The 144,179-nt window shown below is 32.8% G+C and overlaps 10 protein-coding genes, 3 long non-coding RNA genes and 2 pseudogenes across 16 annotated transcripts in view; 3 read left to right on the plus strand and 12 right to left on the minus strand.

Annotated features, from left to right (window-relative positions):
- Nucleotides 1-9,721: 9,721 nt before the first annotated feature.
- Nucleotides 9,722-13,176, minus strand: LOC134268963 (uncharacterized). Its single transcript, XM_062751193.1, has 3 exons — nucleotides 12,241-13,176; nucleotides 10,349-10,448; nucleotides 9,722-10,119 (listed from the first exon to the last, which is right to left on the minus strand). Exons 1-3 carry the CDS (start codon nucleotides 12,464-12,466, stop codon nucleotides 9,780-9,782), a joined length of 666 nt encoding a protein of 221 aa, XP_062607177.1. The 5' UTR covers nucleotides 12,467-13,176; the 3' UTR covers nucleotides 9,722-9,779.
- A 335-nt stretch (nucleotides 13,177-13,511) lies between these two features.
- Nucleotides 13,512-20,788, minus strand: LOC134268977 (uncharacterized). The gene is made up of 3 exons (XM_062751204.1): nucleotides 20,337-20,788; nucleotides 17,151-17,250; nucleotides 13,512-14,790 (listed from the first exon to the last, which is right to left on the minus strand). The coding sequence occupies exons 1-3, from the start codon at nucleotides 20,569-20,571 to the stop codon at nucleotides 14,460-14,462; spliced, it is 666 nt and encodes a 221-aa protein (XP_062607188.1). The 5' UTR covers nucleotides 20,572-20,788; the 3' UTR covers nucleotides 13,512-14,459.
- Nucleotides 20,789-25,239: 4,451 nt separating this feature from the next.
- Nucleotides 25,240-28,042, minus strand: LOC134268964 (uncharacterized). Its single transcript, XR_009992474.1, has 4 exons — nucleotides 27,624-28,042; nucleotides 27,116-27,190; nucleotides 26,229-26,305; nucleotides 25,240-25,759 (listed from the first exon to the last, which is right to left on the minus strand). It is a non-coding gene; the product is annotated as an uncharacterized LOC134268964 (long non-coding RNA).
- Nucleotides 28,043-36,095: 8,053 nt separating this feature from the next.
- On the minus strand, nucleotides 36,096-38,816 carry LOC134268979 (uncharacterized). The gene is made up of 2 exons (XM_062751205.1): nucleotides 38,502-38,816; nucleotides 36,096-36,740 (listed from the first exon to the last, which is right to left on the minus strand). Exons 1-2 carry the CDS (start codon nucleotides 38,776-38,778, stop codon nucleotides 36,343-36,345), a joined length of 675 nt encoding a protein of 224 aa, XP_062607189.1. The 5' UTR covers nucleotides 38,779-38,816; the 3' UTR covers nucleotides 36,096-36,342.
- A 2,146-nt stretch (nucleotides 38,817-40,962) lies between these two features.
- On the plus strand, nucleotides 40,963-46,672 carry LOC134268978 (uncharacterized). 3 transcript variants are annotated; one of them, XR_009992477.1, is made up of 4 exons: nucleotides 40,963-41,363; nucleotides 41,641-41,696; nucleotides 43,573-43,784; nucleotides 46,406-46,672. It is a non-coding gene; the product is annotated as an uncharacterized LOC134268978 (long non-coding RNA). The 3 variants fall into 3 exon arrangements; XR_009992476.1 differs by lacking the exon at nucleotides 41,641-41,696 and having other exon boundaries at nucleotides 40,974-41,363; nucleotides 46,406-46,668; XR_009992478.1 differs by lacking the exons at nucleotides 40,963-41,363; nucleotides 41,641-41,696 and adding an exon at nucleotides 42,782-42,800 and having other exon boundaries at nucleotides 46,406-46,669.
- Nucleotides 46,673-56,624: 9,952 nt separating this feature from the next.
- On the minus strand, nucleotides 56,625-57,713 carry LOC134268971 (cerebellin-2-like). The gene is made up of 2 exons (XM_062751198.1): nucleotides 57,292-57,713; nucleotides 56,625-57,019 (listed from the first exon to the last, which is right to left on the minus strand). Exons 1-2 carry the CDS (start codon nucleotides 57,581-57,583, stop codon nucleotides 56,625-56,627), a joined length of 687 nt encoding a protein of 228 aa, XP_062607182.1. The 5' UTR covers nucleotides 57,584-57,713.
- A 2,516-nt stretch (nucleotides 57,714-60,229) lies between these two features.
- On the minus strand, nucleotides 60,230-63,919 carry LOC134268981 (uncharacterized; annotated as a pseudogene).
- Nucleotides 63,920-73,325: 9,406 nt separating this feature from the next.
- Nucleotides 73,326-74,833, minus strand: LOC134268965 (complement C1q-like protein 3). The gene is made up of 2 exons (XM_062751194.1): nucleotides 74,543-74,833; nucleotides 73,326-73,845 (listed from the first exon to the last, which is right to left on the minus strand). Exons 1-2 carry the CDS (start codon nucleotides 74,784-74,786, stop codon nucleotides 73,439-73,441), a joined length of 651 nt encoding a protein of 216 aa, XP_062607178.1. The 5' UTR covers nucleotides 74,787-74,833; the 3' UTR covers nucleotides 73,326-73,438.
- A 3,697-nt stretch (nucleotides 74,834-78,530) lies between these two features.
- Nucleotides 78,531-80,473, minus strand: LOC134268972 (uncharacterized; annotated as a pseudogene).
- Nucleotides 80,474-83,562: 3,089 nt separating this feature from the next.
- LOC134268966 (uncharacterized) lies at nucleotides 83,563-93,435 on the minus strand. Its single transcript, XM_062751195.1, has 4 exons — nucleotides 92,812-93,435; nucleotides 87,630-87,725; nucleotides 86,802-86,908; nucleotides 83,563-85,608 (listed from the first exon to the last, which is right to left on the minus strand). The coding sequence occupies exons 1-4, from the start codon at nucleotides 92,951-92,953 to the stop codon at nucleotides 85,402-85,404; spliced, it is 552 nt and encodes a 183-aa protein (XP_062607179.1). The 5' UTR covers nucleotides 92,954-93,435; the 3' UTR covers nucleotides 83,563-85,401.
- A 3,667-nt stretch (nucleotides 93,436-97,102) lies between these two features.
- On the plus strand, nucleotides 97,103-117,125 carry LOC134268973 (uncharacterized). The gene is made up of 27 exons (XM_062751199.1): nucleotides 97,103-97,496; nucleotides 101,367-101,409; nucleotides 101,553-101,764; nucleotides 101,899-102,027; nucleotides 102,311-102,436; nucleotides 103,287-103,492; nucleotides 103,819-103,961; nucleotides 104,210-104,312; nucleotides 104,924-105,139; nucleotides 105,263-105,593; nucleotides 106,056-106,214; nucleotides 106,452-106,601; nucleotides 106,734-106,954; nucleotides 107,291-107,443; nucleotides 107,748-107,916; nucleotides 108,458-108,811; nucleotides 109,491-109,526; nucleotides 109,915-110,169; nucleotides 110,347-110,614; nucleotides 110,877-111,009; nucleotides 111,345-111,519; nucleotides 112,585-112,703; nucleotides 113,091-113,346; nucleotides 113,812-113,970; nucleotides 116,096-116,262; nucleotides 116,458-116,602; nucleotides 116,943-117,125. Exons 1-27 carry the CDS (start codon nucleotides 97,103-97,105, stop codon nucleotides 117,050-117,052), a joined length of 4,932 nt encoding a protein of 1,643 aa, XP_062607183.1. The 3' UTR covers nucleotides 117,053-117,125.
- A 3,876-nt stretch (nucleotides 117,126-121,001) lies between these two features.
- LOC134268967 (uncharacterized) lies at nucleotides 121,002-121,884 on the minus strand. Its single transcript, XR_009992475.1, has 3 exons — nucleotides 121,770-121,884; nucleotides 121,444-121,517; nucleotides 121,002-121,251 (listed from the first exon to the last, which is right to left on the minus strand). It is a non-coding gene; the product is annotated as an uncharacterized LOC134268967 (long non-coding RNA).
- Nucleotides 121,885-124,336: 2,452 nt separating this feature from the next.
- On the minus strand, nucleotides 124,337-125,503 carry LOC134268974 (neuronal acetylcholine receptor subunit alpha-3-like). Its single transcript, XM_062751201.1, has one exon. The coding sequence runs from the start codon at nucleotides 125,501-125,503 to the stop codon at nucleotides 124,337-124,339; it is 1,167 nt and encodes a 388-aa protein (XP_062607185.1).
- A 2,492-nt stretch (nucleotides 125,504-127,995) lies between these two features.
- On the minus strand, nucleotides 127,996-137,380 carry LOC134268982 (uncharacterized). Of its 2 annotated transcripts, none has more exons than XM_062751206.1 (10): nucleotides 137,258-137,380; nucleotides 136,072-136,181; nucleotides 135,000-135,753; nucleotides 134,478-134,653; nucleotides 134,018-134,161; nucleotides 132,815-133,103; nucleotides 132,592-132,722; nucleotides 131,427-131,563; nucleotides 130,063-130,152; nucleotides 127,996-129,382 (listed from the first exon to the last, which is right to left on the minus strand). In XM_062751206.1, the coding sequence occupies exons 2-10, from the start codon at nucleotides 136,168-136,170 to the stop codon at nucleotides 129,190-129,192; spliced, it is 2,013 nt and encodes a 670-aa protein (XP_062607190.1). In that variant the 5' UTR covers nucleotides 136,171-136,181; nucleotides 137,258-137,380; the 3' UTR covers nucleotides 127,996-129,189. The 2 variants fall into 2 exon arrangements, with proteins under 2 accessions (XP_062607190.1, XP_062607191.1); XM_062751207.1 differs by lacking the exon at nucleotides 137,258-137,380 and adding an exon at nucleotides 137,070-137,235.
- The window catches only part of LOC134268983 (dol-P-Man:Man(7)GlcNAc(2)-PP-Dol alpha-1,6-mannosyltransferase-like), a 7,102-nt gene continuing 292 nt past the window's right edge, over nucleotides 137,370-144,179 (plus strand). The window contains exons 1-10 of the mRNA XM_062751208.1: nucleotides 137,370-137,474; nucleotides 140,083-140,234; nucleotides 140,501-140,633; nucleotides 141,285-141,458; nucleotides 141,779-141,973; nucleotides 142,279-142,382; nucleotides 142,601-142,827; nucleotides 142,914-143,083; nucleotides 143,291-143,366; nucleotides 143,907-144,179. The exon at nucleotides 143,907-144,179 is cut by the window's right edge and continues 292 nt beyond it. Of these exons, the coding sequence (XP_062607192.1) occupies nucleotides 137,423-137,474; nucleotides 140,083-140,234; nucleotides 140,501-140,633; nucleotides 141,285-141,458; nucleotides 141,779-141,973; nucleotides 142,279-142,382; nucleotides 142,601-142,827; nucleotides 142,914-143,083; nucleotides 143,291-143,366; nucleotides 143,907-144,141 (1,518 nt within the window). The 5' untranslated portion in view covers nucleotides 137,370-137,422 and the 3' untranslated portion in view covers nucleotides 144,142-144,179. The remainder of the gene's footprint in view (nucleotides 137,475-140,082; nucleotides 140,235-140,500; nucleotides 140,634-141,284; nucleotides 141,459-141,778; nucleotides 141,974-142,278; nucleotides 142,383-142,600; nucleotides 142,828-142,913; nucleotides 143,084-143,290; nucleotides 143,367-143,906) is intronic.

Here is a 144,179-nt window from a genome sequence, read left to right on the forward strand (position 1 = left end):
ATTGGAAATTTTTAAAAACACTAATAAAGAAAGAAATCCGGACCGCTATGAAATGCGTCCGGTCTAATACCGGGCGAAGTGCGATTTACATAATTGAACGAATTAATTATGCTAATTAATTACGACAATCAGTAAATCGTACATTGTTTCATTCTCTCAAAATGGCGTAACTTTACTTAATAAAGAATAATCGAAGAAAAATAATATAGCAGGGATATTTAAACATATGAATTATGATCAATTATAAATTTTGAAATATTTAAGGACTTATTACCGGGAAAAAATAATTAACAAAGGTGTAAGCAATACATAGTTATGAGAGTTTTCGAGAGTTGGTGACGCAAATTAACTGTAGAGTTTACACTAAATTGAGAGAATAATTTGTTTAGTATCATCAGGAATTGGGTCTAGTTTACGTTCATTCTGGTAAAAATTCAGTTTGTTAATTTAGGGCGGAATGACTTCAATCTGTCATCCAGAACTTTTCTTTGCTTTTTCTTGAGCATCTGTCCATCTTGGGTTATGGTCAATCACCACTACTGTCATGAAAATTTGTGACCCTCAAGGTTGAAATGTTCCCCAACGGGTTCATTGAGTTTTTTGGTCCTAAAAACGGTGGTTATTGACTCTCCTGCTATTTCCTGTTTCACCAATATACTGTTTGGAGCAAACTTTGCAACTGATGAGATAAATGCAGTTGTCAGTATGACAGGACAAATTCCCTAGTATTTTGTAGCTGCGGCCTGTAATAGGGCTGTTAAAACTGTCTGTGTCAGTGCTGTGCTTGCAAAGAATACATCTTCTGTCAGAGCAAGTTTTAAAGCCCCCGTTAGGTAATGGGTTGTCCATCTGGTTACCACCATGTCCTTTAGGTTCCTTGGGCGTCTGTATGCAGCCAATAAATAAAAGACCTCTGCCATTCGTTTGTTTGAATGGAGAAAATATCTTTTGAAGGATACCGCTAAGGTTCTTAAGGACGGGATGGTATGTGGTTACCAGTTAAGGGACCCTGCCGCTATTGTCTTTCTCCTTGTAGCGTAATAGGTTTTGCCTGTCATGTCCCGCCATCTCATCAATAGCTGTTTGTACGGTGCTAAAATAATTTGTAGCCTCTTTTGCATAAGTGGGACTTAAGAAGACCACTTTGCTCCTGATATAAGGCAGGGGACAAAAATTTTGGTAATAGACTCCCTTAAAAGTGTGTGGGGGATGTTGGGCATAAGATATAGGTGGGAGTCTGTTTTTTGGTGTGGAGATGAATTTATTTCACCATCAATCAGGGTAGATGTAGTATCTAGGAATACGTTTTTAATTAGATACGTTACTGTAAATTTGATCAGATTGATTTTGTTGGCAAACGTAATGAATGCCTCGAGGCTCTGACATTCCACCCACTTCATCTCTATATCGTCTATGAAACGCAACCAGCTATGGGGCCTAAATGGTGCTTGAAGTAACAAGTTGCGTTCCAGTCTGCCCATGAAGACATTGGCATAAGACGGTGCCATTTTCGTACCCATAGCAGTGCCATTTAACCTGCAGGTAATGTTTTCCATTAAACAAAGTTGTTGAACTTGAGAACATGTTCGGAGCTGAAGGGATGCAAAAAAGACTACTACTCACTTCTTACATACATACCCTCATCGTGTGGAATATTGGTGTACAAAGATATATCCATGGTCACGACAGGGTATGATTTGGGAGGCCAATAATTAAAAGGATAAAAATACAGAGTCCCTTGCTAATATGAACATGTTCTCAAGTTCAACAACTTCATGTTTAATGAACATTACCTGCAGGTTAATGGCACTGCTATTAAAATGGCACCGTCTTATGCCAATGTCTTCATGGGCAGCTGAACGCAACTTGTTACTTCAAGCACCATTTAGGCCCCATTGTGGTGCGTTTCATAGACGATGTAGATTATATATGCTTATGAGAATATCGAGGCATTCATTACGTTTGCCAACACCTTTCATCAATCGATCAAATTTACAGTAGACGTACTTTTGTATATTTTGTTGATATACATCTACCCTGATTGATGGTGAAATAGAATTCAGTCTCCACACCAAACCCACAGACTCCCACCTATATCTTATGCCCTCTAGCTGTCATCCCCCACACACTTTTAAGGGATAAACTAGCCACCAGAATTCAACGCATCTGTTCGTCCCCTGCTTTATATCAGGAGCAAAGTGGTCTTCTTAAGTCCCACTTATGCAAAAGAGGCTACAATGCCCGCACCGTACAAACAGCTATTGATGAGATGGCGGGACATGACAGGCAAAACCTATTACGCTACAAGGAGAAAGACAATATATATACCATCCCGTCCTTAAGAACCTTAGCGGTATCCTTCAAAAGAACCTCAATTCTCCATTCAAACAAACGAATGGCAGAGGTAAACCCATTGGCTGCATACAGACGCCCAAGGAACCTAAAGGACATGGTTCCACTGGACAACCCATTATACGGGGGCTTTAAAACTTGCTTGATCAATGTCTTCTTTGCAAGCACAGCACTGACACAGACAGTTTTAACAGCCCTATTACAGGCCGCAGCTACAAAATACAGGGAACTTTTTGACAACTGCATTTATCTCATCAGTTGCAAAGTTTGCTCCAAAAGTATATTGGTGAAACAGGAGATCTCCGCAGGAGAGTCAATAACCAATTCACATTAGGACCAAAAAACTCAATGAACCCGTTGGGGAACATTTCAACCTTGAGGGTCACAAATGGGAGGACATGACAGTAGTGGTGATGACCATAACCCAAGATGGACAGATGCTCAGAGAAAAAGCAAAGAAAAGTTCTCCTACCTAAAATACATACATGGTATTAACAAACTGAATGACTTCACCAGAATGAACGTAAACTAGACCCAATTCTAATACTAAACAAGATTATTCTCTCAATTTAGTGTAAACTCTACAGTTAATTTGCGTCACCAACTCTGAACAACTCTCATAACTATGTATTGCTTACACCTTTGTTAATTATTTTTTCCCGGTAATAAGTCCTTAAATATTTCAAAATTTATAATTGATCATAATTCATATGTTTAAATATCCCTGCTATATTATTTTTCTTCGATTATTCTTTATTAAGTAAAGTTACGCCATTTTGAGAGAATGAAACAATGTACGATTTACTGATTGTCGTAATTAATTAGCATAATTAATTCGTTCAATTATGGAAATCGCACTTCGCCCGAGTATACAACCAACAACATTTCATAGTGCGGATTTCTTTCTTTATTAGTGTTTTTAAAAATTTCCAATTCATCATGTAATTAAGTATGTAAATATCTAAGTGTTTAGTAGTATTAGTACAGTGCTAGTTGTTTTTGTTTCTCTTTTTCCTTTGTTCTTATGACTTTTTAAATCCTGAGGAAGGGACACGTTCGAAAATTTGACAATTTTAACACACACGAAACCGTTGGTCATTTTTAGTGCTATTATATATATATATATATATATATATATATATATATATATATATATATATATATATATATATATATATATATATATATATATATATATATATATTTAAAATAGTGCTAATTTTAAATGAAACTGGGCTAAAACTTCCACGATATATTTTATATATTTTTCAAGTATGATAATGGAATTCATGCAAGTTAATTTAATATATAATATAGAACCAACATGAAACATTTCATTGCAAAAGATTACTCTCTGTGCAGTCTGCGTGTTAAATTAGGAATCCAAACTTAATTAGCAATACTGAATACATGTACCTCCTTAGAGGAAAAACTGATTTTTTTCTTCTTAAAAAAAACCGTCCGCCGCCAAACATAGTTCCTCACAAAATATTTCTGTATGGAATTTAATCATGGGATTTTAATTGAATATAGATTAATTAGCGGTACAGAATCTAAATTTACTGTAAGAACTAAAACATTTTTATATAGAGGTCAAAACAAAAAAAAATGTTGAAAAGCTGAGGAGCGAGCCTTGTTGATATATGTATATTTGTCCCCCGCTTTCGCGAAAGCGAGGGGACATTAAATCTCATTCGTCTGTCCGTCCGTCCGTCTGTCCGTCCGTCACAAAAACTTTAACCTTGCCCATAACTTTTGATTTAGTGGAGCTATGACTTTCATATTTCATATGTGTATTCCTTGTGACAAGACCTTTCTTTGGGTACCACCAAATTTGACCTTTTGACCTTGACCTTGGAGTTTGACCCACTTTTACACAAAAATTCCATACTTTTACTTTGGCCATAACTTTTGAATGGTAGGTACTAGGACTTTAATATTTCACATATATATTTTTCGTAGCAAGACCTTTTATTGGATACCAACAACTTTGACCTTTTGACCTTGACCTTGGAGATTTCCGTACTTATGAAAAAAATTTAACTTTGACCATAACTTTTGAATGGTAAGGCCTAGGACTTTCATACTTCATATATATAATTCTTCTGAGAAAACCTTTCATTGAATACCAAGAACTTGGACCTTGACCTTGGAGTTTTACCTACTTTTCAAAAACTTTGACCTTGGCCACAACTTTTGAACAGTAGATACCAGGACTTTCATATTTCACATATATATTCTTTGTGGCGAGACCATTTATTTGATACCAACAACCTTGACCTTTTGACCTTGACCTTGGAGATTTTTTGTACTTATGAGAAAACTTTAACCTTGATCATGGCTTTTGAATGGTAAGGGCTAGGGTTTTCATACTTCACATATGTAGTCCTTTTAAAAAGAATTTTCATTGGATACCAAGAACATTAACCCTTTGACCTTGACCTTGGAGTTAGATAATTTGTAAATAGATGACTTATGATAACGTTCATTTTACAAAATGTCATAAAAAATGACATCTCACCCAAAAAGACACCGAAAGCGGGGGACCACAATTCTTTGAATTTGCTTGTTTAATTTAACATTTCATCGTCCTCTACAAATACTTTAGTAGCATCAAAAAGGTAAAAAGTTTACAAAGATAACGACAAACTGAAATCGGATAAGCTAGCTATGATTTTCACACTATTTTTAAAGGTATTTCACATCCCACACATCCATAAAGCTTTCCATCATTTTATGGGTTCAAAGTAGAAAAATTGAATTTTATGGAATATAGTTTAATTATCGCTAAAAATATGTAGATTGCCATGATTCTGAAGATGTTAGATATGAATAAACAGAAGCATATGCCAACATTAAAAATCTGTTTAATTTGAATAGACAGTAACTAAATGCAAAAATTAGGTTAAAACTGGTTCAAATGCATAGACCTGATGCGGAAATTTCTAAAATTAGTATTTATGTACAAATATGTTTGAATTGCGAATAACAGGGCAAGCAGTTTACAAAAGTAGCACAATAAATGTTAGTGATGAATGAAGATATATTCGAAGAAGCTATTGCCTTTCGCATTTTTTTTAAAAGATTGAATTATTAATTTATTGGGGTAGGGTGGAATACCTTTAAGTTCGAAAGTGTTTTCTAACATTTGACACTTCTTTTGTTGAAAAGGGGGTAGCACATAATCGCTGAAATGCAAAAATATGACAGCTCTTTACTGCAACTATCAATTATATTCAAATATATATACATAAACGTTACAAATTGTCAAAAAGAAAGGGGTTAAAATATTGAGACAGGGAAATTCTATAAACTCTGAATAATTATTTAATAAATCTTGTTGAAATTCAACTCTATAAAACATGATAAACAACTAAATGGTATTCAGACAGTCACTCTAATTGTGTGAGTCAATTTAAATCATATATGCTAATTAAAATATCGTGATCATCTTGCTGACAAAATCTCATTCCCTTAATCCATCTGAAAATAGCGCTACTTTAAATTTGTATATTTTGTTGATATCATGTCTGCGAGGAATAGAATTAAAACAATTAAACACTCAGCCACATGCCTAAGCTGACTACCAAAGTGTTAAATAAACTTGACAGACCAACGAATGTTTACATTGAAATTACATATAATTGTCAATGGGTCCTAAATTGCATAATAGAAGCGTTTAACAGAGGCTCTGCTGATTGTTGGAAGGTAATTTATAAAGTACACGCTATTTTATGATTCAACAAAATGTAAACTCTTCCTTAACGTAATGGTTCAACTACAGTATAGTTTGATGAATTATCAATCTAAAACAACACAATCTTGTATGCCCTATAAATTCAAAACAAACTTTTCTTTAGAGTAATCGTTTCAATTAAAAAAAATCAAAACTCCACATGAGTACAAAAATCCACATGCAAACTCCTTCCGCATCAAAACACTAAAGACCGAATTAATGAATGCCGAGCAGCTGCATGGTTTTTGTCAAGCACAGGACAGGAATCTGCTCCCTAAAATACAGCTCACAACGGAATATCTGGAGATAACGAACAGTATTCAAGCTCAATAGTCCATTGAACAATACAAAATTAGAGCAGAGCAAACACCAACCTCCAACAAATTGCTTTGGGATCTATTGACGTGCCATGAAGGAGAAACCGGTAATACTGAGTACTCGATTGTCATGATTTGGAAAATCCAAAAACATCAGTCAGCATTTGACAAATGATAAATTGTGTTTGATGACACAGAAATTACGAAATGATGACTTTAAACGAGACTGCTGATATTCTTGATTCAACTAATTGTCCGTCAAAAATTAAGCTCGTTGTAGAAATTGTTCATATGTAGAGCATGCTCCTCTGCTTATCTAATCATCTGAGAGATATAAACTCCGTATGCAGGTGATGGATGTATATTGCTGCATAAGTGACTTAGAGGGAAGTTGATGATTGAAAAATTAAGTCATCACGTTTATCATAAACTCTTCAAAGTTAGATAACCATTAATGGCTTTTTCAAGTTACATATGTAAATATTAAAAACAGATGTATCAGTCTTATTTTTTATTTCAAGCTCACCGGGATATATCGTATCAACATAAGAATGGAAATATGTCAAATAACCATTGGTTATTGACAATACGGCGTCGATATGTATAAAATTCGAGTTGAAGGCCACAGCAAGTTTTTTTGACGCATAAGATTTTGAACACATTCAGTCTCATATGAATACAAAATAGGTCTGCTTATAACGGGGTGCAAATGGCCATGGGGATTTCAATAGATTGCTGGAAGAAACTGTCTCCAAAATCAAATAGATTATCAATAAGAAACTCACCCATTTTTTTTTTTATTTCAACTTCAGAGTACTTGTATGTACAATCAGGTTCAAATTAAAAAATAAATCTTGCATGAACAAAAAGTTCATATATTTTTTCATCATTAATTAACAATTAAATCGAAGTGTAGTTTAGAGATTTTAACGTATTTTACATTTGGTAAGTTTTATGGTCGATACAATAACCTTGTCAGCAAACACATTTTCTCATTGAGTCAAATGCTGACTGACGTTTTTCATACTTATTGTTATTTGATTTTTATACCCTGAATTTAAGACGGATTTTTCAGCTATTTTCCGATGATGACAAGGAGCACACGGGTGTGACCAGTCGGCAAGGGATTCTGCGAAAGCCCAGAAGGCTCATTCGAGATTCGAGTTTCGAAATGCGAGATTCGAAATCATAATCGAGTATTCAAGATAAAATTAACCAATCAAAAGGCAGGAACAAGGTTCAACTTTGATTATCCCCTTTATTATGTTTTACTTCAAGAAATTGTTGAATATATTCATAACAAAGGGTCATTTGCTTAAATAATAATGCAAGAAAAAATGATATATGTATTAAAACGAAATAAAATGGAATTTTGGGTTACATTTTGAAAAATATATATAAATTCTTATTTTTCCTCATTAAACAAAACAATACATACGTATATAGAATATTATATGGTTTTCTAACCGACCTTTCGATGAACATTTTCAATAGTAAAAAAAACTATGTTTGGAAAAAAGGGGGGATGCATGTTCTGTTAATCTAAGTTTACTATTATGTCAACAATCCTGTATCCAAAGTAGATAATACGAAATATATATATATTCCTTATATAAATCTCTTTTGACATTCAAGAAGCTTTTATGAATTAATTAAGCAAATCTTGCAGACCAAAATCCAATATTTCTTTAAATTTCGTTTTGATAATATACAATTTGATTGCGTTGAAATTTAATCAAATGTATAATATTCATCAACGATTTCTTAATAGTAAAAAATAATAAAGGGGATAATTGAATCTCAAATCTTGGCCAGTTTGATCAATCTGACGAAATAATTTTGAATCTCGAATTTCGAATTTCGACGTCGAATCACCTTCTGGGCTTTCGTAGGATTCTCACTCCTCCGTGGCATCTGATCCCACCTCTGATGTTTTGAAGGTCCGTGCTTGCTTTGAACGGAAATGCAAAGTTAATTATAAGAATTTTTAAAGCTATAGTCCTTGTTTGTTGAAAAAAAGGAACAATTTTCAATAATCGTATACACAAGTAAAAAATTATTTTTATGAAAATATTTTACAATTTTACAAATGAAAATCTTAATAAATATTTTATTCTCTCGTGTACATTTTTAGTTAATAACCGTATTTTAGAACAAATTTCTACAATTGAATCAAAGCTAAGATCGATAAATAGCACTGCATTGAAGTTCCCAAATGGTCAGCACGCCATCCCGACGGTAATTTTGAAGGTATTTTCACATGAAATATAATTTCACGTCATACGGGAGACACCGGAATATATCAGTTTTAATAACACACCACTCATCCGACAGCTCTTCGGTCTATTGATAACCCTTCAAGAAAGTACATCGATTTTATGATTTGGAAATCAAATTAAGAAGCATTTGTTTAAATTCCTCTCCAATACCTGTCTTCTCACTGTTCATAAATAATGGAACCTCCCAACATCTCAAATATTTAAAATAAAGCTTTCTGAATAGAGAAGAGGTGATAATTTATGACAATTTTTCAAATACATATATTAGGATTTACGATAACATATCCAAGGAACACGTTTAGTTTATGTGGTTCTCAGGCATCAAAAATACATTTGTATTTTGTATACTATAGTTGATATGTCACGGTATTAGTTTTTAGCAATGCAAATATAAATGTAAATATAGATTGATCATGTAATTCAATTCTATGAAGCATTAGGATTTGAGGGTTTTCTGGTAAATTGGATCATAGGCATCGGAAGCAAATTGAAAGAGGAGGGGGGCTAATTGAAAGAGGTGGTGGTGGGGGGGGGGCTAAACCAACAAAAAAGGTAAACACCAATTTTCATTGCCTATATTATGTATATATTTGCAAAAATGTGGGGGATAACCCCCCCAGGTTCCTACGCCTATAAGGATCATATATCAGTGCAAAATCACTTCTTTCAAAATGTTTTGACTGATTTAAAAAAAAAATATTTGCGATCATATACATAGATTTACCATATTTTTAAGCTATTGATAATGAAGTGGTGACCGTAACATATTTTATTAGATAAATCTCTAGATAAAATAAGTAATAGCAAAATTATATGTGACAAAATAATTCATAACAAATGAAATTGTTCAAAGCAATTAAATCCTTTATCACAGTATAAATATTTGGTACAAATACAGTTGTGTTTTCTATTACGTTGAATAGCTCACTAAAATAATTATATCATATCACCTAATAAGATACCATCTTCGGTTAGAAGAAATTGTCCAGAAAATAAAATTAAAAAATAATAAAAAAGGAAATAAAGACGCAAAAATTACACAACTCCAGAAATTTAGTTTGCGTTTACAGGCCGTTATGCCTTAAAATTGTATTCTTATTTGGTACTTGTGTTGATATTTCTGACACCATGGGTGTGTGGCATCCATGAGTTGAGTTCTCTGGCTGGCTTCACGTCTTTTCTGATTAAGGATGGTGTAACCGATGTTTCCGCCGTTTCCTCTGAAATCACTGACACCGAATTTCCATTTGACGAGGCATAATTTTGCTTAGGAACTTGTTTTGCTTTTGGTTTACTCCCTTTCTCAGTTATGACGTCACCGTTTTCTTGACAGCAGGACCAACATTTCATGCAACATCTCGTGCAGCAGGCGTAGCAACATCCGATCTCTACCTGTTCATTGATTCCATGGAGTGCACTCACGCGTGACCATTTTCTAGAAACAACCAAATTAACAATTATTTCTTAGAAGTCTGATTTTAATATTGTTTACTCATACATTACCCGGTAAATATATGTAGATATTTTAGAGCTTAAATTGTTACCGTATAAGTTAGAGATTTATGAAAGATAGGTCTTATAATAGTACAGTCTTATAATTAGTATAATAATTTATTTCCTCCTAAAGTTTGAAACACATATCAAAATTTAAATCATTGTTTTACCTGCACAGTCGGAGACAATATTTCAAGAACAATAAGAGTAAAATCAGCAGAAGGATAAGACCTATGAATGAAATTACTCCGATTCCCACGTATAACCATTCTGAAAAAAATAATATAAATTAAAAGAATAAATAAAAGTAGACCAAAATTAATCTTACATCACAGGAGATTCAAGGCTGGAAATAGGTCATCAGATGCTCTGTAATTCAATCATTAATTTTTTGACTGCAAAATCATCTCATACTTTTTTCCATTTTTTTTCTTTTCTTTTTTTGAGTTTCTATGCCTTGCCGGAAGAAGAGCATTTTTGGAAAAGAAAAATGTTCACATAATCAATTTTATGTGTCTCAAATTTCATTTAATGTTTCGAGAAATAACTTGCATCACTAACAATGAAAAGGGATATTTTATATTCTGCAACGATTTGAAAAATGATTAAAAAAGCGTTCATTTTAAGAAATTGATTGGAATGTTAAATGCAAAACACTTTATCTAGTACCGACTTTGAAAAACTCAATTGAAAGTTAGCATAAATTAAATCGAAACAATATTGACATCAGTATAATACTAACTGAAAGCCCTCAAAATATCTAACGTCAAGCAAGCAAATTAAATCTCTTTCAAAAGGTTATATTACGCAATAAAACGTATAATAAAATTGTCATCCTTTGAACGATTTAAAGGTAGTGCTTGAACGACGTACTTTTTATAACGAGAAATAGTGAAGTGGGGGACTTCTGGAAAGAGATTGCGCAAATGCCGAGGTGTTATATTGGATAATGGCCCTTAAACAAATATCTTAAATTTTTAAAATGATCAATTAATTACATTCATCTTCCAGGGATGATATTAAAATTAGGAGGGGCTTTGTGATCGTTTATCGCCAGTTTGTTTACCACAAGAGCCAGACATCGAATAAAACAACATCAAGAGAGATCATTTGGTCACTCGTAAGAGTTAAAGATAAATCTATGCTAGAATCACTTTATATCAATGACGCAAAGATATGAAATGCATGTTTTAAAGGAATAAGTTTAAAAAGTTATCTACGTTTATTAGAATTAATTTTATCTGGTTTGGAACATAATTTACTTCATAAAGAGACTAATGTTGATCAAGATTCTTGTCCAACCAATGTTATGAGCATACCTCGGATATCCAATAAATTAATTCCTTCTGAATTCAATTTTCTATTTTGAATTAAAAGATAATTAATTTCCTTAAAAAAGAAAAAAAAAACATTAAAATTTTCAATATTAATGTATCGTCGATTTGTTTTTGACGTAGATCATATGGAAACCAATATTTTTTTAAATTAACATATTTTGTTTTTCAATCGTAATATTATTGTATTTCGATTGGATTAAAAATTAAACATCTATCATAAAGTCATAAGCGGTTTAAATGTGTTAAAAATAGAATTTTTATATGTTTAATATTTTCAAAATGTATTAAAACCAAAAGAGGATAATAACAATAAAATGTAAACATCTGAAAACGGTGTAAGTATTGTGAATAACAAAAAAAAAAAAAAGGGATAGGAAAATTTATTAAGGCCATAGCCAATTATTAAAAAAATTTAAAACGAAGTCAAATAAACAAACCAAAAAGTATAATAAAAATTAAAAAGGATATATCTAATAGTTTATTTATTAGATTTTCACTTCTTTTTAGTCAAAATTTTATTTCATTACTAAATTCACTAGTAAATTATAATTATAATAATAATTATTAATGTATATTTTATAATGGTGATTGGTACACTTAAATTATTGAAAATCGAAATCTTTTTCATGTCCATCTTATATATTGTTAAATAAAATTAAAGCCGAAAAACATGAAAGAAAAATGATTAAAAAAGCATTATACCAGCACTTAAACCTAATATATACCTTCATACTCTGGAGCTGCGGTTGTGGTGGTGGTAGAGGAACACGTAGGGTAGGTTCCCGACCAGTTCCCTGTCGTCCCGTCACACGTAAATACAGGGTTCCCATTTAGAGTATAGGAGGAGTGACACACGAAATAGACCTGGTCCCCGTCCACATAATAAGTCTTGTCTACTACATAGTAGCCATTCGAGATGGAACTTGGATCCGAACAGTTATACGCAGACATGATTAAAGTGAGAGAAGTTGTCCTTACGAATTGTTCTTAAAGGGATATTTTATTCTCAATTTTCCAGATGTATCGAAATATATCTTCTTCTAAGGTACATCATGTACTTTTATTAAATCCTTTTCAATAGATACCAACGTCACTCCTATTAGTAAAGTCCACTGACAAATCTCAAAAAAAGTTTAAACTTCCGATTTATGAAATTGTATCGGAAAAAATCAACTCAGTTAACAGATTTTATCCTTTGATTCCTCATAAGAAATGTTAACATTCTAAAGAAAATTGGTTTAAGATTATACAGATGTAAAATGTCCAACGAAACTGAACAGGTTTTGGAATGTTGCTCTGTAACTCGATATAAATGCACTTGATGTTTAGCCTGCAGTATCTTAGTGAAGTCTGTTAAATCTGTGAGGTTAGAATTACTCTTTAACGGGTGCGAAGCCTGGCTGAAGGGTTTAAATATCCTGCTTTATCAGGCGTCTCCTTACTTTATGAGTTTAAAATACCAAAGGATGGAACCGAAGTGAAAGGCCAAAATCGTCAGTCAACAAGCAGACATGTTTAATAGGTCATCCATGTACAAATAAGACAATTCTAGCTGAATAGTAGACCACTTCATCTTAGACGGTTCTTTTATAAGTAAACAATCCAAAACTGCTGATGGGCAATAAAAAATAATGTACTGTAGTATTAATTTCAATTTTTATCAATTCTTAGTATTCTTTCAATATGAATTTAAATGAATGAAATAAAGATTCATTTTAAAATCATCCTTAATGTTGACAATTATACCTACCGTAAATCTTTTTGCTGTAGATAATTTTTTAGCAAATTTGCGAGTTCATTGCATTCGCAAATATATTTTTCTTAAAAATAATTCAACAATAAAAAAAAAATGTTAACAAAGTAGTCATTCGCAAAATTTTGAAAAGTAGAAATTAATCAATAACACATTGACCCAGATTCGCAAAATAAAATCGACTTAAAAATTTCCAGATTTACGGTATATGGCACTATATATATATTTCCTTCGACTATTGTCACAGAGACAGACAGAGACGGAGACAGAGAGTGAGGAGGAAGGGGAGAGGCAAAAGTATTTAAAATATACCTGAAACGTTCTGCAATAAGATTAACAATAATTTATATCGGAACACCCGGGAGAATGCAAAAACACCTCAGACACTGGGTATTAGGACATGACGTCAACTGGTACATTTTAAATTGTCATACAAAAATATAGCATGATCCCCTTCCTTTATTCTATAGGTTAAACATGCAGTTAAGATACAGAATTATAACAAATCAAAATGACAATGTGTAACATGTACATAAATTCGTTTCCGAACTTGTCACTTATCGGAAACTTTAAATGCAATATACACAACTTATTTAAACATTATTCGATTTAATGCACTTGATTCTACAAATAAGAGGTTATTTGTAGTCTGTGTAAATAGAAATGCTTGATTTTATCACATTATTTCACGAATCGTTCAAAAGTGGCAATTACCTTTAGCAATGGTTTTACTTCCATGTAAATATTAATTTATTTACATCCTAATTCATTTTATAGATGTGTAAAATCAAGCAAAAATTGGAGGTCAATTTGTTCATCAAGTACTTTGCAAGTGTTCATAACATAATTCTAATGATAAGTTTGTTTGGTCCATGTATATTTATAATGAAATGTAAATGCTGAAGATTCTGTTATTGACAAAGAACACGATTTGAAATTGAATAATTCATCTACGTAATCTAAACCTCTTTTACCAAGAATCTGTTGACAGCTGTCATTTAGGGATGGTTAGAAACATGACTTTCTAGAAAATTTTAACACAACAAATGTACAGCAAACATTACCTAGAGACAATTAGAATAGTTACATTTTTTATAAATAAAAAGTAATGAAATACTTAAATCCATTTTCAACTACTGATAGTGGTAATATATGTACATGTACTAACAGTTCAGCTTTTTTTTCTTGCTTTTATTTAGTGCTGGTGTTTATGTTTCGAAGTGGATTTGAGTGCGGTTTCCAGGCTATAATCTCTTTCGCTGTTTTAATCTCCTTTTTCTGCATCATATGAGTCGAGATTGATCCCTCCTCAGAAGCAAAAGTCAGAACCGGTGATGAATCGTAGGTCTGTTTAATGCTTTGCTTTGGCTGCCTCGTTCTCGGTGTGTTTCTTGGAATGACGTCAGTGTCATTTCGACAACATTTGCAGCATTTTAGACAACATCTGGCACAACATGCATAGCAGCATCCTAATTCTACCTCCTCATTGATTCCGTGAAGTGCGCTCACTCTCGAACGTTTCCTGAATTTAAAAAAAATGAAGTTCTTATATAACGACATATGAAGAAAACGATGGGTACTCATGCTCAAAGTCCATGAAAACTATACAAATCTAGGTCAGAGTAAACGCCGACCCCTAAATCATCAAACGAGTGGTCAGTTACTAAGGAGGAGTGAAAATCCCCTACTGTGTGCTCAAAATTGAAAATTAGGGATGATTTGTTGAATTATCAGACATGGTCATTGTATTGACTAACAAATTTGCGTAATGATGACTTCAAACGGAACTGTTGATATCCTTGTTCCATCAACTTGTTTGTTAATACCTCACCTCGTTCAGAAATTGTTTATACAGAAAACATGCTCTGGCGTACCTACATAAGTAAGGGAAGCTTACGATTGAAAAGTTGATGACATTGCGTTTATCATAAAGCTTGGTTAATTTACAATTTACGTCTTTTGCTATTGAAATAACCAGATATGAGACAGTAGTGTCAGACTTCGTGGTATCTTTAATTTCAAGATCATTGGAAACATCCGGTGGACATTTGAATGGATGTAAGTTTTTAAATTGATATATTGAATAAAATTAAACGTCATGTTTCATATTATCACAAAAATAGGCCTGCAAAAAATGGGGCACAGTTCATAACTTAGAGAATTCCAACAGATTGTTTGAAGACCTGATCTCCAAAACTGTTGTCAAAATATTGATCTATCGCTTTCAGTTTATCCAGTATTTTCGAGTTGTCATTAATCAGTACAAAATAACTAAAAAAAAACAAGGCTTTGTTCCTAAAAAAGGGTGAAATATTTGGAGATAACGAACAGTATTTTAGCTCAAAAGTCCATAAAACATTACAAAATAGGAGGGGAGTAAACACGAATCTCCAAAGCATCAGAGGTGGGATCAGGTGCCATAGTGGAGTGAGCATTCCTTGACGATCTGTCACACACGCCGTGTGCTCCTTGTCATGATTGTGAAATAAAGGAAATATCCGTGGTCAATCTCAATCTCAAAGGTAACAACAATACAAGATTGGAATGGAAAAAAAGTGGACCTCCAAAACTTAAGAGGTGCAATGGTGGAGTGAGCATACCCTGCCGACCGGTCACGTTCGTCGTGTGCTCCTTGTCATGATCAGAAAATAACGGAAAAAATTCGTCGTCAATTCAGTGTGCATATAATGACCTATTAATTAGTATGAAAAACGTCAGTCAGCATTTGACTTGATGATAAATATTGTATTTGCTGACAAGGTCATTGTAACGACCAAAGAACTTAGTACGAAATGATGATTTAAAACGAAACTGCTGATATCCGTGTTTCATCACCTTGTTTGTTAGTAAGTTACCTAGTTTTAGATATTGTACATACTCTTGCATATCGATTCAAATGAGCGATATAAACTCCGAATGCAGGTGATAAATGTAAATTAATGCATTCGTATGGGAATTTGACGATTAAAAAGTTATCATTAAACTTTGATGTAAGATTACCATTAACGTCACTTTGAAGTAAAGTATCGAGATATGATACAGATGTGTCAGACTCTTTGGTATCTTTTATGTAAAGCTCACAAGGATATATCGTATCGACATAAGAATGCAAATAATCATTGGTTATTAAAGATACGTCGTCGATATATCAAAATGTCGAGTCGAAGGCCACAGCAAGTGTTTCTTTTTCTTTTCACTTTAAAAATTTGAACAAATTCGGCTTCATATCAATACAGAAAATATGTCTGCTTTTAACGGGGAGCAATTGTTTCCCACGGAAATTTTAATAGATTGTTGGAAACCTGGTCTCCAAAAACCACATATATATTCTCAATCAGAAATTCGAGCATCCATTTAATATCAACTTCAGAGTGTTTGCGTACAGTCAGAATGTTTTTAACAAAGTAGACGTAATTTTGCAAATGACAAATGACAAGGTAAGTAAATTTACAGTTCCATTTTTATTCAAAAAGCAGCTGTCAATGGTGTAAAAAAAATCTGGACTTTAACTTATCGTGGGGAATAGATTAATTTAAACTTTAAAATTCGTAAGTTTTTATGTTGTAATGTTCATAAAACTTTGTGGTTTCAAATGTCAGAAAATTCCTTCGCATTTTTTAATATCCACATCTGATTTACACCACTTTGGTGGTTGTGGATGTTGGTTATACATGTATGTTCAAGATCTGCAAGTTTTTTTAAATATGTTTATTCCTCACTGTAGATATAATTTACACGTATTTACTAACTGAAATGGGGGCGTTTCTGCAACGTGTTTTGAAAATTATTACCTTAAGCATAAACATACCAAATTGCAAATATCATTATCCATATGCTATAAGAATCAAACGTTTTATGCACGTGTCTTTGATTTCTACACACCTGCAAAGACGATAACAAAACTTGACGCACAATAAAAGGACGAGGAGACTTAACAACAGTCCCAGGAACGACGTCACTCCTACTCCTACGTAAAACCATTCTGAAATAAAAAAAAAAGTAACATGAAACAAAAATGACGAAATCCTTAGTATAGAATATTTCCCAAATTCTCTAATTGGTCAGAGGTCAGCAATGTTAAGAGCCCGTGTTCGCTTTAACACAGTTCTCGCCTAATATGTCCTTGGTTTGGGGGGTTGTTATATAAATCTTCCATAATTTATGCAAGATTTATTTCCCTTTTGGTTCAAAGATGCTGTTCACCTTTTTAACCTAGAGAATTTCGTATTTCTTATCACTATTCAGAGGAAGGGGTATATAATACTTCCGAAAAAAAAAAAGAATCATCACATTTGGAAGCAAATAACTGAGAACTCGAGAGCTCGAGTTTAGTATTGTTGTAGATCAGTTGAATAGTTGATCCCTTTTGGGGTGACTGCAAACGTTTACTCGTTTGAAGCCATTTGGCATATGCGTACACTATGAGAACTATTAACGTGAGACAAATAATATTTGACATATGGTTGACAGTGAATGAGAAAATTTTTTGGTGCTGATCGGAACTGAATTCCTATTTGACGTGGATTGATAACTTGTTTAAAAACTGTACTTTGAATCAAAATATTTTTTGCCGATTGTTATGTAGTAAAGATTTACTTATACCCGGGGTGGTTATTTTGTTTATAATTGCTGAATTTAATTTATGATTGATTGATTTTTTTGTTACATCTGATTTACCTGATTTGTTGTTGTTGTTGGTCTGTCCATCTTGTGTTTATTTGTTGTTTGGTGACCCATAATTTATGCCACGAGAATACACACCACATAAAAATAAATACTTATTAACTTTTGGTGGTGTTGAATTTTCTCTATTCAAGGACAAATGACATAAACAAAAAATGGATTCCTGGATCAGTATGTATATTTTTTACCTATTTCATTTGTAAATGACGAGAATGATAAATTTCTAAATTATTTTTTTTAAAATGTAAAGTTTCTAAGGTGTTCAAAATTCTACTTTACAACTACCATTCTTATATCTCTTTACAAATTTTTGTCACTTAAAATCTCTATTGTTGAAATTTGAATAAAAAATAAAAAATCTATTCGGTTAACTTATTTATTTTACTCTTATAAAAAATATTAAAAATTAAGACTAACTAGTAGTTATTTGAAAAGAATTAACAAAAGTTTGTATGATATGTTCTTAAATGAATAATACAAATTATACATAAAAGGTTACATGTATGAACTATTTAATGGGGGCATCATCCAAACAATATTTAAGGCACATCTGTTTCCTGTTATAAACACGGAGCTGAAATGGCGCCTATGTTACTATTACCTTCCACGAACAAGATTTTAAAATGTTTATAAACATTTTTGATTGTAGTTTTCACGGAATGTTTAAATGTTATAAAGAACGAGAAATAAAAAATAATAGGTAGCACTGTATCTGGTATCGCTTTCTGAAGTTTTGATAATTGGTTTATTCCTTTAATTTACAATTTTTGATAAAAATTATCAAAGACGTTTTTCTTTGTACATGTACATTTATCTATTTTATCCAATAACGTTAAACGAAGATTACATTGCCTCGTACATAAACATTTTGATCTGTGACTTTTAAAGATAAAAACAAATTTATGCTTATTTTTTGTGGACTTTGGACTTAGCAATCATGATTGGGCCTATTTCAATAATATCATCTTTCGGCAAACCAACATCTCTCTCTCTCTCTCTCTCTCTTTCTCTCCAAATAAGTTTTAAAATGAAGACCAAAATCTCTCATTCTAAACTGACAGAAATTAAACTACTTATTAAATGAAGATAGCTGCAAATGAAACAGGTCTATTTACTAGAAATTCATTTACATTTGGTTTTTAAAAAAGAAGATGTGCTATTTAACCAAACTCAGATATAACCATTTCAAGTCAATATTTTAAATTCAGAAATTAAAATTAATCTTTTTAACTCTTCATATTTCTTGCTTTGGTGTTTTAACGTTATAATTTATTTCAATATTTTTTTTTAAATCAGTGTCAGAAAATGTAGCAAAAGAATGCTAATAAAATTATAATGATATAAATATGCGTTTCGTTTCAAACGGTAACACTTCCCTTTTTGTAAGAAAAATGAGTTATTAATAAACTGTTCAAATTTTAAATATCATTATGAATTCCGTCTGTATTTGAAAGAGATGTCTAAAGGAAGATGATATTTTGATTATTTCAAAATAAATATCACTATGAATTCCGTCTGAATTTGAAAGAGATGTCTTAAGGAAGATGATACTTTGATTATTTTGAAATAAATATCACTTCGAATTCCGTCTGAATTTGAAAGAGATGTCTTAAGGAAGATGATATTTTGATTATTTTGAAATAAATATCACTATGAATTCCGTCTGAATTTGAAAGAGATGTCTTAAGGAAGATGATATTTTGATTATTTTGAAATAAATATCACTTCGAATTCCGTCTGAATTTGAAAGAGATGTCTTAAGGAAAATGATATTTTGATTATTTTGAAATAAATATCACTTCGAATTCCGTCTGAATTTGAAAGAGATGTCTTAAGGAAGATGATATTTTGATTATTTTGAAAAAAATATCACTTCGAATTCCGTCTGAATTTGAAAGAGATGTCTTCAGGAAGATGATACTTTGATTATTTTGAAATAAATATCACTTCGAATTCCGTCTGAATTTGAAAGAGATGTCTTAAGGAAGATGATATTTTGATTATTTTGAAAAAAATATCACTTCGAATTCCGTCTGAATTTGAAAGAGATGTCTTAAGGAAGATGATTTTTTGATTATTTTGAAATAAATATCACTTCGAATTCCGTCTGAATTTGAAAGAGATGTCTTAAGGAAGATGATATTTTGATTATTTTGAAATAAATATCACTTCGAATTCCGTCTGAATTTGAAAGAGATGTCTTAAGGAAGATGATATTTTGATTATTTTGAAAAAAATATCACTTCGAATTCCGTCTGAATTTGAAAGAGATGTCTTAAGGAAGATGATATTCTGATTATTTTGAAAAAAATATCACTTCGAATTCCGTCTGAATTTTAAAGAGATGTCCAAAGGAAGCTGATATTTTGACAGACAGAGTTGTACCTTCATTAGCGGGTGTTGTGGTGGTCGTTGAAGTCGTCGTACTAGAAGAACACGTTGGATATGTTCCTGACCAATTTCCTGTTGTACCATCACAAGTAAAGGTTGGGTTTCCTTCCAAAATATACGAGGAATGACAGATGAAATACACCTGGTCGCCTTCTTGATAATACGTTTTATCAATTACATAATAGCCGTTTGGAATGCTATTTGGATCTGAGCAGTTATAGGTAGGCATAGCAGTCGTATCTCACACTATAATATCTAAGAAAATCACACATCACACACTGTTCCCAAAAATTAATTGAATTAAATGTAAATTTCAATTTTTGTCACCCAGTTTTTCCACTCCAAAAGTTTTCGTTCATTTGATAATTCCTTTTTTGATATACTCAAAAAGTCTTTTCAAACTTAGCTTTAAAATAAAAACCACATGTCCTTTACAACAAAGGAAATAGCACATAAAACGACACTTTAAAGAATTGAAGTATTTTTGAACTTTTTTTATTTCCCCTAATATATGGCATGCGCAATCGTAAAATATAAGGATAGAAAACTAGATAGAAATCTGCTGATTTAAATCCCTGTCAGTGTCAGATTTACAAGTTACTTGATAAGGTGATACATCAAAGATAGATAGTGACGATTGCTTCAGTTGGGACGGTCACTTAAGTAACTAAAGTAAATCGATTTCTCTTGTTACACCTGTTAAATTTGACGAGTACTCTTATCTATCCTTTCAAATTATCATTGACATTCTATATCAAAAAATTTGGAAAATATTAAGCAAAAGTATCTGGTATAAAAATCTGTGCAGTATATGTGTTCTTTGAAATACTTTAAAGTAAAAGATGTCCCTTGCAGATCTTGATGATAAATGGTTCACTGATATTACATAACATCTCTTATCAAATTAGGGAGAATATTATTAATCTGATCATTTTGTAAAATACATGTACAAGGAAACACTATCTCTCATAGATATAAACAAATATTTCAATACAAATATGCAGCAAGATTATCACGCAACTAATTGACTAATTGGGTCTTCTACATTGTATTTTTACAATGAAAACTTTCTTCAGTATTTGAATTCATAGTTTGTAAGAATGCAAAATTAAAAAAAAAAATTCTGTATTGTTTTTTGCTTTAAAACATGTGTAAAAGAATATTAGAAATTCACTGCCAAGTGAATTTTTTGTTGACATGTCAAAAGGGACCGAGGTTAGATATAATTATGTAGGGAAACTTGCGTTATAAATGAGACTTTGGCATGCAAAAAAAAGGGGGGGAAAACATTTAAATCTGACGGTAATTGTTCAGTAATAAGAGTTCATGTGCCCGCTAAGGGCAAAATAAATAAGCAATATGTCTTTGGAATGATTTTCTTGATTACGTTTTTAATTCCTAAATAAAACTTTAAGTTCAATTGAAATATTTTTCTAAATAAAACAGTATATTTTAGTTTCATCTCAGTTATTGTTTTGAGGTCAATTTGCTTCTTGTATTCATACTTTTCAATAAATCGATAAAAAAAAACAAAACACATAAATGCATTTTAACATCCTTTAAAGTCTGGTTTTCATAAATTTTATGATTGTTAAAATGACCTTTTAGCAAGCATAACTTATCATTTGTCGACTTTTGGCTGATTGGTTTCATACCAAATTTTTAGGACTTTGATTTTATACTAATTTGACAATTTAGCCTATACAAAGAACTCACGGCGGGTAGGACCGATGAACAGGGGATGCTTAATCCTCCTAGGCACCTGATCCCATCTCTTAATTTTCCATTGTTGCATATTTAATCCTCTAAATTCTTTGTTTGATCAACTTCTTATTAACATTTGCATAAACATGTTTTTCTATTGTTTACTTTGAAAATGACTTTTGTTTGCAACACTAAGAAATGATACTTATCATTAAAGTTCTCTTATTATAAAACATGTACTGTGAAGCATTTTACGATTCTATAAAAATAAATAAGAATGTCTATTTCCTAAACGGTTATGAGTTTCTTTGAATTTCATTTGGGAAAGTGAGGTCGCTTATACTGACAAATCTGGTATTTAAAAAGACCCAGATCGTTCTTTGGCTTGGTTCATGTAAGGTCATTACGACTTAGAAATTAACATCAATTCTCTGTAAGGACCAAAATCTTACTGTAGGGCTGTGGCACACACCATGGGCGATTTCAATGAAACTTTTTCAGGTGATTAATGCCCATACAGTATGACATAATCAACATTCAAAATTAAGGTTACCACCTTGGTTGCCATGGTAACGGACAAAAATAGATTTTGGTCCCATTTATGCCCATTTCACACATAAAAATGTTGTATAATTCATTTCATATGGTATAATCATCTTTATTTTTATAAGATAAATAATACATTATATGAACAGAACATATGGAGCAATATATTACACAAATAAAAAAAATTCTAAATGTCACAGCAAATTCTTCAATTGGTGGCTCAAAGATGACCAAATTCTAATATTTCGAAAATGGAGATTTTTACCCTGTTTTTCAAGAGGTCTAACAAGAATTGCAAGCACTATGAGAAAAAATCAATTGAAATTTTAAAAACACTATAATAATGTTATTCAGCTTTTATAAAAAGTAGAGTGGGTATTTTATTCGTTTAAAATATTTTTAACTTCGAAAATTGGCATTTTGCCAAATAATTTGTGTCTTTTTCAAAATTTAACCAGACACTAGTTGTTTAATAAAATTTCTTTTCCAAACAGTTTTTTCTTATAAATATGAGAAATCAAATGAATAGTAAATGGTTTCAATTTTTTTTTTAATTATTAAATAAAATAAAACAAAATTAATTGTTTTATTATTGTTTCTCAATGATCCCTTACAAAGGGCAGATAACTCAAAATCTAGCAAAAATTAGCTCTTTGATAGCCATTTTCTATAAACAATTAAACTTCTTTGTCATGCACTAATTCTGATGAAACTTTCCCCATAAGTACTACTTGATACCAAAAATAAAAATATCAAATAAAATTTGGTTGCTAGGTATCTTGGTTGCTATGGAAACAGCCAGAAATTTTTGAAAAATTGAGACTTTTGGCTACTTGAAATCTCTACTGAAAATTTAATAAAATCTAAGAAAAACCAACAAATTTTTCTCACAAAAACTACACACCTTGTTTTAATTTTATGCTACACAGAAAATGTTTAGAAAATTATTTGTACATGTAAGTCAGTGGTAAATATGGGTATGTTTGAAAGCCAATTTAAATACTGAAAAATGCAAAGTATTCACTAATTCTAGGTGTAACTTGACCAAAATTTAATAACAACTTAAGAAAAACAATAAAATGTTTGATCTCAAAGAAATAGGTGTTAGCAAAATCATTCTATAAATAACTTTTACGGTTTCCACAGTTACACAGTGAAACCAAGCAAATTATGATTCTAAGATTGGATTAATGCTATTATCTTGAGGAAAAACAAACAACAATTTTTAGAATAATAATTGTATTTGTGTATTGAATGCGATAACTTAGTTGGAGGTTTCCGGTAGGATTAATTTCAGTAAAATATAAAAAATTCTTAGATCCACGCCTTGGTTGATGGATTACGTGTGATAGAAGGTGTAAGGTCACGTGGTCAGCTCAGCGAGTCATTCAGTTGTATTGTGATAACCCGCCTGCTGACCACGCTAAAATTAGAGGCACGTCTATTTTGAAGACCCTCCTCCACCCCTGCATTCCTACCCCTTAAAATGGGTATTAATGTGTCATGCAAAATCATATATTTCATTAGTTCTGACTCGACTGGTTTATACTCTTTTTATGTATTTTGTTTCACTATTATCCTTGGGCTAGGCCTATTTTGTTTTTATGTGCCATCTTTTTGCTAACTTTTTCATATGATGTTTTCATTGTCTTGTCTTACAGATACTTTTTTCTAGTCAGTTTTGGGGGATCAGACATTATCATATTTTACGTAACTGCTAATCAAAGCTTGTGAATCTGATCCCCTTCTTGTTTGTTAAATTGTTCACATTTATACCGTCATTTTAATAAATGACATTATTCATCTCTATGAAAGTGTTTTATTTGACTTATACAAAATTAGAAAAAACAAGCTGCGGTGAGCTTGCATATAAGCATAAGAATACATAAAGAAAATTCTAGACTGACGCATACTAGTATACATCTTTAAGACCTTGCAACAACAACAACATACTGAAAACTTTTCACAGAAACTTTGCCCTAATCAATATTTTCAAATACTAGATACAAAATGGAGAAAAGGTGCTGAATTTAAATTGACTATAAAACTAACAAGACATTGAAAAAATCACTAACAATCTGTAAACATACACATACTCATGTGTATTCTGTTTATCAGTTTTATTCACGAGAACATTATTTTCCCACTATTAAACAAGACTTTGTGCTCTCAGAAAATTAATTCTCACATAAAATAGTATTTTTTTAGATTAAAAAGAGTATTGACACCAATCTGTGAAAAATGTGTCTATTTAAAAAAGAGTCTTTGAAAATGTTGTGAAAATAAGGTAAAATAATTGCAAAAATTATGTGATCTACAGTACATGTATATATAACAACTTTTATATTAATAGTCTTTTTTTCAAATTATTAATCAAGAAAATCTTCATTCTTAACATTATCTAAAATGTGTATTTATATGTCAAAATATGTATTAAAAAAAAAAAGAAAATTGTTACATAACAATTTTGTTGAACCAGCTAGACTTAAAGTTACCATTTTTTTTTTACATCAGATGTTTACTGTTACAGTAATTAAACTTATTTATAACAAAGGCATGGGGACCTTCGAAATTACTTTGCTATATCCGTAATTTGTTATATCTGTATAAGGAATTTTCAAATTTATATAGTTGGGGATCTAAGATAACTTCGCTTTATCCGTAAATTCACAATATCTGTGTTTGTACTAAACGAGTTTTGCTGTATGTGGTGTTATGGCTGTCCAGTGAAGAAAGTGGGTTTAAAAAGTGACACTTGAAATAACCATCTTCGACTTTTTCCCTGGAATAAAAAAAACATACATCTATACCTTAATTTAAATTCATTATTTATCTACAACATTTTTTTATGTGAAAACAAATTTGATATATTTTTCACTATCATGTATTTAATTCTAAACCAATTGTTAGTATTTACACCTTGAAAAAAAATACCTCAAAAATATTTTAAGTATAACCAATGGAAGATAAAAGCAACCTATCCAATTTAGTGAATTTACCATCACAAACTTCAAAACTTCTGATCTCCAATTTCTTTAAACAGAATTCCCTCCAAAAGAATACTGTTTGGTAACGATACTGTCTGGTGTTCAGTTCTCAGGATCACTTGCAAGTTTTCTGTCTTCGTTTATTAATTTTGTAACTGCCTCCTGTTTCTGGTATAAAACCTTTGTGTTAAAAAAAAGATAATAAAAACATAAAAACAAAGATTATTTCCTAATCACTTGCAACTATACAGTTCATTGCTGTACACTGGATACTAGTATTTCTATTTAGGGTTCCTCTATTTATAGTTATTTAGAGGCCTTATATGCAACTTTATATTCATACTATTTCATATATATACATGTATCCAAGTACAGTTGCATAATAGTTTAATACATATTCAATTTATGAATTTGTAAATACAAGAAAAACTTTCCTGAACAAATTTTGATTGAATACTTGTAAGTTATAAGGTGTACCCACAATTAATTTTAAATTTGCTTGTGAATCAAGTATGATAAGAGTATATTTCTTTTAATAAATAGAACAAAAAAGATTCTAAAACCTCTTTGAAATTTTTTTTATTAAAACATACATCATGTGTTGACTCTGTTGAGAAAATTGAATTAAATTATGTAACAGTGTACTTACAGTTGCTCATATATCCTTCATTGGTGTCATTTGTAACATATGTAACCTTTCACAGGTGATGCTCCTGTGTCACAGTTCTAAAATGTAACAATACAATCATAGTAGTGTAACGTGTTCTGGGTCCGATGATTTGGACCAGTATGAGGGATGTATAAAAATTATCAGATTTACAAAGAAAAATAATTACAAAGATTAATATGAAAACAACGAGTCAATATATACATATATTTCTAGGGTTATCTATCCCTTTATTGTAAAAGCAAAGCAAAAACAAAGAACAATGATCGAGGTGTTTGACAGGGCTCTGTCCGAGGTATGTATCTCAGGGATCTGTCTCCAGCCGTGTCACTAGACGGCTGTATCCCTTTATATTACACAGGCTGCAGCCAGGTACAAGAGGTAAATAAATATATACAGTAAATATCACTGTATATAAGCAAGGAAACACAATACAACACTGGGCAGTTGTATTAATCAACAATGAAACGTCTTTTAAATTACAATCCCGTACCTGCTACTTTGCCACCTTCTTCTCTGACAGTTGAACGCAGAATGACAAACTACCTCGGATGCGCTCTTATATATACTTGAGCGACACCCGGACTAACCTCGGCCTTAACCATATGCCTAATGATAAAACCCGATTTTAATTGAATCCCGAGCCCGATCGTCACAGTAGGTTCTACAACCAATTTTGATTCTTTTTTTAATTATTGTATCCCAAGACTTTATAAGAAAAAATCACGACATTAATAAAATATTTAATTTTGCTGTGGTACATGTAGTTATTAGCATTAAATTATGATGAATGTTTATTTTATTAGCATTAAATTATGATGAATGTTTATTACCTTACCAGATAATTTTAATATTTAAAAAATTCTCACCTGCTTTTTACTGAAAATGAATTCTCAATGTATCTTTTCATCTTTATTTTCATAGTTCGAACTGTATTGGTACATCTAAAAATAAATTTATTATTAATTATTAAAATGAAATAAATTTGCATGAATACATACCTACAAGCTAGGGCATATCATTTTTACATATGTATTTTATTAATGTGTGTATATATTGCTAAAGTTAATTAAAAATTATGGGGGGGGGTTCACAGTCAAACTGAATAGAGCCTTATAATATGCATGTGTTTACGCCCGTCTCTAATTTACACACACTTCCCTAAATATTTTTTAGCCCCCCCCCCCCAAATAAAACACACACACTTATCAACAATGTAGTCTGTACCCGAAAACACATATTAATTTTTCATTTCATACACACAAACTTTTATTACATCTACTATTACATTCTCCTCCTAATTAATAGTTATATGATTTTCAAGAGTAAGTTAATTTGCTTTCTACAGTAAACACAAATTTCTACATTTTTTTTTACCTGTGCCTAGGGTAGATTCATTCCTACTGATTTCCGGGTGGCCGTATCCACTGCTTTTTAATGTTTTCTTCCCCATTTGCATCATAATCTATACGTATGGGTTTTTAGAATAGATGGAATCCCTCTAGTCAGACTTCATAAATTTTGTTCCAATATTTCACAAGACCTGTCTCTTTCATTTTCATTAATTGATTGATGACTTACTTTGTCACTCACAACTTAAACATTATTTTCTCATTGTTTATTTTCCTGGTGTCTGTTTTGCCACTCACACTCCACATGTTGTTAAAAACTTCTTTTGACAGGAGAGTCAACCATTTTTTGTCTTCAGTGCAAAAGAGTCAGCAAAGGGAAATAACTCTCGGTCAATTTTCATGAAAAGTGATGATTTCAGGCGAATGGAAAACAACATTTAACTGATTTACCCATATCAAATCTTTTTGTATCTTTTAGATCAAAGTTCTATCTTACTGAAAAAACCTTTTTTATAAGTTGAAATTGCCTGCAAAAATTTCTATGCACGTGAAGAAATAGATACCTTTGTATTAATTTTATGACAATCTTCGAGTCAATTGATCTGTATTATATTAAAAACCTTGAGTTAAATTGAATAAAATTTATATGCCAAGAAACTTTGATTAGTCAGCTATAAAATGAGACCCATGTTACGTTCTCAACTTTTCTACGTTTAGGAAGCATGGAATTATTTTGCATGGTGATGACAATTAGGTCATTTTCGCCATGGCAAAATATTTCAAGGCCGTTGCTATGGAAACAAAGGAAGCACTGTCCAAAATTAACCCACCTATAGTCTTTATATAGGACACTCTTTAATATTATATTGATAAAATAAAATTCCATGATAGTGCGTGGCCAAGCAATTTTGGTCCTTACAGAGAATTGATGTTAAAGCTGACATGAATTCTTAAAAACGCAACATTTTCATCTATGTACGACTTGTTTCATACCAACGATAGCTGTATTCCGCCATATTTCTTTCAGATACCTTGTCTCATTGTAACGATGTATACCCCAATGAGCTCGTTACAGTTGAATGATTTTTTGGTTTGGGTATCGACTTGTGCACATCTCCGATGGTAAAGCATATGAGAACACATAAGGAGATCAAGACATTTCAAAACCACAATAAACAAAATAATAATCATATTTCTGAATAATTATTGATTTGAATCAAAAGAAAAAAAATGCAAGTTTGGTGAGAAATTTAGATGCACGAGTACGTATTTTTACAGTGCGCCAATTTATGCAGAATAAACTTGAAATAAAAAGCAGTAGAATCTGCAAACACATTTTGAAATTATTATCATTTGAATGGCACAAAACAACCAACGTCTTTGATTTGCAGCCCCTATGCAATTGGTGCATATCGAGAAAACGCCTCGAACGCTGTAAACGTACCCATACCTGGTAATAAGGTTACTGCACCGGTTCGAAGATGTGCACAAGTCAAGTGATATACACCCTGAATTCCATTTATTGAAATATGCATCACAAAAAAGAAATAAACTCCGTAAAAGCTCAATAGTAAACACACTGTCATTACTCCGTACAGACAAGCACGTAGTCCGTGCTGATCAGATTCTGGTCAGGGAAAATATCACAAGTGGAAAGAGAAGTTATTTGGTATTTGCGCGGCAGAAGGGGGGGGGGGGGGGGAGGGTATTATAACTGCTGTTCAGAAGCTATAATTGTGAATTGTCCATCTACATGTAGTTCTATTATACATTCTATACAAAGTCATGTATATAGTCTGCAGTTGGTTTGCGTCGCAAAATCCATTTGTCAATTATAACTGATTATTGTAGTACTAATCTCAAATCTAAACCAAGTAATTTGATGTACGGTAATTATTTACTTCAAATCTTAAAAGCAGTTAACCAGAATACAATTTTTTATGTGTACATAGATCTATACGTTCTTTAACACACAAATACACGAAGAAATGCCATCCCCTATTCAGATTGACATTTAGGCATTTGATTTTTTAGGCGGGGGGGGGGGGCTGCAAAAATAATTGACATGACCGTTATCTAAATATTCTTGGAAGACAGACATCTCTGCCGAATTCAATTTTGAATATTTTTTTAAATGTGTCACTCCGACCACAAAGTATGTGCATTTTGAGGTATGTATATATAAATGTTTTATAATTATGGTGTTATAGAGAGACTTTTGAGATTTCAGTATCCCTGCTTGATAGTCTAGCTATTTTTTTTTTATATATAAAAATAATTTCTGTTGGAGTATTTGGGAGATAATTTTAAAAGCTAGGGTAGGGAGTCTTGACACTGGTTGAATACGGATAATTTTTATTTACTCTTGTATATTGAACTAACTCTCTCTCTCTCTCCCTCTCTCTCTCTCACTCTGTAGCCATCCCTTAGGGCAATAATAATAATCCTACGCACTTTGTGCTGTCCATTTATTAAGCCTTAGGACAGATCAAGGGTTTTTTTCAGGCGGGATGTCGAAACTTCATAAATTGAATAATAATTTTAATTTGGACGAGAAGTTAACCCAAAAGCAAAATTGAAAGAGAAACTAGAGGTATTGTGAGCAATGAGCTCACTAAATGATAATCCCGCTTCCCATATGGTTATAATGGCAAAGTCCATATTTTGCTGTTGTCGCTAAACCCAAAATACGTGTCGGATCAGAAAGTAAAATAGGAGGTGCACAATGGTAATATGTAATAAACCTATAAGATTCTGTGAAAGTTTTATTTAATTTCACAAAAGTGGTATAAGAGGATTTGCGGATAAGACATGGGTACCATAAAGCGTAACAGACCGACGGACGGACATAACTATTACTATATACCCTCCCACTTTTCAAGCGGGAGATAAATAAACGTGAAATATACATTACAGGAATGGGTACATCGGGAACTTTCTCAAATACCTTCTCCAACACATTGTCGTCGGAAGCAAATTGAAAGTGGGGGGGGGGGGCTAAGTGCAAAGAAGTTTTTTTCATTCATTCAGAAAATCTTACAAGCTTAATAAAAGGGGGAAATGTCCTTTTCCTAAACATGAATATCCTATTTCGTGTGGGGGAAAGGGGGGAGGTAGGTTCTAACTTCAGTAACAAAATTTTTCTCCAAACACCAACACTTTCCTCTTTTTTAACCTATACTGCGACTTGTCTGTGAAAATGAAAAGCGAGGGGGAGGGGGAGGCTAAACCTACGCAGCAATATTCAATGTCTATACTAAGTATATATTTGTAAAAAAGCCACCCCCGCCGGTTCCGACACTTATATGCTGAACCTGGAAAACAGACAATGGAGTTATTATAAAGGTAATTGTAGGTAGAATGCGGAAATCCTCACGGGGGGGTCCTCTCTCTCTTTATCTGCTTTTTCTAGTAACCATTAATTATTTATGTCTAGAAATTTAATTCACATTAAATTCTATTTTCATTATCATTGTACCACAGAATCAAACTCGTTTATTATACCTCTCGCAACAAGTTGCGTGAGGTATAATGTTTGGGACCCATCAGTCAGCCCTATTTTTTTTTGGTCAGCGCAACTTCTTATAAACTAATGCAAAGAGTTTTGTCGAACTTTCGAGATATTTATAGGAGTCAATGACTCAGGCGCGGATCCAGAAATTTTTTCCAGGGGGGTCCACCTCAGTCAAAAAAAAATCCAATCCCGGAAATTTCTTAAAAACAAAAAAAAAAAAAAAAAAATCAAAAAAAAAAAACGTTAACTCGCCCAAACGTTAAAAACCTATTGGGGGGGGGGGGGGGGGTAGCCATACCCATTTCACACATATTTGCGTTTACCAGGGGGGTCTGCGTTTTCCAAGGGGGGTCCATGGTAACTATTTTCTTGTTTTAGTATATACATTTTTTAACCTGGTAAATTCATGGGGGGGTCCTGACCCCCCCCCCCCGACCCCCCCTCTAGATCCGCGCATGAATGTGTCTGGATTTGCACATCACCAGGAAATTCCGAAATCTTTATTTTTTCGGGAATTTCCGCACTTTTACATTTTGGCCATATCTTGAATATAAAGATGAGCAGTTTGTCAGCGCAATTCTTCATAAACCGCTGCACACAAATTCGTCAAACCTTGCAGATATTCAGGACACAATGTGCATAGATGTGCATATAACTATGAAATTACGATTCCTTAATTTTTTTCTGGGAATTTCAGCACTTCGACTTTTGGGTGTGCGTGGGGTATGTTTTCATTCATTGTGCATAAAATTATAAATAACTTTAAATCAAATTATATTAGGTCTAATAAAGCCAATACACAGTATTTATTTGATAATAATTGATCATAAAGAAATGCAATCTGTTTCCGACGTTTTTCTAAAATTATTTTTATGAGTGTTAATATGCATGTTTTATTACACCCCCCCCCCTCCTATCACAGGAAAATATCTTCAAAAGGTGAATGATTCGTACTAATGCATGCTTTATTATAAATTTAATGAATTTAAACCATGTAATCATAAATTCTATATGGAACATTTACAGACAAGAGTAATGTTTAGTTTTGAAAAAATTACTTGCTTTTTTTTTCAATCAACCCCACTGAGCTTTCAACCTTTGATATTTTCCCTGACCAAATAAAATGATCGGCATGGGCCACGTGTGTCCAAGCATCTTCTACTGTTGAGTTAGCAATGGATTACATGACTTCTGAGTTGCATTTTTCAATAAAAGTAAAATAGGATAATTCTTTCGACATGTGCACATCCCTGTAACGATAGCAGTATTCAGGTAAATTCTTTAATCACTGCGTTTTACGCGTTTTCTCGACCTTCATGGATTTTTGCTGTATATGAATGCATTCCGTGTTAGTGTATTTTCTATACTGCAGCAAATGCATTCAAAAATAATTTAATTCTCGGTATAGTTCCATTTTTTTTTGTCGAATTCTTACTTTTCAAACTTGTATTTGGTCAGTTTATTCAGTTTATGGACTTCTAAAAACTATGCTTTCGGAGATGTGTACATGTCGACAGCCAGGCTAGAAAATCACTCAAGTGAAACAATTCTACAAGGCTATATATAGCAGGTACGGGTGGCCAAAAATCTTCGATTAAAAATGGCGGAATCGATGAAATATGGCGGACAAGGGCGTACAGGAATGTAGTAAGTCGTACAAAGATGAAAACTGATGCCTTTTTAAGAGTTCATGTCAGCTTTAACATTCATCCTTCCTTGACTGAGTTCATAATAATAACTTATATTATCTGAAATTAAAGATTCTGATTTTATGTGCACTTTTATAATATCAACTAGGAAGGACGACCGGATTTATTCAAAACTTAGCAATTGCAGAGAGTTTTTTTGCTCATTAACATAACAAGAGGCCCATGGGCCAAATTGCTCACCTGAGAAGCTTTGTCCATTCCATTCTTGATTAGAAGATTTTCAAAGATTTTCCTATATATTGCTATGTAAAACTTTGATTCCCCATTGTGGCCCCGCCCAACACCCGGGGGTCATGATTTTAACAATTTAAAATCTACACTACCCCAGGATGCTTCCACATAATTTTCAGCTTTTCTGGCCCATTGGTTCTTGAGTAGAAGATTTTCAAAGATTTTTCCCATATATTTTTATGTAAAACTTTTATTCCCCATTGTGGCCCCGTCCTACCCCCGGGGGTCATGATTTTAAAAAAATTAGAATCTACACTACCCCAGGATGCTTCCACATAAGTTTCAGCTTTTATGGCCCAGTGGTTCTTGAGATTTTTAAAGATTTTTCCTATTTATTTCTAAGTAAAACTTTGATTCCCCATTGTGGCCCCGCCCAACCCCCAGGGGTCATAATTTTAACAATTTAGAATCTACACTACCCCAGGATGCTTCCACATAAGTTTCAGCTTTTCTGGCCCAGTGGTTCTTGAGAAGAAGATTTTTTAATGACCCCACCCTATTTTTGTCTTTTATTGATTATCTCCCCTTGTGAGGGGACTTGGCCCTTCATTTTAATACCCCCCGCAAACGAAGTTTGGGGGGATATATAGATATAGGAATCACCTTGTCCGTCTGTCCGTCTGTCCGTCTAGCTGTACGTCCGTCTGTCCTTCTGTCTGTGCAATCGTGTCCGGTCCATATCTTTCTTACAGCGGGACATTAGAATCTAATACTCCACACAAAGATTACTCATGACCTAAGGGTGTGTCTTGACCTTGACCCAAGGTCATTCGGGGAAGTTCAAGGTCACTGGAAGAAAAATTTCATAATTCGTGTCCGGTCCATATCTTTCTTTTGAATAAACTTGGTAGGTTCTCATTTCATACAAAGATTGCCCATGACCCAAAGGTGTGTCATGACCTTGACCCAAGGTCATTTGGGGGAGTTCAAGGTCACTGGAAGAATAATTTCATAATTCGTGTCCGGTCTTTATCTTTCTTATGGATAAACTTGGTAGGTTCTTATTTCACACAAAGATTGCCCATGACCCAAGGGTGTGTCTTGACCTTGGCCCAAGGTCATTTGGGGAAGTTTAAGGTCACTGGAAGAAAAATTTCATAATTCGTGTCCGGTTCATATCTTTCTTACGGATAAACCTTGGTAGGCTGTCATTTTATAGAAAGATAGCCCATGACCTTAGGTAGTGTCATGACCTTGACCCAAGGTCATTTGGGGAAGTTCAAGGTCACTTGAAGAAAAATTTCATAATTCGTTTCCGGTCCATATCTTTCTTATGGATAAACTTGGTAGGTTCTCATTTCACACAAAGATAGCCCATGACCCGAGGGTGTGTCATGACCTTGATCCAAGGTCATTTGGGGAAGTTCAAGGTCACTGGAAGAAAAATTTCATAATTCATGTCTGGTTCATATCTTTCTTATGGATAAACTTGGTAGGTTCTCATTTCACGCAAAGATTGCCCATCACCAAAAAGTGTGTCATGACCTTGACCCAAGGTCATTTGGGGAAGTTCAAGGTCACTGGAAGAAAAATTTCATAATTCATGTCTGGTCCATATCTTTCTTATGGATAAACTTGGTAGGTTCTCATTTCATGCAAAGATTGCCCATCACCAAAGTGTGTATCATGACCTTGACCCAAGGTCATTTGGGGAAGTTCAAGGTCATTGGAAGTAAAATTCATAATTTGTGTCCAGTTCATATCTTTCTTATGGATAAACTTGGTAGGTTCTCATTTCACACAAAGATTGCCCATGACCCAAGGGTGTGTCATGACCTTGACCCAAGGTCATTTGGGGAAGTTCAAGGTCACTGGAAGAAAAATTTCATAATTCATGTCTGGTCCATATCTTTCTTATGGATAAACTTGGTAGGTTCTCATTTCATGCAAAGATTGCCCATCACCAAAGGGTGTGTCATGACCTTGACCCAAGGTCATTTGGGGAAGTTCAAGGTCATTGGAAGTAAAATTCATAATTTGTGTCCGGTTCATATCTTTCTTATGGATAAACTTGGTAGGTTCTTATTTCACACAAAGATTGCCCATGACCCAAGGGTGTGTCATGACCTTGACGCAAGGTCATTTGGGGAAGTTCAAGGTCACTGGAAGAAAAATTTCATATTTCATGTTTGATACATATCTTTATTATGGAAACCTTCTGAAAAACCCAGCGGGGGGGGGGGGGGGGATTTTGTCCCGTTTGGACAGTTCTAGTTATAATTTAAATTCCCCTTCATCCAAGGATGCTTTGTACCAAGCTTGGTCAAAATTGGCCCAGTGATTCTTGAGAAGTCGAAAATGTGAAAAGTTTACAGACAGACAGACAGACGGACGGACGACGGACAAAATGTGATCAGAAAAGCTCACTTGAGCCTTCGGCTCAGGTGAGCTAAAAAGGGATTCACTACAACAGAATATATTATAGAACTTGATTTGCAAATAACAATTTTAGCGTCTGCATCCATATGAAAGTTCTGTTAATTAATGATTGATTGATTGTGATTGTCCGTTGTTTAACGTTCTTATCAAGGAAGGGTTTGGAGATAACTAACAGTATTCAATATCAAAGTCCATTAAACAATACAAAATAGGAGCAGAACAAACACGGACCTCAGAACATCAGTGGTGCGGTCAGGTGCCATGGAGGAGTGAGCATCTCCTGCTGACCGGTCACACCCGCCGTGTGCTCCTTGTCATGAACGGGAAATAACGGAAAAATCCGTCGTCAATTCAGTGTATAAATAATGGACTATCAATTAGTATGAAAAATGTCAGTCAGCATTTGACTCATTGATAAATTGTATTTGCTGACAAGGTCATTGTATCGACCACAGAAATTTCGAAATGATCTAGCATTTTTCACTCATATGAAGACGCCACAACTTGCCGATGGAGAGCTGCAATTTTTGTCCTGTATTTGTCACTAACAGCCATTGAGCAGTGATTGATCTTCTTCGTGCCAGCACGTACAGCGACACAAGACCTGGGTTTAAACGGTTTCATCTGAAGGACCGGTATCCAGGTGTTAAATAATGAAAAGATGCATACAATATTTTTATTTGCAATTGTAATTACATTGCTGCGTATTTGGCGTATATAACGCCATCAAAACTTGTTCATATAAACTTTGTGTCTGTAACAGAGAAAAAGAGTTTCTTAATACAATACAATTGGAGAAAACAATAATAAAAGTAATTTTTAAAAAAGGAAGCAAAAACTACACATGCTTTAATGCTATTTAGATATATTTCTTTTGTATTTCCAAGTATTCATTTGTAATATTTCAGATTTCAATTAATGATGAACCCAGAGAAAGAAGTTCTTCCATATTCATTACTTCTAATCTTTCCTTTTCCAACACCAGGGCGAGTACGTACAAATACTGCATCGCCCTTTGTCACTTTTACAATGGCATTTCCAGTGACGGTATTCCAACCGCAATAAGCAAATGTGCTTCCAACCACATCCTTATTTACAATTAGTTCGCTTGTATACGCTTCACCGCACTCCACACGTGTCACCCAGGTAAACGAATAAAGGCCTTCCTTTGATGCCGTAAAGATCCCTGTGTATTGGTTGTACGCATTGTCAAAATTTGTTTTAATGACGTCATAAGCTATTGTGTGTTGACCTCCAGGATTAGCAAGGTCATTTGACAGATATGCATAAAATCCATTTCCATATTTTTCTACAACAGAATGAATAATGATACATAGTTAATGCTACAAATAAATACCTTATTCATCAAGAAATATTTCAAAAAAGGTAAAAATTCATAAAAATACTAGCTCTGTGCTATGGATAAAAAAAGTTTTTAAGGCTCAGCTTACAACTGATATGCCAAAATATGATAATGAAATAATGATAAATTTGGGTTGTAAATAATGCAAATAAAAAGTTTTTCAAATGTTAAACAATGGAAACTTTCTATTATGTTCAAAATTATACCTTTCATCAGACATCCTCATTAATCTTTACAACATTTTTCGCCTTAGATACATGTACATTATCTTTAAGTTAAATGGTGACTGATGTTATTCAAACTAATTGTTAGATCAATGTGTACACACTGATTTATTTCCGGATTTTGCCGTTATTTCTCGACTATGACAAGGAGCAAACGTGTTGTGTGACCGGTCGGGATGCTCCGTGGCACATGATCAAAGCTCTGGGTTTTTTTAGCTCTGTGTTTGCTCTGATCTTATTCTTTATCGTTAAATCTGAATACTTCTCATAAATAGGCACCGTCAGATGGGTATATAAACCCGTCTATTTCTTTACACCCGATTGCACACTTAAAACTCGTGGCCGACATGTAGCATTCCTTTCGTGGTCTTGGATTTTTTTTTTATTTACATGTATTCCTTGTTTTTGTGCATTTTCAAGGGGATGGGGAGATTATGTACTAATTTTCTTTTATACCCCCTGTTCCTCTTCTCAAAAGGTTTCTCACAGTTGATGCAGAGAGCATCCATCTTGTCACATCCTCTGTGTCAAATTTACGCGCCCTACGTCATGTTATATGTGTCAGTCTACTTATGTTATGAACTGAACAATGTATATTTTGACAAAAAATTAAATGAAAGTGTTTTTGTTTTCTCTGAAAAATTATTTAAATGTGTTTAAAAAATAAGTGCAAGTCAAAGAAAATTGTTGTCAAACTTTATTTTGTACGAAATCGATAGAAAAACGAGGAACCGGCACTTTGTTTACGTTATCAACACGTGTGTTCCACATTCCATATATCACGTGACCTTTTAGCGAGATCTCGCTAGTAGGTCAACATGGCTGTCGGATGGCAGAAAATTCAAAACAATCGAGTTCGTCGGCCTGTAGAGACGATTACAGAGGGATAAGAGGTGGATAAAATGTACAGGTTGGTAGTAAAATATGTCTAGACTTAGGGAATAAACGGTAGCCGAGTGATCAATGCTGGAAAGTGCAGATATCTATCCTCAACCGAGCGCAGAAAATCTTGCGCCGTAAATTGCACCTTTTTTGCACTACTGGATCTGTAGCGTTATGGTCAAGACTACTATATAAAACCATAACGCTACAGATCTGCAGCTATAATTATCCATAATAATTATCCATGAACCATTTTGAATAAAAATGCTGTACCTTGGATTTAAACTTCATTAATACGGATTTAGACATCAATAAGAATTTTATTTTTACGATCTTTAATAAAAGTTCACTTGTGTCATCTGTTATAATTTGTTATTTGTTAAAAAAAAATGGTGGTTCCAGGAGAAATGTAACAAAAATACACCTGTGAATCAAAAATTAATTAAAATTAAAAAAAAGTTTTTGCAGAACAGACGGACGGAGAGGGCAAGAACTATATACCCCCGAATCTTCTTTTATGGGGATATAACAACAACAAAACAAAATGAACAAACTAACGAAAGTATAAAAAAAAAAAAAAAAAAAAGTAAAACAATCTTACTTGGTAAAATGTTTTCTTTATTTTCTTGCATCTGTTCTGTTTTCTCGCCTTCAGTTTTAAGGTTTGAAATCTCATTTGTCACGAGACGTAACTTCTTTTCAATTTCAAGTCGAATCAATGTTTCTTTATACAACTGGTCGATAGCAATTTTTAGTAACTTATCCTTCGAAGGTTCAGTCAAAGAACTTGCATTAGATCTTCTGGGTAGAAAGCTTCCAAAAGCTCCAACCACCAATAATCCAAAAAGGATTATTAATTCTAACACTTTTGGTATCATGTTAGCTCTCTAGTTGTAGTCAGCTATAGCTCAGAAAATGAATTGTTTGCACACTATACCTGTTTTTTCAAGAGTCATGTTTTCATCAGCATCTGTTTTATATCTGTTGGGCAATTAAGCTAGCTTTGTTTATCTGTCTATGTTACAAATGCAACATGTGGGTTGTGTTTTTATTTTCTCCACAGAATCAGTTTTTAGTACGGTTATACTGATTAGAGTGATAAGTACAAAGCTGGATTTCGGGAAACAGTGCATTCAAAAATGATTTTATGAACGGAAAATAGGGGAAAAAATACAATCCTTTGACAGCAAGAATAAATACAAATTGTACTCTTTTACTTTTTTTATTGTGCGGAATATGTATTAAGCTGTTTATAAATTCGAATGTACAAAAATGCAGCAATCAGATTGAAAGTCTTTATATGACTATAACATTTTTTTCTTTGATAGTACAAAGTATTTGGCGTAATATTTCAAATAAAAAGCAATTGATATGGAATGAAACAAACTATTTTTTGATTGCTAGTTTAGTTTTTCGACATAAAATTAAAAGAAATACAAGTACTTATTAAAGTTAAATAAAGCATTTACGTTTAATGTGTATAAGCTTCGTAGTTCAATAGTCTTTCCTCGTTTGCCTGCAAAAATTAACATAAACCTGTATGCAGGGACATTTTCCCCCGTTTTATTTTCGCCCCTTTTCATGTTTGGGCGAATTCACCTTCAAAGGATTTTTTAATTAAGATTTTAATTTTCACTCCACAAAAAAGTTCCATAAAAAACTTTGAAAATGAGTCGTTCATAGAAATTGTAGATTTAAAATAAATGATGAATTATCATCTTTATTGATAATTACAATAATTAATTATCATTTAAATTTCGAATCTTCGCCGTTTAAAATTTGTACAAGAATCTTGTACAACGAGCGTTGACAGAGGTATTGTCTTCCCACAAATTTTTATTAAAATAGAAAATTTTTATAAAAAGCAATATTGTAATAAATTCAATATTTAAGGTCTTCCGTTTCCAACGGAAGACCTTCTACTGATTCTGTTGGTAAAGATTATTAGGGTCTTCCGCTTCCTTCGGAAGACCCTACTGTTATTCTATTGTTTCTTATTATTCTTTTTTTTTTTTCCCGCTCGATATTTGACCGGCGATTTCTCAAAGACCTTTGGACGGATCGTTATGAAACTTTCAGGATAGATAGCTTGTAGTAAAACCTATTTAAACCTGTTTTCAGTTTTTTGATGCATGCCTTTATTTGTGAGTTATTGCCCTTTAATTGAAAATTTTTGATGTCTCGTTTCCACTAAAAATCTCAAAAACGACATAAGATATTTACACGAAAGTTGGAGAACTTGTAGCCAATACATTGTAGATGTGCACAACGATAAAATTATATAGCTGATTTCTTAAAGTTTGGAAGCTATAAAACGGCAAAGTTTAGTAATTTTTTTTCTTTGAATTTTTGCTACTTTTTGTGTAATAACTTTTAAACCGAGAATAATTTGGTAAGAAATATAGAACAAAAGTTGTGGGTAATTACGAGAGCTTTCATATTTGATTAACGAAAAGGGGCTGGCCCCTATAATTAGGGGTTAATAGATCATACACGCTTTTTTCTGATAGCTAAAAATATTGGTATATTATGAAAAAGTTTGACTGAAATAATTTTGAACTTATAAAATCTTGTCATTTGATATAAAAAGAAATAAACTACCAGCTATATTTAATTGTTTTTTATATAAAACAAGTACATGTATGTGAGAAACCTTTCAGGAACAAGTTGTCTACTATAGCCAGCCAAGCCTTTACTGCATGTGCACAGTTTTAATTGATGCACCTGAAAAATATAGTTTTGATTCCATGTTTCTCTGTTTTCTTTTTATTCAAAAATTTTTAAAATGTTGTGATGTACACAACGTACAATAATTAGTTTAGAGGATTTTTTTCGGGGTCTCTTGTTTGTAAACAACGCGCGGCATTGTGGGATATAGGATGGCACTAAAGACGCGATGTACTAAAAACTGATTTGGCTTGATTCTAAATTGTCTGTAAATATTCCAAACAATTGAAATTTTGTATAGCATAATGCATCAAAGTTATAATTTAGTACATAAGTAATTTAAAATACTCAATATTACCATTTAATTAAAAATTAGAACGTCAGGTAAATATCAGATCTTTAGTATATCCCGTTTTTAGTGTGCCCCATCGAGTCGGCGTCGGACTGTGGGAAAAAGAACCAGCATGGCACAAACGTGAAACATAGAATGTAATCTTTATTTTAACATTGATTGCGTTTGTATACACGCTTTATTCAATCCACGGCTAGAATAGTGTGCAGATAAACTCTCTGATTACTTACATATGGAGCATTCGTTTATGGATGTATTAATTCCAATGTTTAAACTGTCCGAAGATTTTGTGTGCCGATCGCGAGGAAATTCTGACGGCGCCTTTGCATCTTTCGTTTATAATTTATGGAGTAACTTGGTAAGAACGCAGTTAACAGTTGTATTTGTGTCTTCGGCTTTGCTGTGGAGTATAAACGATATAAAACACAGGCATTTTGAAAGAAGGTAAGCTTTTTTTCCATATCAACATAAATTTACACATGTTAAATATACAGGAATTGATATTTTCATAAAAGCCTACAAGTTACAACATGTACAAGGTCATTAATTATGTTTACATTAATAAATTGATTTATTTTTTAATTTCTGGTCAGGACTTGGACTGTAAACCCACTTAAGACATTATCAAATCTTTACTGCAATACCTTATAAAGCTTTTGAATAATCTTAAAATTACATCTAATTTCGAATTAAAAATGAGTTAGATACCTACTTCATTTAGATCAAGTTGTGAAAAGCAAGATGCAGTTTTAGCAGCGGTGAAAAGGATAAAATAGGGTTTGTATTTTCTTAAAATAGTGAACCTGGTATTCCTTGCGGTTAGTGTCTGACTGTCATATTGTTACTTAAATTGTTTTGGGGAGGGGATCTGGCATCGTCTCAAACCATGGTCCGGAGTCTAAATAAAGCTCTTTCCTACCCATGGCTGCTTGATCACAAAAATGTCTTAATCTTGAATATGCACACCACTCTATTGTGACGTCATTCATATTCAGTCAGTGGGAAGTTTTGTTTACATCGCAACAATTGACATCAACAGGATATATTTACATTTGCCGTGTTTGTCTACAAAGCCAACTGTGAAATTGATTTGTGAAAACCACACTTCATGAAAAATATGCCTACATGCAATTCTGTGTGATTCTCACACCAATAATTCACACGAAACTTGAAAACATACCTTAAATACAAGACATATTTCATATAATGCGATTGGATTAGACACTACAAAAGCTATATATTGAATATATATTTACTAGGGCTGGATCAATATATCGGTAATCAGTATATATCAATATTTTTTAGCAATACGATAACCGATACAGAGATGCTTGTGTATTGCTCGATTATTTCGACGTTTAATTAAGAGAAAGAAAAACGTGAAAGTGAATAACATTACGAACGACTTATCTAAAATCGGTTAAACGCATGTAAACATGTCAAAAGTGTAGGGTCGCTACGTAAAAGTCAGCAGCAAAAAGGCAAAATGTAATTATATTTGTCAACAAGAGGTCGCAAGTTCTGGCGGAACAATGAGCCTATATATTATTACCCATCTCAGACGGCATCGCAACATTGACCTGTTTGCTACTGTGAAACTTGGAAGCAATTCCGGTAGGTAAGATGGTGCGTCGAAAAAAAAGTCATGGAATGTAAACCGATATTGCGATTATAAGATCTCAATCAGAATTTTGAAGTCGTAGTTTATTTTAACTTTGGTGAAATATTCTATCTGCCATTACTTCCACGAATATGACGTCAAGTGAAGTATCAACAAAGTCAAACAGGTCAATGTGTGATGTCGTCTGTTGCTTCAGAACATCGGGTATTTAGCACCAGTGCCACTGTATTTACATGCACAAGGGCTTGTCTGAAACCTAGGTGGATCAATGACTTGATTTTTCTGAAGAAAAATATGAGCAAATAACATTAATCTTTCATACACTTGTCCATTCAAACTGAAAGAGAATAAAAAAACAAGGATTTAAAATGTTTTATTATTGTAAATTTATGCTTTAATCAAAAAACACTATCACCTCTTAAAAAAAATTGCAAATAATAATTAATTCTCATTTGTCTGTATCGGTAATATGTATTGCATATCGCACCACTGTATTGCAATTTGTATCGTATCGAAAAATTTCTTTCAATACCCAGCCCTAATATTTACCCATCTGACAGATAAAATTATAATATTTAAGTGGCCATGTCTTGTGGTTTGCAGAACCCTTAAAAATCATTCCTGCTCTATGGATCATCACACTTGGAAAAGTTGGAAAATACCTAAATTATTTATAATATGATGTCACGTAGTGCGTGAGCACTACATTATAATAGCTGTGTAAATTTTGTGAGTCGTGCTGTAAAACATGCAGACAAGGTTTCACACTGTGTGTTTGTTATTGACTATTTCTTAATTCTAAATTATTAATATGAAGTCACTATGAAATAAACTTATTGATTATAATTTAATTATACAGTATGTTATTTACCATGTTTACATCCCATTCTAGAATTTATGACTCATGGAGATGTCACTTAGCCTAGCTCTAACTTTGTTTAATTCTTGACACTTACATGAAGGGCCATATCCTTGGTAAGACTGCAGTATTGGTTTATTTGTTTGTTTATTGTCCTTTTAAATATTTTTCAGTCATGTTATGATGCCATCACTATGATCACTTGCTGGCAGAGGCCTGCAAATGTACACAGCAGTGACATGTACTCAGCACTTATGGTTTTTGAGATGTGAGGGATTTTTTTGTGCCAACTGTGAAACGAAACCTCAATTTATACAGTCTCATCAGATCTGAAGAACCTGTTTGAGCTGTCTCCACATCCAGGAGTGGGATTTGAACCTGCCATGTAAGGATCAGCGGCTTAATGCTACTTGATTGATTGTATGTTGTGTTAGATCTTATTCGAGAATTTTTAACTAATATAGAGATGTTACCATATAATGGTAAATGTTTTCAAATTCAAATCTAACTTTAAACTTAGCAATGTGACGGTGTGTTGTGTGAACTTGTGTTAGTAAAACAGTGTATAAGCTGACAATGTTTTTGTGTGAACTCGTGTTAGCCTGACAGTGTTTTGTGTGAACATGAATTCATGTTGTGTAAACTCGTGTTTGCAAGACAGCGTGCTGTGTGAACTGGTGTTAGCTTGAAAATGTGTTGTCTGAATTCATGTTAGCATGACAGAGTGTTGTGTGAACTCCTGTTAGCGAGACAGCGTGTCTTGTGTAAACTCGTGTTAGCATGACAGTGTGATTTGTGAACTAGTGTAAGCGAGACTGCATGTTGTGTGAACTGGTGTTAGTGAGACAGCATGTTGTGTGATATCGTGTTAGTGAAACAGGGTGTTGTGTTAACTGTGTAAGCGAGACAGCGTGTTGTGTAAAGTCCTGTTAGCGAGACTGCGTGTTGTGTAAACTCATGTTATCAAGATAGGGAGTCTTGTGTGAACTAGTGTTAGCGAGACAGCATGTTGTGTATACTGGTGTTAGCAAGACAGCATGTTGTGTATACTGGTGTTAGCGAGACAGCATGTTGTGTGAATTCGTGTTAGCGAGACAGCGTGTTGTGTGAACTGGTGTTAGCTTGAAAATGTGTTGTGTGAAGTCCTGTTAGCTAGACAGGGTGTCTTGTGTAAACTCGTGTTAGCATGACAGTGTGATTTGTGAACTAGTGTTAGCAAGACTACATGTTGTGTGAACTCATGTTAGCAAGACAGCATGTTGTGTGAACTCGTGTTAGAGAGACAGCATGTTGTGTAAATTCCTGTTAGCGAGACTGTGTGTTGTGTAAACTCATGTTAACAAGACAGTGTGTCTTGTTTAAACTCGTGTTAGCATGACAGTGTGTTGTGTGAACTCCTGTTAGCCAGAATGTGTGTTGTGTAAACTCGTGTTAGCAAGACAGTGTGATTTGTGAACTAGGGTTAGCGAGACTGCATGTTGTGTAAACTTGTGTTAGCTAGACATCATGTTGTGTGAATTTGTTAGCGATACAGTGTGTTGTGTTAACTCATGTTGGTGAGATTGCATGTTGTGTAAACTCGTGTAAGCTAGACAGTGTGTCGTGTGAACTTTTTGTTAGCTAGACTGTGTGTTGTGTGAACTCATGTTAGCGAAATAGCATGTTGTGTGAACTCTTGATAGCAAGACAGCATGTTTTGTGTGAACACGTGTTTGCATGACAGTGTGATTTGTGAACTAGTGTTAGCGAGACTGCATGTTGTGTAAACTCAGGTTAGCGAGACAGCATGTTGTGTGAATTAGTGTTAGCTTGACAGCGTGTTGTATAAATTTGTGTTAACAAGACAGCATGTTTTGTGTAAACTCGTGTTAGCGACTGTCAGTGGTATTTTTGAATAAGTGTTAGCGAGACTGCACGTCGCGTGAACTCGTGTTAGGGAGACAGCATGTTGTGTGAATTCATGTTAGCTTAACAACGTGTTGTGTACACTCTTGTCAGCGAGACAGCGTGTTGTGTGAACTTGTGTAAGCTTGACAGCATGTTGTGTAAACTCGTGCTAACAAGACAGGGTGTTTTGTGTTAACTCATGTCAGCATGAAAGTGTGATTTGTAAACTAGTGTTAGCGAGAATGCAGGTTGTGTGAACTCATGTTAGCGAGACAGCGTGTTGTGTGAACTCATGTTAGCGAAACTGCATGTTGTGTAAACTTTTGTAAGCAAGACAGTGTGTTGTGTGAACTCATGTTAGCCTGACAGTGTGAAGTGTGAACTCATGTTAGGGAAAGAGCGTGTTGTTTGAACACATGTTAGCAAGACAGTGTGTTGTGCGAACTCATGTCAGCAATACAGCATGTTTTGTGTAAACTTGTGTAAGCATTACAGTGTGATTTGTGAAATTGTGTTAGCGAGACTGCATTTTGTGTGAACTCAGGTTAGCTTGACAGCTTGTTGTGTAAACTTGTGTTAGCGAGACAGCCTGTTATGTAACCTCGAGTTAGTGAGACTGCGTGTAGTGTAACTCGTGTAAGCGAGACAGTGTGTTGTGTGAACTTTTGAGAGCTGGACAGTGTGTTGTGTGAAATCATGTTAGCCTGACAGTGTGATGTGTGAACTCATGTCAGCGAGACAGCCTGTTGTGTGAATTCGTGTTAGCTTTACGGCTTGTTGTGTAAACTCGTGTAAGTGAGACTGTGTGTTGTGTAATCTCGTGTAAGGGAGACAGTGTATTGTGTGAACTTTTGTTAGCTAATCATTGTGTTGTGTAAACTCTTGCTAACCTGACAGTATGATGTGTGAACTCATGTTAGCAAAGAGTGCGTAGTGTGAACTCATGTTAGGGAGACTTCGTGTTGTGTGAACTCGTGTTATACAAATTAATAAATTATACACAAAAAATGTGACAATATCTTAGAACTCAATTTGATAGCCTATAATTATCTCTTGAATTGACATTTTATTAGTCAAGGAATTATAAATTAAAAAATTTCTTTTTTTTTTTTTGGATAGGTGTGACACATCTGAATTCGGAAATTTGATACAAAGCATGACTATGATTTGCCAAAAGAGCATCTGTTTTGATGTGACAAGAAATAAACAGCATAGTGAAGTTAAGCCAAGTTTTAGTTCATGAAGACAACTTTTAAATTCACCGTTTATCATATATCACAAATATGAACATATCAATTGCTCTCAGTTTTTCAAGTGAAATAAATTTTGTAACAGAAATACATGTAATTACATTGGATTTGGAATAAATGTTATTTCTAAATATAATATTTTGTTTGTTTTGCATGTTGACCTCTTTATTAAGGTCTTCTATTTCGAAGTTTCAACTTACTTATTCTAATGGTTAATTAAGATAAAGATCTTCTGTCCTCAGCAGCAATATAAGATCTTGTAATACATGGATGTGTATTTTTACTGTATAATGTAAGAAATTTGCTATTTTGGCACATGCAACTAAGGCATAACCATGTGCAGGATACCAAGGAATTCCATACAGTGGACATGTACATGAAGTTTTCAAATACAAGATTGACGAGATGTCCAGATTCCTGTCACATTTCAAAGTCAATGAAGCACTAAATCTGCAAAGCTGTGCCTGTTGCATTATCACCAGTGTCTAGAATTTCACAATTTCATTTTCTAGAGCTAAAGACAAACTTGGCATAGAGCATCCTTCAGTATAGGGGATTCAAATGGTTCTTATGTAGGGCAATACTTTAAAATAGATTTGTTTTTTTAATACTTTAAATGCATTATATTTAGTGTGTACGATATTTGGCGGATATTGTCTTTTGGCGGAAATTGACTTTTGAATAAGTTAAAGTAGATTTGATTTAGAATATTTCTTAGTATTCTTATTTATGTGTTTATGTACATGTACAAAACATTTAGCTTTGTACTTGATTTAGTAGTTGCTGCATTCTGCCAAAGATGCTAAAAAAAAAAAAAAACACAGCCCTATGTTATTTGTTTACAGTATACATGTCAGAGAATTTTACACTCCTGTTGAGGTACCACTACTTGCCAGTGGAAAGCTGCAAATCCAAAACATACAAAACACGATCCTGTGTGTTTCTTGTAAAAGTATTGATCTACTTACTGATTGTCAAACAATGGAGATTGCTAATCATTATTATAAACACATTTGGATTACTTAATTTAATTTGTGTAATTTTTTTTTTCGAGTTAAATATTGTATATAAAACGTTTTTAAAGCCATTTTTAAGATGGTGATGCAGCAAAACACCTATGTTTCTGTAATATGACACATTTCGCTACAGCACATGATTGCAACAAAGATGATATATCCGATATCAAAATTCAAAATAATGGAAGTTTAAATGTGTGTACACTTTCAAGAATGCTGTCAGAGAGGGTATCATTAGAACTCATGCTCACACTAATTTATAGAATTCAAGTAAGGGTTTTGGGGACAAAGCAAAAAAGAGAACGTTAGCAAAGTTGAGAATCTAAAAAGAAACTAATTTGCTTATAGCTAAGAAGGAAGACCCACTCGTTGCTTTGCAACGAGCTTTGCTCTAGTTATTCTTTTTTTTCTTCTGCTTCCTAGACCACAACTTTGAGGCCTCATATCTCACTCATTACTCAACGGATTTCGCTCAAATTTTCAGAGGTTATAGACGTTTATAAACTCTATCTGAATGCTGACTAAAATTTCAAAAAGTCACTTCCGGTTTTGAGTTATTGCCCTTTAAACGAAAATTTATAGGCTTTCGTTTCCAGACAAAGGCTCAGAGACGGCTAAAGCTGGAGCAGAAATTCTACTGATTTTAGATAATAGAAGGATTGAAGTTGTGCACATCGGTTTTTGTTTTTCGATTTCTCTATTCAAAATGGCGCAATATAAGGGTCAAAAATTAGAACGCTTAAAAGAACTAAAAATTACTCATGTTTTGCTTTTTATCTTCTAAACTAAAATTATTTTGTTAAAGTATATAGAACATAATTTGTGCAGAATTAGAAGATCTTTCAAATAATATCTCTGAAAAAGGGCTGACCCCTAAATTAAGGGGTCTAGAGGGACCAAAAGTTTTTTCCAAACATCTCAAAAAGTATTGAGAATTTGTTATACATCAAAGAAGCAAAGTTGTTGAAAACTTTATGCTTAATCTAATGGAGTCATCAAAATATGTCCAGCGTCGTCACTTCCGGCCAAACCGGAAGTAGTCGGAAAACGCGTATTTGTGCCATTTTGAACAACGTATGTCTCTGGGAGCTTAAAAATTAATTTTCTGTGCGTCGTCGTCACTTCCGGTCAAACCGGAAGTAGCAAAAAATGGCTTAATTTTGCAATAATTAACATAGCATTAGAGGATTCAAAGCATTTTTGAGCATTATTTCTCTTTTTTTTTTTTTTTTTTTTTTTTTTAAATCAAAGCTACTTCTGGTCAAACAGGACGGAAGACCTTCTCGTTGCTTTGCAACGAACTTTGCTCTAGTTTGTATATATTTTCATTTTTATTACATTTTGTTAAATATGAATTTAGTTTAATAAAAAAAAGAAGAAGAAATTTTTATGAGAAAAATATAAATTAAGTTTCAATAATTAGTGTCAGAATGTAACAAAAAGTACAGGTATTTTATATTGTCAGAATTCAATTTGTCACCTAAGATTTCCTTGTTTATTCAGTATAAAACAGTTTTTATACAGGTGAAAAAAAGGACTTTCTTTTACAAATATTGGCATGTCCAGCTAATGGATTTCTATTGTATTTTGGTAAACAATTTACCTATGAGTTTTTAGAGTCAGATGTTCAATAAGCATGATAATCAAATAATTGCGTAATAGTGTTAATCTCTTTTGTGATTTTGTCTTTTTGTTAAGAAGACCTAAGGGTCTGAGGTCAAGCCCAGGTGTTCAAGTTTACTCAATTACCGTGGCGGTCATTTTTATGTCAAGTGATCACTCTGTTTAATTAATCGTCTTTATTTGGAAAATTTTTACAACTTTCAGCTATTCATTAAGAAATTCTAAATTTTGATTGGCTAAAATCCTGTAATCCAAAGACGCGGAATCGTCGGTGAAAATTCGCCCAAGCTTGGTCACTTTCATCGACGATTTCAAAGAATAAATTTCAGTTATTAAAAATATATTATTTCTTTATTCTTTGGATTTTTACAGGTATGTAAATCATATAATTTTTAGTTAATTGATTCATTTTCTATTAAAGCAATTCTTTTTATGCTCATGAATAAATTTTAAAATATTAAGTATTTTATTGATAAGTATTTTTATGTATTTCTTAATTCTAAATTTGAGCTTGAGTTAAGTTTCCCCTAAAGTTTTTATTGTTGCATAAGTTTTATGCATAGTGACCTCATTTAGTATTTGTATAGTTTATGGTTGTATGTTTTATTGTAATAAACGGGTTAAGCGACAGTCTCAAATAAATGTAGTGTTTTTAGAAATGTAATTTGAAATTTAGCGCCATTATATTCATTGTGCGCTCTTTATTATAAGGAGGTAAAAATGTTGTTTGTTTGTATCGAAAAGCGCTGGAAAAGTAAAATGACTTTAGAGATAAGATTGTAAGTACACAAGCTTTTGATTGTTATGATTACCTTTATATTTAAATGATTTTAGTTCGGACTAGTTTCCACTTCAATGATCTATGATTAAAGTTGAAAGAAAAGTGTAAAAAAGATAATATTTTATTTCCAAATTTTCTCTGTTTAGTAATAAATGCTACGAGACTGTCCGCTGTAACATTAGTAGTTTAGATTTATATAATATCTATGCAAGTGTAGATTTTCATTTTACAGAGGGATTTTTCCTACATTGTTTAACCCTCTGTACAGTTACCAGTATTAACTTTAAAACATATTTTTATAATATTTTACATTGTAGTTGTAACTGGTGACTGTTTGTTTATAAGATTATTAATACACTTTCATCGACGATTTCAAAGAATAAATTTCAGTTATTAAAAATATATTATTTCTTTATTCTTTGGATTTTTACAGCCACCGTAGAGGGCAATCCAAGCCAGGAAGTAGCCCCACGTGTAGAGCAGTCCAAATAAGGAATAAAGTCAAAATACCCCCCAAGCGAGTGATTCCCCTAATAAATAAAATACAACACAAGTTCACGTGTAACCCAAAATATCAACGTGACAGTATTGTGAGAGTAGTGGAAAATAACTCTTGATAGAGAATTGTTATAACCAACACCCAAACAACGTTGTAAACAATGGTTGCAACGACCGCAGCCAGCTATGTATCTGAGCAGGAGAAATGTTGTACAAACCCATCACAGGATTTTTTTTTTTAGGTACACATTTGGACGTCATACACATGGCGAAGCTCAGAAAAGAAAACACGGAGGTTACAAACTGTAATATGGGCATTTTTTCATATTGAACTATGAAAGTTGGGAAAGGAAAATGGTGTCGCCATGCATCCTTCAGTGCCTTTTTAATTTAAATCCGGACTATATAATAAAAGAATTATGGACTATATTGGTGTTGAATATGGTTTGTTATTTACTAGAAAAATATCGATATTGATCGAGGCGAAGCCTGTATAATATTGGTCACGTAGGAGGTTACATTTTAGAATGTGTCTGCGCTATCTAAATTCAATTAACAAGCATGTAACAGTCTGTTATTCAATGCAGTGTAACTTTTGTTTCATATATAGAAAAGGACTGATATTCGGACACATGTATAAGTCTCCATTATTTTTGTACTTTAAAGGTCAAGGTCATATCAAGAGGTAAAAAGTCAAATATTGTGACGTTTTCTACTGAATCTCTCAATTGTTTTGCCATTGGAATTATTTTAATCGCCAAAATATGTAAAACAAATAATTCAATTTTCTTCATTTTTACATAATTTGTTCTGGGACCTATTTGAATTATTCTGTTTTGGTTTTTTTTATACAGATATATACATTTTTTAAAGAAAACTTAAAGTGTAGGCTATTTTCATATGAATTTTCAATTCCGACGCTATGTATGTACTATTTTAAGGTAAGTCACTCGTCAGCTTTTTAGAAAAGTTCACGCAGAAGCTTTTACTTCAAAACTACTTATCAAAATTCAATTTTTATAACATATTTGAATTCAACAATGTAAATTTTTTAACATTCAATGAAAAAACTGCTCAAAAATCTACAAAGAAGCAAGATTTATGAGGGACTATTTCTTTTGGTGGAAGGATATTTAGCAGAAAATTCTGCAAATCTGCACATTTATAAAATTTAATGTAATGGAAATTTAGCCTCACATACTTTTACTCGGAGAATATTTTCCGTTTTGATATTGCTAAAAATATTTAATATAGGTCTTAATTTATATTTTTAGACTAAGTTTTACACCTTCCCTCAACAAACTTTTCCAAAAAATGAAAATATATTAAAGAAGTCAAGGTCAAATTTACACCATTTTTTGCCTGAAAATCACATATTTTGACAAATATTTCAAAATTAACATCACTGACCCCACCTTTTTCTTTCATTATTTTAAACTACTCGATACTTGTGACTGATCAGCACTCAAGTCGTAAAAAGTTTGATATAAGAAATTTTTTTATTGCCTATTAAGTTTTTTAATACCCAAATTATGTTATTTTTTAGTGCAAAAAGGTCACACAATAATTTACGCGCATTAATTTGCAAGATTTGTTTAATGATAAATATTATTCAAACTATTTTACGTAAAATAAGGTTATATTTATTGCCATGCTTACATCTAATCAAATATAATAAGGGTTAAAGTAATTAACCAAAGAGATGAAATTTAAGTGCAAAAAGGTCAACTTAAATGTACCGTAGATCAGTAGGATGCACACTGACTCCCTATTTTCTTTGCGATTTTGAGTTACACTTTATGAATACTTATCCAAAATATACTTCTCAAAAAATCCTTGATATAACAAATTTCAGGAGTGACTTACCTTAACATGATATTTTACTTTAATTTTCTAGTATCAATATAACTTACGGAGTTTAAGTAACAAAAAGGTTATCTTTATAAACAGTATTCCACAAATGTTCAATAGATCAATTGATAAGTTTAGAATAAGGCTCATTCTCGAACCGAATGTCTGATTTCACAATCTTCTTACAGAGGTATAATAATCCGTATTTCAAACTATAAGGGCAAAAATTGTGTAGTTGAATTTCTTTCATATTATATATAAAGAGAGATTTTGCATCCTAGAACAAAATATCAAAGTTTCAGGAAAATCAAGTTCAAGTTCAAGTTCATTTATTCGCTCAACACCATATTAAATACTTGGTACATGAGGACAAAGATAAATATTTACAACATGTATATATATATAATCAGGTCAGAGGTATAAGTATATGATATACACAATCAGAAAATGAGAAGGGAGAAAAATGGAAAAAGAAAATGAAGAAAAAAATGTAATAAATAAAACATGTAATAATGAAATAAATAAGGAGAACAAATTATGGAGGACAGACTAAATCGTATATTTTTGATATAAACATACAAAGTTTTTTAAGCGACATAGCATCTTGTTTTGTCATCAGTTGAGAAAATTTCAAAATATTAGGTCTAGTAAAGTAGTACTCATTAATATACTTTTTCCTGATTTTTGACAGTGCATTACATTCAAGTATGAAATGAAATTCATCGGCAACATGTTTTGCATCACAGAGTGTACATAATCTTTCATTTAATGGTATACCAGTCCATCTCCCCAGCTCAACTGGTAGACGGTGATTAGTAGTACGGAATTTGACAAGTATTTTTCTGAATTTTAGTGGTAAAATACTTAAATAATTTTCATACTCAAAATTTGTTTTAAAAGTCTTATACAAAATACCTTTAGAAGAACTATTAATATCAGAATACCATTTTTGTATAAATTGATCTTGCAATCTTTGTTTAACAACAGCAGTAACCCAGTCTTGATTAAGATGATAATAAAACTGTTCATTCCAAATATGAGATAGTCCACATGAATCAAAAATGCGATGAACACAGTCAATCCAAGGGTTTTTACCAATTTCATATTGTGAATTAGCAATTAAATATTGATACAATATACATGAAATTTTCTTATCTGTGCTATTCAGTACCTTACACCAGTATGAAACTATTCTTGAATATATAATTACAGATAGTGGGAAACGTCCTGTTTCACCATAAACCATATAATTCGGGGTACTACTTTTTAAATACAGAATATGTTTCAGAAATTTTAAATGTACACGTTCAATAATATCTAGGTTTTCAAAACCCCAGATTTCACAACCATAAAGTAGCACTGGTAAAACCATTTTATCAAATAAATCAAGTTGACATACTACAGGGAGGTTAAATTGTCTTATTTTTCTGATAACACCGTACATTGCTTTTTGGGCTTGGTCACAGAGATGCTTCTTGGCTTTTAAAAAGGAACCAGATCTTGAAAAGATGATACCAAGATATTTAAATTCTTTGACAGTTTCTAGACTTTTGTTATTATAATAAAATACTCTTTTGTTCAAAGGACCTTTTGAAAAAATTAATATTTTGGTTTTCTCAATATTTACTTGTAATTTCCACTCTGAGCAGTAGCTTTCAAATTCATTCAAAGCATTTTGTAGATCATCAGGAGTTTCTGCTAAAATGACAGTGTCATCGGCATATAAAAGTAAAAGGAGTTTCAAATATACACATAAATCATTTTCTATCGATGTTGTAAGAATGAAAGGAAAAATTTGGCCTATCTATTGTTTCTACCTTAAATCATCTAATTGGCAAATTATTACATAGACAACGGAATCTAGACAAACAAATTTTAGAATATCAGCGGGCAGATCAGAAGCACTTTTGTTTTATTATAATTGTAATTCACAGGTATTCTGATAGAAGAGTTCCCGAGCAATTTATTAGCGCACAAGTTTGTAAAAATGCGCATATTTATTTTAAAATCTACACAATTTCAAAAGACATAACAATGTGACTTATTGCGCATTTTTATCAGTCACACTGTCGTCGTCAAGAAGCTGGAATTTTTAACTTTTTGGCACAGAGGTCATACAAATAATCATATTGACCAATGCTTTTCTGTAGTGTTTCTTTGAAAATAATGTATCATTATGGCTAAAAATAGAATTGAATTTCAAATTAGGTACTACTATGATACCACAGATTAAATTTTTTTTTAGGTTCATACGTCATGCTTCGTCCGCGTAGTGCAGTGATTGGAGCATCTGCAAAAAAATCGCAGAGTAAAAAGGAGTTGATCTTTACGTTGTGGGTTCGAATCCACTTTGTGACATGAAGACCTAGACCCTATGTCATAGCTTGTGTTTGCACGATAAAGATCCCTCATTGCTCAATGAAATGAGTGCAGAGTTAAGCTCTAAATTTGAAGCCCTTTCACCTGCATGTGTTGACATCTCTCTATATGAGAGAAAATTTTTCGAACGGGGCGTAAAACAACATGCAATCAATCAAATGATATATCATATAAGGTAAAACACTCAGATAATTTTTGTGCGCAATAAATATACAGTTTTTTTTTCATTGGGTGGCATTGTAGCTCTCCGATCTATCAATATTTTTTTTTTTCGGAGAGGTATGTACAGATCTGCAGAAATGAATTTTTCTGTAAACCTGATTATAACACGGAGGAGCATAAGACTGGTGAAACCGGTCGACAGGGGATGCTTAGCCCTCCAAAGCACCTGATCTATCCCTGATGGTTGTTTGTATCTTTCTCTCTATATAACTGTCTGAATTTAAAAAAGAAGTTTCCTACCTGTTTCATCATGACCGAATAACATGCTTACGATAACATTTTATTGACAAAAGTTCCGTAATTTACAATAAACATAGGCGTATTACAACACTGCAGTATCATACACATAGGATAAATTATGCCAAGTTCTATGCACACGAAAAAATGATATCTCAACAATTTTTTTCCCTAAGTATATATACATTTACTGAATCTTAGTTCCTCTTTTCCTCATAAATATATAGGCCTATGGTTGTTTATCAAACTCTAACGCCTCTCAGAAAGCCACGTGGCTATTCCATAAATAAAAAATGTGATATAACAAACACATCAATAATACAATATTTAAAGTGAAAAATCACACTTCGTTTCATTATATATACAAATATGAATATATGCAATATAACGGAAGCTCCCATTATGTCCAGTTTTGAACTATATCCGATATGTTTTGTTTCAATGTACTTTTTAAGCTTGATTACTGTTCGTTGTGCCCATATATACGTTAAGCTCAAAAATCTATAGACAATACAAATCTAAGATAATGGCATAATGGTATGTCCAAAGAATGTGTAAGTATCCCCAATTGACCAGTCAAATTTCTCATTGGCTATGTGTGTTGATTAGGTTGATTAAGTATAAACTAAAGATACCGTTGTCAAATTCAATATAAAAACAAAGGTCTATCATATGTTATGAAACAAATTACGGCCCAATGATATGTAGGCTGTATTAGCTAATTATACCATTGTTACACGGCCACAGAATTTACGAAAAGTCGACTCTAAATAAGCTTGTTTAAATCCCTTTAACATGCATATTAATTTTTGGTCACTAGTCTGGCTCGGATTAAATGTTATAGGTTTTCAGTAAAAATGTGGGTTCTGCATGCTCTTGAGAATCGAATCAGTAGGAAGATGTAAAGCAATAAGCATCAGGATATTATTACATGAAGGATATGGAGAAAAGAAACAGCATTCAATATCAAAGTCCATTAAACAATACAAAACAGGGACAGAGCAAACACACCTCCAAAACATCAGAGGTGGGATCAGGTGTCATAGAGGAGTGAGCGTTCCCATGTCACACCCGCCGTGTTGTCCTTGTCATGATCGTTAAATAACGGGAAAAATCCGTCGTTAATTCAGTCAGTGTATAGATAATGGACTAACAATTAATATGATAAACCACAGTTAACATTTGACTCAATGATAAATTGTACTTGCTGAAAAAGGTCATTGTATCGACCATGGAACTTACGAAATGGTGACTTTAAACGTAAATGTTGATATTCTTGTTTCATCAACTTGTTAGTCAGTAATTATCATCGTTTTAGAAATTGTTCATGCTTAGAGTATGCTATTGCGTATCGAATCAAGTGAGAGATATAAACTCCGTATGCAGGTGATGAAGGTAAATTGCTTAATAAGTAAGGGAAGTTGACGATAGAAAAGTTGAAGTCATTACATTTATCATAGCGCTTGGTTGTTAGATTACGATTATATTTCGGTAGAAGTAAGAAATCCTGAAAATGTGTTAAAATTTTCACGGATTCGCCCCACATGGTGTGCTCTTGTCCAAACTTTATCTCCCTTTTTTAAAACTAGCACGACAGTTTCAGAGGCTTGGTTCCAAGGTGATATATCGGAGTGTATAGTGGATATGAGTCGTCCATCTTGAACTATTCCCATATGCATTGACGCTCTCTCATACGCCATTACTGTACATGAGAATACATAAAGCCCTGCTGTAGGCGCTGTGAAGATCCCGGTCCACTTGTCATACCCGTTTCCTTGATTCGTGATTACATTGTCATATTTGACAATTTGATTGACTCCTAATGTGGTATCTTTTGAAAGAAGTGCACTAAATCCAACGGCAGAAATTGTCATCCCTAAAAAAAATTAAAATGATATATTTTGGCCTTAAAAAAAAACTATTTTTTAAAATACGACAAAAACCGCAGTATTTTAAAATTGGCAATATTTCAACCATATGTATTTCATAATGAACGAATATCCAGGGTATTTGCATATTCGGAACATAGAAAGTATCTCTAGATTTTCCTTTTCAAACCATAAAATTGAAAGTAAATAGCTCTCAATAATAATTTTTTTATTCTCCTTTCAAAAAACCAATGTTTAAAAACAACTTATTTTTTCTTACCTTGCGATCCATTTCCTTTATCTGTTTGTATTGTTTCACATACTTTCTCGTATCCTGCTTTAAGATTTGAAACTTCTTCCGTCAAAATTCGTAACTTTTTCTCAATCTCGAGCCTTATCATCGTTTCTTTATAAAGTTGGTCGATTGCTTCCTTTAATAATTTTTCTTTTGAGGAAGAAGTTTCGGACACATTCTTCCCCAATTCTGTCGTCAGCTGTAATTGTCCAGATGCCATTATCGAAAGAATACATTGAATGATGATCAAACATGCTGGTCCAACTCTGGAATTCATCTTTCAGTTTCCGTGATACTAGTTTCTACCTAATCAAAATTAAGAGAAAAGTCTTTTTACTTGATGGTGTGTTTAATCTTGTTTCGAATGTTATGAATTATGGCGTAAGGAAACTCGTATCGTTGGAAATATTCACATTCTTTGTTATGCAAAGTGTTACGTAGGTTCTTATCATTGTTTCCTTGACGCTTGTAATTTTTTTTTAGAACAAAAACATCTCATTTTAAACAAAGTTTCGGAAGTTCTAGAGTTCTTATAAATACATGCTGTTGTCTGTTGATAAAATTGTGAAGGGTTTTTAAAAAAATACGTTTCAGACGCAATTTTTGAATAGCGGCATAATTTCATAAATATTATGGATTTTGTGGAATATTTCGCATGGCGATGGGTCAGACATGAAAAAGAAATCATTTACACGTAGTCTACACGTTGTCAGAATAGATCATAGATGGATTAATTTATGAATTTGAAGACTCGCATTAATCTATTGTGAGGCAAAATGAAAACCAACTATCCTTCTGCATACAATAATTCAGAATAGGCAAAAGGATTGATAGAATACACGGTCAATATATATGTACTGGTTCCTACTGATAATTCGGGAATTCTGTACAACAATTTATTCCATAGGTTGTGTAAATCAGCTCTGGATACTTAAAAATTCCAAGGTATTTGAAATCACACAATTTTACCAAAATAAACATAAGAATTTATGACTTTTCAGCTTTGACTAACAACTTACAAATATATCCCATTATAAATTAGAGTTGAGGCCCTTTGAAATCATTGATTGCTCTTTTTTTAAATAAGAATAGAACTCGTAAATTTACTTATCTTGTTATGGTCATTTGCAAAATTATTTAGTTGAGAAACATTTTGATTGTACAAACAAGTACTCTGAAGTTAGTTGTTTTTATTGTTAGACTGTTATTTACGCACTGAATTGCCGAAGGAATTTTTTGTTATTCCCCAATCATGAGGAGCTCACGGCGGATGTGACGGATCGGCGGGGATGCTCAGTCCTCCATGGCACTTAATACCAACTCTGATGTTTAAAAGGCCTGTGATACACTCTGCGCCAAAATTTGTATTGTTTGATGGATTTTTGAGCTTTAATACTTTTCGTTATCTTCACATATTTCATGACAAACTTAATTTTGTGATGAACATCTTAAATTGAAATAACCAACTCATTGTTATTCCATCTATTTTTATTTTACCTTTTCCAAAGAGTCGCCTGCATGGCGCAGTGGTTAGAGCATCTGATTTAGAGTCGCGAAGTAGGGGATTGATCCTTATGTCGCGGATTCAAATCCCTCTGAGGGATGTGGAGACCGGTTTTTTAGATGATACCGTATGAATCGAGGTCCCGTGTCGCAGTAGGTGCTGGCACGATAATCCTCCCTGCTCGATGGCCCTCAGTGCCGAGTATAGGACAAAATTTGCAGCTCTCCATCGGCAAATGGTGGCGTCTTCAAATGAGTGAAAAATTCTCGAGAGGGAGTTAAACAACATACTTACAAACTAACAAAAAACTTTTCTATAGGCTTAAAGAAGTCTTGGAATTTAAATAAAATATTCTGAAGATTTCTGCTAATTGGACTTTGCTTGGCTTATTATAATTCTTTGACTTTAGCCGTTTGTATATGTGTTTGTCTGTTTATAAAAAGTTTAACCTTGGATGGCACGGATGTGTTCTGCTTGTCACATCTTACATGGATATGACTTGGATGTCACATCTTGTGGCCTATGTTGTTTGATGTGTCATCTTTTGCTAACTTTTTCTTATAATTTTTTGACTGTCTTATTTTACAGGTACTTTTTTCATCTTTAGGGAATCAGACATTATCATATTTTACGTAACTTAGAGTCAAAGCTTGTTAATCTGATCCCCGTCTTGTTTGTTAAATTGTTCACATTTAAACCGTCATTTGAATAAATGACATTATTCATTTCTATGAAAGCGTTTTATTTGACGTACAATTTATTTCAATGGACTTCTAATGATTACTTTTCCTTATTTTCATATTTCAAACAGCTTTTTCTGTAAAAAAAAAAAAACAAAACAAAAACAAAACAAAATGCATTGCAGTACAACGTCATTTGCGAATATTAACTGTGGAATTTGTTATTATCATTGATGTTTAATTTCGTAGTTTTGGGATAAAATTAGACTCACGATTTGTTTTGTCCCCAACCAAATTAAAATTCAAGATAATTTTATGACTCAGCACTTCTTCAACTACAAAAGCAAATCAGCAGAAATCAAGGTTTTTTTTTCTTCAAACGACAAAAAAAATGACATATTGAATTCACATGGATTCAAAGTACTTTTTTAAAATTTTCTGTTTATGTATTTTAGTAACGGAAATCGCTTATTCAAATTAATTTTTCTAGCCATACAAATTTAATCCATTCCAAACATATATTTTTAGAAAATAAAAAACGTTCATTTTTTCTTTATTGGGCAAATGAAAAAAAGTTCTTTTTTGAATATCAGTAACTATTCAATACGGAATCCGGAAAATGAGGATCGGCCATGTTGATTACTTCTTATGCTTCCCTTTCCTGCCAGAGTGCGCACGAATACGACATTCTCTTTGGACACTTGGACAATGGCATTCCCTGTAACACTACTGCAACCACAGTATGCATACGTACTGCCGACCACTTTTTTGTTAACATGAAGTTCACTTGTGTACGCTTCATTACACGCCACACGTGTCACCCAAGTAAATGAATATAGACCACCTCTCGGAGTGGTGAAACCTCCTGTGTGTTCGTTGTAGCCATTGTCATAATTTGACATCACAATTTCATAAACAAGGGTATGGTCACCTCCAGGGTTTGCAGGATCACATGATACATAGGAGTAGAAGCCAAAACTCTTCTTTGATTGGTCTGAAATTTCAAACATACACAAGCTTCAATAAATATGCTTTACAATCCTTTATTATCTATTAAGTATGTTCCTTTTCATAAATTAAGTAAAGTAACAGCACATATTTAAGGAATATCTGTCTTATTTCTCGATTTCATGATGTGATCAATCTATTGGCTTGCGTGATAATTTGCATAAACGCCAAAGGCGTTTATGCATAAAATTATCACGCAAGCCAATCGATTGATCATCGTCATGAAATCGAAAAATCTGACAATTATTCCTTATATTTACATGGTATTGATTCCGCCAATTTACGTGCTACAAGCCCCGCTTCTTGTCTCCCTATAAACATTTTATATCTCTAGATAGGGTTTTTATTATGAAATTAAAAGAAATACTTATTTAAATGAAATAAGCACATAATCTTTTATGTTTATCAGCTAATTCAATATTCTTTCCTATATTATTTTTAAAAATTCCAATAATATTATACCATCTACTCGAAAATTAGGTGATGTCTATCGGACTGTTTGTTCGTCCGCAAAAGATGTAAATCATCCAGAACGTAAAAATAGGTTTAGAGATAAGATTTTTTGCCAATCTTTTTGCTGTCCGAAAAAAATCGATTATGACTTATGTTTTAGACGATTGGGTGCTATGACATTCATATTCCGAAAGTTTAATCATTGAAAAATATACCTTTTATTGAATACAAATTTATTTTATCTTTTTTTTTTTTTAGAATTTAGAATTAGAATTGATTAGCGCAAAGTTCATTAAGGTAAGAGAGACAATTGGGAGCAGAGCAAACACGGACTTCCAAGCAATCAGAACTAGGTTCAGATGTTTTTCTGATAAAGAAAGAAGAGCTTTCTTTAATTATAATGCCGACGTACTTCATACTGTGTATACCGGGCGTGGCCTTATTTTTACCCGGAAGCAAGTGATACTCACTCTTCAGTGACATATAATCCCACCCTGATAATTTTAAGGTCCGTGTTTGCTCTGCTACTTTTTTGTATGTAGCAGTGAGTGGAATTTAATCTTGATTACTCTCCATTGTCTTTATTAATTTTTTTACATCATAATGTTGTATTTGCATATGCTTTCCACATTTTAGGCATTGCATAACTGTATCTGTATGTACCGTTAATCACATTATTAAAAAAAAAATCAAAAAAATCTATCCTATTTTTTTATCAATGAAATTCGGTCTGGCATATTTCGTGATAGGACGTAATGCATGTGCACTTCTCACAGCATAATCACGTGAAATACGTTCTTCTGACTCAAAACTTGGCAAAACAAACCCAATTATTAGATATTTCAAACACTAGAGGTACTGTGAGCAATGAAGTCACTAAATGACAGCCTGCCTCCCATATGAATATAATGGCAGAGTCCATGGTTTGATATGGGAAACCCAAAATATGGGTCGGATCAAAAAGTAAAATAAAAGATGCAGAATGGCAATATATAATGAAGATTCTGTGAAAATCTCATTAAATTTTATTCAGTGGGACAAGAGTTGTGGATAAGAGATGGGTACCCCAAAGCGTAGCAGACGGACGGACAGACGGACGTACAGACCGACGGAGGGACACACCTATTACTAGATACCCTCCTGCTTTTCAAGCTGGGGTTATAATAAGGAAAGGTAACGATGGAGATTTGAGGCCATCTTATTTGTCATACAGTTGATTTGTAAGTTTGAGCTCATCGTTTATATCAAGTTAACCATCCATGTATGGCAAAAATACTATTATTTCTTTTATTTAAATTTTATTTGCTCATTTACAATTTGATCTCCTGTTTCATAACTAGAAACGCGGATCATTGAAATTATGCAGGCTTTATTACAATACATATTCATACAGTGTATACTAGGAACATACATGTCTCATGCAAAAATAATACCTTGTAATGAATGTTTATAATGTAAGTTGAAAACAATCTAAGCGGGCAGTTTTTCTCATCAACGAATCATATCTATTGGAACAGACCTTTTATATTTCGGTGGAAGTAAGAAAACCTGAAAATATGTTAAAATTTCCATGAATTTGCCCCACACGGCGTGCTCCTGGCCAAACTTTGTTTCCCTTTTTTAAAGCTAGCACGACAGTTTCGGAGGCTTGGTTCCAACGTGAACTATCGGAGTGTATAGTGAATATGAGTTGTCCATCTTGTATTATTTCCATATGCATTGACCCTCTATCATAAGCCATTATTGTACATGAGAAAACATAAAGCCCTGCTCTAGGTGCTGTGAAGATCCCGGTCCACTTGTCATACCCGTTTCCTTGATTCGTGATTACATTGTCATATTTGACAATTTGATTGACTCCTAATGTGGTATCTTTTGAGAGAAGTGCACTAAATCCAACGGCAGAAATTGACAATCCTAAAAAAAAACCCATTAAATTAATATGTTTCGTGCTTCAATTTTTTTTTTAAAAAATGCGGTAGAAACGGCAGTATTTTAAAATTGGCAATATTAGAACTATATGTATATCATAATGAATAAATATCCAGGATATTTGCATATTCAGAAGCTAGAAAGTATATCTCCAGATTTTTTTATTAAAACATAAAAGTGTACTGCGTAGATAAATGTTATTATAAAAAAATGTAATTTGTTCTATTTTGAATTTTTAAATGACAATAGTGAAATATTCAAACAGGAAATTTCTTTGAAGTCAGATACCTTCTGTCAGTATACTTTTTAAACTTCAAAGATTTTGAAAAAAATGTGTCAAATATAACTTTTATATTCTTAAAAAAATAATAATCACTCAACAATCAACATTCACAACTGCTATAAAAAATAAAAGAAAATAGCTCCCAATAATAAATTTTTTATGCTCATCTAAAAAATCCGGGAAAATTTTCAAACTATGAAAAATAGTTATTTTACCTTCGTAACTTTACATAGGAAACATTTTAACTGAAGTATAATAAAAGGAGATAGCTCCCAATAATTAAATTTTTTATGCTCATTTAAAAAATCCGTGTTTAAAAATTATAAAATTTTTCTCACCTTGCGATTTATTTTCTTTTTCTGTTTGTATTGTTTCACATACTCTTTCATATCCTGCCTTCAGATTTGAAACTTCTTCCGTCAAAATTCGCAACTTTTTCTCAATTTGAAGCCTGATCATCGTTTCTTTATAAAGTTGGTCGATTGCTTCCTTTAATAACATTTCTTTTGAGGAAGAAGTCTCTGATACATTCTTTCCCAATTCAGTCGTAAGCTCTAATTGTCCAGATGCCATTATTAAAAGAAAACATTGAATGATGATCAAACATGCTGGCCAAACTCTGGATTTCATCTTTCGGATTCCAAGATACTAGTTTCTACTTAAAATCAAGAATTGTTTTTCTTTATAGTTTGTTAATCTTCTTCCGAATGTTAAGATTTTATGCCTTTACAAAACTCATATCGTAGGTAATATTCACAATCTTTACACCGGTAATGCCAGGTGATGCATGGCTTCTTATCATTGTATCCTTGACTTTTGTATTTAAAAAAAAAACAAAAACGTCTCATTTTAAACGAAGTGCATGAAGTTCTAAACTTTTTTCATGAATACACGCTGTTGTTTGTTGATAAAATTGTGAAGGGTTTGAAAAAAAAAAATAACGTTTCTGACGCAATTTATAAATGGCGGCATAGTTTCATAAATGTTATGGATTTTGTGAAACATTTCACCAGGTGATGGGCCATAAATGAAAACATTTACACGTTTTCTGCACATTGACAGAATGAATTGTGTGTGGAATTCAACGTATCAGACGAATGTATGAATTTTAAACTTCGCATTAAGCGATTGAGTGGCAGAATGAAAATAAATATCCTTGTGCGTACAATAATTTCAAGAATGAAAATTTTGATTTTAATTACAAGTTCCGTTTTTTTTAATAAAAAGTGATTTTGATTGTACAAACTATTATATTTTGGAAATCTATTGGAATTTTCATGGACAGCAATTGTGCACCCAGTATTAGCAAACCCATTTTATATTCACATGAAACAGTATTTATTCAAAATCGCACGTGAAAAGAAGGAAATATTGCTGTGATGTTCAAAGCAGCATTCAGTTATATCGACGACGTATTGACAAGAAACAATGGCTATTTCACCACCTTCATACGGAGTTTATATTTTTCAGTTGAATCGATACGCAATCTACGAATAAACAATTTTTAAAAAGAGGTAATTGATTGACAACAAGTTGATGAAACAAGAATATCAGCAGTCCTGTTTAATTAAGTCATCATAATTTCGTAAGTTCTATGATCGATACAATGACATCAGCAAATATAATTTAACATTGAGCCAAATGCTTACTGACGTTTTCATACTAATTGTTAGTCCACTATTTACTCACTGAATTGACAACAAAATTTTCCGTTATTTCCCGATCATAACAAGGAGCACATAGCATGTGTGACCAGTCGGCAGGGAATGCTCACTCTTTGATGGCATCTGATCCTACCCCTGGTCTTTCTAAGGTCCTTGTTTGCTCTGTTCCAAAATTTGTATTATTAAATGGACTTTTGTGCTCGAATTCTGGTCATTATCTCCATATGTTTCAAGACAGATTGTAGCGATCATCTTTTAAATTGTTATTCCAACTTGTTCTCAATTTTACCTTTTCCTTCAGCTTAAAAACTTCTTGGAAGTTAAATAAAATGTTCTGAAGAGTTCTGCTAGTTTGTATTTGCTTGGCTTATTATAATTCTTTGACTCTACTCATTTGTATGTGCATTTATCTGCTTAAACATAGTTTACAACACTTATCCTGATACAGAAAAGTCATTCTTTTAGTTTGCTCACGTATTACAAGAAACAAAGATATGGCCTATAGTCAGATGATGTGCATTAGTCCGTGGCATCTTATTTATGATGCTTTCAGAGGTCCAGGTTTGGTCAGCATAAGAAAAAAATATTTCAATAGACCTTTGATGATAACGTTTTTAGCTCACCTGAGCCAAGGCTCAAGTAAGGTTTTATGATCACATTTTGTCCGTCGTCCGTCCGTCTGTCCGTCTGTAAACTTTTCACATTTTCGACTTCTTCTCAAGAACCAATAGACCAAATTTAACCAAACTTGGTACAAAGCATCCTTGGGTAAAGGGGAGATTAAATTGTTGAAATGAAGGGCCAAAATTCCTTACAAGAGGGATAATAAAGAAAAGACAAAAATAGGGTGGGCTCATTAAAAAATCTTCTTCTCAAGAACTACTGGGCCAGGAAAGCTGAAACTTATGTGGAAGCATCTTTGGGTAGTGTAGGTATAAAATTCGTAAGGCGGGGGTAGGGAATCCAACTTTTCGATAGAAATCTATAGAACAAATCTTTAAAAATCTTCTTCTCAAGAATCACCGGGCCAGGAAAGCTGAACCTTATGTGGAAGCATCCTTGGGTAGTGTAAATATTAAAATGTTAATGTCATGACCCCAGGGTAGGGCGGGGTCACAATCGGGAATCCAAGTTTTACATAGAAATTTATAAAACAAATCTTTAAAAATCTTCTTCTCAAGAACCACTGGGCCAGGAAAGCTGAAACTTATGTGGAAGCATCCTGGGGTAGTGTAGATTCTAATGTATTAAAATGATGTAAGGGGAGAGGGTAAGGAGGGCACGATAGGTATAGCAAGAGGGGAAATCTGGTAAAGAACTGCATCACCCAAGTTACTCAGGTAGCGATGTGGCCCATGGGCCTCTTGTCTTATTTTCATTTTTCAAACTAGCTGCAGAACTGTAGCTATCTGCAAAAAATATATTGACATATTGGAGAGCTACAGTGCCACCCATTGAAAAAAACTGAATATTTATTGCACACAAAAAATGCTCTGTTTCTCGATTTATTTCTCCTTGTTATCAAAATATAACTAACCGTGTGTTCCTTACATATCCTTTCACTGTTTCCACAACAAAAAATAAATTCCTTATAATTATTGTCAATAATAAGTCCATATTTTCTTATTTAATAAAGCATATGAAAAGAGTTCTTTTTTTGTTGAAAATTAATATCTATTCAATGCGAAATCCGGAAAATGAGGATCGGCCATATTGAGTGCTTCTAATCTGACCCTTTCCTGCCAGAGTGCGCACGAATACGACATCCCCTTTGGATACTTGGACAATGACATTCCCTGTAACACTATTGTAACCGCAGTAAGCATATGTGCTGCCGATCACCTTCTTGTTAACATGAAGCTCGCTTGTGTATGCTTCATTACACGCCACGCGTGTCACCCAAGTAAATGAATATAGACCACCTCTCGGAGCGGTGAAAACTCCCGTGTGTTCGTTGTAGCCGTTGTCATAATTTGACTTCACAGTATTATAAACAAGGGTATGCCCTGCTCCAGGGTTTGCTAGATCACGTGATATGTAGGAATAGAAGCCAAAACTCTTCTTTGATTGGCCTGAAATTTCAAACATATAATGGCTTCAATAAGTATGCTTTACAATCCTTTATTATGTATGATAATTATGTTCCTTTTCATAAATTTAAGAAAATAACAGCACTTATTTAGATATCTTTCTGTACTTTCCATCGATATAAAAGCATATTTTGCAAATTGATCATATTAATGTCCAGTTCTCATTTGTTTTTGTTTTTTTTTTAGCTATGATACTATTATGATTATAAAATGTAAATGGAAAAACCATTTAATTTATAAAAGATAAATAAATTATATTATGATAATTTTTATTCTAGTTTATTATAGACGATGAACGTTCTGCGAATAAAAACAGACTACTAGTATAGTTAAGGTCTTCCGTTTCCAACGGAAGACCTTCTACTGATTCTGTTGGTAAAGATTATTATTCTTTTTTTCTTCTACTTCCTAGACGCCAACTTTGAAGCCTCATATCTCACTCATTTCTAAATGGATTTCGCTCAAATTTTTAAAATTAATAGAGGTTACTAAACTCTATCAGAATGATATCTAACATTTCAAATAGTCACTTCCGGTTTTGAGTTATTTCCCTTTAAACGAAAATTTATAGGCTTTCGTTTCCAGACAAAGGCTCAGAAACCACCAAAGCTGGAGCAGAAATTCTACTGATTTTAGATAATAGAAGAATTGAAGTTGTGCACATCGGTTTTTGTTTTTCGATTTCTCTATTCAAAATGGCGCTATATAGGGGTCAAGAACTGGAACACCTAAAAGAGCCAAAATTACTCATATTTTGCTTTTTATCTTCTAAACTAAAAATATTTTGTTAAAAATATAGAATATAATTTGTGCAGAATTAAAAGATCTTTCAAATGATATCTCAGAAAAAGGGCTGACCCCTAAATTAAGGGATCTAGAGGGGCCGAAATTTTTTTACAAATATCTCCAAAAGTATTGAGAATTTGTTATACATCAAAGAAGCAAAGCTGTTGAAAATCTTCAGTAAAGTATACTGATGTCACAGAAATACGTCCTGTGACGGCCAAACCGGAAATAGTCCGAAACTGCATATTTTTGCCTTTTTTGACATGTTTTTGGGAAATATTTTTCACTGGAAGCATAAAACTTAAATTTCCGTCCGTCGACGTCACTTCCGGTTAAACAGGAAGTAGCAAAAATGGCTTATTTTTGCAATTTTCAACATAGATTTGGAAGATTTAAATCATTAGAGACGTCATTTTTCTTCTTTTAAAAAAATAAAAGTTACTTCCGGTCAAACAGGACGGAAGTCCTACTCGTTGCTTTGCAACGAGCTTTGCTCTAGTTGAAAATCAAATCAAAAGAGCTAGGAAGTAACTTCATGAAGCCTGATGTGAGTTTTACTAATGCGGAACTTGTGAAAGCATAGTTACACGGTAAAGAATTCCAAAACAATGACAATCAAAGTTACTGTATTTAATCTACTAGAATATTTTTAAGCAAACTAGGTGTCAATTTCATGGTATGGATACGTTTTTATGGATGTGAAAATCGCTCCAAATATTCTCTAAATTATGAAAAGGCAGAGTATGTATTAGAAACTTTTTCGGTGTCAATTTTGACGCTACAGTGTCTTGTACACGTAGCGATAAAACTGCTTTAAAAATTTCTATAATGAGCTCCATTTAATCAAATAAACTTAGAGCATCGATAAAAAGTGTTTTTACATTTGATAATGTATTATCTTTAAAAATAATAAATGAGGAGAAACATTGCCAAGCATTTTTGAATGACCCTGGTTTATAGATATATATTTACATTTCCAATGCCTTTGTCTGAGATAAAATTACAAATTGTAAATGTGCTTTATTTCCCTATCAATGTTTTGGCGCGGTTTAAAAAATCACGTGCAGGGCGGTACAAATTGCTAGACAGAAGCAGGGCTTGGAGCACGTGGATTGGCGGAATCAAAGCATGCAAATATAAGGAATAACTGTCAGATTTTTCAATTTCATGACGATGATCAATCGATTGGCTTGCGTTCTAATTGTATGCATAAACGCCTTCGGCGTTTATGCAAATTATCACGCAAGCCAACCGATTGTTCACATCATGAAATCAAAAAATAAGACAGTTATTCCTTAAATATTTATAATTCCTCAAGGTAATGAAAGAAAAACTGCTTAAAATGATGGATGTAAAAACCCTAAAATTTTAGCAATTTTCAATTTTGATTACTTATTTTTATGCATATTTTCGGTTCATTATGCAGCAAAACTCTGTTATAACAATTTCACTGAGACTTTTGAAATTACATGTACTTCACTATATCCGTAATTTGTTATATCCGTGTTCGTACTAAACGAGTTTTAATGTATTTGATATTAAATGTAACGCAAAATATTAAAGATATAGGCAAACTGACAATTACTTTTGGATTGACCATTGTGACTTTAACCATGTTTTTTGTTTTTAGTGACTTTCCTTCGACTAGGATCAATAAATTCACCAGAAAAAAAGAACAAATGTAATGAACCCTCCGCGACATCCTTCTAACTTTGAGCAGAAGACCTGCATGGGCATGTCTCCAGAAATATGTAATCTATAGTCACTCACTTCTTTTTTTTCCAGTTATCATTATTTCTTGATCAAATTACATTTTAATATTAATATCAATATCTTTATGAAACCCAATATCAGCATCAAAATCTAGATTCAATTTGCATATATGATTGCAATTTTTTAACATTTTATGAACTGATAGATAGAACTGATAGCAGATATATTTCATTTAGAGTCAGTCACTTATATCCAATATGCTATAGCAGTATATCCAATATGCTATAGCAGTATTTCATATTTAGGATGAAATAACATCGAAATCAGATTGGGAAATGTTACTTCTCGTGTCTGTGTTGATTAAAATATTCATTTAAATATTCAGATTATTTGCTTTCAGGTAGCAGCAAAATTAATCTTTTTTGTGATGTGGTATTCTTGTTTAATCTAGTCACTTTCTCATCAATCTGCATTAATCGGGTTCTTGTATGCTAACTCTAATAATTAAGGTCTTCCGTCTTCACGGAAGACCTTATAGTGATTCTATTGTTTCTTATTATTATTCTTTTTTTTTAGACAAAATTTTGTGCAGGCGATTTCTCGTAAACTATTCGGTGGAATTCAATGAAAATTTCAGGAATTATAGGTCACTATATGAATTTTATATAAAATTCCGTTTGTTGGAAAATTCGCTACCAGTGCCAAGTTATGGGCAATTTCCTGATTTTAAAATGCAATTTTGTCTTCGAATGTTCTCGAAAACGGCTCAAGATATTAACTGGAGACTTGTTACAGATGATAGAGCATGAGTTATAGATGTGCAATTTTGCCTTCGTTTGCGTCGTCAGTACTTCCGGTCGCTACAGGAAGTGAATTCAAAATATGCACTTTTTCAACTTTTTTTGTTTTTCAATATTTTTCTTTGATATATTTAATATTAATGGAGACCCTACTGGAAAGGCTTAATATATAGTTTATTTTAGAATTGATCTATCCACACACTAGATATTCGCATTTAAAAATCTGAAGCGTGTCCAAGATGGCGGCGCGTCTCCGTGAACTCCGCCATTAAGCAAGTCGGGTTCTAGAAGGTCAGCTGAGCGTTTAGATAAACGAAACTTCTACCAAAAAGATTAATGAAATGTAAAGGATTATTTAGATTGCTACATCGCAATTACGTTGCATTGAGTATAGTTTTAATGTGAGGTTTCCTCAAACGTCTATTGACATTGCTTTTGTCTGCATCTCAAAGTAGAATACAATATGACTACAAGTGGAAATACGATGACAACAATCTTTTGTTTTGCACCAGGGAAAACTTATCCTAAACCATGGTTATAAGTAATAGCTTTTGAAGAAACTTGCCTGACTTAATACTAGTATTCACTGTGTTTCTGAAGTATTACTTGACTTCTGTTTATTTTTCCACGCAGGCTTGTGACATATTAAATGAATGGAAAAGACAAAAATAAGAAAAACATTTTTTAAAATGATTGTTTATTAAAGGTTAAATATTCTTGAAATAAATGCAAGTTATTGAACATAAATAGTATCACATTCCTTGACCGTCGGAGGGCGAGTGATTTTTTTTCAGTGAAACATTCCAGTCTTTTCATGAACGTGTAACTCATCTCCACTTTGGGGGAAACAGGATACAAAATTAATGGAAAATCTTACCAAATTCACAGCTTTAGTGTTACTTGGCCGTATACGATATCATATTTGTATAATGTGATAAATATACTTTCTAACGCTCGAAATTCGAAGAACATACATTTCTAATTTTCATTGAAGCTATCAAATCCATCAAATAGATCAAATATTTCAAAGGAATAGCATTAAGAACTACTTGTGACATTTGGCACGAAATAATGTATCGTGACCCGACTTAAGAAGTAGACAAATGGTGACAATAGTGCGGAAATATATAACATCGGCATGCCTGTATATGGAGTTGCTTGGAATAAAAAGTTGAATGCATATCGAAAAAAGGAAAGAAAACGGTATCATCTGTTCATCACTAATAGATTATCTATCCTAAAAATTACTGTTAAAACTCAACTAACAAATTCCGATGTGATCATCTTGAGCAAAGTTTAGCAAGCTGGCTGTCATTTTACAATTCCAAAATGAATTTAAAAAAAAAATGTAATGTATGTTGGAATCAAAAAACCAATCTTGCAATATTCGAATGTTAAATTTGAAGCGGGTTCCAAAAGGCGTAATGGGTACCGCAGTGGATTTTCATGCTGGCGACCCGGGTTCGATCCCCCTTGTGTCCGATTTTTAAAATCTCTTTTTAAGTCTGATTTTACGTTGTTTTTCTCTGAATCGGACGGAAGACCTCTCGTTGCTCGCAACGAGTTTCGTTTCTAGTTTTAATTCTTATACTTATTTGAGTTGAGGATCTGTGCCTTTCGTCGATTTGGGATTACTTTGAAATCTGAAATTTCTTGTGTATATCTATTTACATTTCCAATGTCTTTGTCAGAGATAAAATTTACAAATTGTAAATGTATTTCTTTCCCCATCAATATATTGGTTCATCAATAGGCGCAGTGAAAAATTACTTGTAGGGCGGGACAAATAGCTAGACAGAAGCGCGGCTTGTAGCATGAGGATTGGCGAAATCAAGAGCATGTAAATATAGGAATAACTGTCAGATTTTTCAATTTCATGACGATGATCAATCGATTGGCTTGCGTGATAATTTTATGCACTTCGGCGTTTATGCAAATTATCACGCAAGCCAAACGATTGATCACATCATGAAATCGAAAAATATGACACTTATTCCTTGTCGTATTAAATTGCATTCTATTGCTATTTATGTTCACGTACATATTAGGTAAGACGCACGATAAAGTCGTGACAGTTCAACCATTAACACTGAGTCTGTACATTCGTTAGAGATAAGTGAACAAATCACCATTTCTGATAAATTTCATTTATGAAAGAAAACGCACATACTGTTTGAAGAGAGAAAACCCAATCTCTAACTATGTTTTATCTCTCCAGGCATTTGTGATGCGAGCATTGAATATCCTACTACACCTTTTTCAATTTTAATCAGGAAAGCATACATCTCCCCTGCCTTCCTATTCCTTTGTCATGTTAAATATAATTAGCTGAAAAGGTTACAAAGATCTCTATCTAGAGTAAGCATGGTAAGTAAAGCTGCAGTTTTGTACATTTAAAATATCAGCAGAGAATCCCGTCTCTAGCAACATCCTGCATTTCTTACCTTGTCGATCCTTTGTAATGATACTGAATTTAAAAAAAAAACGAAGTAAGTTACTGATCTCCACTTTCCAGTGTCACCAGCAATTAAGGCAGTCGATGAATTGTAATATTATACTTTCATGTAAATTACTTGAATTTGATTCGTCAAGAAACATTTGATAAAAAACACTACTACCCGCTGAATAATGAAGCCACGCCCTCCTGCGTAGCAACAGTCAACATTGCTTGACGACGGGTTGTATTCCAAAAAAATAGCGACTGCGCGGAATTTATGCGCGCACGGTTCACTGTAATATGTATCTGTATAAAACATTCAGTATAATATAATAAATATTGCATGTAGTTGAGTGTAACATTGAAAATTTTCACCCCTCGAAAACCATTGTCAACCTCGGCTGCGCCTCGGTTGACAATGGTTTTCTTGGGGTGAAAATGTTCAATGTTACACTCAACTACATGCAATATTTTTATAATGTTATCGTTGAGGATAGGTACATGTACCATCCATTATTTTTTTATTTGCATTACTGCCTTACTCGTATACTTAGAATTTGGTTTGATATACTAAAATCAGCTCAATCACTATTACTCAATAACATTCAGTCACTTAATGTATATCATTTGCAATTATTTAACCATGATTTATTCTTTGCATTATCTCAGAATAGATGCATTCATTGCTAAATTATTCATTTCAGATCATGCTTTTGTAACCCTTTCAATATTTTCACACAGACATACAGCAAAGTTTTTGAAGACAAGTAATGCTTCTTTTTTTATTTAATTAAAAATCCAGAAAAGGCAGACCTTCCGAATTCATTACTTTTAATTGCACCTTGACCTGGAGATGTGGAATGCGTGCGCATAAAAACAACGTCACCCTGGTTTACAGCTGCTACCACGTGACCGGTAACGGTGTTAAATCCGCAGTAGGCGTAAGTACTTCCCATGATTTTTGCATTTATAACGAGATCTGTAGTATGTGCAAGATGACATTCTACTCTTGTAGACCATGTAAAGGAATATAGTCCGCCCATGGGAGCAGTAAATACACCGGTATCTTTGTTGTATCCATTTCCATAATTCGTCTGCGTCACGTCGTAAACCAGAGTGTGATGACCTCGCGGATCCGGCTCGTCACTGGACATGTAGGCATAGAAACCAATTCCTTCTATAGCCGAACCTAATTGAAAAATAATAGAATTTTAATTTTAAAGACTTTTGAACACAATTTCTGAATTACGGAGACTTTTTTTTCGATTTTTCACACAAGCACATGCACATTATCGAGAAATTAAAAAAAATTGGAATCTGTATGACTGGATACCGGATAATTTATTATTACACCTCGGACATCGATTATGAGGTCAATTACACCACAATGGGAGTGTGTAGTGACAATGAAGTGACAGAGGGAAAAAGATAATGCACAATACCATATAGCAATAAATATAAAGATCACGTTAGTGCAACAAACCAACGCTGTGATAGCACAATTTAAGAGAGCTATAGTCAACATCAGCAGTGTACCATCATGCTATTGTCATCACAAAAACGATTGGCGATGGATTTTTCCGTTATTTCCCTATCATGACAAGTAGCATACGGCGGGTGTGATCGGTTGGTAGAGCATACTCACTTCTCCATGACACCTGATCCCACTTCTGATGTTTTGGTGGTCCGTTTTTGCTCTACTCCTATTTTGTTTGCTTCGTAGACTTTTCGTTTTAAATACTGTTCGTTAAACCCATATGTTTCACTTCTGTTCCCCCGTCAAACTTATTGACATATTTGGAAGACATATCTTCCAAATGTGCCGAAGCTTTATAAATATCAAAAATATTTTTTAAATGCTGTTTTTGACAAAACATAATGCTCACCGTGATGGATCAATCTCTTGTCCTTTCTGAAATCTTGATAAGAGTTCTTAAGCACAGGATTGTTAACTTTATATGATAATATTGCGTTTTCATTCTGCAAAACTGAAACAGCTTCTTTCAAGTACAAATTTTCAAGTTCATGCTTCTTGTCACTTTCTTCTAAACTTTTCAAGCGTGTTTCCAAATTGATTGGAGAGGAGAAACAAATGGATATCCACGATATAATAAGGAGAAAAGTCTTCATGATCAAAGTTCTCCTTATCAGCGATTGACAATTCCTTGGTAAAATGCTCAATATTATGTGCTAACTTAGATAGATAACATAATCAGTCGACAACTTATTTAGTAATCTATTAAATTTCTCTATCTTAAAGTGGTTATAAGAACCAAAAAAGAGCATGTTTTATTTTTAATAAAACTGATTTTTACATTTTAAAATTTTAAACGAAGTCCGCCTCTTAGAAAATAAAAATCTCATTGAAACTAGTGTCCATCTGATAAAAGTTGTTTTTTTTTTAATTGACACTTAAATTGCATTGACTTAAAGATTACCTGTATTTAACAATGAATTTTACGTCTTTTTCGGTCGCTTCTGATTCTTTTATACGTTTAATACAAAATAAGTTTATGAAGCAGGAATATTAGTAATCTAATCAATGGTCATAATTTCGAAAGATCTATGGTCGATACAATGACCTTGTCAGCAAATACATTCTATCATTAAGTCAAATGCTGACTGACTGTATTTGCACAATGAATTGTTCACGAATTACTCCGAAATTTCCCAAACACGACAAGGAGTATACGACGGATTTAACCGGTCGCCAAGGGATACTCATTCCTCGATGGTACCTGATCCCATCTCTGATATTTTGGAGGACGGTGTTTGCTCAGCTCCTATTTTGTAATGTCGGGTGGATTTTTGAGCTCAAATACTGTTCGTTATCTACATAAATTCCATTTTGTTTTCCTTACAACTACGCTAACCTTTAGTCGATGATAAGTTTGATAAAACTAATATGCATTATAGGTGGAATTAACATTGTAAGAATTTGTCTAAAATAAAATTTGTTTCATAAGATATGATATGCATAAAAAAATTGCTTACTCTTTCGATCTCTTTTTTCTAAATGCCATACGTACTTTATGTCAAAGGTTACAAAATGAAATGAACAAGTTTGACTATATTAGTTAAAACAAGCTTAAAACAATACATTACAATTACCATACCAAGCAAATTTAATCAACAGTCCAAATTTTACTTACCGAGCCTATATACCTTTAATGTTGCATCAGCAATTTTATTTATGAAGCTCCTTATAAAATTAAATTTCTCTGAAGGTTTTTTTTTTACAGTTATTTTTCTTTTTCCATAACTTTTTACGTCTTTTCGTAATTATAAGTGACGTGGATTGAGTATTTTTTTTTATAAATCAGATTAAATAACGGTATAAAACATAGTAGTCAGAGAAACTTTTTTTCATATTTATAAAAAAAATGAGCTTATTTTGAATTATTGAGTCATTATAACAACATTATTACACTATTTCTGAACTATACTTTGTAGAAGGATATAGAGAGAACGAACAGTATTCAATATCAAAGTCCATAAAACAATACAAAATAGGAGCAGAGCAAACACAGACTTCTGAAACATCAGAGGTGGGATCAGGTGCCATGGAGGAGTGAGCATCTCCTGCTAACCAGTCACACCCGCCGTGTGCTCCTTGTCATAATCGGGAAATAACGGGAAACTCCGTAGTCAATTCAGTGTTTAAATAATCGACTAACAATTAGTATGAAAAACGTCAGTCAGCATTTGACTCAATGATAAATTGTATTTGCTGACAAGATCATTGTATCGACCATAGAACTTACGAAATGATGACTTTAAACGAGACTGCTGATGTTCTTGTTTCATCAATTTGCTGGCAATAATTATAATTTACCTCGTTTTAGAAATTGTTCATACGTAGAGCATGCTCTTGCTTATCGAATTAGCTGCATTGTAGTATGTAAAATTAAATATCGTCAGAAAGTACATATATGTTTAACTTTACATCCATTTATTGCTCAAGTACAACTGGTTTTTTTTTGTCACAAGTCATACGCATATTGACGTCATTATTCACATTGGAATTTCATTAAAATGAAGCAAAACATTGCTTCACGTTTGTTGTGTATACAACATGCTAATGAATTTTGTCTATATAGGAGGGTTGTGCAAAAAGTTCGTGGACTTCTGTCATATCTTTTTTTTTTTTTGATGTCATATGTTATACAAATTTGGTAGAAATATTTTAACATTAAATCCAAATGATTTGTATTTTTTTCAAAAATATCAAGATTTCTTCAAAACTTATGCAGATTTTAAAAATGCAGAAATTGCATTGCAGATCAGGTCAAAATTTAGTAAGATACGAACAATACACTGATAATGTCTGTAGTCATGTTCTCTGTGAAATAGGGCAAAAACAAAAAAAAAACCCTAGAAAATTGAATTGAAGAATTGTAACATCGATTAGCATTCCACATAATGGCTTAATACTTTACTTTGTTGAAGAGAAATCAACCTGAGAAGATAAGTAGTCCTAATTGAAAACAACAGAAACAATGACATTTTAGCAGCAGATAACGATGCAGTTTTGTGTTCTACTTCGGAAATATCCTAATAAAAGAAATTTAAACTTTAACGAAGGAAATTATACATAGTGAGAAATTCTTTTTAAAAAATTGAATGTCAAATGTAAGAAAAAGAATTTAATAAGTAAGTAATGGCATTGGATAATACTGTGTGAAATGTTTAGGGATAGCATTTTTTTTTTAGAAATTCTTGAGGTTACATTGACATTAAGTGTGCTCAGCAAGTCCAAAACATGTTGATTTCAAAATGAAGTTAACACAACACATATTTTTGCAAAATATTTTATGCTTATTTTGCATTTTAGGGAGAAATATAACGAAGATAGACATTATCCATGAACTTTTCGAACAACCTTGTATTTATGTCAAATTTGATTTTGATTTGAATTGCAGTTTTCTAAATATAGACATAATTCGGGAACTTTTTGATCACCTATCAGTCTATGGATATCTCGGAACAAGGAGTCCGTCGTTGAAAACATTAATGTAATCTTTAGAGACAAGGTCTTTCAACAAATTATTCGAACTCCGATGGACACTATATATGATCCATTACGAGCTGATCCCTTCTTCTAGTCCTCTGAAGCAGAATTTGCTAAAAATATCTTCTGTATATGAGAAAAAAAAACTGCTGTGACTTACAATTTACCAATGAAATAAATCGATGACGTTTAATCACATAACAATACGTACCTACATTCAATCAATTATGTATTAACAATTTGTTTTAAAAAACGACGTGATTCCAGATTTCCCATTGTCAGTTTACCTTATTTATGTCGTGATATTCCACCATCATCTGCATGTGATATCAACATCGAATAAAATTATATAATATGCAATGACATTTTTAGAGAGCAATTAATTTTGTAATCAGCAGAATGATACTGAGATATACGTTCATGTTACAGGAACAACCCGTTTAAAGATTTTATTTCATACATTCTATTTTCTTAGGCTCTTCTAGGCACCTTGCCCTACCTCTGGTATTTTCACTGGACCCTTTTTTATGCCTTGCTCAAAGATAATAAATTTAGATAGGTCATGTTCTCATCAATGTGATATATGTTTGACTCTATCACTTTTGCATACACAATAACTAGAAAAATTAAAACTATTTTCCATTCTAATCGGATCCTGCAGATAACTCACCATTATTGAGTCAATTTTTTAAAGAAAATTTATAGGATGTGAAATTCTTTATAAATAAAAATATCCTTTTAAACTATTGATTATTTGTGAAATTAATGACATATATTTTTGTCAGAAAAAATATCAAAGGTCATATTCTTTGTTTGGTTTTCAATTATGAAGAGCACTAATACATTCTTGTGTCATTATTTTAATACTGGAAAGATTTAATTAAACATTCATTCAATAAGGAACCCGGAGAATGAGGATCGTCCATGCTTGCTGCTTCTTATCATTCCTTTTCCTGAAAGAGCATGTACAAATACAACATCACCTTCAAAAAGCTTTACAATAGCATTCCGTTACAGTATTCAAACCACAATATGCATACGTGCTGCCCACGACATTTTTGTTGACGTGAAGTTCGCTTGTGTACGCTTTGTTGCACTCGACACGTGTCATCCAAGTAAATGAATATAACCCCTTTCTTGGAGCAGTGAAAACGCAAGTGTTTTTGTTATTCCCTTCTTTAAAATTCGCCTTCACAACATCATACACTATAGTGTGGCCATCCCCAGGGTTCGCATGATCACGTTCCACGTATGCATAGAATCCACGGCCAGATCTATCTACATATGAAATTATAATTAAAAGATCACTTATTGATGTGTCATATTTGAAAAAAAAATGAGAAACCAAAAATGACCAAAAAATTAGAATAACCTTTATTTTCAATTCAGGAATAATCACTCAAGAAGACAGCTTTAATGATATGTCCTTAACAAAAATATATTTCTAGTTTATTTCTATCTCATAGCTACCGACACTTTTCTTTGTTATTTGCATGTTTCTCTTGTTTAAATTCTAAATCAAAGCATAAAGTAAGCATTGCAACCCCCCTGAATTTTAACACTGCCTAAATAAGTTATTCATTTAAAGAAATGAAGTTTCTTTTTTTTAAAAAATTGAATTTTACTTCTCAATTATTTAATGAAATTTCTTCTTGTTCACCTTTGGTAAGGTTATTTGTGCTATCCTTTTTCTTCTCCAGTGTAGAAAGTCTATCTTGTAGGATTTATTTTATATTTTTCGCAATCTTGAAGCGAGCGATCGTTTCCTTAAGCAGCTGATCCAAAACGTTTCTCTGTAAATGTTCTTTTCCAGATCCTTTATCAGATAAAATACTCCCAATCGTTAATTATCAAGGTGTTCCCTTTGACTACAGCAATCACTGAGTAACAAGAAATAAAGTACATAAGTCTCATTTTTTATGATCCAGTATCTACGAATTATGTTTTATACAAATAAGGAATTCTTGAAGCACCTTTCACTTATCCTTCTTGTCCGGTTTGATTTTGTGTTTTTGAAAGGCTTCATCTATGTACTATTGAAAGTTTGAAATATATTGTCGCCATAAAATGGAGAGAGCAACAGGTTTGACAAAACGACACTAAAAGGATTCTTCAGTATAAATGTGAATTCACGTGTTTAAAACAATTGTTTATTTTTCAATTACAGACTATGTATGCACCATAATAATTCATTTCCCAAAACTATATAAAACTCTCATGTACACCTGTTGTGAAGATTGAATCATCATTTTTCTTTAATTTATGCTCCCTGTTCGATTCAAACTTTCTCAGGTTTACAAGAAAAAATCAACTTTGTTTTGCTGTCAAAAATGTTCAGGAAATGTCACGAGACCAGTGGAAGATAGGTATAGGTGTAGATTCATCAATGTACGGAAGAGAAATATACGGAACCAACGAACAGTATTCAAGCCCAAAAGTCCATAAAACAATACAAAATAGTAGCAGACTGAGAGCAAACACAGACCTCGAAAACATTAGTAATGGGATCAGGTGCCATGGAGGAGTGAACATCCCCCGCCGATCGGTCTCATCCGCCGTGTGCTCCTTGTCATAATTGGGAAATAATGGAAAAATCTGTCATCAATTATGTATGAAAATAATGGACTAACAATAAGTATGAAAAACACCAGTCAGCATTTGACTCAATGATAAATTGCATTTGCTGAAAAGGTCATTGTATCGACCATAGAACTAACGAAATGCTGCTGCTGATATTCTTGTTTCATGAACATGTTTGTCAATAATTTACCTCGTTGTAGAAATTGTACGTACTTGTATAGAGCATGCTCTTGAGTATGTGGAGAAAATATCTTTACCTACCCTCGATTGAACTTAAGGTTGATAAAAGTATTGACAATGAAATGGTGTGAACATTGTAAGGTTGGTCTATAATACGTCATAAATCAGTTTATATTCCAGTATCAAGCATAAAAATTTGTGGTCACTCTTCATGCTCTTTTCATCTCTTTCTCTCTATTTTTTATGATACAAGTGCTTACTATGAAACAATTCAAAATATCGATTACTGTATAAGTTCAACAAGTTTCAAATCAATGCCTGAGAATTTAATCTGTTTGACCACGATTCGTTGATTAGCTTAAAACATAACACACGGAACCTTACAAGCACCAATATAATTGTAATATACACAAAGTTACCTAAGGCGAACATGGATGCTGAATAAGCAAATTAATTTTTTTCTATTCTAATATATTTTGATATCCCTTGTTGTATAAAGATTTGAGTATAAATTGAAGTTCGTAAATAATATGGTTTAAAAACATATAAACATAAAACATAAAAGGTTTAATACATTGTATATCAAATAATTTTCTTCCTAGCAAAAGCAGTTTTACGTGTTATTTGAATTCACAGGTCATTTCAAGAATTATTACAAGATTTTCTGAATTTTAACTGCAAATATTTGTCGTATTAAAAAAAACCCTGCGTAATTTCATCACATCACAAATTTTCGTTTCATTAACATATAAATAGTCAGATCAGATTGTTGCTTTGTAAAGAAATTGTGCAAATTCACTAGGTGTTTTTAATTTGTTATAAATTATTATATTGATTCTGAAGTAAGATATAAAAGGAACGTTTTATCAGTCAAAGAAATTAGGTCACCTGGAAGGATCGTGCGTCCTTATTTGTGAAACCATGTTTAAAATACGCAGACAATCTCCGATACCCCAACTGAAAGAACCACTTCTCATTCTCGTTACAAAGGATATCACAACAGTTTACAACTAAAAGCATCAACGGGTAAATGTTCTGTCTGTGTCCAATTTAGATACCTTATCAATGACAAGGTGTGGAAAATCACATGTTAAATGTATTTGAAAGGTCAATTGGGTAATAGTTATCATATTGCCGTCTACATTTATATCCAGTTCTAAAAAGCATACTAAAGGTGTTACTCGTATATTTAAATTGTGAATTCAAGATTCCATTTGGAGATGAATTTATTTAATCAAAAAGTTGCTATTTCAACGCCAGTATCCTTTTCTGCCCTGAAATAGTCGGTAATTTCCTTGCAATAATAACCAATCATTTGTCAAGGCATCAAACGTCATTTCCCGCAGATTATCCCGTTGAGATAATCAATCAAACACTCTACAATCTGTTGAGGGATTTTATCTGACTGGCCATATTGAACTTCAGGCATGAGTCTATCACTATTCTCCACATTTTATAAATGACTGGAAATAATGCGATCCATTTGGTGATAATACTGATGATATATTGTATCTGTGTGATATGTAGATAAAAATAAATTTATATGATATCCATTGTGATTGAAGATTTCACTTAATCAAGCTAGCTATTGCATATACATGTATCAGATCGACCGTATTTTGAGTTCCTGGCATTCAGTTGCATACTCCTTTGAATGTTTGTTTAAGATATTTATGTTTTATACCGTCTATATGTAGGAGGGAAACATTAAAAATCATTTGCTGAGAATACTTTTTTAATACCATTTTATACAGTTTATTTTTCATTTAATGTAAATTAAAATGTATCGAATAAAAAGCATATTTTCTTGTTTTGGTTAAGTATATCTGCATTCTGTATTTCATATCTGCTAAGGTTTGCCATATCATAAGTCTAACTGTCTTGAGGGTAACAATTTAGATGCAGCTATAGATTAATTGGACAAAAATTTATATTTACATTTGCAAATATCTTACTTAGATGAACCTATTGAAAAGAAAATACGTTCAATTCTGTGTGAATTTCATATGGGGGTCAGAGGTCATAGCGCGACCGGATCACAGAGCGATGTGATATTTTGACCAAACGACTTCTAGGTCATTGCGCGTCACTACATAGCAATACGTTGGCGCGTTCGTGTAATAAATATAATTTAACTCGAAATGTATTCGTTTCAAATGTAAATATAAGTAATAAACCACAATGTTAAAAAGTTCACTGAGATATGAACTTTTAGTTGGTACGTGATCAAATCTACTGAGAAGCCCAGGATTTGATCACGTGGCCAACTAAAAGTTCATTTCCCAGAGAACTTTTTAACATTGTTGTTTATTTCTTAAATAAACATTGCATTGTATCCATTAAACCATCATTGATAGGTCTTATCGAAACAAAAATCTCGATGGGTTTTAAAAATGTCAAAAAAGTACTGACATGGGACGCCTACATGATTTTTTGTCAATTATAATTTTTGACTTTTGCTAATTCTTTGTGTCAATGGTAAAAATATTAATGGTCAAATTAAGTTCAAGATTTACCCTTTTACTTTAAAGATGCATTGACACAGATTTGAAGTTAAACATTTCAATAACTTTTAGTTAAAATAATGACATTTTGAAGAAAATTTAAGAAAATATTAACTTCAGATCTGTGTCTATGTACCTTTAAAATACATTGAAAATAAAATTATAAATTTTTAAATAAAAAGAATAAATTTGAGTACCAAGAAATATTTTTCTTTTAAATAACAAAATGAAAAGGCAAACTGGATTGTTTTACACATGCATTAAATCAAAATGCCATAATTAAAATATGTATTACCCGCAAACTCTCAACAATTACTCAATATTTAGCGCATTGAGATTTTTAAATAATCTGAAAATTTTCAAATATTTTGATATTATATCACTAATACATTAATATTTCTTTTTCTTCAGGTACATAGTGTCCTTATTTATTGTCTAGGATGATTTTAAGATTTTCGATATCTAAAGAAAATTACTAATTATTTTTTTTAACCATTAAATTCCATGTGAATATCTTTAATCCTTACTCTTTTGTTATCTCCATTTTAGTTGCTATTGATAAATGATAAATATAGAATCAACGAGAGCTAAATTTGTCATTCCGACGTCGAAATAACATAGAGAAAAACCATTGCAAACATGAACGTTTAATAACATAAGATACAACAATAATTCAACATATTAATTGTTATATATTCATCATATAAACATAATCAGACATTAATTTCTTTAGAATAGAAAACACTTTTTTCCTGTTTTATTTGAGACGTTAATTTTGATTTAATTCTAGAAAATCCTTGTCTAGCTGTCTCTGAGAAGGCATTGTATTTTAAAAGCAAATCTGTTTGCACAAGCACAATCAACAACATTTGTCACAAATAGCAACCAAACATGAAAACGTACATATCTAAAATTAACAACCTCATAATTTAAATAAAGTCAATTGATTATTCCATGTGCATATCGATTTATAAGCTTGTAGATTTAACATTATTTATTTCCATTTGATTTTTTTTTAATCTTGGAAGTTAAACAAGATCATTAACTGTTTATCTTGGGTGACTCCGGTCTGAGAAGGCAGGAAGCTGATTCAACAAATCAAGCATTACGTAACAAGAAAGAAGGTGCTGTGTTGGAATTAACAGATGCTATGAATGAAAAAAATATATATACATTCCGACTTTTTGACGATTTTTCAGAAATGTAGAAATGTACGTCTCTAGATATAGAACTGTTCAAGATACATGTATGTCTTTAATCATAAGTTATCAACTTGGCAGAAATGACATCATTTTTTTAGTTTGACTTTGTCTTGTATAGTGTAAAAGACAATAAACTTATGAAAGCTATTACCATATTGTTCATATCGAGAATATTTTTAAATGTCATTGCTTTGGTCAAATTAGTTTTGTAATAACAACAATTAATATCATATTTACACAACATTTTGAAAAAAATAGACCAGGTTAGTAAATAATATTGAGAAATCTGACAGAATGAGGAATAAAACCTCATTAAATCAAATGCTGAGAGATGTTTCCTTACTTATTTTTATAGACCACTATTTACACACTGAATTATCGACGGATTTTTTCTGTATTTTCCAATCATAACTAGAAGTACACACTGGGTGTGAACGGTCGGCAGGGGATGTTCAATTACATCTGATCCAAGCTTTGATGTTTTGGGGGTCCTTGTTTGCTCCACTCCTATTGTGTAAGCTTTAAAGCTGGAATACTGTTTGTTATCTCCATATGTTTTATATATTAATTAAATCATTGCCAATCAAGAAAATAATAATTTGAATCTGGCTTAATGTGATATAAATGTTTGGTGTTATATAGGAATATTTCAAATATATGCCTCGAACGAATGTAATATTTACACAATGTATAAAAAGTGACGATAAAAAACAATAAACGATTTTAAAAAAAATTAAAGAACACAAATATGTGAAGAGGACACGGAAATCCAGAGATGGGATCAGGTGCCTAGGAAGAGTAAGCATCCCTTGTTGACCGGTCATTCCTGTTGTGAGCTTTCTATGTATTTATCAGGAACTTTCTTATGTCAGTTCAGAAAAAAACAAAAGCCTAACAATTGACATATTTCAAAGATCAATATGCATATTTTTTTTTCATTTACCAACATGCTTATAATATGTTATTATTTTTGTATAATTTTTTAAAAAGAAATTTCGGTATTAAGTGTTTTTTAAAGTGATTAAGGTTTTAAATCCTTTGTATTCTGTATTTTGGTATAATGCAAAATAATGGATAAGACGCCTTCAATATTGATTTTCCAAATTTGCTGGGATTTCAGTGTTGTAATATTTGTATGGAATGTCTTGGAAAAATGTCAAATGTTAAAAAATGAGCAGATCATGTCAATTCACATACGTCACCTCCGCGATTGTTGACAAACCGGCAAAGAGAAAAAAGATGTACACAATGATGACATATCGCTGTTCTCACTTTGACAGCTGGTTTCGACATACGAGCACTGGAATGTCAGCATGGTGAATCAGGTAATCGCTAACGCTGCCTAGAAGTGTTCTCCGGATTTTTCCATGACCCCTACTTCCAGTAACTATCATAGTGGCGTTTAATTCCTTTCCTATGTTGATTATTCCCTCACCAGGCTTCGACGCATGCGTACTTCTGACACTTCCGTTTACCTGAAATTACATCAATTATTGATCAAAACCGAGAGCATTCTATCAAACAGCAAAGGTGTTATGCATTACATGCACATGAAATCTTAGTATATGTACGAGGGGAGATCAAAAAGTTCGCGAACTAATTGAATAACTTCCATAATAGAAACAATATTTGGTTTCAGTGTTGATTATATTTTAAATCAGTCCCCTCCGATTATTTTAATGCACATCTGTCACCGTTCTGCTCATGCGCGAATCACGTGATATAGGCGGTCACGTGACCCTCTCCGCAGCGTTCTGTTAAAAAAGCTGAAAGATTTTTCTGAGTTTAATACTTCTTTCAATGTAAGTTAATTTCTACGCCAAGAACAGTTCAATTGTCAGAAATGGTAAAATCTCGGCAACAGAATGGATGAATAAGAATATCCTTTCCAAAAATAAGCATGGCGACCACCAAAGTCCAAATCTCCTGTCTCGGGAGAGATGTTTATTCAGGGTGGATAGAGAATGGGTGCCTCCTTTTTATCATATCTAATTTGTTTACAATCTAGAGTAAACGATATCTTAGGTATTTAATAATTATATTATTGTTGAAATATTCAACTAATTTTCAAAGTGTTAACTGGAGGTCCTTGATAGCAAAAAGCTTAACTAAAAAAACACATCTCTTTTTAAACTTGCTTTCACTGGGCAACATAACAAGTATCACATTTAACCATCTACCTTCCTTCACTAAAGCGATCAATCCAATCATTGATTGAATTTATAGGTAGTCATTTGTATTAATAAACCGTGTACAAATTATTATACGCTTCTTCAAAGGGATTTCTAGGATATACCATGAATTTTACAGTCAGTTGTTGAACGAGTTCGACTGAGACAACCATTTTTCGTCACAAGTGTCCTGCATAGTGACGACGTCACAAACAAGGAGCAAAACTTTTTTCAGCATATGCTATTTTTAGTACTTGTGTATGGATATGTGTATACCAATTTTTTTTTCCTAATCTGAATTGTGGTTATGTAGATATAGAGATAGTTCGCGAACTTTTTGATCACCCCTCGTATATTAGGATTATTTAGAAGTAACTTGTTTGTTACTTTGCATTGTCATTTAAAAATTTCTATATAATTAACGTTGAATACTTAAAGGATGTCCAAGGACTTAAACTCATTAAACTCTGATTTTAGGGTTTAAAAAAAACGCTCACTCCAAGCTGTCTTAAAATGTTTGCGAAAGTCTGAAGCTTCCTCTGTATCTTCTCTATTTCATGTTTAAATATTGTCTGGAAAGCATCCACATCTTCTCTGTTCGGTGCTGAAAGTTAGAAATTTATCTCTTTTACTTTAGTGTTTGTTTTTTATCACATTCATATTTCATAAAAAGAAATTAACTATTTAATTATAATTATGAAGTTTGGGTCTCAAAGTTGATGTGTCTAGTACATGTACATTGTACAGGTATATTATTTTAAAGTTCAATCATATTTATAAATGAGCTTTTTTTTACTTTGAAAGTACTCGAAAGAAATTTTAAAAGAAGTTAAACAACATTGTTTCAATATGACCAGTCAGAAAGCTTTTTAAAAAAAAATCAATAAATACTTTATCTATACGTATACACATATATCGTTAAATTGGCAAGCATGTGTATACATTGCCAATTTCAGATCCATTTTTTTTAAACATATAATTTCTGATTTACTGCTACGTTAAATATTACAAATGAGATGTAAAATCAGTTTTCTATTCTATGGTGAATTGGCAATTTCCTAGCAATGATAACCAATCATTTGTCATTTCATCCAATGTCGTTCCCAGATAATTATCCCGTAGAGATTCGCGCCATCAATCAAATACTTTACAAGCTGTTGAGGGATTTTATCTGACTGGCCATATTGAACTTCTATCATGATCTTATCATCATTTTCCTCATTCCATAAATGAATAGTAACACGCCGATCAGACTCGTGATAATACTAATGATAGAGTGGATTTAGATTTATAGAACGTTGATGTATATACTGGATAGTTCTCACTTTGAAGCCACTGCGCCGAGGTGAAGATTTCACTCATCTCTACCGCATACACAAGAACTACAATGTCCTGAGGTCGGTGACATTTTGCTGCGTACCCTGTTCAATAAAATTTACACAATATCATGTAACGATTGCCAAGAAAAATAAAAAAAAATGTTGTTTTATTTATATTTTTAAAAAGACATGGGTATGAATATAATGAGGTTCTTTTAATATGACATTTCTATGGAAGCATTCCAGCATAGGCTTTAAGCTATTTGGTTTATGCAACTGTCTCTTTTTTAATCAAAGCTTCTTTTTATCTTGATTGATTTTACCTCACGTGTAATTTAACTGTAAAAAATGAAATAAAACGTGTTTTTTTTTTTCTATTGCTAGCAGAGATCTGACATTTGGTTACATGTAGAAGTAGACATTTGTATTTAAATCAAATATTGGGGTACATCGAAAACATGATAAAATTTTTGAATTTACACAATGTCATGTAACGATTGCTCAGAATTATAAAGATGCGGTTAAAAATATACAGGTATTTTAATAAATATGTTGGTATAAATATAATGAGGTTCTTTTATACGATATGTAACAACATTGTCTTTGTTTGTAAGGTTCATTATATAAAATGTATTTTAGAGCAGCTTGGATTTAATTCTACAAGTGGTAATCCTACTTACACCCATAGCTTTCTTTCTAAGGAGAAAAAGGTTCAAAATCATATGTCAGTTTTGAATATTTTTATTATTCCAAACAACCAAAATGAATTTGAGCTACCACATCTATATTTTCTTCAGAAACTTCAAAAACATTCTAACAAAGAAAGACACATAACGGGTCCCAGTAAATGTTCTACCAAGCCTCTCTCTTTACACCTCACTAAAATATTTCCAGTAGTGACGGAGAAACTTTTAAAGCACTGTGTCACAATATATTTGATTAGTGGTATAAATCAGATGTTAAAACTTAAAAATTCCAGGGAACTTCTCGAAATTTAAAGTCACAAAGTTTTACTAAAATCAACAGCATTAAAGTGTACGACTTTTCAACTTTATATACAACCATTCCTCTCCATAAATTTAAGTCCAGGTTTTTTGATATCATTGACAGCAGTTTTTTCAATAAAAATGTAACTCGTAAATTGTCTCACCATTTCATTGGTCATTTGCAAAATTATTTTGCAATAAATTCATTCTGATTGTACACACAAGTACTCTGAAGTTGATATGAAAAAGATGCTCGAGTTTCTGATTGAAAGTATTTTTCTATTTTTTTGAAACAAATTTTTCTATCAGTGTATTAGAATTCCGATTGGTACCAATTGCTTCCCGTTATCAGCAGACATACTTTTGTATTCATATGAGGCATAATTCTCAAAACTCTTATATGTGAAAAGAAGAAAACTCTTGCTGTTGCCTTCAACTCGACATTTAGACATGTCGACGAGGCATTGTCAACTATAACTGGTTATTTCCATTCTTATATCGATATGATATATTCCGGGGACCTTGAAATAAAATATACAACAGAGCCAGACACATCTGTTTCACATTTGGATATTTTCCTTGAAATGGACGTTAATGCTAATCTAACAACCAACTTACTTTTTTGACAAACAAGATGGCTTTAACTTTTCAATTGTCAGCTTCCCTCAATTATGCGGCAATATACCTTCATCATCTACATACAGGGTTTATATCTCTCAGTTTATCTTATACGTAAGTGCATGATCTACTTATGTACACTATTTGAAACGATGTAAGTTATTGAAAAACAAGTTGATGAAACAAGAATATCAGCAGTTTCATTTCAAGTCATCTTTTCGTAAGTTCTATTGTCAATGCAATGGCCTTATCAGCTTATCAATTTATCATTGAGTCAAATGATGACTGACGTTTTAAATACTCATTAGTAGACTATTATTTAGACGCTAAATTATCGACAGATTTCACCATTACTTCTTAAATCATAAGAAGGAGCACACGGCGGTTCTGACCGGTCGGTAGGGAATGCTCACTCCTCCATGGCACCTGACCCCACCTATGATGCTTGAAGGTCTGTGTTAGCTCTGTTCCTATTTTGTATCATTTAATGGAATTTTGAGCTCAAATTCTTTTCATTATCTCCATATTTTTCATTCTATGGAAGCATTCTTACATAGACTTTGAGCTCTCTGGCTTTTTGTTTGGCTTCTGTAAAGAATTTAGTTTGCAACTTCCTTTTTTTTTTGTAAACGATAATTCTTTAATCGTGATTGATTTTACCTCAAGTGTGATTTGACTGTCTTAAATGAAATAACACTTGTGTTACCTGTATGCGCTGTGTACATGTATAACTAATAGAGATCTTATATTTGTAGAAGTCGACTTCAATATTTTTAACAAAGAAGTCAAGATCAAATCTTAAGGTCAATGGTTAACATGATGACATATTTGATTTTTTTTAAAGGCTTTAGTATATCTGAAAGTCTCTAATATTTTTTTAATGTTTAAAAAAAATCAATAATTCTATATATCATTTTAACTATATTTTTATGAAATGTGTCAGCATTTTCTAGTGAGGGATCTGTTTTATGTTTATATACTCATAGATTCAATTCATAAGAATATGTACTACATGTAACATACAGTGTATATGCATTACGGTGAATAAAAAAACCTCAATGAACATACTGCCTTTCATATATTCTATAAATAGAATAGTTTTCCAGCTTACTAGTCATGATTATATATAAAGTCTCCTTTTTTAGTTAATACTTTTGTGTCCTACTTTCTCGTAGGTGAAGCTGCCTATCAGTTTTAATTGATGCACTGTACATCTTAATATCTCGGAATTATTAGACTGATCCTGATGGCGATCAATATTACAGGAATACGAAACACTATCTCTGAACCCATCATTGTGAACCATAACCGCAGAAAATAATGGGTCTTAGACGTGTCAATAAAACAAGTCATAAGTTGAGATTTGGCTCACCAATGTTAATATGCTTTACTCTTGTTCTTGGTCCCCATGGTTACTTTTTGGCATTATACAACGTGAGGAGATAGGAAAAATTAGAAGAAAAAAAAGAAAGAAAGATGAAAAATGTTGGAGGAACCATTTGAATAGCCTAAATTAAAGCCACATTCTTTCCTTTGTATAATGAAATCACGGGATAAATACCATTCATATTCATGATTAAATTTCCATTATTCCTCAAAACAGCTCAAGAATTAGACAAAGATAGAGTTGCCTTTGAAATTTACCGTATTAATTTATTGTATAAGCAGAATATACAGCGATGTATCTATATTGGCATTTTTAGTGAGAATTGTGAGATTTCTAAAATTGAATATCGCTAGTAATTTATTCTGTATAAATTGTTAAAAATAGATCACTTGCCAAAATCAAGTTGTCAGAATTACTTAAATTACTTAATAAGCTAAAACTTAAACAAAATAGAAACAGGGCAAACACGGACCTCCAAAACATCAGAGATGGGATCAGGTGCCATGGACGAATTAGCATCCTCTGCCGACCGGTCACACCCTCCAAGTGCTTCTTGTCATGATCGGGAAATAACGACAAAATCCGTCGTTAATTAAGTGTAGAAAAAATGGACTAACAATTAGTATGAAAAAAGTCAGTCAGCATTTGACTCAATGATAAATTGTTTTTGCTGACAAGGTCATTGTTTCGATCATAGAACTTACAAAATAGTGAATTTAAAAAAGACTGCTGATATTCTTGTTTCATCTACTTGTTTGTCAATAAATGTCCCCGTTTTAGAAATTATTCATACGTAGAATAATATTATAAGGAATTACTGTCAGATTGTTCGGTTTCATGACTATGATCAATCGATTGGCTTGTGGGATAATTTTATGCAAATATCACGCACACCACTTCATTGATCACATCATGAAACCAAAAAAATATGTCTATCCAGATGTCTGTTAGTTTAAAGCAGGTTTAAAAACAAATCAAATGTAAAAATATTTATTTTAGTTACTTTCATCCATGTGTCGACTAGATATATCCCAGTGGGCTTGAAATAAAGATACCATTGAATCTGACAGTGATTGGATTGCAATTCTGACGTTTCTACAGAATTGTTACATTCGAAACCTGTCTCGCATTCTACATTTCTCTTCAATTTTTGAACGGTAAAATAAACAAGACAAATGGATTTATTTAGCTGCATCTGAGTTTCATTTGTAATATAGTTAAACTGATATTTCTGGTCTGTGTGGCATGATGTTACACGAAATCCATTCCCAGGAATTACAATGTTATAGCAATCTAGCAGTAAATTTTCAAAATTTCAAGTAGAAAGCACTCTTATCATTGGAATTAAGAAATAATATAGTGCAATATTATACATTATACAAGAAAACAATTGCATCAAAGGAAATACTAGCAGTTTATCATTATTATATAAAATGCATGAGGATAACATAGACATGTAGTTCATAATCATGATCACATAGAAAAATCATTACTTATAAAATCTTAAACAATAGTTGGTTATTTAAAATTAATCTTCTAACCTTCGTATTACCGTCATTGCAGTACTATTGCGTTTGTTACGATGGAGAAAATTACTATATAGACATTTTTGTCATTTTTTAATGTCTATGCTGGCCATGGATTTTATGATTACAAAACTTAAAGCTAAGGATCCCAAGAGAAAAATAGAAATCGTTAGTCGTTTAACAGATTGGCGACCCCTACGACTCTAGCTACATGCAAGAACCCAAGGCATTTGTGAGAATGATCTCGGGAATTCAGTAATAACAAAATGGCAATGCAAACATGTAATTGTTCAAAACAGACTCAACCACAACAAACATGACAAACGCGTGATCATTCAGCATAGTCAGCTATATTGTATATCAGTTACCATCGTCGGGTATCAGGGAAAAAATATAAATATAGATAAAGTAGTAATAAATCAATCAGAAAATCAAAGTTTTTTTACCTTAATATATTACAGGGATCGGCTTTTCAAGGAAAATATTTATTTTTGTTTATGAGATTGTAACTAATTTTTACGTTCCCAGCACTTAATAATTTTTTTTGTTAGTATGTTGTACATATAAGCAAAATTTTGTAACAAATTAATTACTGTGAAGAAGAGATTTGTATACTTTGATATTAAGAATTTATTCTACCACTCCGATATGTTTGGAATAAAGATACTCACATTTTAATGCATCTATAGCTATATCACTACCGTCCATTGCGAATATTATTATATTCCCCCTGGTGGTGCGTGACATTTTGTTTTCCCCCACCTTTTCACTAGAGATGTCCGATGTCACATCTTTAGGAGCACATTCAGCCATTCTAACGACGACTCTCCGCCTTAAGTTGACGACACAAACGATTTCCTAGGGATTATATGTTTACTTTATCAAATTGTCCTGTTAGATTTTCGCAGTCATGCGCTGCCAGTAAGTCAGATGCCGAAGCGGATGGAAGCATTGATCCAATATTTGATTCGCCAGACTATCGTGTTTTATTTAGATCAACACGTTTCATCCGTAAGGTTTCTTTCTGCGTGCGCTCCAACCCTCCTCCTTGCGTGAGTTTATTGAGACGAAAATTAAAATCACGATGTTTAATTAATGCTTACGTCATTGGGTTCCTTGCTCGTCTTCGGATTTAGCTATCTTTTTTCAGCCTTGCACTGATTAGTCCATAAAATCTCGTGTTTTGCATGTGACATCGATGTCGTAAATCTTCCCAGGAAATGAGAACGATTTCAGTTCAATTTGACTGACCATTACTGAGATAACTTAGCTTAAGGAAAGTAATCACAGTTCTTCAATTTTCTTTATGCTTGACATTAGAATTAACATGATTAATGACAAAGAGGATATAAGAAATTGCTGATAAATCCCATTCTGCTCCTAAAGTCAGGGAAATTAATCAGTATCAATATGTGAATTAACTACCCATTACCCATCAGTAGTAAATGTCTCCTGTCTCTGTTTTATTTAGTTATAGCGACATAACTGCACGGAGAATACCGAACAAAAAATACGTGAGATTAGACAACCCTACTAATGTGTTCGGGACCTTTTATTTTTCAGTGTTCTGCAAATTATAAAATCCGATGAGTTCAAAGTACCTCTGGCAGTGGCTCTAGCGGGAGTTAGCGAGACTACAGCGAGATAAGGTAAATTATTCATGGAAATGTGGCTAGGAAGTGATAAGCACGTGGAGACATGGTAAACAGAAAAGTTATGTTGCGTTTTAGTTTTCACCACCCTATAATATAATTCTGTAGAAATGTACTTCAATCGATTTCTCTTGAATTTAAAAGTATTCTCCATGATACAATTTTGTGCTGTCATGAATCAAAATTTCTTTTTGGACAAATATTTTGCATGGGAACCTGAACTATATTTTTGGCGTCAGATTAGCAAATGAGGCACCAATGTGACTTTAGCTGACAAATCAGGTGAATGAGAATTGCATTATAGGTTACTACGAATACTACAGGAATTTTACGTTTGATAAATTCCTTTATTGTACTATCGGTGAATACAATTGTCATGTGGATTCCCTGGCCAACACACCTGATCACAAGTAAAGTAATGTACAATTGGCACCCATTGGAATTCTAATAGATTATTGGAAGACATGGTTTCCAAAATCTATACAAAGATATCCTTAATAATAAACTCAAGCAAATTTACGAGTTTCAATTTTATTGAAAAAGCATCTGTCAATGATATAAAAAAGCATGGCCTTCATTTTATCTTGGGAAATGGTTACATGTGAAGTTGAAAAATGTTTTATGGTGTTGATTTTAAAAAATTTTGTAATACCAAATTTTCCCAAAGTTCCCTTGAATTTTTGAGTAACCACTTTAACTCACACCACTTATCGAAGATAATGTTGCAGAGTACTCCTGAAAGTCCGCCTTCACTACTATTCATATTTGAGTGAGGAGTAAAAAAAAAAAAGAGGCTTGGTAGACCATTTACTGGAACCCGCTATATATACTCGTATATATTTGTTTGAAGAGATTTCATGAAGTTCTGGAATCCAATACAGATATGGCAATTCAAACTCATTCTGACCGCTGGAAATATAAAAAAAAATATTCAAAACGGTTATGTAAAGTTACTTTTTTCTGTAATAACAGACCCCCGGTAATTATTTCGTCTTTCCGTCCCCCGTGCCTCGTCCTTACTGCAAGCATAGTTACAACGATTCCAAAATAACTTTAATGGGTTAATTTATAATAAACAAGATGTTTTTTTTTTTGAAATATTTATTTGATAAACGTTAATGTGGCCACATGTAGTTGAACAAATAAAAAGGAAGTTTACAGGGTAGGAAACAGTTTTTGCTGAATTGAGATCAATGTGAGCAAAATTTGGGGTAGGAGTGCAGGGGTGTTTCATTATTACTATAACATCGACAGGTAATTTTTGAAAACTACATTATATTTATGAGGTCATTCAAAAATAAAATACGTAGACAATGTTCCTCATTATTGTATTATTTTTACAAAGTTGAAAATAAACATACATGTATTTTTATATGTAAGAACATTTATTTTATCAATGTGTGAAGTTTCATTCCATTTGATTAAAAAAGGAAGTCAAATTAGTCAATTCTAAAAGAAAAGTGTTTTATTGCCACGGAGTACAGTTAATAACTTTGTAAGAGAGTCGCCCAGTGCCTGTATTGGACCTTGCCTTTAATGACAAGAGAGAGAGAGAGAGAGAGAGAGAGAGTCCCAATCCCTGCATTGGCCCTTTGATAGTCGTACATTGGTCAACAACCTACAAATTGCCTTGAGAAATCATCATGAAATTCTTGCATTGGCTGAATAATAATAGTCGGCACTGCATTACAAGTTTACTCACTTTCCTAGGTTTTAAATACATTTCGTATTCCTTTACCGCCAAATTGCCATTTAGCGCAATATCGACTGCGTACAAGAATGATATGAAGATAACGAAGAGTATTCAATATCAAAGTCCATAAAACAATACAAATAGGAGCAGAGCGAACACGGATCAGAATGAGAAAAATCATGTCATTGTTTCCATGAATACTTATATTCTATGATTTTGGTTGTAATATGACGTTAAATAAAAAAAAATATGACAAAAGTCAACGAACTTTTTGAATGACTTTCGTTTACTCGTGTACACCAAACATGAAGTTAATTTGAATGACATTTTCATGATCAGAAATAAAAAAAAATCTCGAAATTTAATTAATGTCACAGTTATTTTTTTATTGGAGGAAGATGAATGAGAACACAGACCGTCCTTCAAAGAAGTATCAAAGGATGTTTGTGATTACTAGTAGTTGCATGACGGCATCAATGCTTCAGAAAAATATCTAAAATATACAGATCTAAAATTTCCTTTTATTAATAACATATATGTACCGCGTGTTTTTTCTCTAGATATAGATAAATAAATTAAATCTGAAAATTACAAAAATTATTTAAAAACGAAAAAAAAATCCCTTGGATAAACTGTATTTTAAATGTCCTTACTACATATCCCCACATAACCTTGATAATCCTTACACTTCCGTTAATTTAAATGTCTTCGACAATTTCATTCAACATTTTCAGTGAGATCAATATTGACTGTAAACAACTAGGTTGCTATTTAATACCTAGCATGGCGATTCCAAATGTTGTAGCATCAATCATCATATAAAAATCAGGGGCTTATGGTCATCTTTCAATTGGGCAAGCATGTACAGAGCTTACCTGAACAAAATTAAAGAAAATGGTTCTTTTGCGAGGTAAGATGTATATATTCTTTGCGTGTGTAAAGCATAAACCGACTGTCTACATTGATTACGGACCAGGAAATCATAAAGGTCAAGCATGTCTTTCACTGTCTTATTGCGAAATTAACATGGTACATTCCATTAATTTTACAAAATGGCTTTTAAAAGTACGGAAGCTGAACTTATTTTATCGAAATACTAAGTCTTTCTGTACACAATTATAATAATTGTTTCAGTTTGAACCTATGAACATAATATTTAATAACAACAAGATTTAACTGTATATTCTATAAAATGAATTCCAGCAATTTTACATGCTAAGTTTTAGTTTAAGTGTTTCACTAAAGTCATATCTTGGATCCGCCCATGTATCCTTGATTTTATAAGGCATGCTATAAGTTATGGCTTATACTAAATGGTGAGACTGGATGTCATGGGTTTAATAAAGCATATTGACCTCGTAAAAATATTTACATCTGGCCCTTTTAACAAAACAAATCTTACGACTATAAATGCAAGACTTTGGTAACCAACTACAGCTTATATAGATACTTGTTAAGGAAAAGGAAAAAATAGTCTTTGTCGTAAGTTTTTTTGTGAAAAGAGTCACTGAACTGTAAAGTATTCAGCAGTTAAAATGCCTTTAGGTGAACAATGATTTCAAAACTTTTATCTTTTTTAGGAATCAAAATTATAAATCATCACCATCGGCAAATTCGATGAATGGTAATTCCAAGAATATTCAAGTTCCAAAGGAAGACAAACAAATAACAGCATCTCAAAATGCCAATGGAAAGCAGGGAAATGAAAGCAATATTAAGATACCTACGGATCAACAAAGAAAATCGACTGCTCCCTCAAATCAAAACCGACCAACAGAGAAAGATAATGAGATATCAATTCCCATAAGACGCGGTCAGATCACTCAGGACATGTTTATACGAGGGACTAAACTTGACTCATTAACGGACTTTAAAGTCAGCATATCACTTACCATGTCTGGAATTCGGAAAAATTACTCTAAATTAGCTAATGTTGTTAGCGGAGATCTGAGTCAAGAATACTTATCTACAGCAAAGATTGTTCGCATCTTCACTAGTAGTACATTTACAGGTAAACACAGACTGTTATAGATAAGTTTAACTTGATAAAGTCTAAACTTTTAATGTAACACATGTACAAGTAAACACTTAGTAGTACATTTACAGGTAAACACTTATTAGTACATTTACAGGTAAACACTTATTAGTACATTTACAGGTAAACACTTAGTAATACAATTACAAGTAAAACATAAGTAGTACATTTACAAGTAAAAGACTAGTAGTACGATTACAAGTAAACACTAATTGGTACATTTACAGGTAAACAGACACAACACTAGTAAAACATTTCAGGTACAGCATTGGTAGTAAATTTACAGGTAATATACAAGTACACACCTCATGAAATAAAGGGGGGAATCAAATGGCCATTAGCACTACATCACAATTTTGAGTTCTTTGACTAAAATTTTCTAATTGCCTTTGAACAAAAAAAAACCCGGAAAGCATTGTTCAACCACTATTGAAATAACGACCACTATTGAAATAATTATTTCAATAGGGGTTGAGAATGCATTTCAATAACAAACATAGTATGCAACCACTATTGAAATATGATCACTATTGAAATAATTATTTCAATAGTGGTTGAGAGTGCATTTCAATAACAAACATAGTATGCAGTCACCATTGAAATATGACCACTATTGGAATAATTTTTTCAATAGTTGTTGAGAGTGCATTTAAATACCAAACAGAGGTTGCAACCACTATTGAAATACAACCACGATTGAAATAATTATTTCAATAGTGGATTGGAGTGCATTTCAATACCAAATATAGGCTGCTAACACTATTGAAATAATGTTCCCATTTGAAAGTAGTTTTCAATAGGATTGAAGTGTCCGTGTATTAATTGAAATTTCTGCAAAAAAAAATGTTAGAAAACAAAATGTGCAATCCATCCTTATATTTATTTTAATATTTGTGATACTTCTATAGAGTTTGCAATGTGTTTTTTTTGTTAATAAAATCATTGTCAGCAACTGTGTGTTTTTGAAATCAATATTTTAAAATCTATTTTAATTGCTATTGAATATTTATTTCAAAAGGGAAAATTATTTCAACAGTGGTTGAAACCATTATTTTAAAATCAAATTAGAAATTCGTTCGGACGAATTAGATATTTGTTCTGACATATTAAATATCAATGTTAAATAAGTTAGCACCGAATTAGTTATTTGTTGACAAATAGAATATTTCAATCACCGATTTGCACCAAGACGTTTCATTCTATATTTTGATTCTTTGCAAAATAACTTTAATTGTAAAAAAAATATTTATTTCAAAAGTGAAAATTCTTTCGAACAGTGGTTGAAACCTGTGTCAGACAAATTTGAATTTCGGACGAATTAGCTATTTGCTCGGACGAATTAGATATTTGTTCGGACAAATTCCACCGGACTATTCGTTCGGACAAATTAGAAATTTGTTCGGACGAATTAGAAATTTGTTCGGACAAATAAGTTATTTGTTTGAAATAATTATTTTCAGAAAGTGGTTAAATAAGTTATTTGTTCGGACAAATATTGGTTGAAAACTTTGTTATTTGTTGAAAATGTGTGCAACTGTCAGGACACCACTATTGAAATAATTATTTCAATAGTGGTGAAGGGCCAGGTAAAAAAAATATTTTTATTTCAATTAGTTATTTGTTGCATACTCGGACAAAAATTTTTTTTGAAATGCGTTCGGACGAATTAGTTATTTGCTCGGACTATTGAAATAATTATGTTCAATAGTGGTCGTTATTTTTCGGACAAATTAGATATTTGTTCTGACATATTAAATATTTGTTCGGACAAATTAGAAATTCGTTCGGACGAATTAGTTATTTGTTGGGACGAATTAATAGCATAATTATTTTAACAAATATTTCAGCTACTTGTTCTTGCTTATTCAGATACAAAGTTTCATTCTATATGTTGAGCAAAATAACTTTAATGAAATATTTTGAAGATAAGTCGTTTTAATGTTGATCTCTTTCTTATATTTTTTATGTACATATTCACTACCGTGCATTTATTAATCATGACATGTAAATGATTTTTTAAATACATTTCTGATACACATGTCGCCGATTTGTGGCTGCAATATTTCCGATGCGGCGTAAAACATTCAATCAATAAATCTGGTACATATGCGGTGTCCATTGATTTACAGAGCATAGTTATATCCCCCTCCCCTTATTGGAGAGGTACATGTAGTCGAACAAACTATTTAATTTCACTTTCAGCATTTCTTAATTTTGTTTATACCCTTTTACAGTTGAATACCAGTGCGAAGGTTTAATAGGCCAATGACTCACTAGAAAGGGGAATGATAAAACAAACCCCTTTTATGGGGAAATAAATCATGAATGAATGAATGAATCTCAAAATATTTTCAAGTAACAACCCCCCCCCCTCCTCTATTTAAAAAAACGATCGATTGTCTTAATCATTGAGAAGCTTAACTTGCATTAAATTATGATGTGTTTTTAAATTTTACTGCGCTTTCTAGGAACGTACATGTATTCATCTATTTTTTTTATCCTTTTCCCGGAAAGGGACGTGTGTTTAATTTGGTCAATATTATACCTGCATGTTTTAATTCATGCACTTTTCTGATATTTAAATATAAAATAAAATTTACATAGATACTTAATAATAGTTTTTAACGATCTAAGTCCATCTCCATTGGAGATGGACTTATGAGATTCCCTCTTTTTGTTCCTTTATCAGAAAATACTTAGATGTGGAAACATCGGTATAGAAGCAAAACTACAAATGTTCTAGCTAGTAAGCCCCACCTTAAAAAAATTAAGACCCATCGAATGAGAGGCTTCATATTTTGAATCCGAAGTTTATTTAATATAATACAATACAGCCACGTAGCAGCGTTTTTGAAAGTAACTGAGAAAAAAATACACCTGAAAAGTTGACAAGCAAAAAAAAAAGGGACACAGGAAAAGTTCAAAGTTGACACACTTTGATTTTTAATAATAAAACCTTATATCATGCATGGAGTGCCTAACACCACCAGCAAAATCAGATGGTGTTTATTTATGACAAATCATAGTGTGTCAGGGATGGGAGTGAAAAGATGTTTGATAAGAAGTAACTGATGAATTTACTAGTGGGCTCTCAGATAATATACTTTCAGAATGGCAGACTTTAGGCCTATAATATATACCGGTATAGAAATTAACGAATATTTACAATCAACATACGACTTTAATTGCACATGTCTAGTTGCAACGTGTGTATGTCAAGGTCCAAAGAGCTATTTATGTATTAAAAGGGATGAATCCTCCTGAATAGAAATCAAAAATCCAAACAAATATCTATTCCGTGCGAACAAATAACTAATTTGTCCGAACGAATAAGTCATTTTAGTATATATTAATTTATTCACTTTAATTCGTAACTTATTTGTTAACTAACTTTTCTTCATTTCTAGAATATCGTCGAATTTCTAATCCGAACAAATATCTAATTTGTCCGAACAAATAACTTATTTGTCACAAATACGGTTACACCTCATTGCCAAGGGAAATAAATGCAGATGAATTTGAAATTATCGTGAATGGAACGGACAATCAAAATGATAGAGAGCTTTTAAGAAAGTAAGCATGTAAAGTTACTATTACTTACGAGTAATTTTGTGAACCAAAAATTGAATCAATGACATCAGATCTGGGGGCCATATAAATATATGTGTTGTCCTCTAAGGAATCAAAATGAAATTCAGCTTGGTGAAAGTAAAGTCTTAAAATTAATAACGACAACTTTACAAGAAAGGAAATCAAAATAATCATTCATTTTACTATACATGTATATCTATTTATTCATTTTCTAATTAACTAACTTTTTTCCACTATTAATTCCTTTGGGAAAAGTGAATGGAACGGATAATCAAAATGATAAAGAGCTTTTAAGAAAGTAAGCATGTAAAGTGTAATTTTGTGCTGTAATTGAATCAATAACATAAGTTTCATGGTCCCCAGGCGAGGAGATCATAAATTTTGTCTATTCCTTTAAGTTGTAGTGCACATTAAAATATAATGGTACATTTATGATTTTAGATGGTACAAGAGAGATGACAACGCTTTACCTTCTGTCTGCGTGCTCCAAACGATTAGTAAACTACTTCCGGATTACTTGTCACATGATCAAGAAAAGAAAAAAGCCGCCAAAAATGTATGGTGGAATGAAAGCGATGCTCTGCAGAAAATTCTGATAGATATATCTCAGAAAGAGTTAGGAGAAGAGAAAGCTATGAAATATATCATATCAAGTAAAATATAAACATATACAAGGTGCTTTTTAATAAAATCTTTTTGTATTCGCATTGATAAGCCCAAAAATTTAAATATTTGAAATAGAATGGAGCAGCAGATAATGTCAAACCCTCTTTCTTTTTTTCTACAGTTACACATCTAGAAGTCCTCAAAGGGATTCTGGAGTGTAGCAACGCAAGCAACCGATGTCTTTGGTTCAAACGAACTATAAAGGATATAGAAAACGTGGAACCGAGCTGGCAACTGTCCAGATATATAGGTGCGTTCCTATAGTTTTAAATATTTTATCTTTTATTTGTCAATCTATAAATAAATCAAGCATTAACAGGCATCTGTAATAATTTTTTAAACCCACACAAAAGATTATAAATTCATACCACTATGGGTTAAAAAAATAACAGAAAGAAGCATGCATTTTTTCAAACAAATAAAAAACAAATGATCAAAACTATCCAGTGTGTACATCTTTTTGATTACAAGGACTGCTCAGTAAGCTACATATTGAAATGAGGAAATGGGTGAAAACATTTCTATACTTACAGAATGTTTGGGTCAGGAAGAAAAATGGCAGAACTCTCGAAGACTTTTAAACAACCTTAAACAAAAAATGGTGGATTCGTTGCCCTCTGACAACATCCATGAATACGTCATTCCGTGGACAGAGAAAGGTGAGAGTTTAAAGTTAGCTAATGAAATACATGGAGATAATGCAACATATTCAAGCTCAAACAGCCTTTACTATTGTCAAAATTTACCAAGTCTGTTATCATGAACATTTCTATGAAACATATATTTTTATTTTTCTTGTTATTTCCTCGAAGGATTTTGAGTAAATATTGATTTTTTGTTTGCATATGTCTCTCTGCAGGAAACTTTGAAAGATGGAAACATTTCTAGAACTGTAATTTTTTTAGAGGCAGATGTTTTATATATGATTGGCCTCTCTTGTTTCAATTTGAAGTTGTATTATTTGTCTGTTTGGTCTTTAAATACATTTTCATATGATTTGAGGACTGAAGACTTACAATTGTTAAATTTACTAAAAGTTATTTAACATCTGAAGGTTTATTCCTGTCATTTGAACATGTTGAACTTTTCATATTTTTTAAGTATATTTAACTATAATTTACCAAAAAAAATGATTTCTTTATATATATATATATATATATATATATATATATATATATATATATATATATATATATATATATAAAGTTTTCACAGTAAAGATTCATATAATATAGGAATGTCATATATTTCTTCAGCTTTTTGAAATGAACATGAATTAGTATATACCAAATAAGAATTGTATTAATTGTATAGTATAAATTACAAGGGAGAACTGAAAGCATGTATTGAATGTAAACAAATATATTGTACAGTCTGTAAATGTGAAAGCAAAAATAAAATTTATGAATTAAAACAATTTTGATTTACAGGATCTAATATCATATAATTCTTGTTTTATACATCAAAGTACATTACGAGATATTTATATATTTTTGTATAATTAAATAGGCGTTGATCCTTCTCTTCCTGAACATAAGCAATACCTACAACAAATAAATGAGGATTTTGAACATCTCATGCTGACCATGATTGACAAAGCTATTGTGGAACGTGAAAAAGAGTTCAAACGAGAACCAATGTTAGAGGAGTGTCTTCAGCACCTCGAGTTTTGTCGGAAAAAATCCCGAGCGTTTGGGCGTGATCAAGACTTGCAGGTTATATTTTCATATATATGTGCAGTTATAGGCTCGTAGTTCGCCTTGGATATGATCCTTTTTCTGAGAGTAGTTGTTAGGTCGTTTTAAAAATTGTTTTATTTCAAAAAGGTTTCCTACAACCAACTATGAATAAAATTTCAAGGGACTGATGCTTATGTTGATAAATATTGATTTTCTTTTAAATAAATTTAGGTCTGACATATGAATCACAGTAAATGTATAATCGAAATGAAAATGAAGTGTAAGTTCAATGAATTGAGAAAGTTAATCAAAAAGCAACTTTTAGCTGATCAAAAGTAAAGTATTGTCTGTGTACATTTTAGAAAATCAAAAGCTACTTACAAGGAACAAGCAGATGTCCATTCGTTGATCATGCAACTTCTGGATCCGGGAAAACAACACTCATGGCGATGGCGGCTTCACGGACAAAATCCTGGCTAACAGAAAACGTATCAGTAATCATGAGGTAAATACATGGATAATTGTATTTTTGATAGAATCACAAGCATTCACAGAGTTTTAAGATGAGTCCAACAAGTATCATTGTTACAGATCTTTAGGAAAGTTTCTTTCAAGTTACGTGTCATTCTTTTTAATTGTTTTCTCTTTGTTTTAAGTATATAATGCCCAGTATTTATCTACGAGAAGTGGATACTTACATATATTAATAAATATCTTAAAAGTTTATCCTGATCTTACCAATACTTAATAAAGATTTGTTGGGACCACATCTGAGAGCACGGACATCATCCCTTTCCTTCAGTACTTAGCACAACAAATTAAAGAAGCAAAGGGAAAATACGCCTTTAAGGCAGAGGTAAAGCCAACAGAAACTTTTCTATAATTAATTAACTCATATATATATTTAACTAACTAATATCTATGAAATATATGGAGATAACGAAAAGTATATTTAAGCTCAAAGGTCCATTAAACAATACAACATAGGAGCAGAACAAACACGGACCTCCGAAACATAAGGGGTGGGATCGGAGGTATGGAAGAGTAAGCATCTCCTGCCGACCGGTCACACCCGCCGTGTACTCTTTGTCTGACAAATTGTACTTAGTATTTGCTGACAAGGTCATATATCCATTAATGTGTTTCCCCTTTATTACTCATAAAAAGTGACACCGGTAAGCGGAGTAGTAGATGTTCATTTATCAATAAACATAATCAATTTTAATTTTAATCAATGTATCCATTAAAGTCCCACGACAGAATTCACCCACTGGTTGAATAGTTAATTCAGATTTTAATATTAGAATAAATGATTTTTATTTTGCATTTATGAACGGTTGAAAAAATGCAGAGCACGTTTACTAAGCATGAATACCTGGTACTCCATCTGAAATATTGCAATTTTTTATTCCCGAATTATAGTAGCTCAATTTTTCTTCAATAATTATACTTTTTATATTTTCACAGGGTGACTTTAAGCACATATTGTCTGATTTTCAATCAAGTCTTATAGACGTTTCGAAGGACAAACCGATCGTATTGTTTATTGACGCGTTAGATCAATTCAGTGCCTCAAATGGTGCCAGGGAGTTGCTTTGGTTGCCGAAACATCTTCCAGACAACGTCAAATTGGTTGTTTCCACACTAGAAGACGCAAAATATGAGTGTTTCCGAAAGTTAAAGGTGAGCAAAGACCTTGCTTTTCTCTTCAAAAACCAAAAACTTACAGAAGCTTTCTCAAAGTAAATTAAACAGGGGAATAACTTGCAGTACATTTTAAATTAAAAAGATGAAGTTCTGTTTCAGGTTGTCGTGAAAGAGGACACAAATTTTTTACAACTCAGGCCATTCACTAAAGAGGATATCCATCAAATAATAAACGGCTGGCTAGGAAATGACAACCGAACATTGACCCCTGAGCAGCGATTCGTCTTGATTTCAGCTTTCAATGAAACCCCATTGGCACTGTTCTTGAAACTCTCCTACGACACTGCAAGTACTTGGACATCATACTATTCGGTGGACCAAAACAGCTTAGAGAAAACCGTGCGTGCTAGCATCAATAGATTATTCCAAAGATTGGAGGTTCTACACGGAGAGTTACTGACGTCCAGGGCTTTTGGATATCTAACTGCTGGTATGTGATGAATTCGAAGCCAAAGGTAGTAATAAAATGAAAAGTTAGGAAATAATATGGTTTTGTAGAGCTTTCTCAATGTAATTGATGCCCTGATATATTATTCATATCCATTATAGTTGTAAAGATATACAGAGGTTTGCGAGAAAGGGTGATATGATGAGGTGTGTTAAGAAAGGGGTCTAGGCAGGTTTTTTTTACAGTGTGTAGAAAATCAATTAGAATAAATGAACCTACAGTATTTATTTTTGTCTGAGACAAAAATATTTCTTTGCTGGCATAAAAGCCTTGTTTAATTATAGATGCATTGTCGACGTATGATAATACATTCAAGATTTGATTTTGATTCATACAGTGTTATTTTTTTTTAATTTATAAATGATGCTTAAAGCTGATTTACATTTAAATATTAATTAAGGTATTATTATTTAATTCATCTTTATTATTTTATTTTTAATTAAGCAAAGATTGGACTATCAGAAGCAGAATTAGAAGACATTTTGTCATGTGATGATGACGTATTAAATGACGTGTATATGTACTGGACGCCCCCTGTACGTCGTTTACCGCCATTGCTTCTTGTCAGATTAAAGGCTTCTTTGGAAGACAAACATTACATAGGTTATACACTTAGACATGTCTAAAGTAAATTCTTATATAAATTACAATTTGTAATATCTACATTATAATGGCTAAACATTTTCGTACGTCTGAAAAAGAAAGCATATCAGCATTCTTGGTATGTTAGTATATATCAACAAGAATTAAAGTAAATATTCAAAATCAAAAGGTCTTTGCTCAAGTAATGTAATGTTAGTGAATGTTTTTTGAAACAAACCTTTGGCTTTGTTTTTGAAGTTGAGAGGGGAGTGGACGGTATACTGGTGATGTACTGGTACCACCGACAGTTCTCTGAGGCTGCCTATGACCGTTACTGTGCGGATACAGACGCCCGCCAAAACCTTCATGCTGGGTTGGCGGACTTTTTCAGTGGAGCTTGGGCTGAAGGTATTAAAGCATTTGTTAGTATCGGTCACAATAACCTTTTTTCACATTTGGTAATTTTGTAAAGCATATTTTCAAATGTGATTTTGATTTATTTAAAAAAAAAGAATAAAAGTCATGTTGTCTCATTCGTAGGTAAAATGAAGCCCTACACAGATCGACAGGGTAATACTGATTCAGCGGATAGACAGGCTGCAGAGCAGCCATTCCAAAATGGCGACCACTATAACACCCGGAAACTAAATAACTTGGCATATCATAGAATTATGTCTTTGGATTTGCAGAAAAGCAAACAAGAGTGCCTTTTTAACTTTAATTTCCTGATAAAAAGGCTTAAGGGCACCTCTGTCAGGCAAGTACAGATTTATTATAAAACCTTTTCTAGAGAAAGTTTGGATGAATATTGATTTTATCCTGTTCCTTTCGTCTGACTGTCGGGCTGTCTAATTCTTCCTTCTTTAAATTAATTAAAAGAATTAAGCCCTGTCCCTTTCGTCTGACTGTCGAGCTCTCTTATTCTTCCATCTTTAAATTAATTAAAAGAAATAAGCAGTAACCAATTCAACTTTTAGGATCTGATAGGTGATGTTCTGCGTATTAAAGACTTTAAAAAAAGTGTTGATTGTTTAGATAAAGAAATACCTTGAGTGTGAACACATTTCATATATCATGGTTTATCTGCTTTCAGGCAGCTTTTGGAGGACTTTGAAACTGCTACTGATGTTTTTCCATCCGACAAAGCAATTGACCAAATACTCCAAACATTGAAACTTTCCGAAAGTGTCCTGATGAATGAAAGGGATTCCTTGGTGTCTCAGATGTTGGGTCGTCTTCCGTGTACTGAGGTACATAATTACATTAAATAATTAATGCCGATATCTGCTCTGGATACAAAGGTACTTAAAAGTAGAATAGACATTTGTGCACTTTTCGATCATGTGTTCTCATCACAGAATAGATTGTTCCTGAAATGTGGTGATTGATCAATGTTCTACTAGACTCCAAAGTTAAATATTCTAATTTTTCCCAACTACAATCTAGAATGGATTAAGATTTCGAAAAAACAATTAATTATAAAATTCTTAACATACATTTTAAAACATTAATTCTACGGCAAAGTAAATATGATGCACTGTTTTTCTTACTCAGGAAACAGAAGATTTTCTTCAGCAGTGTAGAGATTCGGGCGTAACGTATATACAGACTAACAGGTCCGTACTGAGGCGGCCGGGTGGACAGCTGAAGCACGCCCTACACGGGGATGATGAAGATGTCATGTACCTAGACATGTCACGTGATGGCAAAACAGTAGTCACAAGTAAATATTCAAATGATCAGTTCTTGCGAAATTAATTCAAAGACCACTGCCTTAGACCATGTCCTTCTAGCAACGTTTAAGGAGTATTGTAAAACTTCGATGGTTTTCCATTAGAAAGGGAGGAAAATAATGTTTTTTTCATTTATAATTTTAAAATCTTTTTAAAATTATGTCTTGCCTCAAAGTGCGTGAATGGCGTTTAAATGATTTCAGTCCAAACCAAAATTTTGGAGACACCATGTGCCTTCAGATCGCTTAAATCGACTGCAGAAATTAATAAAGCGATTTCAAGGTTTTTGAGTTAAATTTTTTATAAAGTACGTTAAAACTAAATGTAATGAATGTACATCTTTTTTGTCTATATTGAAAAGAAACATCAAGATACAAGAATTGATTTTAAATTTAGAAAAAAATGAGTTGTATGATTGGTAAACATTTACCAACTCACAAGATGAACAATTGTGAAAGATAGAAGCCTTTATGCAATATGTTAAATACGTTCAGCAGAAACATTACTACATCGAATTTCACGTCCTAACAGGTGCGTTAAGTAATATAGTGAAGCTCTGGGACGTCCAAAGAGGAAAACTTATAAGAAGTATAGAGGACCTTGATAAGCTGGTCAGAAATGTTAATTTTATTAACAACGACACGGGCATTCTAGTCCGAACATCAGACAAACTGCTGGCTCTTACCCTTTACGGCGATATTCAGTGGACTATTCCTCTGGAACATCTTTATTCACTGTACTGCATTGGAGGGCCGGAGAAGACTATCTTGTGTCTGTATAGAGATGATCGCCTCCAGTTTTATGATCTTTGTGATGGAAATCTGACACATTCTACAACAACACAAGGAACGATTCTTACGGATCCTAATGGATACAACAAGAACGGTATGTCTCTATGTTAAAGTCAATTGGTTTTTAAAGTAGAGAATACCATATTTTTAAAGTTATCCATTTCACATAATAATGCAAAAAAAAATTTCAATGACATGTGCGTTAAAGCATTCTTTCCTCAAGCTACGATTCAAGTCCGTCCTCTCTCAACAAATATATCGCTCTATCTGTTCAAGAAGTTTGGATGTCAATTCCGAAAACACATAGAAAATGTATGAAGAACTGAAGTCTTCCAGCAAGATCATTTTTTTACTTAAGAAATACGATGGGTCAACACCAGGGATTTACTATACTATTTTTTCCTAAATTAACCCAAGGGATTTAAGTTTGTATATAAAGCGTCTCTTGCAAAAAGAATTTCCCTCTCTTTTTATTTTACGTGATATATCTTTTTAAAACTCTTTCTTGACTGGTCTCCTTCATGTATAGGGGATTTGGCTCCTTTCGATGTTGTTTAAATGTTGTTTTTTTTTCATGACATTGTTCTAGCTGTAGCAGACATTCCATTCAAATAGCAATTTATCATAAAGATTATATATATTGGGTTTTGCTTTGTATTCAGATTATATGCGTTTTTGCTTGTATTTTTCATTTTAAAAGAGTACGGCATTTATATGTATACGTATATATGCTATACTCAGTATATGTTATATGTACATAATTTATTTTTCAGATAATATGTACAGTTATAGAATGGAAGTCAGCTACGGTAAGATTTATGGAGATTTACAGATTCGTAACAAATAACGTCTTCTGAAACGACGTATCCTCTTTTGATAGGTACTTTATGGACTAGGAAAAAATAATACACGTTTACAGCATTAATCTGTATTCTCTTCTTGAATATTTTATTTTTCAAATAAATTATAAATAAATGCTATTTTATGTGTGTTCAGATGAGTCCATCCTGTCTAAAGACTCAGAAACTACTTTCAAATGCAAGAGAAATTACTAGTACATGTAGATATTTATCTCAATTCTCTATGGCATTTTTCTGATGTTTTGATAATCCCTTCAAAAAATTTCACAATAATTATTGATACACTATGAATCCCTTTGTATTTCATATTTGAAACACCGCAATTTTGTTATTATAGGGACGGACACGTTCATGGCTCTGGTAGACAATAGTAAAAAGTTATTCACTATGGTGGATCTCGAGTCTAAAACAACATCGAAGTTTTGTCGCGTATTTCAGGACATTGAGCATGAAATTGACGTGACTGATAATTTAGAAATAGACGCCATTGCAATCACAAAGGATAACAAACACGTTATTGTTGCTTCAATGATGCAAAATGATCTCATTCTCTTTGATGCAAGGACGTTGGAAAAAATACAGTGTATTCCAGGTATTTCAATGAATGTATCTATTTTAGTGAAATATTCTCAACTGGGACTCAACTTTTCACACAATCAATGAATTAATAAAAGAATGCGTTTTTCAGTCTGCTAAAAAGTATCAGTATTAACAAAACGTAAATAAAAACAATGCTGACAGTACAGGAAACATTTTGCTTAATTGGCAGGGAACTCCAAACTGGTTTCTGAGAAGTTTAAGATATCCAATGACGGTCGTTTCCTTTATTCTCCCTGTAATTCTTATGTCCTTCTCTACGACCTGGAGACTTGGGAGAGGACCGCAATATTCCGCCATTCACACTCGATTCACGATGTTCAATCCGTGGATGCAAAGACTTTTGTCACAATATGTGGCGATTTTGGTATCTGGATTTGGGACAAAGACGGTGAAGAAGCAAAGGGTCAGATGGACGGATTCATTGGAACATCCGTCAGGTGTAGTAAAAAATATATATTATTGTGCTCCTTTGTTATCTTTTTAAATTAATTTTCATGCAGCATAATTTGTTCAACAAAAAGCTTACAAGAAAAACAAATTGTTGCTGTGGCGATAAACTTGGCATTAAGATCTATCGACAATATGCATCATCTGTAAGCATAGTTTCTCTATCTCCAGTGTGGATATTGATGTTTTAACTGATTAAGGCTTTGATTAGGATTAAATTATAGCTTTTGACACATTTTTATCCCAAAACAGCGACTTGATGCAGATACCTAATAGCTACTACGTGGTCACATTAACAAGTCACAAAGATGACCATTATATACAGGTTCATCATGCAGTGAAGAAAATCAAAGTTCGACAATCCAAATTATACAAAGACCAGAAGGTTGGTATAGACTAAAATAGATTATTTCAAACCTCTCTACATAATAGAATATTTATAGAATTACTGTTTCAAGCTTTTTAGTCTTCCAACATTTAGTTTGTATTCAAAATTCTTAACGTTCTCACAATTTTTCAATATATTTGTCATGTCACGTTTTGATCGTGACTTTCTTACATTGTATGTGTATATATATTTTCTATACTTATTTTGTATTATTTTTATTATGTCTTTTAATGAAGAATATCAACAATCTTTATGCCATTTTTATAACTATGGGTAAACAAATATTTCCATTATATGCATTATTTAATTCCTAACAAATCATTACAATGCAGTATGGATCTGATTTCCGTCCAAGGATAAAGGGTCTTATTTCGGATAAAACGATTTTGATGCGAAGTCACTCAAGACAACTGAAAAACGTGAGCTTGGAAACATTGAAACCAACGGTCACATACCAAGGTCGAACTGCCAAATATGCACCGGTAGCCATATTTTCTGAAAGACAAGGTATAAGCAATATTGAATCCAGTAAAATTCTCCCAGATTCCGTTTTTCTGACAATTAAGGTGATTGCTTATGATTTTGAGTTTGTTGGAACTGTATTTTGTGTATGTCCTCATAATCATTATTTGTGGCAAATATCATTTAAGGAATCACTGCCCAGTTAGTAGAGTATATCAGGGATTCAACAATACTAGTAGTTGGAAACGTAGAGTAATTTGCATAAATTATCCCACGTTTACAACTATCGTTGTTCTCCCTTGCTTACTCTACTGACTAGACAGTGATTCCTTGTATTTCCATTTCATGTTGAAATAAAGAAGATGGGTGGATAAGGCGGACGAAGTGCCTATAGTGCGACAAATGTGAAGTGAAAAACTAAATCTCAATTATATTTAATTTTTCCTTGATATTTTTCATCTGACATTAAGCATACTCAACGTAAAAATCTCTACAATGTACAAAAATCTCACAAAGACTGAATTGTTTGCGTATGAAAAAGCCAAAACACACTAAAGAGAATAAAAAGATAATTTTCTCATACTTAAACATTTTTTTTTCAATATGAGTGGGTTTTTGAATAACGAAAACATGCAGCAAAGACCCACCATACCTTACTATGCAACAATCATAAGCCATGTAGCGTAGTGGTTAATGCGTTAGTCTCAAAGCAATATGATACTTCGGATTTTTATTGCTAGAGTTCAAATCCCTCAAATACTATCTTAAATTTTATTTAAAGAATAATTTTTTCCGAGATTTTTTCTCTCCCGGAAATGGTATTTTTCTCATAATTTCATAAATTTTAATAATGAGAAAGTAATTTAGATACTCATTTCACAAACTGAATATGATTTCTTGATATCTAAAGCTATAGGCATTCTCCACGCCTCGCTTGTTCCCGTATCTTCTTGTAAATTAAAATGTTGAAAATGAAGACTAATGGCTTTAAATAACATAGTTCAGTAGCTCAAAAGTCCATTAAATCCCCTTCATTAAAGTTCGAAGCATTTGAAAGAAGGAATTTTGTTATCTTTCAAAGATAACCTGTATTATACAATTCATTGTCAGAAATAGCCACAACAACAAGAGGGGGTTCTCACATCAAGATACAGTGTTCCCAGACTGGTCGTACAAAGTGTGTCATAAGAATACCCCAAAGCATCTCCAAGAAAATAGAAATGTTCGAAGTATGTATATGCCGTGAAATGACTTTTCATTTATAAAATCATAGAATAAACATTTCACTGTTAAATGGTTTTTCCACCCTCTTGAAGAATGAAAAAAAATTAATCTCTTCTTTAATGAATTATTTTAAGTGTTTGTGACAGGGATCAGTTTTAGCTCCAATGGTGGGTCTTTTTGTCGCACACGTGGTGAAATAAGCATATTTGTTTAATTGTTTTTGTTTTCACAAAGCAACAAAGCAAAATATTTCTATTAAGATACGTTCCAAGGAGGCATATTGTTGTTGCACTAAAAATTGTCCAATACTTGATAATTAATTGATCTCCAATAAAATTTCAAAAAAAAGTTAAGGTACGTGTTTGAATAAATTTCCTGCTTGTATCTTTTAGTCTGGTTTCCGGGGGAGCCTATTATTGGTGTTTTACCAGGAATCCCCGAGAGTCTCTGTTATAGACATCGCCAGTCGTCAGGAACGGTATATCATAGACATGTACTCTGAGCTTGGCTTCAGTACTCATACATTGCTTGAGCTAAAGATCGCCCCAGATGACTCGTTTATCTTGTTTACGGAAAGGAAGACACCAAAAGGATACAAACCCGGATCTAAGAGAGTGTACATTTCAGTCGTCTACGATGTACAATCTCGTACGGTTTTTATCTACATAGAAATTTAACCCCCATTTTAATTACTCGTTTTAAATATAATATTATTGTTGAATTTTAATTTTATTAAAAGAAATTAAGTTTTTAAAAATATCTAACACATTTTAACTTTTCCACCATTCATCTACAGTAAATCAATTCTAAACCCAAAATTAAAAATTTAACCGAACGCATCTTTCACTATCATTGTTCAGTAAAAACATTTACTCTGTACCAGAGATGAAAACAGCCGAGTTTTTCTCCAGCGGAAAAATTTATTAAGGAAAATAGTTTCTAATGATTTTGTTATTCAGCTGTTATACTTGTTCCTTCGCAGAATACGGTATTTTGATGGAGTAGCTGCCTGTACATTGTTTAATAACGTACATGTTATTTTTATGGTTACAAAATCAATTGTTTTAGGGACTCTGTTCTATTGATGATTTAACCTTTATATTTTTTTCAAAGGAAACACAATCGAACTTTTTGATCGCTACCAGGATGCAGAAAACACAATTTTAAGAGGAACCAGCAAAATCTCCATTTTTGGCGCTGATATTCTAGACGACAATAATATCGTGACATCGCACGAAGACGGAAGCATGAGAGTATGGAATAGCAAAACAGGTTACTGATATATAAATGATAGGTATTGTATTATTAAAGAATGTAGTTAAAGTAACAAAAAAAGTAATAAACTATATTAATGACAATAAAAAGTAAGAATTTAATTAAGAAGGAAAACTTGTTTTGTACACAGGTCAGTATCTTGTTGGATTTTTATCTAGGTTTTGAACATTCGATGGATAACTTAAAAAAAACAGATTATACATATCACAGTTCACTCTCTAGTGATAAAATGTCCATTGTTTAATATTTTTAAACATTCTAGTCAACCAATGTCCCTGTGAGGTCGACCTACTCCTCCTGAACTGGATTCCTAAACTTCATGAGAATCCTAATAAGATATACTGCCGAGTCCAGCAAATCCTCTACCATGTCGTTTTCTTTTCCTTTTACAAATGTCAGTTGAGAAAATTAAGAATCGGAATTTATCGCGGTAAATTACAAACTAACCTCTTTTGTAATAGAAAAAAAAATCTATATTGTGATTGGTCCTCAACAAAATTACTTCTTCAAAAATTAGGGATGTCAAAATATTAATTTTCCTTAGTCGAACATTCGATAGCATTATTCAAATGATAGTCGGCTATTCGGAGCATTTATTATTTTTTGTAGCACACTTTTTTGAAAGCTTATTAATTAAAATAAAATGGAAAATTTGAAATAAATTGGAAATGGGGAATTGTAAATACACACTATCCACACCGACGATGAAAATGTTAAATACTGTTTTTTAATTAATGATTGCCTATGCTATATATCAAAATATCTTTTATGTAAGATTGTTGTTTTAATAATTATCGAACTTTAAAACTTCACGGCTATGCAAATATTGTGTGTTCCTAAGCATTTGAAATTCCTAGAGTTTATAAATATAACTGGTACAAGTCAATTAAATAATTTTATAGTCCAGTATAGTGTTGCATAATTTAATACGTACAATAACAAAAAAAAGTCAGTGACTGAGAAATAATAATCGCCGTATGTAATTACTGTATTTTCCATATGGACAATGTGGAAAATTATTTATACATGTATACTGTGACTCTTGTTCGTCTGAAAACATACACTATTCAACTGTATAGTTTAAGGAAGGACCCTTTTTCAATTTTGAGATGAAAATTTCATTATCACCCCATTTTCTTGCATTTATTTAATATTCGAATGTTGTTTCCTTATTCGATCGTCGGTCCATTCGACTGACAGTCGAATAGTCGACTATTCGTTGACATCCCTATCAAAAATTACTCTAATTCTACACAAAAGTACTCTGAAGTTACATGGCGGGTGTGAGTGTTTAACAGGGATTGCCTACTCCTCTTAAGCACCTGATCCCACCTGTGGAATTTCCACGGGACCATGTTTATACCCTGCTTACAGATTTTTATTGTTCTTAACTTTTATGAGATCGATCTATTTTCGTTACCTTTAGCCTTTTTCATTACTTGGTATTATTCTGCTTTAACCTGCATATAGCTTTTACATCTCCAAACGATTTCAATACCCAAGAGCATGCACTAAGTACATGAGTGAGGCAATTTTTGTAAACGAATTAGACTGTTCGTAGATAAGTTGCAAAAAGATGTCAACAGTATAGTTTAAAGTCAGAATTTATAAATCTGTGGTCGTTTTATGATGTGACCGATTGAACGAGGATGCTTATTCCTCCTAGGCAATTGACACCATCTCTTTTTTTTTTTTTTTTTTTTTTTAATGCCCTGCTCACATAATTGTAGGATTCTTAGATTGTTTTCGTTTTCTCTCCTTACTTTTTTGATTTTTTAAACCAAAAATCCAATTGATCTAAGGATTAAGATGTGCCATTATTACCTGCATAATATATTCAATACCCAGAGCAAGTTCTACGTACAAACAAATCTTGATCGAGGCAGGCTGTTGACAAATGAGTTGAAGATACACGAACATCTGACAAAAGCCTTTTGTTAAATCTCTGTTTGACCTTGTTAGCCTTGTTTAGGGGCCGGTGTTTTCAATGCTCTTAATCCAATTGTTTACATTTTAATCAATTAATTTTCTGATTATAATTTCGGTCAAACCGCATCTTTACTAGAGACAATTATCTTTCTGTAAGGTATGATATATTAACTAATTTGGCAATGTATTTTAGGTGAAGTATTAAAAAGACTTGGCGAACAAACGTCATCCCCTGATTTAATCTCTTCTCCGGGAAACCCTTACTTTTTATCCAACGGTGAAAGCGATACTGGAAGAACCTTTCGAGTTTGGAGTAAGGACACATTTCAAAGCGTCTCATCATTCAAACTTGATAAAAAAGTTAGTATACTATCCTAGTAAAATTGAGTATAAGTAAAAAGAGTATGTATATGTGTCTGAGCGTGAGTACTTGTATGTATGTGTTCACTTACTTCATTAAGATGACTTAATTTAAATTCAATATTTTCCTACTTTAACGTTCAAACTGTATTTTATTCAAATGGAAATTTTAAATATTGGTACGTACTGTTTCAGATATCAAGGGTGCTATTTTTGGACGGTAATAGAGGCTTTGTTTCTTGTGAATCTAACCCTGCCAGACTTATACATTGGACAGTAGAAGGAACTTCTGATGCACGTGAGGAAGCCATTCACGATCAGGTCTCTTTTACCGGTCAAGGTGAGAAGCTCAAGGAGATTTAACAATTGCAGTGGTCACAGTATTGATGTCAATGGAAATCGTTTGCTGGTTGGTAAATTAAGATAAAATGTCAGTCAATTTCCCATTGATGGGTAAGGAACAAAGTTTAGAAATAATAGATATACCTGAAAATGTCCTATATTTTTATGACGATTGTTTCAATCAATGTTACGAGCTATTGCTTCAGTGAGAACATAACAGTAGGTTTTTAAAAAGTAATTTATACTCAGCTATAATAACTTAAATCATAAATAAAAACCTTTCAGATATATTTTTAAATGATTCAGCTTTAATATTTTAAATACTGTTTTCTATATAGTTCTGAACTTGGAAACAAACTTGGTAGATGAATGTGACATAGATAATGATGATGATAAACTGGATGATGATGAAGATGAAATATCAGATGAAGAATCAGATGATGGATGAAGCAGTCCAAATTTGGCAATCAGTCATTGAGATCCTTGATCACGACGCGTACATTTTATCTTTTCAACAAAAGTTGTCCATGTAAAATGTGAATGTTTTCATTTATTTTCACTTACCCAATAAAATTCGGAATTAAAGTGTTCGTTTAGGAATATGTTTTAGAATATAACTACATTAATCTGACAAATTATTCAATGATTGTGCTGCTTATCTTTAGAAGTTTTAAAATTTGTTTGATGATGATATTTGATTTCATTTTCAATTGGTAACAGAGTTACTAGTTTCGCACATACGACATGTCTACATAACTAATATTTTTAAAAGTGATAATTTGCCGTGAACCAACCACAAATAATTCAGACCATTTAAATTTAGATTTCATATGCGTATAAAATTACATAACAATACTAATAATTTCATATATATGAAAATACAATGTATGTATCAAATCCCAATAATGGTGCAATCCTTGAATATCACTTGTCCCGGTTGACGTCATCATTTCGTAAGTTCTGTGGTCGATACAATGATCTAGTCAGCAAAACCAATTCATCATTAAGTCAAATGCTGACTGACGTAATCCATACTGATCATTAGACTAATATATATATACAAACTGAATTGGCGACGGATTTTACCGTTACTTTCCGGCCATGAGAAGGAGCACACGGCGGGTGTGACCAGTGGGCAGGGATTCTCACTCCTCCATGGCACCTGATCCCACCTGTGATGTTTTGGATGTTTGCTCTGCTCCTATTTTGTAATGTTTTATGGACTTTCGAGCTTTAATACTGTTTGTTATCTCTATATATTTTGTGCAATTGAATCTTAAAAAGAAATAAAATTTCAATCTACAGAACTTTTTATAAAAATGTGAAGGTGAAATAATTAATAAGCTGAATCTTGAGGGGGAAATTAGGCTTTTGGCATTCTGTTTATATGGACCGGAGTTTGCTCTTTAATCAATATACTAATGCACTGAACCTTTCATCATGCCAACGCATTTGTGCAATTAAATGATCATGGAATATACTGGTCAGTGTATTTATATTATTAGGGAACATATCAACAGTAACATTGGGGGGTTGATTGGAGAAACTAACATGATATCATCGATGTCAATAAATGAAAAAAAAGGTCACAATAAATTTCACTGATCTTTCATTTGTGCTTTATTGCCCAAAAGAAATTAAAAATATTTTCTCAAACAATTATGCGTTTTATGGATTTTATCCGTCTCATTGTTTCATTACAATGAAATGTAAATGCAGTTTACATGAGTCTGGCTGTACAAAAACTTTGTGGACAAAGCATGTATAAATGCTTTTGATTTAATGAATGGACAGATCAGTGGACAGACATTAGCAGCGTATCACAACAAACGCCAGATTAATTCATCAAGAAAAATCGTATTTCTCTCTTGATTAATCAATACGCACAATTATGGTAAATGTTAAACCTTTCATATATTCATAAAACTCTTCTTTTTTTTATTATTTTCAAAATAACAATAAACACAACTAGAGCAAGGCTCGTTGCAAAGCAACGAGTAGGTCTTATTTGACCGGAAGTAACTTTTATTTTTTTTATAAGAAGAGAAATGACGTCTCTAATGATTTAAATCTTCCAAATCTATGTTGAAAATTGCAAAAGTAAGCCATTTTTTGCTACTTCCTGTTTGACCGGAAGTGACGTCGACGGACGGAAAATTAAGTTTTATGCTTCCAGTGACAAATATTTCCCAAAAACATGTCAAAAATATGCAGTTTCGGACTACTTCCGGTTTGGCCGGAAGTGACGTCACATGACGTATTTTTGTGACATCAGTATATTTTACTAAAGATTTTCAACAACTTTGCTTCTTTGATGTATAACAAATTCTCAATACTTTTGGAGTTATTTGGAAAAAAAACTTTCGGCCCCTCTAGATCCCTTAATTTAGGGGTCAGTCCTTTTTCCGAGATATCATTTGAAAGATCTTGTTATTCTGCACAAATAATATTCTATATGTTTTAACAAAATATTTTTAGTTTAGAAGATAAAAAGCAAAATATGAGTAATTTTTTACTCTTTTAGGTGTTCCAGTTTTTGACCCCTATATAGCATTTTGAATAGAGAAATCGAAAAACAAAAACCAAGGTGCACAACTTCAATCTTTCTATTATCTAAAATCAGTAGAATTTCTGCTCCAGCTTAAGCCGTCTCTGAGCCTTTGTCTAGAAACGAAAGCCTATAAATTTTCGTTTAAAGGGAAATAACTCAAAACCGGAAGTGACTTTTTGAAATTTTAGACAGCATTCTGATAGAGTTTAGTAACTTCTAGTACCTCTGAAAATTTGAGCGAAATCAATTGAGAAATGAGTGAGATATGAGGCTTCAAAGTTGGCGTCTAGGAAGTAGAAGAAAAAAAAAGAATAATAGTCTTTACCAACAGAATCAGTAGAAGGTCTTCCGTTGGAAACGGAAGACCTTAAAAATGCAATCTTAAAAAAAACACGCACAGTACATCAGCTAATAATCTCATTGAAATCTAAAGTATAAAAAAATTATCATTAGGATGATAATCCTAATTACATTTTGATTACATTTTCTTAAATCTTAAAGAGTGAAAATATCAAATATGTTACAAGAGAAACAATGTTCATCACTATAACAGAAATACAAAATATTTTGTCTAGTGTTCTACTAGATATATGTGAAAACGGTCTTTTCTGCTTCAGCTCATTCTTGCTAGGGGTAGAATTCTCACAATTCACCACCACATTGCCTCTAGTCATTGGTATATCTTCAGATTCATGATGCTCATGTAGAACAACAGCCTCAAGAATGACAACAATACCACTCACTGTTAGCTGTGTAAACAAGTAGATGAGGAAATACGAAACGTCTTCAGACGTCTGTGGCATAAAATCCTTCATCACCGTGAAGAACACTGCAAAGGTTAAGAAAATAGCCATGCAGGTACTCATTTTCTCTCCGGATTTGGCGGGAATCAGGAAACAGACGACATTCAAAGCTGATAAAATCCAGACCGGAAGTAGCCAGGTTTGAGCAGATGGCAAAGAACGGTTTCCTGGTAAGCTCAATGATAAGTAATGCCTGTTTGTTTCCCTGTCCAACATCAAGGATGTCTTTCAGATCTGCAGAAACATCTGAAAGTGACTATTCTATGTGTTCGGTTTCAGTAAGACAAAACAACGGCGTTCTGTTCAAGTTGCAACCGCAAATTTAAAACAAAATGGAAGCGATTTACGTACACCACGGTGCAAATCTGCTTATCAAAAGGGTAATATTTCAGACTTATCTTACATGACACAGAAACCTCAGAAATGTCAGTAGTACCCAGCTAACACAAAAACATTTTTAAAATGTTTTTAAAACATTTTCAAAATGTTGCGAAAACATTTTTAAAAATGTTTTAATCACGTGATTTTGTATGGTTTTTTAAACGTTTTTAAAACATTTTTGTGAAATATTTTAGCAAAATGTTGTAATAACATTTTCTTAAAATGTTGCAAAAACATTTTAAATAATGTTTTAATCACGTGAATTTGTATGGTTTTTTAAACGTTTTTAAAACATTTTAGTGAAATATTTCAACAAATGTTTCCGGAACATTTTCTTAAAATGTTACAAAAACATTTTTCAACAATGTTTTAATCACGTGATTTTGTATGGTTTTTTAAACGTTTTTAAAACATTTTACATAATATTTCATCAAATGTTATCATAACCTTGTTTTTAAATTTAACAGAAACATTTTCAAAAATGTTTTATTCACGTTTAATTTGTTTGGTTTTTAAAACGTTTTCACAACATTCAAGTCGAGGTTACAAAAGTATTTTTCCTTAAATTTTACTTTTTTTTCATTCAATCATGATATATTTATATTTTAAAAGAAATAAACACAAATTATATTTAATTTTTGAACCTTTAATACAAACCCATATTCAATATGTTAATCACATTTAAATTCCATTCTCGGTACAAGTTTTAATTTATTTTATTTCAAGTCACCGGGTTTTTAAAGGGTGAAAACGGTGTCTAATCCATTCACTGAATTTTTAAAGAACAAAATCACAGAAATACTATGTTCACTGATTAGGTCGAACAGAGCGGCGGATCTATAAGACTTAGTTAGAATCACATACACTGAAAAGGCTGATAAGGAATCTGTCCCTCGGAAAGAATAGCACAACCTGTAAAGATAAGGAAAATTGAGTTTGTATCAGCGTTCTACATCTAATGTATCTTAAGATGACAATGAAAATATACAAAAAAATTTTTTTTTATAATTATATCAAATTTAAATTCTTTCCTCATTTGCATTGAAAAAAGCAGAAAAATAATTACTATGACAATGTTATTGAAGAGTAATAGTATTTACGTACACCTTTGCCTTCACCAAAGGCGGGTCTTTTGAATGTGGGAATTTGAAAATACGGATGATGCAACCAACACCATGCTGTAAAGAAATTTCATTTTTAAATCAACATATTGTTTGATGATTAACATTTCACAAAGACCTTGAATACTTGAATCAAGGATATAATTGTGTTGCCTTAAGAATGGAATATTCAAATCAAATACATGTATATAACCTTAACGCTTTGTCATTGCTACATACATTTGTACAAAGTTAATGATCATGCACTGGTAGTATAAAAGTCATCTTTAAATGATCTTTTAAAGTCTATGATAAAGGAATAATTCTTACCATTCAAAATTAATAAATCCCGAGGTTATTATTGTGGTTTTATGGTGCAAAGTCTTCTCATTCAAACCGGCACGGAGTAAGCGCGCACATCTTGTTTACCAGAATTCAAAATTTGTCCTAGATAAGCAGCAAACCACTACACTGTAACGCGCTGCCCAGCAGGAAAATTGCATAACAGGTTATCATGACACTGAAACTGACCAGTGTGCCAATCCCTATCTAATGCCTCAGAGTAAAATTCTGGGAGTGGATCACAGATTTGATGAAGAACATTTAAAAAAAAAAGACATTAAGAGTTTTATTAAATGCTTATGATTTTATTCATTTATTTATATTTTAAATTTTTTTGTTTGCCTATCCTTTCATTTATTGATTTTTTGATTTGTTTTAATCAAAGGACTTTATATATGTCTGTTTAATCAATAAGCCAACACTAGAAAATACCGGAAAAAAATCTTTCAATGAAAAAATTACTACAACTCCTCATTTCAACACTATTCTTTCTATATATTCTATTTTTTCTTCATAAACTAAATTTTAGGAAAATCACAATCATACATTATTTGAATGTTTTAAAAACATTTTGAAAATAACATTTAAAAATGTTGCAGCAATGAAAAATGAAGTCTTTAAAAAAAGAAAACACATTAAATTGAATGTTCTAAAATCATTCTCACAACATATACTCTTAAAGTTACTAAATGAATTTAATTGTGCCGCAATTACATAAATGTTTCAGAAACATTTTGAAAATGTTTCCAAAAAATGTTTAAAAAACTATAATTAAAATGTTTCAATTGTAGTGAAAATAATTATTTTAGTTAATGTTTTAGATAAACATTTTCACTGCCTAGGCCGAAAAATATCCGGAATTGAATGTTTATAACTAACAGCGATATTAAGAATGTTTTAAAAATATTTTTAAAATGTTCCTTACAAATGCTTCAGAAACGTATATGCAAATGCCAATGTTTCCGATTTACAGAAAAAGAATGTTTCATTTCATGTTTTTAGAACGTTTTTAAAACGCTTTATAAGATCTTTATTATTTGGAAGCTATACATACCGTTAGAATAATTTTAAGAAAAATGTTCCTTTAATCAATTGAGAATGTTTAAAAAACATTTTGACAACGTTCCTTCCAAATGTTTCAGAAAGGTATTCATGCAATGTTTCAGATTTATGGAAAAGGAATGTTTCATTTCATGTTTTTAGAACGTTTTTAAAACGTAATATAAAAATCTTTGATATCTGAAAGCTAAACATACCTTTTGAAACATTTTTAAAACGTTTCAAAAATATTTTAGAAAAATGTTCCAAAAGGATTTAATCATAAGCTTTTTGAAAACATTTTGATAATGTTTTTAAAATGTTATAATGAGAAGAGGAAATGTTTTAAAAACATTTTTAAAATGTTTAGTCTGAAATGTTTCGAAAAAACCTTTTTACAACACCAATAAAATGTTTTGAAAATGTTTTGTGCTACCTGGGTAGAAGTCTGCCCATCGGAAGTAATATACGACAGTGAATCTTCAGATAAACACTGGTTAGATAAAACTGTGTTATGAATACAAATCGTTCTAGGAAACCATATCTTGTTCGAAGGTAGAACAGCTTTTGAGATATCGTTAAATTGAGAAGCATTCCATGTGAGACGTTTGTCCATCCACCACATGATTGTTCCAATCGTCATGGAGATTACCTGGGTTTTCTCATCCACTTTATTCACAGAAAATAAAAAGAACAGCATTGAAATATTCAATTCATCACTGTCAGAATCCAGAGGGAGAACCATTGGATCCGCCTGTCTCTTAACGTATTTGTATAAATCCGATCGAGTAAAGCCATTTGTTTCTTGAAGCATTGAGAAGAATGCAAGGAACATTAACCAAAAGTAAATGTAAAATTCCATGTTTCACTGTTTTACATTTCACCCATAAAGTTAGGGAGGGGTTTCATGATTTGGTCATTGGTTTACTGCTATTCGTTTTCATTTTGAACAATAGACACAAGGTCTCTCTCTGGTGGTGTCGAGGTTCGTGTTTGCTCTGCTCCTGATTAGTATTGTTTGAATGAACTTTTGGACTTCAATATTGTTCGATATCTCCAAATGTCATTGATTTAAATGAGTGCTGGTTTTAAAATTTAGATAGAAATTGTACAAATGATTATCAACCTTTTTTGTTTATCATCGATTTTGCATCACTTACTTTTGATGCATGATAAATTAAGCACTACAATTTTTATCTTTGTCATTAATCAGAATCATTCTAAAACGCTTCACTGAAATTATTTAGACTTCGATGAAAAGGGCGAACCTAACAAACAGTGAGAGATCTTTTTAAAAATCTATAAGCAAGAGAATCGGGTGCCTAGCAGGAGTAAACATCCCTTATAATTGGTCTTTCAATAATTAAAGAAAGAGTGCATTTTCATTTGGCATCAAATTTTTATGACAATAAAATCAAGCTCTCTAGAGCTTTTAACATGATAAGAAATAAAATATAAAATATATACATAATTATATAGATGAACGATTGTAAAAAAAAAAAATACATTTTAGATATTCAAAATTCTGTCAATGAGAATACCAAATATATGATAAGAGAAGTCAGGTTTATCAAAATCACAGATATGCCAAATATTTTGTCCAATGTTCGACTAGATATTCTACGAGGCTTCCTTTTCAGCTTCATGTCCTTATTGGTGGAGAAATATTTCTCTAACTTCATCGACAGCTCGCTACCAATCAGCTCCGAATCCTCGTGCTGATGATGAACGTGTAACACTATGGCTTCTAACACCACAACAAGACCACTGACTATTAACTGTGTAAACACATAGACGAGAAAGTACGAGACTTCATCGGAAGTCTGCGGCATGGAATCTTTCATTCCTGTTAAAAACACTGCAAATGATAGGAAAATTATGATGCATGTGTTCATTTTCTCTCCCGATTTGACGGGTACTAGGAAGCAAACAATGTTTAATACCGACAAAATCCAAATTGGTAGGAGGTTTGAGCATATTGCAAAAAACGGTTTTCTTTGTAGTTTAATATTTATTATTAAATTGTTGTCTTCAGGTACGTTACTAAGAACATCTTTTACTTCTGCTGAAGCATCTGTAAGCGTCCATTCTGTATGTTCCGCAAAGTAAGACATTTCTTCTTTATTTAACTTCCGAAGTTTAAATCGCAACTTTTCAACATGTGGGATGCGATTTGTGTACAAAGCCACACATGTCTGTTTATCAAACGGGAAATATTTCAAACCCATTTTGCAGGAAATTGATATTTCCAAAACTTCAATAAGAGATGTAGTCCCATCAGCACTGATCAAAGCTGTCGAGTCTTCAGGAAAGCACTTATTGACCCCTACCTCATTTTGAACACAAACCGATCTGGGGAACCAGACCAACTTTGCAGGAAGACTAATGATGGCGACATCGCTATAGTGAGAAGCATTCCAAGTCACGTGTTTGTTATTCCAGATTACTCCTATTCCCATTGTAAAAGATAGGACCTGGGCCTTGTCGTCCACTCTATTTATAGAAAATAAAGACATATGGAAAGAGATATCCAGAGCATCTTTGTCTCCATCCATTGGTGGTACCAAAGGTTCCGATTTCTCCTGCACGTGTTTGTATAGATCTGATCTGGAGAGTCCTATCACTCCTTGAAGCAAACATTCCAAAGCCAGAACCATAAACAAAAACTTATGCTTTGTTTTCATTTTGCTGTGAACAAGTTGCGTAGATCAAGTTATCGAATATTGGCACCCTTGTGGAAAAAATGTTGACAAGAGATAAACCTATTGCCAAATACTAAACAATACCTTTAAATGTATTCCTTTTAATTTGAGACAGACTGGTCTTTCATATTTTAGAATGCACTGAACTGATTAATTCTTAAGAGAATTAAACAGGGATTTAACTAATACAACTATTGTCTAGTTCACACTGAGATATTCTACAAAACATGCAAAATAAGAATGAAAATAACGATAAAATAATGTTAATGATAATCTGTCTCTCAAATTTTGTAAACACAAAAGTCAATCACAGTTCAATCCATATACTAACTAGTATATCAATAACTAGAATAGAATATTCAAAACAAACTGTTTTGTTTGGGAATGAACATGATGGATAGAATACTGAATTAATGTTCTTAATAATCTTTGATTCTGTCCCTCTTGAAAGCTGGCTCAGTGATCAATCTTAACAGTACTGTAGGCTACTCTTGCCACTCTTCTCCTGTACTCACAGATGCACCAAAAATATACAAAATTGTCATTTTCCATTTCTTTTTGTTTTCCCTGTGATTACTTTTTGAAAGTTAGGTGAGTGATGTAAATTTCGCCAAGTGAAAGATTAGGAGTTAAGGGAGCCTAACATGCTTGTAAATTTCGTGCTTCTGTCTTTGTGTCTGAAGTCGGTGGGTGGGGACTATTGAAATTGACAAGGGGGTCCTCGTGTAATTTAAATGTATAATTAGACAACATTTTAAAATCTAAATTTACAATTTTATTTCACAATAGAAATGGAAGTATAAGGAATCACTGTCTAGTTTGCTGAGGTATGCCTGGTGAGAGACCTCAACGATAGTAGGAAATGTGGGATAATTTATACATAACGGGCTTCGCCCGTTATGCAAATTGTCCCACCTTTCCAACTATTGTGATGCACTGGCATTTCCAATAAACTAGACAGTGATTCCTTAAATCATCTCGATAGTTCTGATGTTATTTTTTTTTTCAATTAGATGATCTAGATGCAGGTATGTTTCTATCTTCCATGTTATGATATTTTGCTGCGCTGTAAAAGAAAGTCATCTGCGCAAATACGACCGTCTAGCAGTTAATTGGGAACCGCCATGTCTTTTGATGAATAAAACTGGTACACAGTATAATTAAGGAATCACTGTCTAGTTTTGAGAGTATGCCAGGGCATCAACAAAATTTAGAAATGGAAATATTGTTTGATTCAAATCCAATTCATCAATGCTTTGCTACATTTTCTGCCTTTGTTTCAAGCATTAATATTTATCATATTACAGTCCTTAATCGAGTTCATCGTTAAAATATGCCTTCTTTTCAACTTCTTCAATCTTTAATTTGTACATTTCTTTGGAATGCATAATTATGTAATACAAGTTGGGTCTACGCAGTGCGTTTTTTGGTAGATATATTTTAAAGATTATCCAGTGATCTTTTAAGTAGTTTTATGTAATTGTATTTAAATAAAATCAAAGATGCTTTCTATGGTTTTTAGTACGAGAATGTTTCAGAAAAATATGCAAAACCCGCGTCCGCTGCAACGTTAATTCTCGAGCTAACAAAGAAAGACATTTTATTGTTTATACACATGTACATATATCTGTACAAGTAATAATTTTAAGTATATTTAGCAGATTAAAAAACTTATTATTGAAATATACATCACTGCATGTTTCATGGATGGAAGAGATGCTGCTCAAGAAATATTATATTGTATAGGGGGCTTGCTTAGCGACGTTTAACTGATTAACCATGGTTTTCGAAAGAAATAAATGTGATACAATTTTCAGTGGATGTAAATATTTCTCGATTTTTTTCCTTAATCAATGATGCAGGATTCCTTTCTAGATTAAACTTAGTACAATTCTCAGTTAAGCTTGGACTTTCAGTAAGGCGTGGCATTCACGACCTTACATAATTAGCTTCTGAAATTTACACAGCTTTCCTTCACTATTGAAATATACATGGGATAGATATTCAGGCAAATGCTTACGAGTGTATCGAATAACAAAAAATTGTTTCGTCTGGTAAAGAGGTAGAGCTTAAGGTATCCGATTCATAATAGCCTCAGATTCAATGAATCTGAATACATAGCAGATATACCGGTATATTGGCTGAATATAGGAGACAGAATATTCATGTTTTAGTCTCAATATGTAAGAGTGGAATGTGTCCTAATTTTTTCATCTTTAACCTTTGACACTATAATTTTGTCCATTCTCATTTTCACTTCATTTATCATATATATTCATACTGATTTTTTTTTTTTGGGGGGGGGGGGGGGGGACTATATATTGCAGTACTGAGAAGTAAAGGTTTTAAACAGATAATACAAATGTGTTTTCAAGTATCTTTTATAATTTATTTCTCAAAGAATAGATAAATAAATCACAGATGGTTTTTCAATTCCATGATAAATTAAAGAAATACAGAATATAAACAGAGTGGATAAAAAAAGTATGACAGAATGGATTTGTGTTGAAGGAAATGGTATTCAAAATTCATTAAAATTCATTATATTATTAATCCTCAAACTAGAAAAATAAATCTCAGCTAATGGCCTGAACACACTCCATAGATGTCTTATATCATCAATATTAAATCATCAATTTCAAAAAATAAATCACCGGCAATAAAATAGAAAGATATAAAGAAACGAAATATATATTAATTACGTATTGAAAAAGGTCTCTTTTCTTGTACATAGATTTCATTAGGCTTGAGGACTTTTTATTTGATTATGCTACATAATCATGTATCTGAAATTCTATATAATGGAAAATAAATAATACGTATAAATAACAATGCAACTTGAACCTAAACTCAATGTAACAAATGTATAAAGTCATTTAGCTGGTAATAAGAAAACAAAATTATTTAGTAATAATATCAGAATCACATTATGTGTAACCACAAAAGCACAAAATGTATACTTGCAATAGACCTTGCAGAAGGAAGCACATATGGTACAGCATTATACTCAATTAACAATATGTTAATGAACCTTTAAGATTGAATTCCAATACGGAAAAAATGTACATATCAGGACTATTAAAAACTTTTTTTTACAAGATCCTGGGGTCTTAATATAGATCACTTTAATTTGACTATGAATAATATAACACTTCAATTCATGAACAAGTATTGTAACAGTTCAAATTGCATTTCCCATTCATTATACAAACCTTTATCTATTTTATGATAAAACGATGAGATCATTAACAAAAAAAGAACTATTTCAGAGGAGAATAGGTCAATGTAATTTATTTTCCAAATATTTGAAACTGTTGGCAAGTGTTTGACTTTACAAGGTGGAATCTAATTATGTTAACTATTCATTAATTTTTTGTTTCAATTCGAGTTTTCATGACATGAATTTACTATACACAGGTGTATAACAACAATGCCCTGCCATAGGTCAAACATCTACATAACAAGGGCTAATATAGCCTTGTCATAAACTACAGAAATATGACCCTTGTAAATCCATGGTCAAAACATTTGATCATACTCAAGGTACATAACAATCTCCCTAATTTTGCACACTATAATAAAAAACATCATTAAGATACCATTCGTAAAAAAAAATGGTGTCATGGAAGGTCGAGTAAAGCAATAACAAGGTTATGTCCCTCATGAAGTCAAGGAAGTCCTATCATGTCTAGCAATAGGTTGACCTTGACATTTAGCCAAGCGGTCTGTTTCTTTCTTAGTCCATGAACCCAGTGTTTTGGAAGGCGAGAGAATCCGACCTTTGACCCCAAGATGGCCCCAGCTACACAGCAATTGCTGTTGGAATCTCCTGCAGCCAGGATAAGCCTCATCATGCAATCTCTGTTGAAAATAATGTACATATCAAATTACTGGCTACTTGTACCTGTTTGGACTGTGCTGCTAATTCCTTTTAAATTTTATACCCAGCTATACATTTTTATTTTTAGACTTTTGGAAATCCCTACCATAAAGCATAGCATTAGAACCATTTCACACTTAGTTTGGACTTTCAATAAGGCATGGCATTCTCAATGTTACATAATTAGCTTCTGAAATTTACACAGCTTTCCTTCACTTTTGAAATATACATGGGATAGATATTCGGGCAAATGCCAGTTAGTGGTTCAAATAACCAATTACAATGTTTCATCCTGCACAGAGGTGGAGCTTAAGTCGTCTTATCATTGTCAACAACAATTTAAAGTTCCTGATGATATTAATTTCTTAACCAATGAGAATCTATTCGCCATTTAGCAGGCATTAAACATGTAGCGCCGAGGATGCCACGCCTTTCTGAAAGTCCAAACTAAGAGTGAAATGGTTCTATAACAAAAGCATGATTTTTGAAAAATCACAGGTGAGATCATGTTAGAGTGGGCTCCCTTAGACAAAACAGACCTTTAAAGAATTTTGTATCAATAGATGTATAAATGTAAAATTATGAAAATCATTTTAAAAATATAGATATACTTTGAATTTCATATCTGTTAAGAGTTCACAAAGAGTAAGGTTGAACTTACTTGAAGGATTCCCTGGACCTCAGACATATAAGAGCAGCCCCCAGGGGCTTCATACAATAGGACATCTTACCATACTCATTCACATCCAACCTGAATAATACAAAGTAAACACTAAACATATGTGTAAAAATCATTGCATAGATTTATATGAATATCAAGATTTTCTGTTTGTATCAAAAAAGTGAAGATAACAAAAAATGATCAATCTCAAACATCTTTACAACAAACAAACTATTTACAGAGAGTAGCATATGAACCCATGGATATTTCAGAGTAGGATTACTCGCGTAGGAGGAATAAGCACCCCCTGTTGAATGGTCTTACTTACTGTGATTTTCACCTATTGATCACGTAGTGGGAGTAGTATGAAGGAATCAAGAGTACTACAGAGGAGGTTTTAGCTCTTGTACACTTGTACTCAAAATCCCTTTAACCTGCTTAGGTCCTGTAAACTACAGTAGTGCTCAAAGTCATATTTACCTCTTTAGCTCATGTAAAATAAAGTACAGTGTAAGCATTGTTTGTGAGGGTCCAAGATTTTGTGGTTCACACTTATCCACTAATTTCCATCTCACTCAAACAATTATTTTGTCAATATATCTATTCATTGAATTGTCTGAGTATACAAGTTACCTATGAAATAACATACACTTGAACCAACAAAATTTTATACTTACCCAAGAATGTTGACCCAAAAAAATTCAAACTAATGCAATTCACACCTAAACCTGTGTAGGTCCTAAAAACTGAAATGTATTACTTGTATACATCTTTACTTGTCTAGATCCTGTAAACTTAATATGTGATTCTATTATTCACCTTGACCTGTCTAGGTCCTGTAAACTGTATAAGTAATACTCTTATTCACCTTTACCTGTCTAGATCCTGTAAACTTAGTATGTAATACTCTTATTCACCTTTACCTGACTAGATCCTGTAAACTTAGTATGTAATACTCTTATTCACCTTTACCTGACTAGATCCTGTAAACTTAGTATGTAATACTCTTATTCACCTTTACCTGACTAGATCCTGTAAACTTAGTATGTAATACTCTTATTCACCTTTACCTGTCTAGATCCTGTAAACTTAGTATGTAATACTCTTATTCACCTTTACCTGTCTAGATCCTGTAAACTTAGTATGTAATACTCTTATTCACCTTTACCTGTCTAGATCCTGAAAACTTAGTATGTAATACTCTTATTCACCTTTACCTGACTAGATCCTGTAAACTTAGTATGTAATACTCTTATTCACCTTTACCTGTCTAGATCCTGAAAACTTAGTATGTAATACTCTTATTCACCTTTACCTGTCTAGATCCTGTAAACTTAGTATGTAATACTCTTATTCACCTTTACCTGTCTAGGTCCTGTAAACTGCAGTAGTATTCAAAATCAGCCTTCTCCTCATTGGTCACCAGGAGTTTTCTACCTTGATCTCGCGCTATTGTTATGATTTCCTCTATTTCTTTGGATGTCTGCATTTCATTCTTTCCCTGTAAAGGGTTTAATAAAGTTTTTTTTTTTCATTTGGAGGCAAACTGTGCTGTATATAAGGGCGAATCGATTACACGTGTAAACGGCGACGTTTCGATTATATGCTCTAAACGTTTACAGTTTGAGTAAACGTTTACACGAAGGTCATTATCAATGTCTATCAGAAATAAAGTTTAACACAAAAAAAATTGTTTTATTTCATAATTTACAAAAGAAACACCGTCTTTGGCCATTTGATAAGCAACAATCTAAACCTGGAAACATATTGAAGGGCTAACATTAATTCCGATTTCCGAGTTGCTAATACTAGCGATGTTTTACGACACTTGAAATATAAAACTTGATATATTTTGATTAAATAAATATAATACATTTTTCACAAGTCTTTGAAAAGTTTCAATACATTCAGCAGGTCCTGTTTTACTTTTTTCGAGATTAAGAGATCCATCTTTACAATTATTTTTTCTACGTCCGGTAACCAAATAAACCAAGCAGTTGGGTGACGAGGTCGTAAGTGAATGAATTTAATGCGCCTCAAATTCTTTTTGACCAACAATAAATTTGTAATAACAGCTCATACTTATATTAAAGTGAAAGAATTGATTATTCGAGTTTCATTGAGTAGCCATAAAAATCCAATGAAAGTGTACCGTTTCGTTTACTGCTTTTTTAAACGTTTCACCCTTAGCTGTATATAAATTCTATTTGAATGAAGTGACTTTTTTCATTGTTTTTTTAACCATGATGCAAAATCCTACTCTTTGCTCCATAATGTAAATTGCCAACAAAAATAAAAAAATCTTTTATCCTAAACATGATATAATGATTTTGGGAAAAATAAACACAAACATGTTCTTTTACCATGTATAGTAAAACAAAAAGAGAAAGAAAAACCTGTTTCACATTTGCCTTCACTAAGCATAAAATAATTTTATGGATATAAACAAAAATCATGTACTGGTACATGTATATTTCTGCTATGTTATCCTTTTTTCGCACATTGTTGTAATGACACCTGTTTTTGTACCTGAAACATACAGGCTATGATGACGGATATGACACAGCAGGCAGCCTGTGACAGGGGACTGGGGTGGGTGGACTTGGTGATCCTCAGTGTATTGTTCTGTACCTCAGTCAAATCAAAGAAATTAGGGACACCTGTCAGGTAAAAGGATCGAGGAAATTATTGGGTTTTCCCCCAAAGCTTATTATTGTAAAACTAAATACAAACTGATAGTATGTTTCAATACCCAGAATGGCCGTTCTGACAATGGCTCCGTTATCCACTCCAGGCTGATCACACCCCACATCAAATTCGGACTCGGAGCTGACGCTGTGTAGTAGACGCTTACAAGGACTACGAGGACTGCGGTCACTGCTCATACTGCTTATACTGCTGGAGATGCTGCTTATACTGGACCTCTCATCCTCACTCACCAGGTAGCCATTCTGTTCTGATGCTGGGGTGTCCAGTTCTTGGAGGTAAACTCTAGTAGCCACTGAATGAGGATTCTCTGTGAAGTCTCTCTCAACCAGTAACTAAAGGACATGTTTCATATTGTCATTGTTAACATCATACAAAGTTAAAGATTAACATCTATCAAATATATAAATTTCAATTTTCTTTTTAATTTCGAAATTATTTAATAAAAAAACATAACAGGAAAGAAATAAAGAGCAACAACCTATCTACGTCAGAATCATAAATTCACACTGATTACTGTAGATCACTAAATTTTCGCGACAACTTATTTTCGCGAGATAGTCATTGACTCTTAACGAGACAAAATTTTCGCGAATTGTGGTTATTGCTCTCTACATTCTTAGGGAATACTATTATACGCGAGAATTAAATTTTCGCAAGCACAGTGTCTTGCGTAATTATGCGAAAATAAAGTGATTTACAGTACTCAATTCTGTATATATTCCTCTGTTTTGTTGTACATATCTATGTATATGTAACTTCAAATCATAGTCAATTTCAAACTCTTTGAATGGAATTTTAAATAACCTTAAATTCCATGATCATAGACATTGTGATATATTACAAATGTACACTTACATATTTACACATTCTCTTTCCTTTATTTTAATTGCCCACACCTTTTCATTGGCAGAACCTAGTGAGATGATCCATTTAATGTCCTCTTTACCATTTAATGGAAGGACTCAGTACAATTCCCTCAGTGCACCCTCACCTTTTTGATGGTAGGACTTAGTATCCCCCCCTCAGTACCCCTTTATGTTTTTGATAGTAGGACTAAGTATGTCCCCTAATCTTTTTGATTGAAGGACTTAGTAATACCCTTTCAGTGCCTCCTCACCTTTTTGATGGTCAGACTTAGTACCCCCCCCCCCTCAGTGCCCCCTTATGTTTTTGACAGTAGGATTAAGTATGTCCCCTAATCTTTTTGATGGAAGGACTTAGTACTACCCTTTCTGTGCCTCCTCACCTTTTTGATGGTAGAACTTAGTACGATCCCCTCTGTGTCCCCCAGCTCAGGGTATCCTTTCTCACTCCATTCTTTTAACCGCTTGGCAAAGTCCAGTTCATCCACTACTCCAGCCCAAGCCAAGATAGAGTCAAGCACCAGTAACTGAAAAAATGAACTGAATTTTTCAAATTGGGGATGCACTGCTCTTTAATGGAAATTTACACGTAAGTTATAAAATCTCTTGAATGTCAGAGAGGAAGAAACGTGGATTACACACTATATCAATAAAAAACATGCACACTTGTATGTATGACATTTAAATGATGAACTTGAAATTTCCAGGCAAGCTAAAATACAATGCCTCATTTTGAGCATTTCTTCCCTGGATCCTTCTTTCATTCCACTGAAACTTTCAAGATGGCTAAAATTGTAGATCAATTTTGTATTTATCACAGTCTCTATGGTAGTTTATCATTACCATGGAATCAAAGTTTGATGTCCAGTCCCCAGGGCGCCATAGAACTCGCTGCCTGTCTTGTAGAATCTGTGTGTAATCTATGTCTTCAGTGTCATAGTAAAATGAGCACTCATCTCTACTCATTCCTCGAGTGGCAAGCCCCAGAGCATCACCAATAGCTGCACCATACAGCAAACCTAAAGAAGCAAATTACATGTATATTGAGAAGTATTCATGAGGAAGATTCTATAATTAGAATTATAGTACTAACAATAAAATAACTCTTTCAATAAATGTCAAATCTGTGTTGAGACATAAACATTTCATCAAACCAGAAAAATAATCTTTTTCTTCTAAACAGAATGGGCATTACTCTTCTTTATTTGGAAAAATTTCTTGCACCATTATGGGTCACAAAAATTTTAATCACTGGAGTCTCAATCAGTGCAGTCCAAATTTTTAAAGCATTAATGGTAATACCATTGTTATAATATAGCAGAAGCAACTTTATTCAGCAATCTCTGAGTCTGATATGCTACAAACCTACAACTCTATCTTTCAGAACATCCGATTCCAAAGAGCTGGCTCCTAGAGGTGGAAGGAGGGGGGTTTTGATCCGGCTGGGGGTGTTAGTTGTGTGTGTCTGAGATTGGATGTACTGCATGTTGGCAGAGTGAGGGTTAGGGACGGCACTGTGTAACTGATTCCCTCGGACTCGAGGAAACTCATTCAATGGGGTCAAAGGTCTTTTTTCATGAACTGGTTTACTGTTTTTGTAAAGCTTACGTAGAAAATTTAAGGTCACATCTGACCCTTCATCACAGATAGCTTGTGGTGGTTCATAAAGTCGATTTTGTTGAGCCATTAGTAAGACTAGGGTTGTGGAAGCACCAAGCGACAGAGGAAGCTGTCGAAGTTTATTACCACTCACGTTTAGTTTCTGAATAGCTTCCATATTTCCAATATCCTGGGGTAATTCCTTGAGCAAATTGTTAGATAAATCTATTTTTTCTAGTTTGACTAGATGTACAAATGATTCTGGTAGAGATTTCAGTCTATTGTTGCGTAGGATCAATGTTCGGAGATGAAATTGTAAACCAAAGCTCTCTGGTAATGTCTCTAATACATTGTGACTGAGATCAATGGTGTGTAGGTGGGGCAGCCTGAGGGGCATTTCTGGGGGGATCTCAGGGATGGCATTGAAGGCAACTGTCATCCGCTCATACAGAGAAATGGAGTCCCTGATGTTCCAAGGAATCTCAGTCAAGCAGCCCTCATGGAAAATACCCCTCACATGCTTTATTGGAAAAATAAATCTAGATCAATCTGTAGATAATGTGTTACATGAATTCATAGTATTTCATTAATAAAAATACATTTAGCAAACTATAAGTAGATAAATTTCTGTTTTTTAATATGAATCAAAATTAATTTGCAAAGTAAAAATTTGAATTGTGTCATTTTTATCCTCAAATAAAATTAAGTTGATACGGTTTTATGTGTCATTGAAAACCCTTGGACTTGCAAGTGAAGTCCTGTGTGGGGTAAAAAGAATTTCTACACTCCAATCTACATGTACTTCAAGGTTTTCCTCTACATGTTCTAAAATTCTTACCTTGCAATACTGTTTGTATGTAATTCTCCTACTCAAATTCAACTCTTTTCTTTCATCATCTCTAACTGGGGCCAAATCATGAGTCTCATAGTTGCCCATTCTTCAAACAACTTCAAATGAAAAAGGAAAAATAAATAAGAACAAAACAAAGACAATAGTTCCTACATTCATGTCCTTTTTAATGTTATTTGAATCAAATAAACACAGTTGTATGCATAAGGATCCCTATCCATTCTTTTTCCACAAACAGAATACTGTGGAATCATTTTTATTTGTGGGGGTCACTGTTCATGAATAGTCAATTTATTTTCTGGTTTGTGGGGATGTAATTTCGTTGGTAACAAATTCTATTCCACAATTAATATTTAACTTTTAATGGATAATAATGCAAATGTTTGTATATAAATATATCGTTCATGAGGATGTAAATTCATGGGTCAGGGTTACCCACAAAAGCCACGAACATTGGTCCCCTGATCATGCTGATAAACAATAATGATTCAATCCACAGTAGACACATATATAAATGTTGTGTTTTGCAATGATGCTTAGAATGCATTTCTAAATACCGGTAAATGTTAACGTTTACTAGTATAACTAGCTTTAATTCTAATGCCATGTGCTCTAGAGTCGCAAAGGAGTTGATCCATATGTCATATATGGTTTGAATCCCACAATGGGACTTGGAGATCATCCTTCGGATGAGACCGAATATTAAACGAGGTCCAATGTCGCAGTAGGTGCTGGAGGTACGAAAAAGATCCCTCACTGCTCAATGGCTATAGGTGTCATGGCAAGTATAGGACAAAATTTTCTGCTCTCCACCTGCATTAAGTCACTGGTGGCCTCTCCACATGTGTGAAAAATTCTTGAGAGGGACAATAAACAACTGATAACAGGATAATATCATTTCTACACCGTGTACGTACATATCTACATGTTAAAAGCAGTATCACCTTCTTGTAAATGTTCATTATTACAATAATACATTGTCTTACCTGAAACAACCTTTTCTCAGTCAACATTAAGTTAATTTTTTACAAAACACTTCATTCACATTTCTAAATTTTCTCAAACCCGAAGTCTGTTTATTTCGAAATATTCAAGAATATTAATTTTTATAAACAGCGCATTTGCTTGTTCCTTGCTTTGCTTTTCAAATTTTAGTTTGCATAAACAAACATACGTGTCATAATGTAGTCGAGGGTAATTTGTCAAAAATATTGTCGCAACAACCTCTTCATTTTCTAAGTCCACGAAGGCACTTGCGTAAAACGTCACAAAATTTGTGTACACAACCGGAAGTTAGTTTTACCTGTTGCTGTGATCGATATCATGCCAAAAATGTGCTATGTCTTGCTTGTTTCCTTGGTATGGTGATTTAAAAGATTTTGTCTTACACAGTAAGCACTTTTTATTTGTTTCCTTGTGTTTATTTATCGCTATATTTATTCAAAGCGTTAATTATTTGCTGATTTAGCAATTTGCATGCATGCATGGTTGCATGCATGGCGGAGATGTCAGATAATGGTGTCCTGATGGGACCATTTGCTAAAGCTCAATCAACAGTGCTTTTAGGAAAACACGCCGTCGCGCAAACACACAATGCCGTCACGCTAACACACAACTGAAATCGCCATCGCAACATTGAACAACACGCTGTCGCGCTAACACGAGTTCGCAAAACATGCTGTCACATCACTAACACAAGTTCTCACAACACGCTATTGGGCTTACAAGGGTTTGCAGAACACGCTGTCGTGATAACACACAACTCTCCAACGCAACATATTAAACTACACACGGTTCCATGTTCATTCGCCCGATTTCCTGTTCGCCCAATTTTCCGTTCGCCCAGAGTCCACTTGCCCTAAAACTTGTTCGCACAGGGTCCGTTCGCCCTCATTTAATGTAGAATAAAATCTAATGAATTTATTTTCTTTCCAAATTTTTGGTACATTCGAAATAAAACAGACCGACAGACGTTATGCGTTTTGTCACATGGGGGGTTGATCTCTGCCATGATTGATAGTAGAATGTTGAATTTTCATCTTCCATCTTCTTAATATAAATTATTTCTTGAGATCAAAGGGAGACTCTTAAAACGTAAAACCTTCAACATCTGCTGTTTAGTCTTATAATGGACCTATTAACGTCTCAGTCCTTTAAACTATTAAATGTTTTCAAAACATAGTGCAATTCATAAAAATAACACGGATGTACCCCCCTAATTAACATTGATATTAATCATCTAATTAACTATAGTGCAAACACTAAGTCATTCAAAAACATAAGAATTAAATCAAAAATTAATTAAGACTAAATATTCATTGTTCCTTGTATCAGAATTTGAGAAAAAATATCCAAAGTTCGTAAAGGAAATAGATAGAAAATATGATATTTGTTATTTTTTAATTCATATGAGTTTAATTATATATACAAGTAAATGTAAGTATTGGGTGAACCACATATAGGGCGAACAAGATATTGGGCGAAAAATATTTGGGGCGAATGGACTCTGCACGAACGGACTCCCGCGAACAGGTAGATCGGGCGAATGAACCCGTTGCCACTACACACTATCACACTCACAGGAGTTTGCACAACACACTGTCCTACTAACAATAACATATATATGAGTTCACATAAACGCTGTCGCACTTATAAGAGTTCGCACAACTCGCCGTCACGCGAACACAAAACTAGTGACTGCTTGTTGTGTGTTAATTAGCATGAAGGCGTGTGTTGCTTGAAATCCTGTTAGCAAGATAGCGTGTTGTGTGAAAGTGCAACACTGTGACAGCGTGTTGTGCAAACTCATCATGTTAGCGAGAGAGTGCATGTGCCTGTATGTTTTATATAGCCCCAAAACTTTTATAACTCCAACTCTCTCAAGAAGATGCAGTAATCGATTCATCATGTTAGAAAATGATGTTGTAAAAACTACAAATCAATAATTTTTATCTTTTTTAATCTTCAATAAAAGTCTGTTCTGCAGATGACACTGCACAGCCACTGAAACATTGCTGCATGATAATTTTTATCTTTCATGTGCAATGCTTCCATAACTATTTTATGTACAGATACCAATTATCATGTTCATATACATGTAGATATTGTTTTAATAATGTGGTTATTTAAATTACATACAAAGAAAATTAACCTGTAGATATTTGAACATTGGGTTTTTTTTGTTTTGTTGTTGTTGTTTTAAAAAGCAAAAATTAAAATTGGCAAATACTTTAAAGTGTTTGATGCTTTTATATATCCTAGCTACTATAAACAAATACACAAGTTCATTGCTTTAAGAACTGCATGTTCAAGATATTCTCTATGTTTGTGCACTGAGGCATATATATCTCAAATTTGATAATTTAATTCATGGTGTGCTGAATTTTTAATGATACTAATCAATCATTGTATAAACTTTGGACTTGCCTCTTATATTAACAATTTCATTCCTTTTAACATGTTGAAAGCAATAAAGTTTCAGTCTGGTCTTTGCATCCAGAATTTGACTTTTTTATTGTGTTGTTGTTGTTGTAACAGTAAACATGGTAAATACCATGTAGACATTGTGGAAAACTATTTGATTTTGGATAATTTCTTTGCATTATTTGCTTCAGTGGTTGTAGAAAAGTGATCTGTTGACTAACTTTTTTTTACATTCTGAATAAAATTCACAGCTATTTTATCATTATATGTTAAATAAAAACTTGATTTAAAGTACATATACATGTATATAGAGAAATCAGAGGATAATTGTGCCAGATGTGTAAAATATTTCAAAATTAGAGAACCATGGATTTTTTATATACAAATAGCTAGTATATATACATTAGAATTTTATAGCTGCCTGGGGAAAAAATCAAAATTCACTTTGTGAAAGCGATTATGCATGCATTAAAATATAAATTAAAATAAAAAAAAAAAATAATTTTATTCACTATAACAAGTATTTACATGCATATATATATAACAGTCTTAAATCTGAAACTCTAAATACATCAGGTTTGAGAACCATGCGATGGCCATCAGTAGAGTCCCTGGCGGGGGCGGTCATGCTTCTACACATTGTGGTCTGTCCGTTCACCAAAGTAGAGGAGAGCTTTAACATACAGGCAGTCCATGACATCCTATATCACGGCATCAACATCGATCAGGTAATCCCGGCCAGTGTTTTGTATGTATGATGGATATAGATGTCTATTTTCTTTGCATGTAGAAGTTTTATTGTATAGTCAAGGAAAAAAATATGTTGAAGACTTTAAGAAAGATCTGTAAAATCAAAACTAGATAAGATTAGTGATTTACAATACAAAATGTTCTACAACTTCATTGTTTATTTGTTAAATTGAAGACTAATCTATCTGGCTTACATTAACTTGTTACTTTGTATAACATGATTAACCTCTAACTTCTTTTATAGTATGACCATTTAGAATTCCCCGGTGTAGTCCCTAGAACCTTCCTTGGGCCCCTTGTTCTTGCTGTGACAACATATCCCGCGGTGTTCCTCTGTCAGTGTCTGAAGCTGTCAAAATTTATATCACAATATCTAGGTATGGGGATTTAGCAAAAGCATATACAGTGAAAACTGTCTAATCCGACACCTGAATAATCTGACATGCTGTAAATTCTGATGTTTAATTTCTTTCCCATTTCAGTATTTTCCTTGTTTTTAACACTGTCCAATCCGACACCCTGTTTATTCCAACAGAAGATTATGTTTCCCAATGCATGTTGGATTAGACAGGTTTCACTGTATACGGAGCTAAATTGATAAATAAAAGAGCGTTTTCATCCATTATAATGTGCATTTTTCATCTCATTCATAAAATTTCTAACCAGAATGAAGAAGTACTGTAAACCAACTTTTATTCGCTTGGGAGAAATTTTTGCAAAATTCACGAGAGCCTTGTCATCGGAAATATTTCTTGCTGCGAACCAGTCTTTAAAGTCTCTTTGTCTATTAACAACAGATAAAAAAAAGCGTGATTGCAAAAATTAATCGTTGCGAGCTAGTTTAATCCCTGTAAATCGCGAAATAAAGTCATCTCGAATAAAAGTTGGTTTTCGGTATGTTACATTTAATATGCACCACATCTTTGTATAAAGTCTCTGATATCTATATCAGCCTTGGGTGAAATATACCTTATATATGTCATTTATAATTACTCAGATAAATTTAAAAATATTTTTTTATATTTCAGTCAGAATTGCTTTAGGTCTTTATGTGCTTGCTGCGCTGTCGGCATTTGGTAATGCCATCAAGTACCGCTTTGGCCCGGGTGTCAAGAGATGGTTGTTCATTATAACAGCCACACAGTTCCATTTTATATTCTATATGTCAAGACCATTACCCAACACATTCGCTCTTGTTTTAGGTAAAGTAGACTTATTCTCATCATCAGTTGAAAAGTTAAATACAAAAGTTTTCAGATTGAAGAGACAGTCAATGTATAAAGACATTAAATATTCTATTCTGGTTACCTTTTTAAATACCATAATGTGATGCATACATTTTGAAAACTGTGTGAACATTTTCTTTGCACAACAGACATGTTCGAGTGAGATCCAAGATATATCAAGATCTACACTTCTTTCGTGGCACCTGTTTGAAGGTGTTACATGTGCTGCTGGAAAATTATATTCTCCTAGTATATAAATCAGATAGCTTTACTGAGCTTTGCTTTATTCATTACAGTGTTGTTTGCAATAGCGGCCTGGATAAATCAGAACCATGGACAATTTCTATGGATATCGGGTGCTGCCATCATTATTTTCCGATCGGAACTAGCTGTATTTCTGGGCCTGATTCTCGCTGCAGAACTCTTCTCCAAGAGGCTCAGTTTCACTGAATTTTTAAAGCATGTTATTCCAGCAGGAATCCTTTTACTAAGTTAGTACAGTACAAAATATGCACCGGTATTAATTTGATCCATACATGTATCTCTTAATTTGACCGAAACATTAATTTTCACATGGATAATTCATGCTGTATTTAAAAATTCTAATTTATATATTCATGGCAATATAAGTGCATCAGTCAAATTTTTTGACATGCACTGTTGCCAATGCAATTTTTCATTGTAAAAATTTTCATGAATTGATGATTTTCAAACCTGCATGATTATCATTTACTGTTTGTGGAGGTCTGCTGCCTCTAACTCTATTAACTTTTTCCATAACTATTTTGTTTATCAGGTCTGACAGTCCTGGTGGATAGTTTTTTCTGGAGACGCTGGCTGTGGCCTGAAGGAGAAGTTCTGTGGTTCAATACGGTCGAGAACAAAAGCTCTCAGTGGGGTGTATCCTTATTTAATCTGATACAGTTAGGAATGTAAAGCATGACAGAATAAAACATACATGTATCATGTCTTGTCACAGCTAAATCCCAGGATAACCAGATTTTAATGTCAAAATTAGACAACTATATATTCTTTTAGAAGCATCAACACAGTTACTTTTAATGATCTAGAAAAAAACTGCAATTTTTCATTTCAATGTGATCCTTAACTGCTAACAGACAGAGCCGTTTATGTGGTATTTCACATCTGCTCTTCCCAGGGCTCTGTCCATGAGTTTCTTTTTAGTTCCCATAGGAATAACCTTGAACCCTCACCTTCGACCTCTTCTAATTCCTGCCATTGGTTATATATTGCTATACTCTAACCTGCCTCATAAGGAGTTACGATTCATCATTTATGTGATACCAATCTTCAATGTTGTGGCTGCATCTGCTGTTTCAAAGATGTGAGTAAAACTGTTCATCGATACAATATTAAGAATTTAGATGTTTTGACCTATATTGTATTACTCAAGGTTATGACCTTTCGTAGGTTGGCTGACAGCTCCAAGTCCTGGTTTAAGAAACTGGTGGCTCTTGCCGCTGTGTGCCACATTTTGGGAAACATCACATGCACCACAGTATTTCTGTTTGTCTCTCACCAGAACTACCCCGGGGGACAGGCCATGCAGAAACTCCACCAGTTGGAGAAACCATATATAGGTACAGTCAAGAATATTGCTTAATAAAATTTCATAGTGTTCAAGTTTGCCTTTTCACTACTTTAGCCTGTCTTGAGCACTTGGATTCAAATTCCTTTGACAATCAGTGAGAATTAAAATCATAATTTTTTTTGGCATTTTATAATTTAATAGTGAAAAAATATAGTAATTATTATCTTTTTTAAAAAAAATTTCCTGTAATTTGTAGCCATCAATCTTCACATTGATGTAGCAGCTGCCCAGACTGGTGTCACTAGATTTACACAGATCAACCCAAAATGGAGGCAAGTTATAATTCAACTGTTCTTTTTGTGAAATGAAAATCTAAATAGATCTACATTTTCAAATTTTGAGCAAATCTTTTGTAAATTTGTTTACTAGATGTGTCCAAGTGTCAGTGTGGTAAAAAATAAAAATGCTTCAGAATCTTTTGATTGTCAGTTTCAAAATATTTTTTAAAAAATTGTGCTCAGGGGTTCATGACTTTAGAGGAAGTAGGTCAGTGACATTACAACCTTGACCTGTATAAAGATTCACATTGAAATATCCACTTCTAACAAAAAGAAAAATCAGGAAAACTAACAACAATGGAAAGATGATTAATATTGAATGTTGGATTAATCAATTTTAATAAGATAGAAATACGTACATTACACTACTTTCCATTTCGTTTTATTAATTCAGTAAAGGGCTCTCCATGTCCTCCATTTATTTGGGGTTAGGGGAGTTATATACACCAACATGCATTTAACTTCACTATATATTTGCATATTTGACATCTTTGATTTTTTGCCTGTAGTTAAACACAGCACTGTACATTGTAGATACAATAAGACAGAGGACCTTCTACCAGGCTCTCAGGAGATGCTGGATTTCTCTCACCTCTTTGTCAGCGATGACGACATTCTTCAGTTTTACCAGAGCACACATTCCGTTATAGCAAAGATTGACGGATTTGATACACTCCGAGTGGATGTTAGATCTGTACCCCCCATTGTTGTGACCACTAAGCCCAAAATTTGGATCTTAAAAAGAAATTTGTACCTGAAAGCTAGCTGACGGCTAGAACTTCTAGGGAATTTAATTAATACAGTGAA

The sequence above is a fragment of the Saccostrea cucullata genome, unplaced genomic scaffold (assembly GCF_032062105.1).
Source record: "Saccostrea cucullata isolate Sc308-1 unplaced genomic scaffold, CSIRO_AGI_Scuc_v1 ctg250, whole genome shotgun sequence".
Lineage (NCBI taxonomy): Eukaryota > Metazoa > Mollusca > Bivalvia > Ostreida > Ostreidae > Saccostrea > Saccostrea cuccullata.

Excerpts from the sequence above, each read along its gene's own strand:
- LOC134268977 (XM_062751204.1), bottom strand. The coding sequence starts at position 20,571 with ATGCCTACCTATAACTGCTCAGATCCAAATAGCATTCCAAACGGCTAT. Across the intron at positions 17,251-20,336 it reads CACAACACCCGCTAATGAAG|AATGGTTTTACGTAGGAGTA; the intron begins GTACAACTCTGT and ends TTTTTATTTCAG. Across the intron at positions 14,791-17,150 it reads TTTTGTTATCGTCTTTGCAG|GAAACGTTCGAGAGTGAGCG; the intron begins GTGTGTAGAAAT and ends TTTTAAATTCAG.
- LOC134268971 (XM_062751198.1), bottom strand. The coding sequence starts at position 57,583 with ATGAATTCCAGAGTTGGACCAGCATGTTTGATCATCATTCAATGTATT. Across the intron at positions 57,020-57,291 it reads TAAAGGAAATGGATCGCAAG|GGATGACAATTTCTGCCGTT; the intron begins GTAAGAAAAAAT and ends AATTTTTTTTAG.
- LOC134268966 (XM_062751195.1), bottom strand. The coding sequence starts at position 92,953 with ATGGCTGAATGTGCTCCTAAAGATGTGACATCGGACATCTCTAGTGAA. Across the intron at positions 86,909-87,629 it reads CTCGGCGCAGTGGCTTCAAA|CACCGAACAGAGAAGATGTG; the intron begins GTGAGAACTATC and ends TCTAACTTTCAG. Across the intron at positions 85,609-86,801 it reads ACATTTTAAGACAGCTTGGA|GTAAACGGAAGTGTCAGAAG; the intron begins GTGAGCGTTTTT and ends ATGTAATTTCAG.
- LOC134268963 (XM_062751193.1), bottom strand. The coding sequence starts at position 12,466 with ATGTCTGCGTATAACTGTTCGGATCCAAGTTCCATCTCGAATGGCTAC. Across the intron at positions 10,449-12,240 it reads CGCAGCTCCAGAGTATGAAG|AATGGTTATACGTGGGAATC; the intron begins GTATATATTAGG and ends TATTTTTTTCAG. Across the intron at positions 10,120-10,348 it reads TATTGTCTCCGACTGTGCAG|AAAATGGTCACGCGTGAGTG; the intron begins GTAAAACAATGA and ends GGTTGTTTCTAG.
- LOC134268965 (XM_062751194.1), bottom strand. The coding sequence starts at position 74,786 with ATGAAGACTTTTCTCCTTATTATATCGTGGATATCCATTTGTTTCTCC. Across the intron at positions 73,846-74,542 it reads CAAGAGATTGATCCATCACG|GTTCGGCTATAGAAGGAATT; the intron begins GTGAGCATTATG and ends TTTTTCAATTAG.
- LOC134268973 (XM_062751199.1), top strand. The coding sequence starts at position 97,103 with ATGAATGGTAATTCCAAGAATATTCAAGTTCCAAAGGAAGACAAACAA. Across the intron at positions 101,765-101,898 it reads TATGAAATATATCATATCAA|TTACACATCTAGAAGTCCTC; the intron begins GTAAAATATAAA and ends TTTTTTCTACAG. Across the intron at positions 108,812-109,490 it reads TAATGGATACAACAAGAACG|ATAATATGTACAGTTATAGA; the intron begins GTATGTCTCTAT and ends TTTATTTTTCAG.
- LOC134268979 (XM_062751205.1), bottom strand. The coding sequence starts at position 38,778 with ATGATACCAAAAGTGTTAGAATTAATAATCCTTTTTGGATTATTGGTG. Across the intron at positions 36,741-38,501 it reads TAAAGAAAACATTTTACCAA|AAAAATATGGAAATGGATTT; the intron begins GTAAGATTGTTT and ends ATTCTGTTGTAG.
- LOC134268974 (XM_062751201.1), bottom strand. The coding sequence starts at position 125,503 with ATGAAAACAAAGCATAAGTTTTTGTTTATGGTTCTGGCTTTGGAATGT.
- LOC134268982 (XM_062751206.1), bottom strand. The coding sequence starts at position 136,170 with ATGGGCAACTATGAGACTCATGATTTGGCCCCAGTTAGAGATGATGAA. Across the intron at positions 135,754-136,071 it reads CATACAAACAGTATTGCAAG|CATGTGAGGGGTATTTTCCA; the intron begins GTAAGAATTTTA and ends TTTCCAATAAAG. Across the intron at positions 133,104-134,017 it reads TAAGTTCTACCATCAAAAAG|TTACTGGTTGAGAGAGACTT; the intron begins GTGAGGAGGCAC and ends CATGTCCTTTAG.